At 41.2% G+C, this 129,453-nt stretch overlaps 4 protein-coding genes across 4 annotated transcripts; 2 read left to right on the forward strand and 2 right to left on the reverse strand.

Annotated features, from left to right (window-relative positions):
* Positions 1 to 2,122: 2,122 nt before the first annotated feature.
* On the forward strand, positions 2,123 to 26,937 carry castor2 (cytosolic arginine sensor for mTORC1 subunit 2). Its single transcript, XM_080779466.1, has 9 exons — positions 2,123 to 2,399; positions 9,514 to 9,584; positions 10,795 to 10,988; positions 15,692 to 15,824; positions 19,246 to 19,369; positions 20,892 to 21,002; positions 23,326 to 23,408; positions 24,212 to 24,306; positions 25,322 to 26,937. The coding sequence occupies exons 1-9, from the start codon at positions 2,287 to 2,289 to the stop codon at positions 25,385 to 25,387; spliced, it is 990 nt and encodes a 329-aa protein (XP_080635592.1). The 5' UTR covers positions 2,123 to 2,286; the 3' UTR covers positions 25,388 to 26,937.
* A 1,883-nt stretch (positions 26,938 to 28,820) lies between these two features.
* Positions 28,821 to 37,118, reverse strand: rcc1l (RCC1 like). The gene is made up of 12 exons (XM_080779878.1): positions 36,964 to 37,118; positions 35,409 to 35,691; positions 34,838 to 34,967; positions 34,556 to 34,684; positions 34,246 to 34,312; positions 34,096 to 34,147; positions 32,300 to 32,384; positions 31,196 to 31,377; positions 30,555 to 30,642; positions 30,127 to 30,300; positions 29,834 to 29,919; positions 28,821 to 29,585 (listed from the first exon to the last, which is right to left on the reverse strand). The coding sequence occupies exons 1-12, from the start codon at positions 36,975 to 36,977 to the stop codon at positions 29,508 to 29,510; spliced, it is 1,368 nt and encodes a 455-aa protein (XP_080636004.1). The 5' UTR covers positions 36,978 to 37,118; the 3' UTR covers positions 28,821 to 29,507.
* Positions 37,119 to 37,652: 534 nt separating this feature from the next.
* mybbp1a (MYB binding protein (P160) 1a) lies at positions 37,653 to 63,824 on the forward strand. Its single transcript, XM_080780268.1, has 27 exons — positions 37,653 to 37,966; positions 42,136 to 42,231; positions 42,446 to 42,529; positions 42,636 to 42,710; positions 42,840 to 42,947; positions 43,577 to 43,767; positions 45,576 to 45,770; positions 46,513 to 46,630; positions 47,678 to 47,979; positions 49,083 to 49,190; positions 49,291 to 49,416; positions 50,179 to 50,385; positions 51,196 to 51,304; positions 51,663 to 51,747; positions 52,593 to 52,750; positions 53,631 to 53,738; positions 54,259 to 54,408; positions 54,949 to 55,128; positions 56,030 to 56,187; positions 56,454 to 56,588; positions 56,832 to 56,913; positions 57,441 to 57,572; positions 57,929 to 57,997; positions 59,263 to 59,376; positions 61,127 to 61,231; positions 61,866 to 61,990; positions 62,162 to 63,824. Exons 1-27 carry the CDS (start codon positions 37,778 to 37,780, stop codon positions 62,598 to 62,600), a joined length of 3,948 nt encoding a protein of 1,315 aa, XP_080636394.1. The 5' UTR covers positions 37,653 to 37,777; the 3' UTR covers positions 62,601 to 63,824.
* A 4,877-nt stretch (positions 63,825 to 68,701) lies between these two features.
* Positions 68,702 to 71,234, reverse strand: LOC308326862 (uncharacterized protein C11orf87 homolog). Its single transcript, XM_080779913.1, has 2 exons — positions 71,070 to 71,234; positions 68,702 to 70,554 (listed from the first exon to the last, which is right to left on the reverse strand). The coding sequence occupies exon 2, from the start codon at positions 70,425 to 70,427 to the stop codon at positions 69,927 to 69,929; it is 501 nt and encodes a 166-aa protein (XP_080636039.1). The 5' UTR covers positions 70,428 to 70,554; positions 71,070 to 71,234; the 3' UTR covers positions 68,702 to 69,926.
* Positions 71,235 to 129,453: the final 58,219 nt, after the last annotated feature.

Raw genomic sequence — 129,453 nt, forward strand, 5'->3', positions numbered from 1 at the left:
ACTGTACTTTCCTGTGCTTTTTTTTTTACTGTTAATAAAGTTCAGCTCAAAGTGGGGTCTGGTGACCCAGGGGTTCTTGAGAGCGTTCCAGAGGGTTCCTATCAAGTTTAGTATTATAGCCTCAATTTTTTAAAACTACTTTAACCTTACATTGGCTATTTGAAAATAGCAGATCTAAAAGCTCACAACATCAAATGTAGTTTAAAAAAATAATACATAATATTAAAATGTAAACTTTTGGGGGAAACTAAGTCTCAAACACACGTGCTAAATCTTCAGTCGTGCAAGAAGTCTCTGTTGAGAACTTTCACCTATAAGCAGACAAACGCACAAAACAAATCCTCCGGCCAAGGGGGAATCGCCCTTTAGGCTAGTGGATTTTCCCGTTTCAAATCCACAGTGTTACTTCACTGCCGTGACCCGGATGGGGTTTACCGGTGGGGGAGGTCAAAAGGGGGTGACCCGGGTGAGTGTATAGCAGTTGTGGCTCAGAGGCTCTGCCTGATGACCAAAAGCCCAATATCGCCCCGGGCCGGCCAAGGGGGATTTGCCTTTATGCCCACAGTATAGGCCTATAGTGCATAAAATTTTGGTTTTCCACGTGGGAGACCCGGGTTTGAATTCCCGGGCATTACATAAGCAAGCATGCATCTTATATGAAAACAACCTTTACAATTAATTGCACAGTTAACAAGCAAACAAGTAGGCTAAATATAAAATACACATATAAACTGAACTGTATTTAATAAAAACATCAGGACACTTCAAGACCAAAGTCAAATATCCTATGATATATGGGCTCCAGACTTAAATTATGAGAAAGCTGTGGGACAGTTACAGTATATTCATCAAACGTTTATCAATAACTCTTATCCACTTCTTCCATCAAAACAGATGCATTACACCTAAGCTCACAAGGATAATATGTTCACATAATATTAAACAGTTATGTGCTGCTATAAGCAGTCACACATTAAACATTATACAGTTTGACTGTTGATTTTATATTGACTATGAAGCTTTACTTGATATGATATATTTAATTCTATATATATATATATATATATATATATATAGATATATTCTACTTTTATTCTAATTGATTTACATTCATGTAGGCATACATTTAGGGTGTTATATAAACTTTATTTTAGTATTATAACATACTGTTGTTTTTCAATATATTATTACAGTATATGAGAAGGTAAGAAGGGGACCGGGGGAAAAAGCATTTGCTTCTCTCTGCCCCTTAATTCTTGAAGAAAAATGGTTGACCTCTGTTATTCTGCTGATGATGGGGCCGTTTTCTGTACTTTTATTTGTTCAAGATAAATCAAATCAAATCAAATCAAAATAAGAGTGTTAATCCAGGATAGTTCTTGCAAGTAGGCCTATAGTCATTTACAGAACATAGCCTATGTTCATGCCAAGCTAGTTATATAATGATGAGCCACAATAATAATTCATTACAGCCTAGCTAGCCTAGGCTTTTGCTTAAATCAAATCAAATGACTGAAATTATGAAATATCCAGTAGTGGGAAAAGTACTCAATTGTTTTACTTAAGTAAAAGTACCAATACTGCAATTTAGAACGACTTTGTACAAGTAAAAGTACGGAATTGAAAATGTACTCAAGTGAAAGTACAAAAGTATCGGCATCAAAATGTACTTAAAGTACTAAAAGTAAAAAGTATTTATATTGCAGAATGTCCCATTTCACAAGTTCAAACTGTGTACAAAATCTATTTCAAATGGCCGAAATGTATAGGGTTGAAGTGGTTAATGTATGTTTTCTGATGATAATTAATTTATAAACTTATGCCTACTTACTGTTTTCTTTTTATAAATGAATCTTAAACTAAATTTGGGGAAAGCTTTTTTGGTGGAATTGTAATGGGTTGTAATGTAAAGCTGAATGAGAGTAGTTTTTGTTTGAATAGACTAACCTCTTGTGCCCTATAGAAAAAACAAGTTAATTGTTGCTGTTTTGTTGTTACCATATACCCCGATTTATTTCACAGTTAGGTCTCTGTTTAATCAGGTAGGAGCTTTATTTTGGAAAAACAAATGGCGGAAGCACAAGCTATTCCGCTGCTGGTTGGACACGGGTGACTTGACACTTTAGTCCGTTTACCTCATTGCTTTCTTTATTCCTCCCTGCTTCTCGTTTCTTTCTCTATTTAATAACCCTTTACCCGTATGTGTTCATTTATTTATCCATGCCTATTATTTGAAACCACGTAGGTTTATATTTTAGTTGTTCCTCAAATGAGAAGGCGAAAAAGATGGAGCTCCATATTTTAGAGCACAGCTTGAAAGTGGCGAGCATAGAAAAAGAGGGGATCCAGATTTGCACTCACGGATTAATAAAACTCGCTTTCCTGGCCTCTAAAACAAGGTAAGTAAGTTTACATGCACGGATAACATGCACATCTGATATCATAGGTGTTCAAGCTCCGCTATAATGCTATTCGCACGTCAGGTTATTGCTGTCAACATGATCAAAAACTGATGCCTCATATCCTATCATATAAGGAAAGGAAGGCATGTCATTCATCTTGCATTGATCCATGTAAAGACACGATCTGTGATATGAGCTAGGCTGCTGTACATTGTAAACATGTCCAGTTTTAGGGCCTAACACGTTACCGCTGTTTTATCATTTTGTAGCTATCTGTGTGCCATCTGTAGCTCTGTCGACACAAAGGGGTGTGTGTGTGTGTGTGTGTGTGTGTCACTGCGTGTGTGTGTGTGTGTGTGTGTGTGTGTGTGTCGCGCGCGCGCGTCTGAGTGTGCGTGTACGCGTGTTCTTTTTTGCACTGTTTGTACACAGCTAAAATCATCAATGTTAATATAGCAGCCTGAGAGAGTGTATATGATGAATTCCTGTTCTGTTCTTTAACTACATAGAAGTGTCTATTTGTTTGTCTCTAAATGTTTTGATGAATTGAACAATGTGGACCCTGTTGTAAACAAGTGTAAGGCTTAATTGGGTCGTCCACTCACAGTTAACAGTCTTTGTATTGAGTTTGTGCTTGAAATGTACTGTAATTCTGCAAACTGTTAATAAAGATTTCAATCAATCAATCAATACATAATAAGCCTTTTGGATACCCTGGGTTAACATTGAAGGTTTGACTGAGCTTCTTAAAAGGGATGTTAAATCCAACATAAAAGAAGAAACTAAAGAAACATGCAGGCATGCAGGGATACTCATACTGTTGCAATGGTTTTGTTGAAAAAGCCTGTTTACTTGAGCCATTGCTGCTGGATCTGTTTCTGGGGGCTCTTCTGCTGCTGTGAAGTGATGTTGTGTAGTTTAGTTTAAAGTTTAGTTTAATAGTGCTTGGTCTGGGGTAGCTCTGGTCCATAGCCTTCTAGCTGCTTTGATTCTGCCCTGCAGTATAAGTATAAATGAAACGCATTAGAGCTATGGACCAGAGCTAGGTCTGGGGCTGCTATATATCACTGACCCTTCAACACCCTGTGAGTTAGCAGTGTAACCTAAGATCTCAAGTCTGGAACCTTCTCATTCCAAAGTCCAGAGGAATCACTAGCCCCTTTCGGGACCCTAGTTTACCTTTTCTGTATGGGATAAATACAGAAAAGGTAAACTAGGGTCCCGAAAGGGGCTAAGGAATCACAGGCCTTTAAATGCCAATAAAGCTCATTTGAATTTAGGGATGCACAATAATTATAAGCAATAATAAGCACAGATACTTATTTTTTTATTTTATTGGCATTGATTAAAAAATAAATCCTGATATCAGGAATTATAACATCATCCCGATAGCTCTGATAACATTATTAATTGCTCCGATATTATTTTGTATATATATATATATATATATATTCTTTATTTATATATTATTATTTTCATATGCTTCATCGTCTGTATGATATTCTGAATTTTCTTAGGTCAAAGCTATGTTAAATGTACCGTTACTCACTACTATGTCCTTTTTATGTGTGTATATCGGTTATTAGTATCGTCTTGAGTTGAGAAGCAGGAAGTTATCTATAGGTTTAAAAAAATATCGTACATCCCTATTTGAATTGAATTGACTGTGGTCAGTCACAGTGCTTCTTATTCTTAATCATTCTACCTGAGTAAAGGCTCATTCATAGTCTGGATTTTCGGTGGTGAGGTGACCACCGGAGCTGAAATAACGTTGAGCGGTGGTGAGTAAAAACAGAGAGAAGGGCTGGGGCAGTGGCGGTTGTTTGCTCTTCACCGCAACTCGTGACATCATGTTGTAGTTCGGTGGTCACCTCACCACCAAAAATCCAGACTATGTATGAGCCTTAAGTAATAGAGCACCGAAGTCTGACGTCAGTACACAGGTTCATGTATTTTTGAGTGGTGCAACCACTCCAAGGAACAGCAATGTCCGTGTTAACCTATGTGTGATATAGCCAGTTTCTGGAGAAAATGGAATTAATTTGGCCGCAAAAGCCTTGAAACTACATATGAAAGCAATGTCGCTGCTAATATACGTCACGCCCAGCTGTCAACACATTGCGTTCCTGAGATTCCTCGTTGACGTAAGCTTAGTTGGCACAATTCTTATATGAAGAGATCTAAAATTGGGGATTTCAATGCAAATAAAAAGTACACGAACCTGTGGACTGGCGCCCTCTACTGACAGTGACGTCAGGACTTCGGTGCTCTATTGACTTGTTTTATCATTGTACTCCTTAAAAAAACCGAATTGACCATTGCTGCCATATTTATTCACTGCTTCTCAGGTCTGGGAGACCACCACTCCACAGGGGGACCAAATGGGACAAAGTGTGCCATTAGAGAGTAGATTGAGGTCCCAGTGACATAAGAATATGGTCTGTACCCTAATGCATCAAACCGGGGGAACGCAATCTACAGTATTCTACACTGTACAAATCCTCAGTGCTTATATTTAACTCCAAGCCAAGGGTCCATTTGGTTCCATTTCTACACTCCCACAGTTACAGCCCTGTAAGAGTTTATGGACCGCTGGCAGTCCCCAGGCCAGACCATTTGAGAAGTTGAACCAGTGTGCTATACTCTCAATCAGTGGGCATTAAAGTACAGCCCTTGTCCAACTACTGTGTCAGAGGCCGTTCAATAATCTCCCCACAAAGAGGGATAGCATGAATTAAACCCTAGACTGATTTTGTAGTTTGTTTTTCCAGTTCAGCTTAAAAACTACAGCAGTGTAAAACTGCATAAGGCTGACCTCATAGTACACAGTGCTGTACAGTACAGCAACTGTCAGCAACACAGCTGCAGCTAATAAGATTAACAATGGGTGCGTTAGATTTTGGTGTGTGAATGACCAGTGGCACACGCCGCACACCCATGGCTCTGGGCACACCTAAATCTAACACGCCCATTCATTTAATTAGCTGCAGCTGCGTTGCTTACAATCCTGCCAGGGTATTAATCTGCTGTAGCTTTTTACTGTAACTGAACTGGAAAACAAACTTAAACTAATCTTTCATACCCCTTTAAAATCGTGTCCTCAGAATGACTGGGGAAATCTCAGAAAGTTAAGTGACTATGAGTATGTATCATCTTCAAAGCTTACAGTATGTGCTTGATCATGGTTATACACAAGGCCACTAAGAATTCTCAATGACCCCAAATTTCATATGCATTAGATTTGTTATCTCTGGATGCGAATGCGACTCCAATCTATATGTAAAATCTACTGAGTTAATGTACCTCCTGAAGTGTACAAATGGAACCAGATTAGCCGTAAAGGTCCATTCGGTTCCATTTGTACACTTACGTTTTGGATTTACAGACCCGTAAGGTCCATTTGGTTCCTAACTATCAATGATTTTTGCTGGAGATCCCCCTCAAGGACCCCTGGTGACTGGACCCCTCGTTGAGAACCAGTGTTTTAGCCTCTGTGACATCTGTCCAGTCTTAATGTTTGAATGAAATGAGGTGAGAGACATCTGTTTAGCTCCTACATAAACTGTCCGAGGGAGGGCCATTTACAGTTCTCTCACTACAGTATAATAATATGGCAATGGCAAACCTCTGTGATTTTCACTCGGGTCTAACTGGAATAGTGTGAGGCAAGCTGTATTGGGAATGGGATATTATTATTTTTTTTACAAATGAATTACACGTTGTGATCTTGTAGATCTACTATTCTTTGCTTAGAGTAGCTGGGAATGTTAGGGTTCAAGTCATTACAAAACTAATTAAACTGTTCAGTTTGTTCTAGATATTAGTTTTATTAGTTTAGTATTGATGGCTATGGTTTGGATTTGTTTCCTAATTGGAGCATGCGCTCACCAAATGCATTTAGGTGCCATATCTTGGAACCCAATTTGTGAGACCGTGTTAAGTTTCTCACATTTATGTGAGGAATGCTAATTAAGTGTTGAGTGAATTAGCAGCTACACAGTGATTAATATTCCTCTCCATTGATTTGCTATCTTGCTCAGGCTGTGAGACCCCGTCACCCCACTGACTGTTGACAGTGTTAGATCCAGAATCCAGATATAGAATGTCATGGAGAGGTGTTATTGACATGATCATAATTAGAAAGTGATTACAGGATTTTGATCAACACAGACTAATTTTCAGGGTATTAACTGAAGATTGCTACAAAACAAAAACACAGTGATCATTAGTAGGGTTGTCACAATCATAAGATTGTACTTGAAGAGTAATTATCATAGAAATAATTGCAATTCATAATTTAATTGTGTTTTTGACACTGAACATTGGAACATGTTCATTACATTTCTGTTTAGCTTTTAAGCTTTGTAAACTCAACTGACGGAAAATGACTGTACCAAACCAATTATATAATGTCCTTTCGCCAAAATAGACAATATTTATTAATAATTTTATACTTTTGCATATTGTACGTAATAGTAGGGCCTTTCTGTAGTTGCGTTTGCAGTCTCTGGTCATGGTCAAGGAAGCTCTGAGAAGGATGTGAAGTGGTCACGTGACTGGGCTGCGCCATGACACTTTCATGGACACTTTCATGGGAGCCAAACTACCTGGAAGTTTGGCAGAATGCACTGGAGTCAATGAGAGCTCAGTGACCAGCTCATGAACAAACATTATTTATGAACGATTGAGACCTTTTGTAAAGTAATCACTTCTGGAAAATAACAGAAGACTCAAGACATGTAACACATTATTGTCTGCTGTGTTGTTATTCGATGTGTACACTGTGTAATTTTTATCTAAAGAGCACAAAGTACCTTTCTGAACGCACCAAAGTATCGCAAGACTTCCCACCGTTTCCTGTCTGGCAGCAAAATCTTGCGATACTTCGGAGCCAGAAACAATACCTGCTGCTGTTTAGATCCTCAGATAAAATGATATACTGTGCACTCACAAGGTCTCAATTGTTCATAAATAATGTTTGTTATGAGCTGGTCCAGCTGGCTCCATTCACTGCCATGTATTCATTGCATTTCCGGTGTGAGTTTGGCTCCCGCCTCCCATTAAAGTGTCCATGAAAGTGTCATGGCGCAGCCCAGTCACGTGACCACTTCCCTTCCTTCTCAGAGCTTCCTTGGTCATGGTGGGGAAGAGGAGAGCGGGCTTAGTGTCCCATTGGTAGTATAGGGTTAGTTTCCCATTGGCTTAGAGGCCAGCCAATCATGAAAATCTCACCACTAGACCAGTGACTAGACTAGAAAATCTGATCATTTATCAGCTCTGCAAGCTGATAAAGTAGTGGAAATAGACAATCTATAAGCTCGCAACGCATCGTGATTCGTGATGTGGCGCGTTATGAGCTTGTAGATCTGCTTTTGAAAATGTATGGACATTTTTCCAACAGATTCAACAGAATTTATACAGATGTATTGGAATCCAGGCATTCTAACGATTATGCAAAAATTATAATGATTGTCTCAAATAATTCCAATCAGGCAATTACACAAAAACTGTGACAGGCCTATTAGATGTATGAAGAAAGACATGCTAAGAAGGATTCTCTGTCTTCACACCTTTCACCCACGTTCAAAGTGGCATCCAATTGCAAGCGTACAAACAATCTGATTATCACTTTTGTGTTGTGTGCAAGGTTGGTTCCCACTGTGCAGCTTTCCTTTCTCAGAAAGGTGTTTTACATTTAAGGCAGAGTTTAAATATGAATCGCTAAATTAAGCTCAAAAGTCCTTCCTTGTGAAATGGCACCATTCATTATGCATGCTGGGAGTGTTGCTGGGAGGTTCTGAAGATGGGGTTCTGAAGATGGGGTTCACACAATTTCTCATCTGTTCAAATCTGACCAGAATATGGCTCGCCTAGTGAGAGTGCACATACATACCACGTGAATAAGGCTATAGTCCTTCCCACAATGATACCTGGGTTTGAATATAACCCAAGGCTCTTCACCCCCCCCCCCCCCCCCCCCCCCCATCCCACACACACACATACCACCAACTTTCCAGTCTCTGTTCACTGTCGGTCTGAAATAAAGCATACAACTGACTGACAATGGTAAAACAGAAAGAAAGAAATAGCAACGGGAATAGCCTAGTCATTTATCCTTGTAACCTAGTAAACCATGCAGAGGGGATCTTGAAGATTTAATTGGGTTTAACAACAGTGAGATGATTGTTTGTGATGATCAGTGGTCATTCGTTGTAATAAACCACCGTCTTGCGTCTCCTAGTCTACACAATTTGGTGTTTTTCCCCCCAGTATTTATACCAGCAGGTTGTATATGTTTGCATTGAAAGTTGCATGGAACAAAAATATAGAAGTATCAACTTACATACACAGATGTATGAAACTAAAATATTAAAAGAAAAACATCTCTCCCTCGTCTCTAAAATTCCTTTCCCAGCACGGCTTTACACAACTGGACCAAGAGCCAGGCATTATTGTATTGTCAGCTGACTTGTAAAATGGTTTGTCTTCCTGTTGTTGTCTTTATAATTTAGAGATTAGATTATTTGAGTTATTTTTGCATAATTGTCATAATCGTTTCCATTTTGAAAATAAGAAAATAAAACAAGATATTTAATAAATCTTTCAAAAAAAGAGTGGAAATAGCAGATCTACAAGCTCACAACGCGTTGCGATGCAACATGTGAGATTGTAAATTGTCTATTTCCACTATTAATGTTTTCAGTATAAAAGTTACATTTTCTTTGTATTTTTAGGTTATTTTTATTTACCATGTCTTCCCTGTGCAACTTCAAAGCCTAAAAGCCAAACAGACATGTTACTTGTTCTTCCTTCCAGTGTTCAGCAACAAAAACACAATTAAATAGTTAATCGTGACAGCCCTATATGTTATAGGGTGCGTTCAGATATGCACACCTAGCCGAAGCACCCCAGAATAGAAAGGGTCCACCATCATGTCCATGGAGTGCTGAGCATGTGCACATGTTTTGTTCCCAGTCACTGTTCCGTATGTTTCCACTTTAACCCTAACCCTTTTCTTCTTATTTTTGAAAATATTTAAGTATGACTTTCAGTGGGTTAACTGTTTGTAATATGGTCTCTCTCAATTTGAACTTGTCTCTCTCACTTTCAGATGCAAGTTCTTTAGTTTGACGGAGACTCCAGAGGACTACACCATTATCGTAGATGAGGAAGGATTCAAAGGTGAGCCTCTCTCCGGGCAATTATTTATGGATCACTTATGTTACTGCAGCAACCATGGATCAGTGAGCAGGAAATTGACACATTGTGTAGCCCTATGATTTTCTGCAATTCCATACAGCATGTTCGCTGGCAATGTTTGACCACATATTGCTTCATTGCCAGTCCCATTACAGATTAGAAGCCAAGCTGCCACACTCTGCGTTTTGTAGTTGGTTGGTTCAGTGAGTGAATCCATGTCATTACTGGCCATTTCCAGGGTGACCCTCGTTGGTCACCATGGATACTACAAGCTATTTGTTACGAAACAGGTGCAGGTATTTTCTGTTGTATGCATGTTTTCTGTGAAACTCGTATGCATTGTGAAATCCAACATAGCAGTACAAGATTTGAAGATTTACTGTATATTGCGACATAAAGTCTGAGTAGTGAAGTAGCATAGCAGCAAAGTAAAAATAGCAGTATAAGACTGTATATTGCAATATAAAAACTAAAAAATCAGTTATAGGCAGATTTAATATGGGGTGGCAGTGGTTGAGGAGGTAGAGTGGGCCGGCCCCTTGGGAATCAAGGTTCCTGGTTTGATCCCGGCTCCTCCTAGCTTCGTGACAAAAGGTCCTTCTGCCATACACTGAACCTCTACCTGCTCCAGATGAGCAGCTTGTTGCCTTGCATGGATTCCCCACCGTTGGCATGTGAATGGGTTTTGGCAAAAAGCACTGCCATTTTTTTATTTTATCTTGGAAAGACCACTGATGGATCACTAACGGGCCGGCTCTTCGTCACTCATTCTAAGGTTACTTGTAAAATTACACATGTGACACTCTTTTTACGAGGTTTGCTAGGAGATTTTCTCAAAGTGTTTGGGTCAGTGGTAGGGCTGAGCGATATGGATATGATATTAGGATCGATTTCCAAGAATGCCAGACGATATCTAATTTCAGACTTGGGGGGTTGCCAGCCACGAACGGATGAAACACTGAATAATAAAAGAGTATAGCCGCACACTAATAGCTGCTGATGCAAGTTTTATTGTAATGTGGACACAATATAACTTCCATCGGCAGCTACGAGTGTGCGGCTATACACTTTTATTACTTGATATCTAATCTCAAGACCGCAATATCGATATAATATCAGTCAGTATATTGCTCAGCCCTAGTCAGTGTTTCAGTAGCTCACGACTGACGTCATTCTCTGTTGTCTCTTCCAGAACTACCCCAATCGGAGCACATCAGCGTTGCTGACGCAACGTGGTTGGCTCTTAACGTGGTGTCAGGGGGCGGGAATGCCACCAATTCACAGCCAATCGGAGTTACCAAAATTGCTAAATCGGTCATCGCGCCACTGGCAGATCATAATATCTCTGTATTCATGCTGTCGACATATCAGACAGACTTCATTCTGGTGAGTGCAAATCCATTGGTGCCTTAATACACGATTAGGCCTTTTTTTTCTTTTGCCAAGGACACCCAGTTTGATAATTATGCATCAGACCAGTTGTAGTGGTCTCCTTCGAAAGATGGTCAAGACTTATACTGATGGTAGTGAATTTATTGAAATCCATAAACCAACGTGAGAAGTGATGAAAGAAAATAAAGAACACAAAACAAAATACTGTTAGTATTTCACATATTTCTTCCATAACATTACTGTAGCTCACTCACATAAGCTCCAAATGTAAATGGCATATTCAAAACAGCTCACTTGAAAGTCCTTTTAATTAAAGTAGTTTTAACCAAAAGCCAGAATTACTGTAATTAAAGTCCAATCAATTAAGGCACATGACTTATTCAACATCATCTTATTGTATGAAATCGGTTTACCCTTTTAACAGCAGTTTTTAACTCAAAGTAATGAAATACCTTCTTTTATATATATAATGTATAATGACATGAATTACTTTCATCACATAATGTATGAAATATAGTCATAAAAATTACCAATTCCTTTGCAAACACAACAAAAGAGTAGAAAATCAAACTGGTTTAGTTGCAGTTCAGTACATTATCCATACTTAACACCATGTACATTTGTTGCAGAAATACGTTTCTTAAATTAATGTCTTTCAATCTACAGTACCATAGCTGAACAGGATGTAAACAAAACAAGCCATGCATTTGTAACGATCTTCTATTCTAAGTAACACGCACAGTCCATGGTTACTAACCTTATGCCTCTTCAGGGGGTTGCTAAACTAAATTGAATGTCTCAAAAGACAAACAAAAAAAATGCGCTGTTTGCTTTGCAGCAAGCAGCAAAAACACGCACCTTCTTATTATGTAATCCTTTGCTGCGTCATGCATGTTATTACGTCATACTTCCTCTCTGCGTCGGACAAGTAGTAGTCTCGTAGCCAGACAACTATTCCACAATCTCCGAATGCTATATAGAGTCTGGAACTATGCCTCCCGAAATCCGAGTAAAGAAGCTGCTATTTCCGTTCACGAAAATATATCTTCAAATATCTTTACATTTTATTTTTTTATTTCGTTTTCTGATAAGCAACAAGCTATATATGCTTGGATGTTTTCTATTTATATTAGGATAAATTGTAAAGACTGTAAAGCCTCCACTTCCGCTTTATATTTTACTCATGATAGCTTTTCCATTGCTCCAGACTATATGACGGAAGCATTTGGAAATTGCGAGAGGCAACAGTCTGGCAAGGCGAGACTACGCAAGTGGCTAAACTCCTTTCAAAATAAAAGTATTTGGCTCAACACACAAAATAACGGGAAATCGACTTATAACGGGTACGTTTCACAATAAGTTCACAATAACCAGGTCTGATCACCCAGGATATAACGATTTAGTGCAAAATGTAATTGGGTTCTTACACCAGTGATTCCCAACCTGTGAGCCATGGACCTCCAAATAAATGGCAAACACAAAGATTTAATTTACAATATAATGTTAATATAAAAACAATTCCTGCAAAAAAGGAAAGAAAAATAAAGAAAAGAAAAATGCCTTGTAATAGCTATAAATAGGATCATGGCAGTCGATTGGCTGCCAGATGGGTGGGCCGACGAACGCTTTAAATATTTCCAAGTGGGCCCTGATCCAGATAAGGTTGGGAACCTCTGCATTAGGCCACAGAGACCCTGCCCGGTTCCAGCCCTTGAATCACTAGCCATGCCCATTAAAAACATTGCAAATCAGGAATGTGTCACACAAAAGTACAAAAGTAGCAGATCTGCAAGCTTGAAACTCGGTGTGAAGTGAAGCGTTTTGAGCTTGTCGGTCTGCTACTTTTGCTATTTTCACATTTCAATCGTGAAATGCAACAGTGTGTCGTGGTCTCGTGGGCTGCGTTTTCTTGCTTGGAATCGAACTAGGCCAATCGGCATCCTTTGAATGCGATGATGGAAGTAAACTGTAAGACGGTATGGAACAACAAGCGCAAACTTCCAAGCTATTGAAGCTGTTTTTAAAAGACCACCAGGAATAATGGAAGTGAAACCAAATGGAGTGTCAGACTATTCAGTTAAAATATTCCACTGAAATAGGAAATGATATCTCACAAATGAATTAAGTGTTACATCAAATTCTGTGACTGGCACTGGATTGGTTTGGAGATGGTCTAATTGCTGAGGACTCCCTCTCCAGTAACATCTTGGAAAAAGGCTGCAATGGGAGCACAGACTGAATAATTAAGTGAAGCCTAATGGAAATTCTGGCTACCACGGTCCCCCGTTTCATACGACTCTTGTCTCTGGGTCCCCGATCTACACTGTAAAACCCTCTAGGTTCATTTGACCCTGAGAGTGCAAAATGGAATGAAATGGACCATTTTCTTCCATTTGTACACTGTCTGAGTTCCAGTCCCATGAGGGTCCATTCGTTTCCTAACTATTAATCTTCTAGCTGGGAAATCGAACAATCAGTGTACTGCATTAGTACAATATAGCGTCACGGTCATTATGAAAGATGCGGTAAGCTCTGTCAAATTCAACATTAGACATTACATTGTGCTCTTTTCATGATTTCTACTTCAAGGTAGTGAAGATTCGGGTCTGATCGATATACTGTGTATGTATATTGTATTATACTGATATAAGTAAGTCTAGTCTAGTATATAAAAAATTGAATTTGTGTAGCTTCATAACATGTGCAAAGGCTTACATTAATACATTGTCTCCTAAAGCTTGAGATGGCAAAGCAATATCAGTGGATATGCTGCGTTCTCCCAGGGCTTCTGTTTTTGTTTTCAGAAGAATATTTTCATTTTGTCAACGGCACTATTAATGTCTCATTCCAGAGCCTTTTTGGCCTCAGGGAGCAGTTTTATTACTTTGTTGCACGCACGCACGCACGCACGCACGCACGCACGCACGCACGCACGCACGCACGCACGCACGCACGCACGCACACACGCACGCACACACACACACACACACACACACACACACACACACACACACACAGGCTTCTTAATGGCGCTGGTGTGTTTGTTATAAAGAAAGAAAGAAAGTGTGTTGATGTGGATAATCGGGGGGCAGTAGTTATGTAAAGAGGATAATCCTGGGCTCAGGCTGTTGTTGTTGGAATTCCAGGTAACATACATGGGTGTACCTCTCCTCTGTAAACCAGCTGGCACTATAGTGCCAACACAATCCTAATGACCGCTTTAATCGTCCGCCTCTTGTCTTCCCTGCCTCATAAGCGTCCGTCCCCTTCTGAGAAACATAAAGGCTTCCTTGAATGTGCGTTTATAATGCATTCTTTCAGTCCGGGACGGGTACATTACCGACTCGGGTCTGAGTCAGGTTGAGGGAGCGAGCCAGAGACCAGTCGGTGTTTTTCTGTGTTATGATTATTTGCGTTACATAAACCTGTAATGCCTGACCTAAATGTTGCTGTCATGAGTACTGTATGATGCTTGGGTAAAGCCACTCGGTGGTGATGCCAGCCAGCTCTTCACCAAGTCCTTAGATTTCTATTCATAATAGTAACTGTAACTCGGATTAGGATCTATTTGCTGCTATGGGCAATTCGGTTATAGCAATGGAATATATATACTTGCTCACCTTTGGCTTACAAGAACCTTATACTTCTAGTATACTAGAGAGAGAGGGCATTCTAGCCTTCAAATGTAAAGGTTTACATACTGTACGTTTAGTTCAACCTGTCCATAGATAGGCATATTACAGCGTAAAAGCGGCCATATCTGCGTGGCACCCCGAGCTGTTATTTTGAAAGAAATCCCGGGTGCTGATTGTGTTAATAAATATACAGTAAATGATATGATTTATTATTGATTAAATAAACAGCCATAAGAACCACTTATCTTCAGTGTTAACTTAAGCACTTTGCAGTATGTCATTGAATTGTTTGACATTATTGACATTGCATGATAAAATTGTTTTCCTATAGTGAATGTTTGGCATGCCATTTATAGGCCAAAAATAGAAAATAGCAGATCTACAATCTCACGTAATGCACTGCGATGCAACGTGGATCTGCTATTTTCATATAGATCAAGTTTGAGGTTGTTAAGGTGTACAATAATTGAATGAGCCTGTTTGAATTTGAAAGGTCATCCTCTCTGGCCTTCTCATGTTACCTTAACATTCCTGTGTGCTCTTTAACACACACACCTGACCTTTTACAGCTCAAATCAGTCGGATGTTGTTTCAACTCAGTGGTTCTCCAAATATTTCATGTCAAGGATTCCATAATTAATATGTATTTAGCTGCGGAGCTTGTCGATCTGCTACTTTACCCCTTTAAGCTATTTTAGAAATTGGAATCCTGAAAAGTAAACACTTTTGATTTCCACCCGACAGAGACTAAATGCAATTTGATCTATTTAATATTTGAAGTACAGTAAAAGAATGATGTTGCCGTCATATTGGAGACGCCATGATAGGAAGCTCCTTTTCTTCTTAGTGTCATTAACCTAGTGTCATCCTAAATACTCTATACATAGGATGTTTTGAACGTGACCAATTATGTACATAAAAAAGGTGTGCACTGCATACTCTTATATAGCTGAATCTGCAATTTTTTTTTAAGGTTTATGTCATTTTGGCACATATGTTTTATTACGGCTGAGCTGAGACGGAATGAGAGAAAATTAACCCCACACATTATTCTGTTCTCAGGTTCGAGAGCGAGACCTTCCCATGGTCATGCACACCTTATCTTCTGAGTTCACACTCCTTAGGGTGGTGAACGGAGAGACCGTCGCTGCCCACACCCTGGGAGTCACCAACGGCTTTGTAAAGCCCAAGCTTGGTAGGCAGAAGAAGTTAATTTAATTTCAGTACTGAATGTTTACTGTATATCGCTGCTGTCGGGTAGAACTATCTCCATAATTTAAAAAAAATTGCGAAGTGAAAGCCCTACGCGATCATACTACAGCAGCGTGGCACAAAAGTATCAAAAGTAGCAGATATGCATTAAGCTCGAAACCAAACTTGAGCTTGTACTGTAGACCTGTTTTTGAATTTGAATCCTGAAAAGTAATATATGAGGTTTCCACCCGACGGACAGAGACGATATGAAAGAAGTCGTTGACACAATCGATCATGTCTCTTCATGCTTCTGCTTTTGATATGCCCCCACTCTGGTCATTTCATTTTCTAACGCTAGTAGAGAGGATATGTTTTTTTCCGTGCTTCTGTTCAGACTCCATTAAATACAAGCATTTCCTTGTGGGAAAGGTAGACTGTCTGGTACGTTTGATATTTATGTTTGATGATATTTCAATTTAACATTTTAAAACGCATTTTAACCACATTAACTCAAGATCTACAAGCTCGGTTATTGCTGCTAGTTTTCACATGACGAGTATATATGAGACTGGAGTGCTTTTTATTTATTTGTACACATCGAAACCTGGAAACAATCATGTATGGACCATTAGGGAGCCGTATGGTTGACATTCATATAACCTTTACATTAATTGAAAACATATTCACAACAAAGCCTTTTGTTTATGCTGGGAGAGTTGATAACCAAATGGACCCTTTATAGATATTTAACCTTTTGGTTTCATTCATGCTCTCAAGAGTTAAATTATTGTTAAACATCTGTTTACAAGAAGTCTACAGATTACAAAATTACAGAATGTAGAAGAATTGTTATTTTGATCAACGTTTGCCTGTTGCCTCTCCTAACCTCCCACGGGGCAGCAAACCTAATATAAACAGTTAATTTAGTATTTCCCTCCCTCTCTGAAATTGTGTTGTATACAGATTTATTTGATTCTATAGTAGTCGATCTCTATACTCTGTAAAATTAAGAAAAAATAACATGAGACAGAGACGGCGACTGCTTAATTAAGTTAATTAACCTTCTAGCAGTTAATTTCGTTTTATTAAACGCATTTCTTCCATGTAGCCCATGTTTTGTAATGGCATCATCATGCTATTATGCCTGTGGATATGCAGAGTGAACTTAACAATGATAAATGAATATGATAATACCTTTCATATAATCACCAACAAGAATTATGTTTATTTACAGCTAGGTAGAGTAGTGGGGCGAGATGGAAAAGGGGCGACCGTACCCGTTACCCATCAATACAGCATGGAACTGTGGACAAAATCTTACCCAACAACAACAAAATATTCTATTTCTAAGTTGTGTCTGAGAGGCTAAATGTCATCAAATGGTGGTCTGTGACTCAAATGCCTAATAAATAATGGGATGGGTTGAAATCCACTGCTTTAGAGTGAAGCACCTTGTTCAAGGACATTGAACAAGGATATTACCCCCCTAGATAGAACAATCTGTGCAGGCAGACCAGATGTTTATATAGTCTGTGCTCTATTGTTTTAGCTACTTGGTAGAAGGACTGGGTAATACAAAATAAAATAACACAATATGGGATGATACTAGCTCCAGGAATCATTAATCGTCCTCTTTAGGCTTGTACTAAACACGCACCCACCCACACTAAATCTAATCTGTTTAAACCCTAGATACTTGAAATCACCATCGTATAACAAGGGCTCATGGTGTTTGCAGACTGCTGCGTTTTCGGACCCGAATCTCTGCGCGAATTTCGGGTCTGATGGTCTTTCGAAAAATGCATCAGTGTGCGAGGACCGCAGCGAAACAAGATGACGTAAATTTTCCCTTCATTATCAAGCGTTTTTAAAACAAACATTGAACTAAAAACAAACATTAAACCTTTATATAGGAGGGGCTAGCGCCCCTCAAAAATATAGGCGTTCTGCAAACTCACTTGTCCATCAGCATTTTCACAGAATGTTCACCTATTATAACAGCAATGAACAGGGTATGTTATCGGGGGGTCATTTATTTGGAATTGTTCATAATAAAGATGCACAGTGAAATGGGTCTAGAACTGAGCCCTCACAGCTTCAAACATTTTGCAGGGATTAAAGTTCTCAGTCTCCATGTGACAGATTTCACTCATTTGGATTACATAGATGTCGGCATGTCTTCTATGGAATCATGCCACACACTGAAAATAGGCCATCCATAAGCTCACAGCGCGCCATGCAGCGATGCTTTGTATGCTTGCAGATGGCCTATTTTCGGTTATATATTATTTTAAAATGAAAGCGTATATTGGAAGTGGTCAAACTAGCAATAATCGATCGTTTGATCTTCCACAAAAGGATCTCAAATATTTCATAAATGCAAAGATGTATGCCTCAATCTGCAATTTCTTCAATATTGGTTGGCTGTATGGCTTGCCTTTTATCCAAAGCACTTTATATAGATGCATTACATTCACCCACACATTCATTCCCCCGATTTCAGAGTAAAGCATGCAAGGCACCAACCTGCACATCAGGAGCAATTAGGGGTTCTTGCTCAAGGAGATTTTTAGTCACTTAAAGGACCACTTTTCAACCTATCTTCATTGCGAATGCAGTGAGCACTAACTATGAGACCCTGCAGATCATGTCTGTCTGTCTGTCTGTCTGTGTGTCTGTCTGTCTGTCCCGCTGTTACACCACCCGCCCGCCACCAGAGGGCGCAGCTGTATCACACACAAAATAAACATGCACGCAAAATAAAAATGAAAAAAGGTCTGTGTGTGTGTGTGTCAGACTGCCACAACAGCTGCGTTCGCTTCCCGCGTTAACGCGTCTTACTGGTGTAATAGGTACTCCCTAATAATCATGATAAAATGGTACGATTTTTTCCTACTCAGTCTGTTTTTTCATAGGAGGGCTGTGGGCAGTTTAGAAACCGTCCTCCAGTGACATCATCATTAGGCAGATTTATTTTTAAACAAGATTTTTTTACAAAAATGTTTAGATTTTCATCATCGTGAGAACGATGGCTTCCATTTTCGCATTGCAACTTTTCAGGACTAGAAAGCCTGCAGTTTCTATTAGCTTGTATTCCCCATCGATGATGTCACTGGAGGACGGTTTCTGAACTGCCCACAACCCTCCTATGATACACAGACCGAGTTTCTTTCATGATTATTTATGAGGACCTATTATATGAAGATAGGTTGAAAAGTGGTGAAGTGGTCCTTTAACTCTGGGTTGAGCCAAGGATCGAGCCCGCCCGCTCTACCGGCCACTCTAACCCTGATCCACTGGCGCCCTGGCAGTGGCTCAGTTTATGCAAGATGGCGCTAGTTTCACCGTTTCACAAATTGCCATAACCACACATTTCTGTCGTGAGTTTTTATTTAGCTTTGATCCATGGTTTTGTCTTGCAGTGCCCCGGCCCATCATCCACCCCTTATCTAGTCCCAGTAACATGTTCTGTGTGACCAGCCTGGACCCAGACACACTGCCCTCGGTAGCCACCCTGCTCATGGATGTCATGTTCTACTCTGGCGGGTGAGAGGGACCACTTATTCCTTCACATACACTTAACCATGGATGATATGTTAAAGGTTGTTGTTGAAATAAATGTTCTATATCTTTGCTGAAACCACCTAACTCCAAAATGTTTAAGTTTCAGTAAATTAAAAATACAGTATATTTTTTTCAGGAAATTAAGAAAACCTTATATTTTGAAAACAAAGCAATAGTGCCTCATCCAAGTTGGTGTTGTGACTTTATATATTGTCAATTACTTGCATGAGAGGGGGACAGGTGGTGGAGTTAGCTGTTTTAGCAGACAGTTTGAGGGTCCAATGGAGTTAAGAGGTTTGTCCCAAGCGCTTTTTACTACTTTCCATTGGTTAAATATTTTTGAAACACACAGACGTAAAGTGTGTTCAATAACAATCGTGTGTGTGTGTGTGTGTGTGTGTGTGTGTGTGTGTGCGCTCAAATAGCCAAAGTATTAAGCAGTTATTATTGATGTTTTGTATTAATAAAATCTGCAAAGTAAAGCTGTCAAATTCTGTAATTGTAAATAAATGGTGCATTTATAATATAGCGCTTTTATCCAAAGCACATTCACACCGATGGCGGATGAAACCATGCAAGGCACCAACCTGCTCATTGGGAGCAATTAGGGGTTCAGACTTCAGAGTCTTGCTCAATGACACTAACTCTGGGGGAGCCGGGGATCGAACTGGGAACCTGTTTGTTCCTGTCCGGCTCCTAAAGTAAAAGTACCTCAAAATTATACTGTGCATTGTAAGCACTTAAATGTACCTACCGTTAGTTACTTTGCACTGACTGACTGATGGGCATCACCAACTAATTGCTGGAGTATGTGTTACAGTTTTGGATTAAATCGGAGGATTAAAAATGGATTAAAAATGTTTGGCCGGCAAGACTCCCGGCATTTCCTTGGTGGAATGCGTGCCATTGCGATTCCAAATAAAAGTGTTTGAAATTAGCCTACTCCAACCTGATAAATATTTGTATCGTGTATTGTCTGTCGGTTGAAAATCTCATTATGTCCCAAACTGTTACTTTTCAGGATTCAAATTCTATTATCAAAATTCTAGTATCAATCTATGTAAAGCGCCTTGGATAAAGGCGCTATGTAAATGCACCATTTACCATTTACCAAAAGTAGCAGATCTAAAAGCTCAAAACGTGTCACTTCGTCTTAGCACCACGCTTCAAGCTTTTTGGATATGCTACTTTTGGATATTTTTTTGTGATGCTTTAGTTAAGTATGATCAATTAGGGCTTTTATTCTAACTGCCTCAAAGTTAGAATATGGAGAAAGGAGGTTACCGACTTTCCGCTAGTCAGCGACGATATGTAGCGTAATAATTTATCGCAGCTTCGCAGGGATCTTTTGTCTGTGGTTGTTATGCCAAAATGGCATACTGTACATCACAAAGAGAATAATTGCATGGACTAGGCATTGTTCATTTGAGCAGATCTGGTTACTGGGTATCATTCTCAGCATTGCTGATCAGAATATGAAGAGTCTTATACCTCTTCTTTTCAGCTCCAAGGAGCCTGGAACATCAAGTGAAGACCCTAGCCACATCCGTTTTTTCTCTTTCTCGCTGATCGAGGGCTATATCTCTCTGGTCATGGATGAACAGACCATGCAGAGGTAAAGTAGTGCTCTTTTTAATCCTATTCCTCTCAACTTGCTCCACCAATTACTGTTTGAAAGACATGACAAAACATTTTTTTTTGTAGAATGTGAACAACAGTGCCATTTCCGTTTGAGCTGGCCCTGTTGCTAACTAATATTAGAGTAGTCTGGTACATACCATGTATGTTTGACATTGTGTGTTTCCCAGAATTTTATGTCTGTCGCTGTTCTTTATTCTGTCACTCTCATGGGAGACCCATGTCCCATGAGAATACAACTAATAGGCATCTTAGGCGACATAATAACGAGTCAATATGTCTGGTTTGGTTTCTCTAATTTGACCGCTACATTAGCACTTGTTAGGATTGTTCATTCAGACATGGGAGTTGCTGTATCCTTTATATGGGTCAGTGATTTCGCCAAGTGTGGTTTTGCAATAATTGGACCAGACATAAATTTTTTAAGTGATTGATTTTTTTCTCAGCAGCATGTAGGGCAGCCTTGGCCCCACACATTTACATGAGACCCATAATATTGCCTTAAGGGATAGGTCACCCATTTTTACATAATTTTACTCTTTTTCTCTTACCTTCACTGTTGTTGGTTCAACTGACGTTATCCGACACGACTTCAGTGAGCTTGATTACATGCGCGTTAATACCAGAGGATGCACAAACTTCTAAGACAACAATATCCGATTTGTAAAGCCAGATATTCATTGTCAATGGCAAATATTGAGACGCGTGGGGTCAAAAGCTGTATATAGGACTAGCGCCCCTCAAAATAAATCACAACTGTGTGAAGTGAGGGGCGCTCTTTATCATCATACATCATCAATAGCATACATAATTATACATCACATTCCATGCTTAACCAATGAAATCATCACATTCCATGCTCAACCAATCAAATCATCACAAATCACAGCCAATCACAATTTGCGTCCTCACTTTTCCGTCTTCACCGTCTTCAATGTTACACAGAAAGCTGGGCATAGGAGGGGCTAGGGCGCCTCAATAACATATTTGATGGGCTTTGGGGGTTTTCAGGCATGAAGGGGTTAATATGCATTAATTAATAATGTATTAATCATGAAATGAAGTACATTGTGCATATCCACATTCATAAACACTGTAGAAAGCTAATTTGATGCATTTAGAACAAGTATTTTTGCATTCAATATTACATTAAGCTTTATTTTCTGGGATTTGATTGTTTCGGGCATTAAGGGGTTCATAATTAAAAATACCCAATGGATATCACTGGGCACCCTCTTGAATTCGTAAGAGGAGACCCCAAGCTACAAGAATCAGTTGAGAAAAAAACTTTATCTGACGAAACCACGTTCACCCCCACGGCTCCTGGACTAATTGAACAATAACAAAATTGCTTCAGACTCGGGGTGCAAAGAAGACTGTTTGATGTTCAGGCCTGTACCACTACATATTCAATTTGACAATGCCTTAACTTAACCCATTAAAACTGGGAAAAATCGGGGCACAGTTGGTAGTGCTGTCGCCTCACAGCTAGAAGGTCCTGGGTTCGATTCCCGCTCGGGGCACTGTGGGTGCTGGCGGCGTGTTTCCTCCTCCGCGTCATCAGTGCCCATACCCGAAGGCGGGGTTGGCGAAAGGGCCTTTCTCTGTGGAGTTTGCATGTTCTCCCCGTGTCCCCTAGGGTAGGTACCGTCACAAAAACATGCAGTAATCCTGGTCTCTAAACTGCCTCCCCTTGGCCAGCCGTGGCGCCTGATGGAGGGGAAAGGAACTGGTTGGAATAACGTGTTCCTTCCACGCGCTACGTCCAACCAGGGAAACTCCCCCCTGTCAGGTGTAAAGGAGCAACTTGGACACTCAGGCATGAAGGGAGCATGAGTTAAGTCCGTTGCTCTCCCCAGGTTGGCGGAGGGTGTGTAGAGCCCAGGATCACAGTAGATGATTGGCACAGGGTTGAAAAATGGGTTACAAAATCGTGGGATAAAAAATATATTAAAAAAAAACAAAAAAACTGGGAAAATCATTTTAGATTTCTTTGGCAATTTAGCAGATATAAAAGCTCATAGTGAACCTGATTTTCTGCCAGGATTTTTTTGCAATTTGAATGAAACGTTCTACACACAATGTATAAACCATTATCTGAAATCCCAGTTGAAGAGAAGTTTGTATGTGAACAATTGTTAAATAAATATAGCTGCAAGCAGTGATTAAAGGGCACTATGAACAGGCATAACTCATGCCTATGCATTATTAATCATACCAGTCCATTATGATGTCATATTATATCAGTTACCCCTTCTCGTTTGACGTGTGTTGGTGTTTTGCGGCATTCTCTATTTTAGGTTTCCAAACAATGTCCTTTTCACGAGTGCTTCAGGAGAGCTGTGGAAAATGGTTCGCATTGGAGGACAACCTTTAGGATTTGGTGAGTAGCAGGTTTAGTACATTCACAAGAGTTAAGGTCAAGAATAATGGACCATTTGTATTAGTTTCTTTCAACCTGGGCCTTAGTCGTTTCCATGGTGAGTGGTTGTGACAAAAAGAAAATCACTTCACAATTTAAATGCTGCTGGCTTTAAAGGTAGTAAATGGTGCATTTTTAGATCGCCTTTGTGTAGGTGATATAAAACATGACATTTTAATTTTCTTTAAAAAAGTTAAAGCTTACTATAAAAAGTTTTTTCATTAACAGTGTGGTCTCTCCAGCTCTTTAGTAATAGAAAAGGCATTTTCAGATCTGGATACCAATTTCCAGTCAGGAGAGTGAACATACAGGATGCAGTATAAACAGGTGAAATTGGAAGTGGTGACAAAGGCATAAAGCGGACAGAATTGGTATTGGAACACTACAATCTAAGCTGTAATGCATGGGTACTCTCTCCTGCTTGGATAAAATTGGCAAAATACCTGAAAATGAATTTTCTTCTCACTAGAGAGGAGAGAGGGGACACCCCTGTTACTGAACAAACATTCTAGATTTATGAGAATATAAAACTACCGTACACTTATTTTAACACATAAATATCACTTACTGCACCTTTTAACATACTGGAATCTACCTTTATGAAGCATTTAGGCACATTTTAACAGTGAAAGACGTGATGTTAAGAACTACAAAAATAAGGCCCAGGTTGGAGAAAAAAAATACTCCAGCATTAAGAATTTAGTTTTGTGTGGAATTGATTACATGCCCAGATGTTAATTACCTGTTCATTTGCCTTTTCTTAGATGAGTGCGGTATTGTGGCTCAAATATCGGAACCCCTGGCTACTGCTGACATTCCAGCTTATTACATCAGCACCTTCAAATTTGACCATGCCCTGGTAAGATTTAATTCCTACAATTCATTTCAATGAGGCAGTAAAAACGGATTTATACTCGTTTATTGTGCGTGTGTGTGTCGAAAATTGCCCACCTACAAAGATGGGCTATTATAAGTGGGCTTGTATTATCCACAGGAAGCGTTTCTCTGTCATACATTTCCATGTAGGTAAATCGCTGCAACACTATTCCCGGCAGCTTCAAGCTGGAAATAGTTCCATTTTTAGAGAGGATCACTGCTCATCGTTCTCAGATTGGATCCTACTGACTGTGTCGGACAACCATGTTTACCATTGTTTCAGCTAGGCTGGTTGTGGTAATAACACGGATGACATGACATTAGAGCAACTCAAATTGAATGGTTGGTTGGGCATCGATAATAAATGCTCCGTGCGAACGCTCTGGATGTGATATTCAAAGCACTCCACTGCTCATTAAACACTTTCTATGAACATGGCTAAATTTAGGGTTAGGGTTAATTTATGGTTAACCGCCATTGATGTAAATTCACGTCAAGGCCAATCCAGCGGTTAAGCGTCAATGACGTAAATCTACGTCAAATGGTCTTTATAGTGGTTTATGTCGTATGCTACATACATTAGCTCTGGGTTGCTAGGCGATTGAGTAAACAGAAAATGAACCAGAAACAAGATAGTATCCGTCCATGATCCAGTTTACATTTTTTCAAATGCCTTTATCTTGGATTCCCTTCCCAGATTGCGCCATTGGTCAAAAAATAATTATTATTCAACGGCTCATAACCAAAGAACCGACGATCGCATCTACAAAATGTCTTCTCCGGGTGATAGAAAAGACGAGCGTCTGTCACAACACACATCGTTATCCTACATCCGGTTCAAAGGGCTTTATTGGCATGAGAAAACATACGGTTCACATCTCGGGTTCCGGCGGAACCTTCAAATGAAGGGTTTCACTTGGCGGTTTTGGAAGAATAAATTAATATAACCCCCCCTCTCTCTGCCACACCCCTTCACTGTTCCCCCTCACCTTTTGCAGGTCCCTGAGGAAAACATCCAGAGTGTGATTGGAGCTCTGAGGACCAATGAGAGTGCAGGACATTGAAAGGAGGAGAAGTAAGAGACATTGGAAACAACCGTTTTAATTCATTGTGTTCAGACGTTGATTTATCATGCCCAAAAAGTGCCAAGACCTTATCAATGGACTACTATGGACTGGTTGTGAGAGGAAGGGATTCCAACCCCAACGCTTGTTGTACGGGGGAGGTGGAAGAGAAGTGTATGACTGTGTTTAGGATACCTTTGTTCCTTGATTAACGTTTTCTCCCATCCATGGCACTCGAGGCCCTTGACTGCCTGCTCTGATAGTTGTTGCTTTAACGTTTACCAGACTGAATCTTTCCCTTTTTGCCTTTTTTATTTTCTTTTGCTTTTCACGCCGAAGCTGCTTTCCCCACCCCTGCATATCGACTATACTGTTATAAGTTAAATACACTTCTGTGGTGGAAGGAACAAGAATGTACTCTCAAAACAAATACCATTATCAAGCTGTTTCACCCTCCCCACACATTTTTTTCTATCAGTGCCAAGATGTTTTAATGCCTAAACTGATGCCTTCCTTGTCAAAAATGTATGTGTGCAATTGAAGGAATGTTGCCAGCAGCAACGACAGTCTGTGCGGTTTAAAGATAATGGTGTGGTTTTTCTTTTACTTGATATTTTAATTACAGCTCCGATAATGATCTGATTATTCGAATCCCTCAGCCTTCTTGGGGAATTAGGTCTTGCGATGCTGGGTTCCCTTATAGCAGCGGTTCTCAAAGTGGGGTCTAGGGACTGTCAGGGTTAATTAAAGGGGGTTCTAAATTGACCCTTAGGTCTATAACTGACTTAAAAAATTCCGGGTCCATTTGGTCACATTTGAGGTAGGGTGGTCCTCGAAATGAGGTTTGTGAACCACCGCCATATGGAAACCGTCATCTGTGGTTTTGCGCTTTTCAAGAGTCAGCTCTGACAAGACATCCAGTGACGACTATGTTTGCATCCGGTAATAAATGACTGAGCCACTTTTTGATGATATACTCCAATAATGACAAGTGTGTTTTACATAAGCTAGTGTTCACCCAGGGAACATTTCATTTGAAGCCCCTGGTGTCCATTTTAGGCCTTCAAGAAGCTCCCCCTCCCCCATCCCAGTCTGCACTTTAATACAGGTCAAACCCCAGAGGCCTGATGTACTGATGTGAAAAAGGGGGGAGGACTACTTTTGAAGGATTTATCGAGTAGGGGAGATGTTTGTTGGTCTTAAGCAAAAGGGTGAGGTTTTTCTCCGCCTCACGTCGCACCCCAAAAAAGAAAAAGAAAAAAAGATTGCTAGATTTCATTTTGCCGAAAACAAGTATTTATCAGTGTTAAAAAAACAAAGTGAGAAAGGCAACAATTCTTCTGATAAACAAGAAAGATTTTCGTTTTCTAGCTTGTGTGGAAAATAAACATGAAAGCTTTTTTATTTTAAGCTTGTGTGTTCTGTTTTGCATAGACATCATGTGTCATTTTTACTTTACTGACATTAGTAGGAAATCAGAGGAATGTCCTCTTACTGTTATTTGCTCCCAATGTGTACTTTAATCAATAAACTGGTGACAATAACATTCAGCTCGTCTTCATGGGATGGCCTCCATCAATTAACACTTTATTAACCTAATGGATTTAATCAATTGTAAAACAATAATTGATCATTTATTAAAATAAACGGTTTTACTTTCTTTTTGTTGTGGATTAAAAATATTATATTTGACTAGTATAGTCTTGAAAATTCAGACCAGTCTGAAGTGAGTGGCGCTGTACTGTACAAGCCCTCTTGGTCTCTGTGTGTGTTAGGCTGCGCAACAGTGACACTTGGTGGTCAACAAACACTATGTCCGTACTCGGACGGACAGCCAGGTACACACACGGCTGTCTATAGGAGTGGCTAACACCACTCAAATGGAAATACTCAAGTATAAAGTATACAGTACCTCAAAATCGCACTCAAGCACAGTACTTGAGTAAAAATACTTATTTACTTTCCACATCTGATGGAGATTAGATCGACCCACAGATGACCCTTTTCTTCCTTGGAAAATAATGCCAGCGTTTCCCACCCGTGATCCTGTGTATAGCTTCTGTGATTGGATAGACCTCTCGGACACCAGTGTGTGATTGAGATGGGAATTCTAATTCAGAGGAAGACTCTTTGCTCCTGTCTTCACATCTTAACCCAGCAAACCTCAACCTGTGGCCCGGGGCCCACTGGGGGGCTGTGAGAATGTTGTTGCCATCAGACAGAAACCATATACACTTGTTTTTTTGTAAATTAACGCCCTACTTGATCATCCTACACTCCTACAGCGTCACTCAAAAGATCTACAAGCTCGAGGTTTGAGCTTTATTTTTTTCATTTGAGTCCTGAAAAGTAACAGTTTCCAAACGACAGAGACGATATTGCAATTGGCTAAACTGTAAGATTTTAATGATGACCTTAAAAACAAAAGTGAGGGGCGCTCTTATCATCAGACATCAGCCAATCAAATCACCACATTCCATGCTACAAGCACACAAACAAAGCTGTGCATAGGAAGGGCCCTTCAAAAATGTAAGAAACAATTTCATATAAATAAAAAAGGGTCAAATAGGTTGTTACTAGCTACGCCAAGCGGAACTCAATCGAGAAAAAAAAGGGCTGCGGACGCTTGAGACTTTCGAGTAGGCCCTGATCCACACAAGGTCGAGTACCACTGCTGTGTTAGTGTCCACGGTTATGTACAAAACTGCAGACAGCACCGTGAACCACTTAAGCCCTATTGTACTTTGTCGTACGGCAAATAGCCAAAATAGCCAATCTGCAAGCTCACAATGCATTGTGATGTGAACTTGTAAATCGGCTATTTGACATTTTCGCTTACAATGACATGTCCAGAAAAAAGGTGGCTAATGTACTCACTATCTATGTTGTGATGTGGTGGAAATGCACCTCGAGCATCAATGAAGGGATTTCCTCTATACATGGTATTAGTATGGTTAAAGAAGAACATTGTCTGTCTCCTAAATAAACCCCTTTAGTTTAGACTATTTATTTACTCTCTCACACTCACGTAAACACCATTGACAATGAAGGGAAATTTATGTCATAATGTGCCATTTATGTCATATTGTCTCTCTAGTTAATGGTGTTTAATGTTTGTTTACACCGTTTGTTTTAAATCACCTAATGAACATGAGTTAGACTTTAATATATTAGTGCCCCTCACTTCACACAGGTGTGATCTTTTTCCCCTCTACACCATCCATTTGCTGACAACAGCTGATCAACAAGCTTACAATGCAATGTAAGCTTGTTGATGTACATCTATTTGCACTGAATATTCACCCTCAGAATATGGACTTTGGGATTCATGTGGTTAAAATGGGTGACTTCTCTGACAGAAGCAACATCATTGCAATAATGATAGATATCTTTGTCAGCTACTCACTGTAAATTCGTATCAGAAGACTGGCACTTTGGGATTCATGTTATTTATTCACAACTACAGTAGGTAAGAAAAACAACCAGGTCTGACATCTTACAACATTTTTAAGCAGCTCTGATCTTACGTAGGTAGAAAAGGATCCAAAGAGATATATTCCATAATTTATTATGAAGTAAATTGAATTGCTGAAGTAAAAATAATAAATTATATAAAAATAAACTAACTGCCAGAGAACGGCACTGAGGTCATAAGCAAATGTTTTAAATGCTCTTGTTAAACTCGGCCTTTTTAAACAAATCTTCCAGGGGTCCCTGGCACAAACTCTTGGGTCAGTCCACGACCAAAAACAAAAAAGTTTCAGAAGCACCACTGCCAACCAGGTGTAGATGGCTGGCTACACAGCTGAGATTAACCGGCCTCCTCCTCACCAGACATACACTTGAGTGCTCTGACACTGCACTCGACAGTTGCCTGAGAAGTGAGCCTCCGGTTGGCCTGGCTGGCTGCATTCTGAATGATATCAGTGCAGAAGAGAGAGCGAGAGGAGGGTGCGGGGGGGGGGGGGGGCTAGTAGGGTCCCCCCCCCCCCCCGCCTGCCCTGTGGAGGACAGCTGGCTTAAATCACTCAGTGCTCTAAAAACCAACCCAGGGCCTCGTAAGGCAAGCCCACTCCCTGTGGTGTGCAAACATCACGTTGTCCATGCTAGGAAGAGTGGCTCAGATAAGGGACTTGACCAGCGCCACCGTGTGGTCTACGCCACACGCTACATCCATCACATGACCCGGCACTGTCACCTGGAAGAAACAGCCATGGTGGGGGGGGGGGGGGAAACAGGTTTGGGGTATGCTCAGTTTTGGTTGCTGTCAGGCAGAAACCTCTTATCTCAATATTTGGTTTTTGTGGGCTTTGCTGCCGCGTTTCGAATTTTATTTTATTAACAGTTCTGGACATACGAGGTCTCCACCCGACAGACGACATGAAACATTACTGACTTTATTGCTTTGCTGTTACTTATTTATGTTTATAAATTAAGTCATCTTACTCGCCATGGGAAGTACTGGTCCTCTTTCTTCCCAATGCCCAGGCAGCCTCGCACATTCTTTCCCCACACAAACAACTCTCCTTGATCTGGAAAATGACACGGTCAAATATCACTTCTGACCTCTATCGACCATTGACATGGCAGCCATTTTGCTCTTCCATCATACATACTCGGGGATGTATAATAATATTATAATAATTATTATAATTTATAATAATATAAAACGAAATAATATACTGTAGGTGACGGCATAACAATTGATGAATGTCACAAATGAACACCGATCATCTCACCTGTGACTGCAGCAAAATGACTGAGTCCACATCTGATGCTCCTGACAACCACAGAGGGGTTGAACTCAGACTGTCCAAACAGCGTCTGGGGAATCATCTCAGGGGTTGAGGATTCGGAAAGCTCTGGTCCTTTTCCAAGGATGCCATAGCCCCACACGAACACCTCTCCTCTGTCTGGAAATGTTGCACAAAACAAAATGGCACTTTCAAACACAAAACGTTCAATTACCGGTAATTACATCACCAGATGCATGTTTTATTACATTGTAGCACAAAGTTTCATAGTATTGCGACTTCTGTTTTAGTGTGGATAGTAAAAACTGTTTGTTTTAATGTGAATAATCGCTCTAAAATCCAGTTTCTTTTAACTTGGATAATCACTCTAGGGAGTTTCAGTGTGGATAATTAGCTACTTTGACTCAACTGACCATTGAGAATGGCCACCTGTGTTCCTCCGCAGGCTGCCTGAACCACTTTGCCAAGCCCTTTCAAAGGAATATGTCGAGGAGAGTTCATCTGACGGAAAAGAATAATCAGAGCTCAATAAACAGAAGACAAAATGCATATCATTATGTCAATCCATATCATGGTATGATGTGATGCCAGAACACATTTAGATATTTTTTTATAATAATTATTTGGGGGGAAACTAGAAATGTTTTTTTATTTGCTCTTTTTCGATCGCCGCTAGTCCCTCCTATGCCCGGCTTTGTGTAAACACAAACATTGGCTTGTGATTGGCTGATCACGCCATAGCGATGATTTGATTGGCTGAGCAAAGTACATAAAGTGATTGGCCGGAATAACATTTGTGATGATTTGATTGGTTGAGCACGGAATGTGATGTACAAGATCTTTTTTCAAAATAGAAATAGAAATCCATTTCTATTTCAGAAATAGTAGTATAAGACAGGGCTTTAGTGATGAATAGATTCAATTATTACAAAACAATCATTTAGAATGTGTTCACGTTGATTTACAAAATATATAATATGCATGTATAACTGTATATACTTATACTGTAATGGATAGAGAATAAAACAGCCCTGCATGCGGTGAGCCCTCATACCTGCGTAGCCTCAGTGATGGCAGCCAGCTGGCGGTACTCAGAGTTGCCCCAGCCGTAGAGCTGGCCGTCCCTGGACACAGCCAGGCTGCAGTCTGCGTAGGTGTTGATCTGCTGCACCTCCACCCCGCACAACTCCCCTCCAACCTGGACCGGCGTGGAGATCATGTTGTGGTGTCCAAGACCTGGCAGGACAGGAGAGTATTTATTCATATTGTCGCTGTTGGGGGGTGGAGGGGTGGAATGGCAGATCTGCAATTTTTTTCATCTATTTGTTTCGTGAAAAAACAGCTGAAAGTCTAGGGTCAGCTTAATACACTGATATAAGCAGGGCAGTTGTAGCTAATTCACTTAATAAAGCAGCATTTCCCAACCAAGTGGGCTCCCAAATAATTGGCAAAACACTACAATTTAATGATAAAAAATTTAAACATAAATAAAAACATTGGCATTTTTTCTTTAAAATTCGGAATTTAAAGGTATACCACAGTGGTTCCATTGATCCAAGCCAGAACACAATCGATAGATAGATCATTAAAATGAACATGCTCTATAAATACCACTTACACTCACTGCAGGAAGTGTTACATCAAAGTGTGCAAGTGTAGTCATGCTAAAAAGTGAAAACTAATGCAAATTGAGTAGTTGCTCAATAGATTGAGTAGTTGCTAAATCTAACACACCCATTATCATTTTTATTAGCTGCCGCTGGTAATGCTTACTCTAGTGTACATTTTATTTGTCAAGCTTGGGAGAGAAGATAGAACACTGTATAATTCTGAGCTGTAATTGAATGTATCATGTGAATATAAACATGCTGTAAGTGTAAAATGGTGTCTTACATCCCATGAGGGTTGGGCACTTTGTATGCAGTACACAAAAATAAACATACAATCAATCAAATCAATCATGTAGCAAGCTCAGCCTTGGCCTTTCGATTATTTTTAACCTTTAGATAGCAGCACACAAACAAATTGATGCAAAAGTGCCCTAGGGTTTTAGTAACTTTAGTTCCCCTTTCAAAATGTGTAGCCTGCTTAGGAATCAAATGTTGTACGTTACAGGACTCCTATTTTAGACTCAGCCAGGGATGAAACAAGAACTGACCCGTCTGTCCGTCAGCTCCCCATCCACATGCATACACCTTCCCAGTCTCGGTGAGGAAAAGACTGTGGTCTTGTCCACACGCCACCTAGAGGAAACAGAAAACACACTTTACACTTCACTGTGAGACATGGGACACAAAGCAGATCTGAATCCTTATCGTTGCTATAGGGCAGAAACTCCATATTTTAACTTGTGCTGTTTTTTCGTAAATGAATGCCTTACTGGATTACTTGAGCATATCATACTACAGCATCACATCATTACTTGAGCATATCATACTACAGCATCACACAAATGCATCAAAAGTAGTGGTTTTTTGTGGTTGTCGATCTGCTACTTTTGCTAGTTGCCAGTTAATTTGTATCTTGAAAATTAATTGTTTTGGACATAATGAGGTTTCCACCCAATAGCAACGATTTATTATTTACGAAAATAGCCAATCTACAGTACAAGCTCATAATGCGTCGCATCGTTGCGAGTAGTGAGCTTGTAGATCATCTATTGTCGTTACTTCCGCATTGTCAATGCATGACTGAAGCTCTGTCTCATTACTTCAGATCTAAAGGGATGGGTAACACTCGGCGGATTTACCCTTTTTGCCGACTTCTCAAGACAAGTCGGCAAACCGTGGAGAATATTCGGCAGACTCTTAAGAAGATTCGCCGCGCGACGACTCTTCTTCAGATTCTGCCGAATATTCTCCACGTTTCGGGGCACTTTCAGCAGCTGCAGCTGCAAGTTTCTGAATGTTAGCTACTGCTAGCTACTGTGCTAACGATGCTAAAGCAACACAACCACATTTTTGTATTAATCCCGTGCTCACTGCTGGCTGCCTGCTGTAGCCAGGGGGGTGGAGCTGGGTGGACCGCAGTGTTTGTTTACAATAAAGTTTCAATAGTTGTCACTGTACAATACTTTAAAACAGTTGTCATGTTGCACACAATCAATTTGGTCATAGCAGCCGCTGAGCCGCCTGTAGCCTCTCCTCTCCAAGCAGCAGCACACAGTGCCCGCACCGTGAGACCGCAGTGAGAACGCTATAGCATTGCAAGAAGCTAAGGCTTAGCTGCTAAGCTAACACAACACCAGCCATGGTGGTGGTGATGTTAGCTTAGCGTAGCGTAGCTTGCTGCTGCTTGGCTGTTCAACTTCACTTCATCTCTGCCTATAATTTTTTCTTATTGTTACCCTGACACCGGAGCTGCAAAAACAGACAGATCTACAAGCTCTACAATCTCAACTATCAAACTCCAGCTAGTCCCACTCCTCTGAACTCCAGGCTGCATGAACAGTGCTCGAGCGCTCAGTTTTCTGCCCCCCTCAATGTCGCAAATCTTGCGCATTCACTTCAACTTCAATGGCTCTTCTGCACAGCGCAGCAATAGCTTTGCTTTGCGCTTGCGTTAGTCAAAACTAAAAGCGAGTGACAGTGAGACGAGCATGTCGACCGTAGCAATGAATGGAGACCTATTTGGAATGATTAAATCCATTATTGGCCTGGAGAAAGTTACAGCCGCTCCGCCTCCTCCTCCTCCCTGGCACGGTACAATTAGCCATGTGCTATATGACGTTTTGTTTACCCTGCGACAGGGACTGAGATCATGCAGTAGCTAGATGCGCGCTCCAGTGCCGAGATTTCTTGCCGTTTCGGCGACTCTTCGTCACTTTCCGTCCGAGTTCTCAGACAGAACTCGGACCGGAAAGTGACGAAGAGTCGGCGAAAGGGGAAGAAATCTCGGCAAAGATGAAGAAGAGTCGGCGACCCGAGTTCTCCAGTATTCAAGGGATGTACATACCTGGATGAGCCTCTCATCGAAGCCTCTGACCTTGTGAATCACATGACTGCCACTGGGGGGTGAGAACATGAACAACAGAGATAATTAAGCACAAAGAAAGCAGGGGTGCTTTTTGTGTTTTTTGTGTGTACTGCATGCATTGAGATTTACCTGTAGACTTCATCTTCAACTATCGGTCTCCCGCACTGTCCATAAGCATTATTTCCCATGCTGAAAGCTTAATGTGAGAGACAAAATGGATAAAGGGTTAGAGATCAAGGGCAAGCTTTATTTCCATTGATCTACAGAGTTAATAGGCTCTTTCCTTGAGGATATAATTTGATATGCAATAACTTGATGGCCATAGCTTAGTGGCCTGGTAATCAGAGGTCTGGGTCAATGGTTCATTCCCGCGGCCTGCCCAGTCATTACGCGTTGAACCCCCCCTCTTCTGTTTGGCGTTTAGGCTTCGTCATCTTACCGCCCTCCAGGTCAGTGAGTACCAGGGAATGAGCGCGGCCACAGGCCACCTGCAGCACTCTGGTCTCCTGGGGCTTGCGGAGCGGCAGAGCTACCGGTGAGGGCTCCAACACGTAGTCATAGCTCTTTTCTGCTCAGAAAGACAGAGGAGGACATGACAAGAACATAAGAGGATCATCACAATTGAATGTTTGAAGAGTATCAAATGCAGTTGATTTCAATTTCCAAAAAAGCCAGTTAAACACACAAGAGGCTGATTGATAAAAAATAATTTCACTCTCACGACGATCATGTTGTGTCCGCTGAAAGCCCAGCTGAGAGTCCTGGTTGAGACCCATGCCCCACAGCTTGGTCACATCTCTGGTGGACGAGGCCATGAGAGTGAATCCATAGCCACACGCTGCAGATGAGATCTATGGAGAGAACACTGATCAACCGGTTATCAGAAATAAACCATATTCACACGGTGGCCATCTTGCCATTAAGTTCATGAAATGCCACGCTGTTTATTCAATGCAAAATGCCAACGTTACATGGCCACTGTGTGAATATGGTCTACACACTGAAGCATTTCATTTGATTTCATTAAGACCTGATCAAGGTCCGATTTTACAAATTCCTTCTAAATCAGTAGTTTTCTCGTGCCAAGGACCCCCAAACTGATATGTATTTGGCCACGTGGAGCCCCATCTGAAAATGTTTTGTGCCAGTGACCGCCCCAGAAGAGAAGATTATGTGTTAAATGAAAATCAAAATTATTAGCCTTAATTGTTTTTCTTAAAAAAGATAAGAGCAGTAAGACTAGAAGATTAAAGTTGTGTCTGGCAAATTCTGTAAGCAAGTGTTAATCTAACCTGGTCTTCAGTGTCCAGTCTGTATGGAGAGAACTGGTACTTCTTGGGTTTCTTCCTGCCAGTGTCAGGCACTACAAAGCTGGGGATACCTAGAGCACCTGTGTAGCTGAATCCCCACACAAACACTTTGTGGTTCGGTTTCCTGTGCTGGCCAACATACTGAAAAACCGGACCATCCACTTTCTCCCGTGATTTGGATGTAACGTGATTTGCGTAACAACGAAGCCCAAGCCCCACTCTTCTCCCGGACGGGGTGCACAGTCGAAGACACGGCAACGCCATCCTGCACAGACAAAAAGAGAGCTTCTCTATTACCTTAGAGAGAACTCACATATTAGATGAAGGACTGTATATAGGTAGCTGGTTCAAGGAGGGACGAGCTGAGCTGTCAATAATTGAATCCTAGTATTTCTCAGTCAGTCCCTGGCAAGCTAGATGGGTGTTTGCAGATATTATTCTGTGCAAGTAGGTCTCGGGAGTGAATCAGTATAATCACTGATTATATTAATATTATTAAGGTTAGCTGAACTCAGACATATTGTACTCTTATACTGATATAATATACACTACTGCACAGCGGTTTATATAAGGTGATGTGATGTCATACTGTGACATCACGTCAAAACGTTGCAGTGTTTCTCAAATGGGGCTAATACAGGGGTACATGAAAGGACTAGAAAGTGTGAGAGAAAGTAGAACAAATATTTTACTGTTATGTTTAATTGACAAACATTGTGTGAACCTGCCGTTAATACCAAAATTGTATTAAAAAATACAAAAGTAAACTGTTATAGCGTTGCTGTCGCCTGTTGGGCAGAAACCTATCTCCATATTCTAACTTTTTGTGTTTTTTCTTAGTACAGCGCCATAAAAAAACAACACAAGTAGCAGATCCACAAGCTCGAAACGTGGCGCAAAATGACACATTTTGAGCTTGTAGATCTGCTACTTAGCTGTTTTTGCTAAATTTGAATCCTGGTACTATGAGGTTTCCACCCGACAGAGAAACCTCATAGTACCAAAACTGTTCATTTGCAGGAGACGATGGAATAGAAAAGCAATACTTATTTGCTGTTGTATTTTGGATTTGAACATAGCATACTTGACTTACTGAAATGTTACGTCCACAGTTTCAAATAAATATACCCAGGAGGCAATCACTGCAACCCTTTCACTCCATTTCTTATTTGTACCATTATATTCTTCAAAAGGTGGGCCATTCATAGCATCACCATAGCTCTCACCATGGTTAAAACTGATGACACAACTTTGCCTTTAGAAACATTACAGTTTTTTTAATACAATCCCAGTTGATATAATCACATTAGATTCTGTGTGTAGCCTGACTACATGTCAATTTCTTCTCTTGTTCTAGCCTTAGATCAAGACTATCAGTCTATCATATGTAGATGCATTTGATCGATTTTGATATTTGCAGATATGCCAATATGTTTTGATATTTTCACATATGCAAAGATAATATTAATAATTGATTCAATGCTACTCTTGTCCAATAAGCCTCTACACAAGGTTAAACACATATACAGATACATACCTGTGCAGATTCATTCCAGTGTATTCCTCCAAACTCAGTCACTCACAGTGTGAACAACAGTATAAATGAGTTGTCTTGTGGAGAAAAAGAAGTGGGACTTATAATCATTAATATTCAGTCATAATATTATCCATCCATTATCCATCATGCTTTCACGATGATGATCAATTCACTTCCTCTGTTTTGTTCTTCTACGCCTCCTTGGAAGATTGGACAAAAAATATGAAGCATACCGTCCGCCACCTACTGGCAGGAAGCATGCACTGACGTATAGTTCCTATAACTAGATTAAACTTCCTAAAACTAGAATACAATAACAATAACAAACAAAACAAAAAGGGTACGGGGTTCCAAAGGGGCCGGGTCTAACTGTAGCTGCACATAGAAGTAATTAATTAATTACTTCTGAAATCACATTTGAGATTACAATTCAAAACCATAACAAAATAGCTTAACAGTCCCGTCCAAACAATGGCCCGGGGGTCGCGGACACATTATATTTTACACTCATTGTTATATGTCATACATATGGGTCCCTTCAGTTTTTGTTTCCTACATCATTATTATTATTTTACATTCATATTAGGCGCTAGGGGGTGCGATCGGGTACAGTGACAGCCGTCAACCATCACGATCACATCACACAAAGAAGAATTAACCCCGGAAGGAAACACTTTTGGGGGGTCACGCACGTTTTTCTCCCACGCTCTCTCTCTCCCTCCTCAGCAGCCAGATAGCATGGAGCAGATGTGTGTTGTGTGAACACCATCGGTGTGTTTTAGTATTCTTTATTAACGTGTTGTTAAAGCAGCATATGGACAGCATGGGGGAGATCACCGCATCAGAGACGGAGAAGGCTCGTGCCAGAGTGACGGACGCGCGAGGCGTGCTGCAGCAGAACCGAGTCTTTCTAGACTTCTTCTGGGACATCGCCAAGCCCGAGCAGGAGGTCCGTCTGAAGGCGATACAAGACCTCATCGATTACCTGAAGAACAGTGACAAGGTACTACTTTGGTTTATTCTTCGTGGTAACCTCTCAAGGAGACAATGTCCCCATAACTCTGATAGTGCGGGTCCATTTGGTTCCATTTTGTTCACTCTCAGAGTAGACCTTAATCTTTGGAAACTGTTAAAGTATTCAAACAAATCAATCAAAAACAGCTGTGTAAGTAAGGGTCCTTTGAACTATCTGAAGAACAGTGACAAGGACTGGTATAGCCCCAGTATGTTCAGGACTGGTACAAGTTTACAACGTTTTATGTTACCTCAAAGTCCTGCATAACTCTGAGAGTGAAGTTGTGAACACTGGTTCCATAATAACATCTAATAAATTCCACACACACTCACTCACTCTAGAAGTTAGTAGTTACAGACCTGTTTGTTTGATTCTTGATTGAAGTATGTATTAACAGATTGTAGAATTGCAGTACATTTCAAGCACAACTCAATACAAAACGATACTATAAGTATAAAGCATTACACTTGTTCACCATGTTCAATTAATCAACGTAACTGTTCATGTGACATAAGTGTAACTGCAACGGTCCATTTGGTTCCATTTCATTTGGTTTAATTTTGTTCACTCCTACATCAGAGTTACAGGCTTGGCAAGAACAGTGACAAGGTACTGAAACTGAAGACCAGTCTTTCTCAGGTCAAGGACCCTTAAATGTATTGGGCAGTAGACATCTGAAATGTTTATTGTGACCACCCCCCCCCCCCCCCCCCCCTGAGCTAGTATTACACATTTCTTTCATGATTTTTCAGAATGTTTACAAAAAAATTAGCAGATCTTAGCTCGCAATGTGTTGTGAGTGAAATCTACTGTTCTCAAATAGGCATTGTTTTAAATGGATTTGGCTACTACTTTCACTATACTATATATATGCTACTGCTAGTCACTGTTTCCACACGTCTAAAACTATGCCCAAACCTAGCCTCGGTCCCAGGCTTACTTATCTGTGAAAAGAAAAGCCTGGTCACAACGTAAGGCAGTGAAGCTATCGGCGGATGTATCCTCCGGAACATCGGTCATACCGGATACGATATTTTCCCGACCAATCGCAACACTTGTTTCATTCGCGGAGAATGTAAACTGATTTGTAAAGCATCAACGTCATTTCCTTGGGCGATACTTCTGCTAAAATCCCGCAACTTCTGATGATAGTCTTCTCAGCGTAGGTCTTGCCCAGGGTGGCCTAAACCTAACTCTAACCTGTAAAACAAGCGCCCCCTCAGCGACCATCGACTCCCAGGCTCTGCAAAAAAGACTCTCCAACTGGAGGTGTGGTTTTGACTTTTGAGGACAACTGTACACAACAGAAACCAATGATTATATATTTCAAGGGCGAGAGACCACAATAAACATCCTAATCATTCTTCCTTCACACTGGGAGAAAAATAGCATCTGAAAGTGTGATGGTGCATTTTTACACACGAGTACTGAGAGGCAGGGCGTCTATACCTAGTGCTGCACAATTTATCGACAAAAGATTGCAATCTAGATCTAGACCTATGAGATCTCAAGACAATTTCTAAATTTGAGCAAGAATTGTGCAGAATTGGTAGGCAGGCAGAGAGGTTTAAGTCAAGCACTTTGATGTTGTCTGTTTAAAGCCACAGTATGTAGTTTGCCCCTGCTGCCACATTTTGATTGTAGTAGTAATGTTCAGCAACTAAAGACAATACCTATTTTCATGAGTTCGTGTGAGATTCGTGCACTAACTATACAGTATATTACCCCATTTTGACAACTACTTTGCTGTAGATCTGTTTTAGTTGCAGGTTGTCAGTTCATATAAAATTATTCTAAACTTTTTCCCAAAGTAGTTGTTTCAATGCGTCAGCATTGATTTTTCTCTCCAAAAATATCTACCGTTATAGGATTAAGTATAAACTATAAATGAATAGCTGTTCGGCACCGGTAATAAACTAAAGAGACTAGTATAGACACTTTGTGTCAGACGGTTCATCACCTTGCCTGGATGACTGTTGTTCACCCCCCGTACTATAGACACTTTGTGTCAGACGGTTCATCACCGTGCCTGGATGACTGTTGTTCACCCCCCGTACTATAGACACTTTGTGTCAGACGGTTCATCACCTTGCCTGGATGACTGTTGTTCACCCCCCGTAGTATAGACACTTTGTGTCAGACGGTTCATCACCGTGCCTGGATGACTGTTGTTCACCCCCCGTACTATAGACACTTTGTGTCAGACGGTTCATCACCTTGCCTGGATGACTGTTGTTCACCCCCCGTAGTATAGACACTTTGTGTCAGACGGTTCATCACCTTGCCTGGATGACTGTTGTTCACCCCCCGAAGTCCTATTAGCTGTGAGAGGAACAACAACATCCTCTTTATTTATGATCAGATTTATTTCATCATCTGATTACGTGTTGTTGTAAAACTGTGAAGAACAAGGGCATGGCCTCACTGTCTTTATACAGTACCAGCATCCCATTTGTTTCATCATCTGATGTGTTGTAATTAAATTGCATTTCCCTTTTCATTTACTAATGGGTCCTCTCCTCTATTTCCATAAACTCCCTCAACACCAGTGGTTCTCAACATGGGGGAAGGAATACCCCAAAAAGTAGTCATTGTTTCCACCAGGCCGAAGTCATGGGGAGAGAGTATGTTTTGCAGTGCGTCTGTCCGTTCCTTCCGTCTGTTACCAGCTAATCTCCGGCACAGTTGGCCCGATCCATGCCAAACTTTGCACACTACCTAGATGCCAACAATGAATGAACCTCTGCCCCAAATTCTCCAGAACGGCTTGTTGTAGCGCCACCAGGAGGCAAACTTTTGTAAAACTTTTTTGCAGGTACTCAAATCATCCAATTGCCATCAAAGGCATACGAACCAATGGCACCCTTTTCACATTGGCCTATTATAGCGCCACCAGGAGGCCACAACCTGTGCCCTGAGGGGCACTTTTTCTAGTTTTCTAACAATTACCGGTACTCACCCTGTGAAGCCTTGAATACATATTTTGTTGCATTCCTGAGCCAATCAATTTATTAAGTATTTACCAGTAAGACGCGCAAACCAGTATTTACCAGTAAGACGCGGGAAGCGAACGCAGCTGAGACCCTGCAGATCATGTCTGTCTGTCTGTCTGTCTGTCTGTCTGTGTGTCTGTCCCGCTGTTACTGTATATGTGGACCTGGCCCCTTTTGTGCCCATATATGGAGCTGAGTGGACCTGGCCCCTTTTGTGCCCATATATGGAGCTGAGTGATTGCTGATGCAACACACTCCATATTTGGATAGCGGGACAGACAGACAGACAGACACACACACAGACAGACATGATCTGCTAGGTCTCATTGCGAATGCAGTGATTGCGAATGCAGTGATTGCGAATGCAGTGAGCACTTACTATGAGACCTAGCAGATCATGTCTGTCTGTGTGTCTGTGTGTCTGTCCTGCTATACGTCCAAATATGGAGTGTGTTGCATCAATCACAAACAAACACAAATCACTCAGCGCCATATATGGGCACAAAAGGGGCCAGGTCCACATATACAGTAACAGCGGGACAGACAGACAGACAGACAGACAGACAGACAGACGTGATCTGCAGGGTCTCAGCTGCGTTCGCTTCCCACGTTTGCGCGTCTTACTTACTTGTAGTAAGTGCTCACTGCGTTCGCAATTAACCCATTTAGACCTGTTGCAACCTATAAATTGTTATACATTTCAATCCGAGAGCTAGCTCTGTGTCTCATTAGTTGTTGCTAGGGATGTCCCAATACACTTCTTTCCTTTCCATTCCCGATACCAACGCAAAAGCAAACTCCGATATGACCAAATATGGGCCGATCCGATACTTTACCGATACAGTATCGGGACATCTCTAGTTGTTGCTATACATTAAAAAAAAAAACATTTTTTCAGAAAGGTTTTCAGAAAACATAGGTTAAAATGGTAAATAGTGCTTTTATATAGCGCCTTTATCCAAGGTGTTTTACATCAAATGGGGGTCTGTGGTCCAATGCCTGTTATACTGGGCATCCTTGAAATGAAAAAGCAGAGAATCACTGGCCTTGACTGTTTTAAATGACTCCACTGCACTGAGAACAAACTGACGGCAACATAATAACCTTGGGTGGAAAAACAACAACAACAACATGAATAATGGGTTTCTTTTCTGTGTCCTGCAGTCAGATGAGCTGGACTACACCTTGAAGAGGTTGGTGGATGGTCTGGCACACAGCAGAGAGGTCGCCCGTCCTGGCTTCAGTCTGGCTCTTGGACAGGTTAGTTGATGTTCCATTGTTGATGAGATCTTATGCCTAATGTATGTGATCTCTTACAACGGTGTCGTGTGCCGAAAATAGCTCATCTATAAGCTCACAACTGAGTGAGCTTATAGATCTGCAATTTTTGGCAAGTATAAATCAGGCTTTAATCCTCTTATCACCAACAACTTTGTCTGAACTTCAAACCAAAATGTTCTGTTTGCTTCCTTAGCTGCTGAGCACATCTGAGGATATATCTCTCCAGGCTGTCTTTGATAGGATCAAAGAGACACACAATTTACAGTTAGCGAAAAAGGTAAAAAAAAAAAAAAAACACGAATTATTTGTCTTAAGGGCCTTTTGCCACATCTTTGTATAACTTGGGTCTGACCTTGAGTGTAACGACTTTTTTATGATTTCAGAAACTAATCAGAAATGCTGCGTTCGGGAACTTCTTTGGTGTTCTTGCACTGTCACAGTCCACACGTCTCCCCAAGGTAAAAAGCCACTCTGTTTCTAATCATTGGTATTCATGGTCTAATGATTACCGTATGTAATAGTGTGTGTGTGTGTGTGTGTGTGTGTGTGTGTGTGTGTGTGTGTGTGTGTGTGTCTCTCTCTCTCAGGAGCCACAGGTTGTGTTGGGGTGTGTCCAGTTGTTGCAGAGTCTGTCACAGTACAGAGAACATCTTAAGGACTTGCCCGGAAAGACCATGGTGGACATCTTGTCTGAGGTGATTTGATGAAATCTTCACTTAGATTGCTGAGTCCAGTCTGGTGTTTAAATGGAGCTGCTGTTGCAACCACTGTTTTGAAACAAACCATACTAACAGAATAGTGACTGTAGGGCAATATGGACAAAAATAAATAAATCAACAGCAATATCAAATTGTGGTCATTTATTTTATTTTATTTATATATAAAGAAAATATGTTAAAAAAATTGCAGAACATCAAGCTCAAAACGATATCTGGTCTCATATCATGATATCAATATAATATCGTTATATATTGCTCGGGTGCAGGTCTTTTTTCCGACAGCATATTGATCCGAAACCTCAATCCTAACCTAACCCTAACCGCAAGCACGGGAGCAGCGCATGTCGGACCATCGCTTTTTCGCATCGCAGCGAATGTCCTCCCGCTGCGGAGCGGACCGTTGCCCTGTCGGCTAGAATGCTGCCGGAAAAAAGGCCGCCTCCCATATTGCTCAGCCCCAAGTCTAACTGCTAGGCTAGACCGTGGTGTCAAACTGTCAAGGAAAGATCTCAATGTGGTAAGAGAATTCTATATCGGTCCTAAAGCGTGTGTGTGTGTGTGTGTGTGTGTGTGTGTGTCTCTCTCTCTCTCTCTCTCTCTCTCAGACACCAGAGGAGGTGTTTGATGAGGTGCTACTGGGGGCTCTGCAGTCGGACCTGTCCTCAGCCTTCAGCACACCAGAGCAGCTGCAGCTCCTCCTGGTGGCCATGGAGCGCTTCCCTCAGTCCCTCAAACCCAAGAAGCTCAAGAAGCTGCTGGGAACGTCCACCATCGTCACTGAGGACAACATCCCCAAGTGAGAATAATCATAGACATAGAAAGGTAGACGGCTCTGGGGTGGATTCTCTCAACAGAGGGCAAGCTTCTGTGTTGGTACTTCACAAAAGCTTCCGCTTGTGTCACAGCGCATATGTTTGGGTCTGAAGTCCCGGAAAAGATGCGCTGTGATTGACCTGTAGTCACTTGAGTGGCAGCGTGGCGTAGCATGGCTTCCGGTGCACTTGTAAATTGTTCCGCCTTCCCGCCGACACACATGGCGAACTGCAGCGGCCAATGAGGCATCTATTTTTCTTTTATATCTATGAGAATAATAGCCAGATGGTCGCTGTCTGGCAGAAACATTGTATACCTGTAGATAGGTAGAGAGGTTAATAGAAACAACATGATCTGAAAAGAAGGAAAAAAAAAACACAATGAAGAAGTATGAAGGTTAATTAAACAACACTGGTGTGTATAGATCTACCACCACCACCTTTATTTATCCCTGTGTGGGGAAATGTAACAGCAAAGGCAATGAGAGTGAAATGTAGGATACGTACAGGACAGTACAAGTAAAGAGGAAATAACTTGGCCCTGGCCATCTGTACTTGGTCTGACAGACTGACTGGCTTAGCATAATGTACATTGTATCAATATGTGTGTCTGTAGTGTATATATTTGCACAAGGCAATAGAATTGAACAAAAACAAATCTCAAATCAGTGTGAATACAGTGTTACTTCTGCAATGAAAACGGTGTAAATCTTTTCAGAATATTTTGATTTAGTCTTACTCGTAGTCCTATTTGGTCTTCTGATAAACCTTAGTCTTTTAGTCTATTAGTCTTAGTCAACCAAATTAACACTGAATGAAAATGAATAAAACTAGAAAGTAAAATGTGAAATGATGCAACAGTTTATCCATTCTCTGAGTTGTGCTGAGCCCGGGCTCCGATGCCCCCCCTGGTGTCGTTCTGACATCAGGGCGGTCTGGCTGCCCGGCCCTCGGAACCGACCCAGTGTTCTACTGGGCCGGCTGTCCAACCGGGCATGCTGGGATCTGTACCCTAACGGTGAGCTTCAACCAAGACTTGAAATGCTGATTCTGATCACATGCTTCTGTCAGGATAAATAAATAAAATTAGATTTACATCAAGCCGAAACCTGAAACCGAAACGTAACAGGTTCCAATTTATATCGATGTTCATTCACTACTGTAACTAAATGTGACCATTGACCGTGGCCATGTTGAAGTTCTTTTAGAATGTATTAACTACATGTAAGCTGCTCTGTCTTGGGTCTGTCTTTGTCTTTTCACAAAATGGAAAAGAAAGAAAAAATTCTGTGTTCTAATGGATCAAGTCAAGTGTAGTTATAAATTACTCACAACTAAGCTCATGTTTATACTTTTCATTAGTTATTTATTTAAAAATGTGTAAAAGCTAAAATAGCTAATTTACAATTTAGGCATTTAGCATTAATCCAGAGATATTTACAGTAAGCGATCTACATGTTGTGAGCTTGCCTTGTAGATCATATATTTTTTCTATTTTTGTGTGGCACTGTAGTTAGTGTAGTATGACAAAGTAGGGCATTCATTTATAGAAAAAAAGGTTTCTGCCCAACACCAAAAATATACACTCACACACCGCTTAATGTTAATGTTTGCGTGCAGTGTCAAGAACCAAAAATAGCCGAGTTGTGAGCTTGTAGATCAGCCATTTAATGTTATTAAATATCCATACTTTATTCGATCATTTTTTTTTAAAATAATGGATTAAAGCTATTGGCTCAATTAAGTGTTGGCATCCCTAAACTCCTGCACCCTGTGGTGTCCTCTCCTGCAGGCTCACAGAGGTGCTGAAGATGGCAGCGCGCTCTGTGAAGAATGACCCACAGCTTCCAGGCGTGGCCCTGGACCTGCTGAAGATGTCCCTGAAGGAAGACACCTTTCAGCTCTTCTGGACCAAAGCCATCGTTGAGAGCATGTTCCCCGCAACCGCTCCCAAGAACAAGTTTGAGGAGCAGTCGTCACCCACGCAGTACGTTGTTACGAAGGAAATGCTTTAAACCAGTGGTTTTTTCATAACAAGGTCCATAATTCATTTCAGCCACTGATTCGATTTAGCCTCTGAGACCCAAGACATAGAATATGAATTTGTTGTAATACGAATTTGTACACAATTCCATGCTGTATTGATGTTGGTACCATAGGAGCGATAACAAATGTTGATCAAAACAACAATTCTTTTACATTCTCTAATTGTGAGGACTTCTTGAAAATGAATTAATGCAGATGTTTAACATTATTTTAACGCATAAAATGAAGCCAAATGTACCCACAAGCGCCCATTGGTTTCATTTGACATTCTGTGATTATTTGCCATAATCATATTTAAAAATATATCTTTTTCGGCCAAATACTATGAGACTGAACGTTGGGGGGTGCATCAGCTAGGTCGGGGGGGGGGGGGGTGCACGGCCAAAAAGGTTTGGGCACCACTGCTCTAAACCAATTTAGGCCTGAGGCCAATTCCGCAAAGGCCTTCTAAATCAGTGGTTCTCAAGCCTTTTTAAGTCAAGGACCCCTAAATTGATATGTATATGGGTTAAGTCAAGGACCCCTAAATTGATATGTATATGGGTTAACATAAAAAAACAGTTTCTATCACACAAAGATTTGGGCTGTTGTAACTGAGGGCCCCCTAGAGGTCCTGTACCCCCCTGTTGAAGACCCTGCCGCTCTGGATGTTGACCGAGGCTCGTTTGCCTGCATTTCTCCAGGTTCCTAAGCTTCCGTCTGCTGGGAGCCGCCCTGCCCCTGCTGTCTCTGTCCCAGCTGAAAAATGTCCTCAATGGGGAGGTGATGAAGCGCTATGGGGAGCACGTGGTCTCGGCTCAGGTTTGTGGAAACAAAACAATGTTAGCGGGGGGAGAATGTGCTTCAAATGTGCAAGCTTAGGAATTGATAGTGTTTTAATTTGAGTAGTTTATTATAGTTATCAGACAGTCATTTCTTTGTACTATCAGTTGATTTATCCCACGATTTTGCAACACATTTTTTCACCCAGTGTCAATTATCTAATGTAATCCTGGGCGCTACACTTCCTCTGCCAACCTGGGGAGGGCAGCCCACTGACCTCATGCTTCCTTTTTTGGAGGCAGCTTGGAGTCCAAGCTGCTGTTTTTCACCTGACGTAGCGTGTGGAAGGAACACATTATTCCAACCAGTTCCTTTCCCCTCCATCAGGCGCCCCGGCTGGCCAGGGGGAGGTAGTTTAGAGACCAGGATTACTGCATGTTTTTTGTGAAGGTACCTACCCTAGGGGAGAACATGCAAACTCCACACTAATCCACAGCTAATCTCCGGCACCTCTAACCCGGTCGATGCCAAATTTTGCACACACACTCCCTGGATGCCAACGATGAACCACTGCCCCAAGATTTCCAGAGCGGCCTGTTGTAGCGCCACCAGGAGGCCGACTTTTGAAAAACACATTTTTTATATTACTCCTCCAGATTCTGTCCAAAAATCCCGCAAATCGTTACACACTATCTCTATAGTCATGTGTTCAAGATGGATCTGTCCGATATTTCATATTCCATCCTAATTGGCTTTCAAAGTTTGCAGGATTGGCCCTTTTGAAACAAAAAGCATCAAATCATGAACACGGCGTGCAATTTACGTGAAATCTTTCACAGACTCTCCTACTAGGCTGAGGAATATATCCCACCCTTTCCACATTGGTCTGTTATAGCACCACCAACAGGTGGATTTTTGAAAAACACTTTTTTGGAACAAAATGCTTCACATCATCCAATTGCCATCATAGCGCCACCAGGAGGCCACAACCTGACCTGGCCTGGTGGAGACCTGTGCCCACCAGGCACTGGGGCACTTTTTCTAGTTATATCTGATTCTCCCATTGCCCCCCCCCCCCCCCCCCAGAAACCCAAACGCGTCAAGCTGGCTCCAGAGATGGAGACCTACGTGGCAGATTTCCTTCGAGGCTGCGAGGACCCCGACAGGCAGCTGGCGGTGATGGTGGGCTTCTCCACCCTCACCAACGAGGGCTACCCGGTGGTGCCGTCGGCATGGCGGGTGGCGCAGCACCTCCGGCCCGCGGTGCTGCAGCGCTACGTGGACTGGCTGAAGGCCATGTTCCTCAACCCCCAGCTGGAGATGTGCCTGGACTTCAGCACCCGCAGGCAGATGGACAACCCGCAGGCAGAAGGACAACAGAAGGACAGGTAGTGTCAGTCAGTGGTTCTCAAACAAATAGACCAAATACCCCTATCTTATTTTTCTTTTGTGCCATACATGGCACAAAAGTTGAATAACTTTGAGCTTCTGTCTCGTTTTAGCTTTTAGCATTGGCTATTCAACAATAGCAGATATACTGATTTTAGAAGACATTTGTAGAATGGGTCTTAATGGGTTAAAGGTCTAATACTTAAGAGTTTATTTGAATTTCATATGCAAATGTCTGTATTTAGTTAGTGGCAGTTAATAATACCTGGCACTGCCTTGCCTGTAGACATAAGGTTGTACCTTTGCACATATGGTGTTTGATGTTGCTTGCCATATGGTGCCGCTGCACAGTCAAATCTCTGAGTGTGTAAAAAAAAGAGCTTTAAGGGCCCAGATGGACCCTTAACAGTTCTGAGAGTGCGAAAACATTTTTCCTGTGCAGTTTCTTAAAATAGTTTTGAATTGGAAATGAGTTTCTGTTGTTTTGGATCATTAGTGACTGACTCTCTGGCACACTTAGTAAGTTAGGATGTACACACTACAGAACTACACTACAGAAGGATAACTGTACCAGAGAAAACGCTCTTCGCTCCAGGCGGCTTTTGTCACGCTACACATTCGCTCGTCTGGATTCCCCCCCCCAGCCCGCTCCTCCCTCACTCAGCGCTCGACTTAATTTGCACACCGATCACTCCGCAATCATGCTGCGCAGCCGTTTAAGCCCAAACCACGGCAATGATCTGAGATGCAACAAAACCGTTTTAGCGCTTGTCGCAGCGGGCTGATATGCCCTAATGCATGCCGCTGAGCCACGGCCCAGGCCACTTCTCACTTTTTTAAAGCGTTCGCTTTCGCAGATGGGTGGGCATTGTTATGTTTATGTGGATGGTCAATCAATCAATTGTTTCACCTTGGATCAATGGAACCAACCTCGTTCATTCATTGTTTTTATTGTTTAATTTAATATTAATGTTATATTACAATCTTAGAGTTTTGCCAGTTATTTGGCAAAACACTGACCCATGGGTTGGTTATCACTGTGCTCTTACCCAGTAAAGGTTTATCTCATCTTCTGACTGTTGCTCGTTCTCTCTTCTCTCAGGAAAGAGGGTTGCGTGTTTCGTCTGAGGAAGTGGATCGTTGCTCGGCTCACTTCCATTGAGAACCAGCAGGTGAAGAGAGAAGAGGGCCTGGTGATGGACGTGGCGAGGTCAGACCCACTTCTTGTTTAGTTCTGTGAACTTCTGTCAAGCACTTGTTTTCCTTCGCCCCAAAGAAATGACAGTGACGTGGTGTTGTTGTGGTTCCAGGTTTGTGTTCTTCCATGCATTCTTCACTGCCAAGAAGGCCACTCCAGACATCCCAGAGACCGAAGGAAAGCTCTCTATGCCACTGGATGACAGGACTAGAGCCATTATAGTCAGTTCCTTCTTTGGGTAAGAGCTCTTTAACTAATTTTTGGTTACATATTTGTAAATAATTATTTGCCTTGTTGTTTTCAACACTTCTGAAACTACTTTGACCCTGTTCGGACTGGCAGCCCAATTTTGATTTCCTAGCCAGATTGGAGTCAGATATGGTTGTATTTAGTCTGAACAAGAACAAGGCTAAGGAGTGATTCAAATCTGATTTGTGAAAAACCATATAGTTCTTTTTGTCGTTCAGACTGCATAAAACGGGACTCCAATCTGGATAGGCCTTTCTACCCATGTCATTTTCTTTTTAGTGATTTTCAACAGGACAAACAAACATACATAAATAAGCCTTATACAAGTATATTGCTTCAGACTACATCTAAGACGGGACAAAATACTAAACCAGGGACGGGTACAAGGAATATAACAGAGCATTAAGATTTAAGAGGTATCATGAGGGTTGTCACTCACTCGTAAGTAGCGAAATGTTGGTGCAGCAAGACTGCAACAATAGCACTGCAATAAGTGCAATATACACAAGATAGTAGTTTAGTGAAATGAAAAGAATAAGAAAAATAAGTTGGGATGAAAAGATAGAAATGAGGCTAAAATAAAAATGTACAATGCACAAAAAAAGTCTGAGGCTTCGCAGCCAAATCCCTATCAATTTGGGGATCCAATTGACATGAAGAAATTTGAGAACCACTTTTCTACTGCAGCATGCCTAACAGCACATGCATCACATGCCTAATGGCTTTCCAACTGTCCCACCCTCTACTCCAGGCTGCTACAGCACATGCATCACCTGCCAGTGCTGGGGGACTCCACCGAGGTTGCAGCCCTCAACCAGAAGCGCGTCCAGGGCGTGACGGCTGACGGAACACTGTGGGTCTACTGCCTGGTGCAGTATGCCCAGGTCCTGCTCAACCAGCCAAAATATGTCCAGAGTGCTCAGCCCTTCAGCCCTGAGCAAAGACAAGCCTGGGACGGGTAAGAGGAAAAACAATAGACAATGGGGTGCCTGGTGGCTCAGCCAGAGAACATATGCTCATGTAGAGCACAATGACCCAGGTTCAAATCCTGTCTGGTCTCGCATGTCTATCGCTCTCTCTCTCTCGGCACTTGGTTGCCTGTCTCTCTATGCTGAAATAAAGAGTAAAAATGGCAAAAATAAGTCTTAAAAAGTAACCGTATTGAAATGATGCTGGCTAAGGAAGTGAACTCTCTCCAATTGCAGTTGAAGAGAAATGGAACAAGCTATCCAGCATTAAGAAACATTTACCATTAAGATCACTTGACATTGTGCCCACTCTTATACTGTACATCAAATTAGCTTATAGTGTTCATTATCTTTTTCAGTCCCATTTAGGGATAGGACCGCAATCATGCAGCAATCCATTCCATAGACAGTTTGATACCTGTCATAAGGCTGGGTGATTTGACTTTAAATCAATAACCTTTTAATGAACAATTACAAAAAAGCAAAAATATAGTATCAATATAAACTAGAAAATCTACAAGCGCACAGTATGTCACATTGCATCAATACACATTATGATCTTGTAGATCTGCTATTTTGTAAGCAATGCAATGATGTATAACACACTAAACACAGGTTTATGTGGTTAATCAGACCGACTAATGGATTTAGTCATTTCACAAAACGGCTGGTCGATGAATTGATTAACCTACATGAGCTAGATTAAATCCATTATTGGTTCTAAATATCCGGTTTTGGTAATATTTTCAGTTAATTGCCCAGCCCTAACCTCTCAGTTTGTTTCCTGTCCGCTGTTTCAGCATGCTGGAGTCAGTGACCGCTCTGATGAAGAAAGCCAAGAAAACCAATGCACCAGAAACCAATGCTTTCCAGCAGCTGTTCCTGTTGGTTGGCATCCATCTCTTTAAGGTATCACTAGCATTTCTTTATTACTGTGCCTGCCACAGAAAAATAACACACCGGACCTCCATAGCCCTGGAGAGAAACACATTAGAGATTCAATTCTATCTACATTTTACAGACCTTGTTGACTGGGACTCGTTCCAAGTGCTTCTTTTCAGTGTAGTGCATGTGTGCGCGGCTGCGCGCGCACGCAGCTGTGCACATTGCTTAAACCCTAGCTGGAGCCACTAAAACTGCAATGAAAACATTTTTAAATATGTTGGCCAGTAAAATAGGCTTCCATAAATCCTCAATAAAACTGTGTGTGTGTGTGTGTGTGTGTGTGTGTGTGTGTGTGTGTGTGTGTGTGTGTGTGGCTGTTAAGGCCCCAGAGGAGCTGGTGGACATAATGCAGGACCTCCAGAACTGCATGAAGGATGCCCAAGAGTCCAAGAAGAAAAAGAAACCAGGTAATGTTGCTGTTCCTGTTTGTATCGATGCTATCCTAATATCTTAATATCTATCCTAATGCATTGCTGAAAAGAACAGGATTTCAACTTAACAACGGGGTGCAATGTTAGCTTGAAAATCTGTTCTACTTACTTAAATCATGTCTTTGTTAAGGTTAAAGTAGATCAAGAAACAAAAATATGTTGAGGTAAAAACCTAATGCTTACAGTACGTGTTTATATAATGGATGCTTCATTTGTTCTATATTCAACAAAACTATGATAGCATAATTATAAACATAATACATATAATACATAATGTAATTGGGGAATGTATATAGCTACCTCTGTTTTTAATGTAGTTATTGTGTGGTTTATTGTAGGATAAACATAAGCTGTACAATATAATAAAAGTATAATTCATGCAGGCGAAGTTAAAAACTCCCATGGGGCTTGTAAAAACATCTGTCACCTGAAAGCAAGCAACGGCGACAGAGGAAAACCAAACAAGCTGACAAAACTGGAAGACAGAATCCCAATGATAACAGAACTCAACGTTTAATGAAACGGAGAAGCCATAGCTGAATGGGTAGAGAGGCCATCTGGGAGTCAGAAGGTCCCTGGGTCGCCCCCCGACTAGGGCTGTCACCATTTCAAATTTAAGTTGCCGATTCATTTAGCCTGTCGTACGATGGTGTGTCACAGTCCAAAAATAGCCAATCTACAAGCTCACTACATCTCCTATTTTCACCAAATGCTCGCCCCTGGAATCAGGACGCCGGGTTTCATGTGGGTCCCGTGTAAGGGTGAGTGTGCCGTGAGAGGGAATGAATGAAGTATAAATCGGGTTTACTCTCCCCCTACAGCAAAAGATGAGGATGAACCCCACTGGGTGGAGGTGGTGGTGGATATCCTGCTGTCCCTCCTGTCCCAGCCCAGCCGCCACATACGACAGGTCTGCAAGACGGTCTTCTCTTCCATCTGTCCCCACGTCACTGCCAGGGCGCTCACTGCCATCCTGGACGTAAGTGGCTGCTCAGTCTTAATGTAGCGCGCCACCCTACGAGCTTGTAGGTCTGCTATGCGGCACAAATCTTTGAATATATATTCTTTCAGAGCGAACGTTTTTGAGTGGTGCAACCACTCCAAGGAACAGCAATGTCCGTGTTCACCTATGTGACTATGTCCGTGTTAACCTATGTGACTATGTCCGTGTTAACCTATGAGCACCAGTATGAGTACCAGTAGGGGCGCTGTTGTGCCAGAAACAGAGAGAGAGATATAGTGCTGCACTGTTGCCTGCTAATGAGAGAGAGAGAGAGAGAGAATGAGAGCGAGGGGCGGGGGGGGGGGGAGAGGGGAGTTGCACCACTCAGTTCACACAGGTGTGATTTTTTTTTTTAATTTAACGTCAGTCCTAAATGGGTTAAAACATGGCTGTTGCAGTGTGGGGGTTGTTACCATTGTGCTCACGGTCCTCTAAAAGCAGCCTCTGGATCAGGGCCTACTTGTGTTGAGAGCATCTCCAAAGTGTGGACCACCCACCAACAGACCACTTAAAAAGCCTGCTGTGTTAAGTGGTCTAGTGGTTGGGCCGCCTGCAATTTCAGAGAATATTTATCTGTATCACAATGAAAACAACATTTTAAAGACAAAAATTACCATGACATTATACACATATAGTATGTATGTATGTATGTGAAACACTACTGTTTTGACAATTATTTGGGGGCCCACTTGCAATATTCTAACCTTCCACACAGTGTGGGAATGGCTGCTCCAAAGCTCAGCTGTGGTTGTGTTGTTGTGTTGGTCCTGGACCCATATAAACAGCTGTGGTGGTTGTGTTGTTGTGTAGGTCCTGGACCCAGATAAACAGCTGTGGTGGTTGTGTTGTTGTGTAGGTCCTGGACCCAGATAAAGACGCGGACGACAGTGCTGTGGTGGTTACAGACGACATGAAGACCGCCAGTAAAAAGCCACAGGAGTTCGATGAAGACGAGGACATGGAGGTGTGTAGTCTTGTTTGGAATGGACATAACGCTGACTTTGTATGATACTTTATGAGACAGAAATGCAAAGTTGCAAACGAATAGTTTCCGTTGAGGTCTGTGTATTCAATTCATAGACATTCAAAGACATATTATGTAATGCTATATCCTAGACATCATCTATTAGCAATAAACACTAATGGCAAAAATATATATGTACAGTAAACCGTTGGGGGTTTATTGTACACAATGTGTACAACTGTACTGTACACATTGTGCCAAGGACATTTAAAATGTGTTTGTTCATCAAACTCATCTCTACTAGGACTGCAGCTATCGATTATTTTCTTAGCGATTAGATAAGATGAGATGTTTATTGTCCCCGTTTAAAAAAACAAAATGTGTGCACAGCCAGCTTGAGAGACTGGGAGACCTGTGTTATTGAACAAACACAGAAACATCAGAATATCGAACACTTATCTTAAAGAAATATATATTGCTCGTGTACCACCTTTTAATACATTGCACTGGCTAATTCCAGGAGGAAGAGTCTGGGGAGTCTGATGATGATGACGATGATGAAGATGATGATGAAGATGATAATGAGCTAATGGAGGATCAGGAGCAAGGCGACGTAGATCCAAACTTCCGCCTGGAGGTGATGAAGGTCTTCCATCAGCAGAATACCATGGTGGGTTTCTAGTGGATGCTGTATTTTCTTTTAGAGCAGGGGTTGTTAATATGTCCCTACACGGACAAATGTGTCTGTGGTAAAAGACTTGGCCTCGGCCGTGGCAAGCTTTAGATTTTCTGTTTTGCACACGATGATAATGTTCTTATTTTGATCATAATAGCCAATTACTGAATGTCAAGTCTCTAGGTTTTCTTCAGAATAATAGTATGACAGAGAATTACTATGACACTATGGCATATTATGAGTCCACTAATGATGTATAATAATAGTAATTATAGTGGGACTCCATTTGTACACCAACAGACCCTTTATGGTCATTCGGGGCCATTCAGGGCTATGTCTTTGTGTTTCTGGTAATATTATCATATCTCATTTGTATGTCTGTGGCAAAAATGTAATTTTGACAAATGTCCACCACAAGCCAACATGACCCCCTGGCTTAAAGGCTTTAATTGTCTCCTTTAAGCAGAAATGTGTTTTATTAGGTGTATGAAGTGAGTATGTTATAACATCAGTCACACTACCTCCCACACGTAGCCTATAGAGGAAGATGGCAGTGATGATGACGACGAGGAGATGGATGATGAATCCATGATGAAGCTGGATAAGAGCCTTGCGATGCTCTTCTCTGAGCAGAAGAAAAAGACGGAGGCCAAGAAGGATGAGAAGAAACGACTGCACAAAGATAAGATGCTGGTCCGAGACTTCAAGATCAAGGTAGAAAATACACGTTTATGCTTAATCACATGAAACCTAGTGTCCCAGTTCCCTATTTCATAATAGTCAAACTGGGAGAACATAAGGGGTTTAAAGGGCTGGTATGTGTGCTAATACTTTTATAATTGCTTTATAGAGTTATGAAAAATACAGTAGTCTATTACAATGCGCTAGATAGACCCCTGGGAGATTGATTGCTGAAGTGCAGCACCACGCCTAGTGCACAACTTGGCGCACTAGGGATGGCTAACCGTTATCCGTTAAGACATTGGTAACCGATAAACACCAACGGCTAATGGTGAACCGATAAAAAAAAGAGAAGAAGAAGCAGGTCGGCAGTGGCTTATTGTCAGTATCGGCCGGTAACAGGCAGGAGTCTGTCCCCGCCACAATGCGTTAGACCCTGGGAGGTGGATTGCTGAGCGTCACACCTACCATCAGCTCCCAGTACTTGAAACCCCAGTATCTTTCCACACCCAAGCCACGCTACTCATACGCTGAGTTGATGGTGCTCGGGATCAAACCCATGAACTTGTGGTCCAAAGGCGAGAGCTCTACCGACTGAGCTACCTATCTTCCATGAGCTGGAGGACCCCATCCTCCCTCAGAACTAGGGAAAAGGTTTGTCCATAGCCTTGAAGCGCTCTGACAGTATTTAAAAAAAGAAAAGCACCAGTGAAAACGAGCTCAAACTGCGTTCTGGTCTTTAAACAGTGACGTACTGTACAGAAGTTGTGAACGTAGCTGTCGCGATTGTGAACAGAGCAGCAGCAGTCCAAAAAGGTGGTGGTGTTCCCCTTTAAACTTAAAGCTGTCTTGTTTACTCAAAGAATTCTTGCAAACTTTTCTTCTCTTAACTCCTCATGAGGCCGCTCACTGTTGTTGACCTGACTTGTTGTAGGTGTTGGATCTCTTGGAGGTGTTTCTGGACAAGCAGGACCGCAGCCCTCTGGTCCTGGACATGGTGGAGCCCCTCCTCACCATCATCGAGAGGGGCATGAGCTCTGACAGTGACCAGCAGGAGCAGGATTTCCTACGCAAGGCTGCAGACATCTTCAAGTAAGCTCCGCCCCCAAAACGTCTTTGCATTGTTTCTGAAATGCTGTCGTTTATTTATTATTTCAGGATTGTTTCCAGACAAATGTATATCAAGTTCGAGTATATATCAAGGTCTTAATGGGTTAAATTCTATAAAATAGACGCTGTTTGCCATCAGAATCAATTGGTAGACACAGGAAACAGGAACACAATGATAGTCATGGCGCTATTGTTGTGTGTGTGTGTGTGTGTGTGTGTGTGTGTGTGTGTGTGTGTGCACTCCCTAGGAACCAGCTATGCAGGTCTAAGTCTTACTGTAAGACAGTTGGAGACCGAGCAGGGGAGCTCCATGACCTGATAGAGAAACTGATGAACAAAGCCAAGAAGCAGGCAGACTCCTCAGTCTCCTACTACTTCTTCAGGTTGGACCTTTTTTATCACATGACTAGAATAAATAGAGACACGCTGTATTCATCAAGAGTACTTGGAAGCACAATTTGTGGGAAGGGGCACATCCAGACATGGAACAATCTGCACAGGCCTGCAATCTTAAATGAGATTGAGGCATCTCATCCGTTACTTTGTAACATTGGATTTTTATGCTAATCAAGTCTTTATGCTGTCACTGGTTTTGAGCTGACAATGCTGTCTTTGTTTTGCTGCAGTGCATCTCTGTACCTTGTCAAAGTACTGAGAAGTGCATCCGAGACCAAAAAGGAGAAGACATCAGACACACCTGCTGAGGATGTACGTCTCACTTTATGCCTTTTCTAAAGATTTCCTCCATTTTATCCCAAGGTTTGATAATAGGCCCATTTTGCCGCCCGTCCGAATGGAGATTGCACGTAGCGGATTGGATGTTGTCAGAAAAAGTGTCAGGGAGTTATTGTGCATATAGTGTGTAGATTAAAGGAATTAAAAGTGTCAGGGAGTTATTGTGCATATGTAGTGTGTAGATTAAAGGAATTTGGAATAAGAACAAGTGCTTAAAGTGTGACCCACGCCAGGGCAGCAGAGGCTTCTAGCTTGGGTTGTAGATCTATTTTTGTAGACAAATCTTTGCTTATTATCACATTCACAGAAGGGTGCGTGTATTTTGTTAGATATACCAACTGAATAGGCATGCTATGGTTCATGTGGTTAACCGATTGGGTTTGCTGCTTTTTCACCGCCATAATAAGAATTCCATAAATGTCACAGTCTACTCTGAGCCCCAAAGCGTTGGAAGGAAATGGTTCCCTAGCGTGTAACTAATCACTCTGTTCTATGTCTAGTTGCTCTCCACGGGGAGCTTGGATGTGGACCGGGTTGTAGGCATCTTTAAAGACGCCCTGTGCGCCTTTATGACAAAGAGGAAATGTCCATTAACTGCACAGATGTTCGTCGACATCCTGAATAAATTCCCTGTAAGTACAATTATGACTTTTTGTTTTTATTTATTTATTTTTGGCTTTCGCCTTTATTTTATATATATTTTTTATGGAGGGACAGACAGTAGGCTGACAGGAAATGGGGAGAGAGATGTGGGGGAGAGACATGCAGTAAAGGCCGTCGAGATCGGGAGTCGAACCCGTGGCACACTGTCAGACTGGATTACACTTCTACAATTATGACGTTTAATCTCCTTTCAGAACGCTACCTTTGATCTAAATAACTTCAGTGGTAACCGACTAGAGAAACAAGCTTTGTGTAATGTCTGGCAAATGCATTAGCATATCTTGTGTGAAGTTGATTGTGAACATTTTTATTTGATTTATTCCAGGATCTTTTTATCAAACTGTTGGACACAGCAGTGGAAAACATTACATCAGGAGTCAGAGAACACCAACAGGTAAGAAATGGCATAATACTTCCAATATAGAAATCCTTGAGCAAATAATCGCATAAGGTCATATTGACATATTGGTCATTTTTGCCCAGCTTTGCCCAACATTGAAGACAAAAGTGTGTAAACATTGAAGACAAAAGTGTGTAAACATTGAAGACAAAAATAAGGTCGCTAATTGTGATTGGCCGGAATGAGATTATGTATGATGATAAGAGCTCCCCTCACTTCACACGGGTGTGATTTTCTTTTTTTTTTTTAATTTTCAAATTTTACAGTCAATCATTAATAGCATTTTATAGTGTCATCCATCTTTTAAGATATCACATCGATGTATATTGTATATGGTTCTATTACATCTCAAAGTATTCCAGTATTAATCATAATTTATCACAGTGCAATTTTATAAATCCTCTCTAGGCTATTGAACCCTACTTGAATTGAATACACTAGTACAGCCAGTTTGAGTTGACACTATAATTTTGTGTCAACAATGACTTGGGTTCATGCCATATTCACACGCTGGCCATCTTGCCATTAGGTTCTTTTCACGGTGGGCGTCTGTATCTCGAGGGAGGGCAATACAAGCTTCTGTGACGCATACGGAAGCTGTTCGGTAGGCCAATCGGAGGCAATGTAAACATTTGTTTTCTCATGCCAATAAAGCTCCTTTGAATCTAACTGATAAGTTACAGAAAAGACGCGCTGTGATTGGCCAGTAGTCACTTGAGTGGCAGCGTACCTTGGCGCACTTCCGCCCTCCTGTGCGATACAGGTCGCTCCAATGAACTGCAGCGGCCAATGAGACATCTAGGTTTTTATATCTACTAGCCCTTACCCGTTGTGAGATACCCCCCCCCCCCGGCCCTTGTGGCATTCGCATTTTTAATTCAATAATAAATTCATTATTAATTTATAATTTGTTAAATTGGAAAAAGGGTTTCGTTAAGACCTCCATTATTATTGTGGGCAATGCCTGTGTGAAAAGTGGGAGTGATTGGTGCAGGCGGTGAGGAGCTACAGCGGTCACAGGCAGGCAGGCAGACAGACAGAGAATGGACGGACAGACATTGTCAGAATTATAGTATGATGATGATGAAAGTAATATGATGACTTCTTCAATGCAAAATGCCACCATGTGAATATGGTCTATTTACTCTGATCTCGCACTTGTACACAAAGTCGCTCTGGATAAGAGTATGCTAAATGTCTGTGTGTGTGTGTGTGTGTGTGTGTGTGCGTGTGCATGTGTGCGTGTGTGTACACACCAGGGCCAGGCATGTGTGTTGGTGCTGCGCTCGATGCAGAGCAGAGAGGTGCAGCTGCTGTTAGCAGGGGCTCCGTGGACTGAGCTCTATTGTAAGACTACAGGCCAGCTGGCCCAGGTAGGTTATTACAAGTTATGGAATCATTATCTTTAGAAATATTATGAACTGTAGTGAGTCTGTGAGTCCCTCTATTTAAATAGAATTGTATTCATTTTTAATGTAAATTACTATTATTATTATTACGATTGCTCCATCTTATATCTTATGAACATAAGTGATATTATTTTGCTAGACCTACGGATGCTTCATGATTTGATACACACCTAAGGAGAGGGAGGGGAGGATGCGACTTCAGTAAAGTTAAAGTTGCAAGAAGACACTCTTTGTCTCCACCAGGCCGAAGGCCTGGGGAGAGATTATGTTTTGCACTCCGTCCGTGTGTGTGAGTGTGTGCGTGTGTCCGTCCTTCCAACCTTCCGTCCGTTACCAGCTAATCTCGGGCACCGTTGGCCCGATCCATGCCAAACTTTGCACACACACTCCCTGGATGCTAACAACGAACCTCTGCCCCAAATATTCCTCAACGGCCTGTTATAGCGCCACCATGAGGCCGATTTAGGTAAAACACATTTCTGTAGATTAATTCGTACACATTTTATCCATACATCACACAATTCGGTATACACTATCTCCATAGTCATGTGATCAACACGGATCTGCACCATTTTCCATCCTGATTGGCTAAGATTGGCTTCCAAAGCATGATTGGTCCGTTGATTGGTCTGTTTCGAACAAAATGCCACAAATCGCAAACGTGCAATTTCCGTGAAATTATACACGCCCATTTCCACTAGGCCGCGGACGACATGCCACTCATTTTGTTCCAAATCAGCTTCACGGTGGCGCTATAACAGGGCAATTCCTGTTTTTACTTATAACTGCATCGATCTGTATACAACTTATGTATGCAGACTCCCTAGAGGCCATGGAAAAACATTTTCCCTGCCTTCCAAAGTTTTCAGGAGTGGCCCGTTTTGTACAAAATGCTGCACATGTCCTGCTCATCCAGAATTCTATCCTCAGAGATGCTATGAGTGATCTGGCTCCGCATTTCCTTTGAATTGTTGGAAAAAAAAACCCACACAAAAACATGTTTTTATTACTCCTAAACATTTTGCCAAACATCACACACACTCCTATATCCTCCTGGTGGAGACCTGTGCCCAGAAGCGCACTTTTTCTAGTTAATCTTGTTAACGCTTGCAATGCATGTTCACGTTCATCAAAAAATATCTTTCAACTGCAAATTGGTTTTGGCAATACATTTTTGAATATTATGTGAATGTTCGATTTACAACGCAAGCCTATGGATCGAAGTTACAACAGGCATCGGGTAGATGTCAACATTGAAGCAAAGAACGTTGATCTGGAGGATTATCATTTGTTAAAGACAAAAAGTCTGCAATTGTACTCTATTACATAGACTGCATCGGCTCCTAAAAAGAAGCCGTCATAGCCTCAGCATGCATCAGCAATGTAAGGTGTGTGGATAGCTTGTAGATGTATTCGTTTTGTTAAGAAAGCAACACTGTTGCTTTCTTAACAAGTGAGTATAAATTAAGCTTAACATTACAATAAACATAATTATTTGGTATATGGTAAATGGTGCATTTATATAGTGCCTTTATCCAAAGCACTTTACATACAGTAGCTTTTGCATTACATTCACACACACAAATGGGTGTTCAACATCTTTCTCAAGGACACCTCGACAATAACTGGGGAAGCCCGGGATGGAACTAGGAACCTTGGGTTCCCATCCAGCCACCATTGATGAAAATTGTTAAATGGTGTACCCACTTCTCAGAGTTTTGAAAAGGTGGAGCAGAGTGTTCAGAGCAAGGTGGAGCGAGAAAAGATGGAGAAATCCCTGGAGCTCTGTAAATTCCTGATAAAACGCATCCACCAAGAGGTAATTTCAAGTTTCATGCAGTGTTTATGTTAAGTTCCTTTTCATTGCAACGCAGTCAGCCTCATGAAGTCTGCTTCAGTAGTGTACAAGAACAATACATATATTTGTGACATAATAATACATATATTGTAACCCTGATATCTCGGTCGCGACGGTCGGTAAGAAACCACTTAACTCCAAAATGTTCATTTTTCAGGAAATTAAGAAAACCTTATATTTTAAAAACACAGCAATACTGCCTCATCAAAGTTGGTGTTGTGACTTTATATATTGTCAATTACTTCCATTAGAAGGGGAGAGGTGGTGGAGTTAGCTGTTTTAGCAGACAGTTTGAGGATCCAATGGAATTAAGAGGTTTTGTCCCAAGTGCTTTTTACTACGTTTCATTGGTTCAATATTTTCGAAACAACACAGACGTAAGGGTGTTCAATAGCACTGATTTATGCAAAACAAAATGGAGTTAGGTGTTTTCCTCCCAACAGCAACAATATATCCGTGTTTGTGATCCAAGGTTTGTAATGAAACATCTCGGAATCGAAAGTTGCCGTTCCTTTCCACAAGGTATGATGGATATGGTGTTACTGTGGCTGCTGTCTTGTTTAGAGTCAATGTTCTTTTCTCATGGCCTGTACAGAAGTTATCAGTGGACTTGGAGCCTCTGAAGAAGGCACTACAGCCCTTGACTAAAGCCCCCGATTTCAATAAAAGTGGTCGCCTGGCAGACACGTACTGGGCCATCATGACACATTTTGGAGCCATGTGAGTTTTCACCATGTGCTGACCAGCTTTGCCAGACAGCTCTATTACCTAGACATTACTGACACTTAAGTATTGTTAGTAACTAAGCATGCACTCAAAATCTTCAATGTTTTTAATTTGAAGTGTGAAAAATATTGAGAATTTACAAGTTGTGTTGCCATGTTTTGACAGTAAGCCTAAAATGGCAAGGACAAAGAAGACGGAGGGAACAGAGGAAGCAGGCCAAGAGGACGACGGGAAGAAGAAGAAAGGTTTCTTGCCCGAAACTAAAAAGCGGAAGAATCGTAAGAAGAAGGTGAAGGTCACAGAAGGTGCACAAAATGTCTCCTTCCCCAAGGACGGACCAGAGGGAGACCAGCAAGGACAGGCGAGAAAGAAAAACAAAAAGAAGCGGCCAGGGGACGGACAGGCACTTTCCCAGCCCAGCCCAGCCAAGAAGGCCAAGTCACAGCAGGTCAGCACACAGGCCAAGACACCACCCACACCCACAGGCAAACCAGCCCAGAAGGCCAAGTCACAGCAGGGCAGCACACAGGCCAAGACACCACCCACACCCACAGGCAAACCAGCCAAGAAGAAGCACAAGAAACCTGTGGGAGGGCATGAGTAAACTGGACAGGCTGCTACTGTTTAGAACTTTCAATATCGTTGCTGTTGGGCTGAAACCTTGTATCGTTTTTATTTTTATTTTGTTTTATTTTGTCTTAAATGTACGGAGCCCTGGAGTGTCCATTGTGAGAAAAAAACTTATCTGGACTGGTCGAGATATTATATTGTCTGGTCGAGATATTATCTCGAACTGGATAGGCCGTGGTGAGAAAAATGATCTCAACCGGTCGAGATATTGGGTCGATATATTACCTTGACCGGTCGAGATATTATCTTGAGCGGTCGAGATAAATTATTTTTCTCACCATGGCCACACCAGGGCTCCGTATAAATGACCTACTTCATAGCAAATATAGTGACATTGGCCGATCTAAGTAGAAGTACAAAAGTCAAAAGAATTTCCAAGTGAGGAAAGGCTTGAGGTTAGGCAAGAAGAGCCTAGGCCCTAGGATAAAGAAGGGGAGAGTATGGTGGAGGTTGGAGCTGTTCAGGCAGAGCCAGATGGTACCATACAACAGATGGATGATATTAGCACGCTGGAAATACAAAAGTCAAAATAAAATGCAAATGAGGAAAGGCTTAATGTTAGGCTAGAAGAGGGAGAAGGGTTAGGTATGGTAGAGCTTTTTCCCTCCACTATTTTTGACAAGAGCAACCATAATGTACACTAAATAGGCCTAACTACATTGCATCCATTGGAACGCTTATCTTTCTTTTTATAATTTTTTAATTTCCTGAAAGGATTCTGAACATGGGTTTCTGCCCGACAGTGACAATAAGGAAAGATTATTCCATGTATTTCCAAGCCCCTTAACTCTCGATGCCAATTGTTTCCTTGTCTTTATTTTTTATTGTGTGGTTAGGTTATTATTTACATTTACTGTAAACCACTTGCCTCTGTGAATCCGGCGCCTGTGTTGTTTTTAAACCGGGTTGTGGAGGCGGAATGAACTAGTGTGCAGCTTTCTGGACTGCCTTTGCTTGAATCTTTGGACATCCTGCTGGTATAATTTTCTGTGGCTCAAACCCTATTATCCATTTAGACGGTTGGACTGATGTGTAGGTGGCGCCTTCCTGTCCAGGAAGGATAAAGTGTACACTTCTTGGCAGCAACCAATATTTGTGGTTTCAGAGGAATAAACATTACTCTGGTTTTATACCTTGGTCTGATGTACGATGTGCTCCCGTTTCTTACTCCACCATAAAGCTTTCTGACTTTCCAATATGGTTGATTGAATACTTTATTATATATTATAGTAAGACTTTAAGGCTAAAAGGATAACAAAAGTCCTTTTCAATTACTCAACAGCATAAAAAATCACACTAATACATGGCACCAACAATTACAAACACTACAAAAGGGAAAATTAAATTTATCCCATAGTGGAGGAAAATATAAAATGGAATGTACAAGCTCAATGCATTGCAACACAGATTTGCTATTTTAGTTGTTGAAACTTCTCACCTGACATACCCAAAATAGTTCAATTACTGTACATTATACTATAGGATGTATGCCATAAAGAGAGTACATAGTATTACCACAGTGTACTGTATGTAGTCTACTCTAGATCAGTGGTTGGTTCTGAACCTTTTCAGGCTGTGAATGTGAATGCTAAAATCACATTTGAACTGGTGACCCCCCCCCACCCTGAGTCAAGCACTTGGAATTGTGGGAGTTGAGGCATTGCATTTAGTTTGACTCAACACCGACAAATGTGAAAATAGCCTATAGCTCACACCGCCTCACAAGTCAATTATAGTCGACAATTTGGGGAAATAATAATCACACCCGTGTGAAGTGAGGGATGATGCACAATGATGTATCATCGTCATCTCATTCCGGCCAATCAGAATTTGCGTCTTCAATGTTTGCGTTTACACAAACACTCAAAGCTGGCCATTCATTGTCAACAATGGCATTTAATGTTTGTGTTAGGACGAAGTTTGTGTTTACACAAACCCTCAAAGTTGGACATAGGAGGGAAATATAATCATGTGGGGACCCTCTCTGTGGGTCCCAACCCACAGGTTGAGAACCACTATTCTAGATGAAGTGATGTTAACTTCATGCATCCCCAATATGTCTCCATGTATCAACACAGCAGCGTGCCGCTGCAACCTCTCACAGTAATTACACAACCCTATATGCGATAATGTGTCTAATATGAAAACTATGTTTACGTCTGTTTATGTTTCAGTGAAGGGGGTGTGTGTGTGTGTGTGTGTGTGTGTGTGTGTGTGTGTGTGTGTGTGTGTGTGTGTGTGTGTGTAGGGGACAGGGGAGGAGCAGCAGCCATGCTTAGGGTTGTATATGTGGCTCTCGGCTCATCCCAATCTCCATAATTGATGGAGAAACATCGTATTGCACCACTATACCAAGTGAACTCATCTCTGGAGGACGGGCAGGGAAATGCATTTACTGATCCAACAGAAGTAGACAAGGAAACACACTGTGCACAGTCCACACCAATGCAACTCCTTGCAACATGCAACCATTATCCCCAATGGCAGCTGCAATGAGAGTTGCAAAGTGTCACATCTTTCCCATTTTCAATATGTGTTTTGTTGTAGGGCTTGTTTGGATCTTGAATGCAAAATGTATTCAGCTATAATAGGATCATTCTGTGTGTAGGCTACACCGCATTGACTATCAGTAGGCCTACATGGATCAACAAGGGCATCTGATAATTTTGCTCTGGTATATTATGTTTTCCTGCAAATATTTGCAAAATTACTATAAATGGTACATGTAAACATGTGCTGTAAAGGATTGAGGAAACTACTGTATTCTCCTGAGGACTGGGTTGGAGACCAAACATGGGTCACTGTCATAACATGGATTAATGGGCTTGTTGCAGCTGATGCGCGAATATTAAGATGAATTAATGGCTTAATGCAGGGGTAAATTACTGTAAACCATTAAAGGCAAACAGGGTTCCCATCATTCATGAATGCACCATTTTAGACACTCAACCACCATTATGAAAATATTTTAAGACATACAGCAGACATACAGTCTAATAAAGCAGCTAGATTAACATCAAAGATCGAAACATTAAACTACATATTGCTGTCATGCAGAAACTATCTCAATATTAACTTTATTTGGCAAATTAATTCCTACTGTGTCACAAAAGTAGCAAAAATAGCACTTCTACAAGATCTGCTATTTTTGCAGTTCTTTTTATTTGAATCCTGAAAAGCAACAGTTTTGGACATGAGGTTTTCATCGGACAGCAACAATGTAATGAATGTAAATAAAGAAGTGTTGGCAAAGACGTACTGTAGGCCAACTTCTCACTAGTATACAGTTGCTATTCATTCTCTTATCAGGGAAGAGTGTCAGGAATTTTCTTACTGAAACCAGTGGTGTAAAGTATTATTTTACTCAAGTACTGTAAGTCCAATGTTCAGGTACGTTACTGGAGAATTTCCAATGTCCTATACTTTTACTTCTACTCCACTACATCTCAGAGGTAAATATTGTACTTTTACTCCATTTATTTGAAAACAGATTTGCTATTATCAACAAGTTATGCATTTGAAAACTTGTGAAATGGAACATTCTGCATGACTACTTTCTACTTTTGAGACTTTTACTAAAGTAAAAAATGTGAGGCCCATGACCATTGACTGAACGGAGTCCAGGGACATAATACTGGTTCTGGGGGTTGTTTACTGCACGTCAGTTGTAGCAGATCCAGAAAATATAACAGAACAAAGTCTGTTTATGGTGAAAGGCTCAGAAAAGAGGAAGATACTGATGTTAATGGTTGTGAGTCACTGACGAAGGCTGGATAGCTGAAACGTTTGTTCCTTCATTATAAATAGATGTAGATTTCATGACGTCACAGGGACCCTAAAGCGTTTATACAGAATTAATTGATAAAGTTGGGCAATTACTTTAGTCTGGTTAGGGCAACCACACTAATAAAATGTTAACTCACTCTTGTCATCCTGAGTGCGACCCATTACTTTTATATAAATGTTAATAGTTGTGAGTCACCATGATTGTTCTCTACACTTACCTGGTCTCTGCACAGTGAAATTCTCACAATCTGAGTGGGCACAAATGGAAACAAATTGGCCCATTATGGAAATTTTGGTTGAACTGACTGAGTTGAGTTAAATTTACAGTAAGGGTTTTATATTAAGTAAGTAAGGGTTTTGTATGTATTGTTGGAGCCACTTGCATCACATGGCGACAGGTATCCCATTTCCATAATGTGCTTTTAGGTTTGCAGTGGTTCATGCCCAGATTTGCTCAGAATCCGCTACTGAGCTTTATTTTCTTTTTTGTGCAGAACTACACTTTAAAAGTGTAACCATACTGGCCCGGTTTTTACTCTCAGAATGAACTTATCTCTCAGCATTTTGTAGTGTACGGATCGATAGAAAGGCTTTTGGCAGAGCAACCCACAACATGCTGAACCAGTGTTATGAAACTGCTCATGTAGCAACAAACACGGTTCATCTCTCGGTCTTTTTCAATTATTCATGACATCATAACACTATATTGTTAGAACACTGGTCCTTGTGATGGACAGGTACTGTACATCGGTGGTTCTCAACCTTTTTCATGTCAAGGACCCCCAAATTAATATATATAATATATTTGACCACAGACTCCCATTTGAAAATATTTTGCGTCAGGGCTCCCCCATACAATATCTGATCTAATGGGCAGCAAATAGCTGTTGTTTAATATAGGGTTTAAAGTTAAAGTTAAAGTGGTTAAACAGATTTTTGATGCTATATTTAACTCATGTTGTCGGGACCCCAAGGAACCTGAGAATCACTGCTGTGTATAGTCTGCAAAGCATACATATTGACAACGTATGGTGTCCTCCACTCAGCCAGTTATGCTGTCACTATAAGCACTAAATACCCGCACACAAGTGTCAAGTGTTTGGAAGTCTCTCTGCTCCCATTGGCCTAGATACAGTTGGGCTTTCTGCCTTTTAGCTTTTATTGAGAGGGCCAATCTAGCACTGTAGCTCACAGGAAATGAAAACATTGCCAAAGCCTGGGGTCCAATCCCCAGGGTTCAATTAGGAACATGCTCTCCTGGAACCAGTCCAAGGCACTGAGACTCGGTAGGGGAGCTTCTATTCCTGGCCCACTGCCACCAACTTCTGTAAGGAACCGCTGCTGCTGCCAAGGCTGTAGAATGACCAATGGACTGACAGGAAGGGAAGGGGGGCACAGCATGTTCCAGTAGGTATGAATATGGCAGATGAGATTAAAGGGGTGGTATAGTTCACAAGAGCGGGCCACGCGGGGGCTGATCACCATAATAGACGATAGCCCTGTTTGCGACAGACAGGACTCTGTGTGGGAAGCAGCAGAGGTCATGAGAATGTTCAATGCTCATGGAATGTTTAAATTGCTGGAGGACTGATGCGGAGCATTGTCCACACACACACACACACACACACACACACACACACACACACACACACACACACACACACACACACACACACACACACACACACACACACACACACACAGTACAGTTCCCTAACTCTGAGAGTGTGCAGTAGAGGTCCGATTGGTTCCACTTGCACACTCACTGGGGATTTTACAGTGCAAGTGACATTTCCAACCTCATATTCAAATGGGATTTTCTGACTGTATATGCTTCAAAGGGGAATTCCGACAATATTCACGCCAAATTTCTCTCACAGTGTTCATTCAGTGGAGAGGCCTTTTTAGATGGTATTGTTCACTTTGCTCATTTGAAACTGGCACATCGCCACATCTTTACAATGGTTTTTGAGCTGTTCTTTAGAACAATCCCCGCTATTGATTAATTGCTGGCGATACAATCTCCCAAGAAACTTGGCTATCGAATGATTCTACTTCCACTGTGACATTCTAACAATAACTCTCATAATAATAAATGAAATAGGATTTCCCAATAGTTAGTAAGCCGATAGTGTATAAAACAACAATTGAAATAGACCGAAAACCCCTGTTTGATGGATCCTCCATTTATTACATCTCAGAATACATTATAAATACTCAAAGATGGAAGTACTGTATTAGCGCTCCAATTTACTATTCGACACATTAAAGAAAAAATCTTGAGTGCATAAGTACAGCAAAATGTATTGCGTCCTACTGTAAGTAGGCTATAACTAGTGCTACCAATAGATGTCCTACAGATACTAGAGGACTGACATGGATATAGTTTATGTAAATATGTAAAGTTACTGGAAGAGGAAAAATAGTTTATGCAAACAAATGAGCCATTTCTATACCATATGCAGATTTGCACTGCCTAACCACAATAGCCAAAGCCTAACACAAAACTTTTACTGTGTCATAGGACATGCGAAGATATAAAGAAACATGGCCACCACATCATTGTATAATGCGTCGTGTCACCAGTTTCAAGCGTGGCACCATTTTTAAATCAACTGAACAGTGTCACACGCTTGTAGGAAGTATTTAAAGTTTTAAGCATCTTAGAGAAGAGGCCTCGGTCTTCTAAGGGAAGACATTTAAAAGTCAGAGTAATGGGTGAATAATCTATACAATCCCTTAAAGAAATATAATCTGTATTGAGAGGGGGTGGCCATGTACATCAACACAGGAAATATGCCACTGGAGTAGTAATAGTCGCACAAATCTAAAGTTAAATGTAAAGTTATCTACATTTCAGCACTTCGGACAGCGCCGTACTGCTCCTATTGTTGATCGTCTGTTGTTCATTTTACAGCGTTACAGCAACGAATTCTCCCCTGCTGACATTATCGCACAGCTATGCGCTATTCTATTATGTTATATCTATTTTCTACTTGTACGTTAATTACAAGCGGAGCCGAGATTAATCCACTCAGGTGATCTCTTTGATGAATAATGAATGAAAGTCAAGTGGGTGGTGGTTGTTGAGGTCATGGTGTAGTGTGTATGTGTAGGGGGCTGTTCTTTGTGCCATATTGCTTTTCCACAGTTTAATCCAAGCTTTAATGTCGAGACGAGTTCCGTTTTTTTTATACCCCTGAATTGAAGTGAATTCACTGGTCTATTTCACATTGTGGTCGAATCGGGGTCCAGTTGTGTGTGTGTGTGTGTGTGTGTGTGTGTGTGTGTGTGTGTGTGTGCGCGCGCGCGCGCGTGCGTGCGTGCGTGCGTGTGTGTGTGTGTGGTGTGTGTGTGTGTGTGTGTGTGTGTGTGTGTGTGTGTGTGTGTGTGTGTGTGTGTGTGTGTGTGAGAGAGAGAGAGAGAGAGATACAGTGTGTGTGTGTGTGTGTGTGTGTGTGTGTGTGTGTGTGTGTGTGTGTGTGTGTGTGTGTGTGCGTGTGTGGCATTATTGTCAAGATGAAACGACCGTATGCAGTGTTTGTCCAGGCTCGTCCGGGTCCGGCGGTGAGACGGCGGTGTGATCGGCGGACGGGGGGTCAGTCTCCTCCTGTGTGTGACAAGCGGGCTTTTGATCGTCGCCTTTCCGAACGCCACCACCGCCGGAGGAGGCACTAGAACCCGCCGCCGCCGGACGGACAATGATGCACGGCTTCAGCGGCTCCTTCGCGGACAACGCTGGGCTGCGGCTGTCACGCTCGTACTCCTCCTGCGCGCGCTGGATCTTCCTCTTCCTCATCTTCCTTTTGTGGAAGTGAAACGTTGCCAGGGAAACGATTATTATCCCGACGATCATGGCCACCAGCACGATGAGCGCGAACGTGGAGGAGAACGGAGGGAAGAAGGAAGTCAGTTGCTCGACGCAGGTGCCGTTGTTTTGGGAAGCTCCGTGGCAGATGCGCAGCGGTATGTTGGAGAGACCCATGTCCTCCTCCACCGACGTCTTGGCCGTCATTTGGTCGAGTGTACGTCCTTTGGCTGGTGTGTGTGTGAATTCTCGGATGGGTAACGTGTCCTTTCGTTTCTTATCTCAGAGTTGAGGGGAAAGCAGAACCAAACGCCCTGGCTGTCCCATCTGATTCCTAAATGGAAACAGCAGAGGCACATGCAGCGAACATCAGCCTGGCGAAACGATCATTCTAATGTGATGTATAGGATGCCTAGGCGGCGCATTAATATCTCTGAGGCATAGCCATTCAAGACACGCCCATTTCAATAAGCCAAATCATGGAAATTACCGTTAAGCGCTTAAGTGGGTAATTGCGCATTATTTAAAGATGACAGACAAAAGAAACACCCGAGGCTAGAGTTTAAGAAACGGGTTTATCTGAATAAAGATATATTGCCATATGGCCTACGCATACTAATCAATATGCAACTTGGTAGACATAGCTACAATAGACAGAACCCTTAACACATCCTTTAGGGGAATACAAATACAATTGCACAAATGTTACTCTATCCCGTCTTTGAAATGGTATCAAATAGGCTACCAATGGATGAAATAATTGAAGGATGCCAAATTGATGCTGAGGAGACTCCCATTCGCAGCGGTTCCAGTGGCAATATGGCTAAAGGATAAATGCTTCATTCTTACCTTGAGAAAATGTCCGTGCTGGCTACAGTCCGTTTACAAGCCAAAGACTGGTCGGAGTGGCGATATGAGAACCAGAGAATTATCATGAATCGCAGTGACGCATTCCCACAATGCTCAGTCAATGCTGCTTTGTTCGTATACGCACGCAAGATGGAAAAGCATCCAAGTCCCGCATTCACTGGAGCCTGTAGCCAATACAGCACTTTTACAAATAAATGCTAAGAGAAACAGGGGGGAAAGCCCTTGCATGCATCCAACTGATGCCAGTATAGGCTATACTGTATAGCTGCGCGGTCTATTGTGTTTGCATATACAGTAGTGTAAACTCCTCCTCTGGGCGCCTATGCACACGCAGCTCCACACAACATCAGAATGTAAAATCCCATGCGCTGCAGCTGCATGGTGCTGCTTAAGCTTAACCACTTAACCATCAAAAAATATCTAAAATTGCCGACCTACAACCTCACAACACATCATGGCATTGCATGTGAACTTGTAGATCTTCTATTTTTGAAAGAAAGAAATACAAATAAAAAAATATATTTTTTGGAACAATTGTGAATAATTTCGCTCATATAAAGACATGCCCAAAATAGGGATGCCATATATCAGCATCTGCATGACATCCTAATTTCGTTTTAATTCATTAATTTTCAAGGAAGCTTTGTCAATCCTTCTCAGAGACCGTAGTCATAGTGGATAGATACTTAATTTCTTGAATGAATTTGTGGAATATGGATAGCCTATTCGAACATACACAGCCTATCGTCTTTTATTGTCATGTAGTCTTTAGAAACCTGCCAAGTGGATGTTTTCCAGTGGGTGTGTCAGTTAAAATGCTGCAAACCTGATATATCTGAAGCATTTTTAGGCAATGTTACCTGGCTGGAGCTTGACATTTGGTTGGAAAATTGAAAGATTTTGATGGAGTATATTTAATATTCATGGGATTATGTGATATTGACATTTATTTTTCAGGCCAGTTGAGAACTCTAACCTGTACACATTTTAACCACATGATGATACCACCAATTTGACCATACACATATAGGCTTTATGGAGATCTGGTTGTCCAGATCAGACCGATATGAGCATAATTGCTGATGACTTCAAATCACATTTACTTTCAAACCATCCATCCATCTTCAACCGCTTATCCGTAGTCGGGTCGCGAGGGAAACAGCTCCACCAGAGAGCTCCAGACTTCCCTCTCCAGAGCAACATTAGTGATTTCCTCCTGGGGGATCCCGAGACGTTCCAAGGCCAGTGAGTCGATGTAATCCCTCTTGCGCCTTGATCTGCCCCGGGGTCTCCTCCCAGTGGGACCTTAGAGTATATATATGAATAGAGACGGCATCGGATTTCTCCTCCCATCCACTTGCATTAAGTTGCTCAAAAGCACATGAGGCGATTTCACTCCTCCTTCCGGGTAGGAACAGAGTGCATTCTGGGATGGATTGGGTCCAACCACATGAACGTGCTGCTGTTGACTATCATTGCACGCGTGCGTTCACGTATGAAACAGCGTTCACGTGTCATCATGAACGTGCGCAATGATTGTCAACGGACCAGCGTGTTCATGTGTTTGGGCCAGCGCTGCAATACCAAATTCGGCCATTATGTCCATTTTGCCTCAGGGTTTCCTCCGGGTGCCGTCTCTAATCATATATACTCTATGAGTGGGACATGCATCGAGGACCTCCCTATAGGGAGACACTCGAGAGGCATCCTAGCCAGATGCCCGAACCAAGCTGGCTCCTTTCCAGGCGAAGAAGCAGCGGCTCTACTCCGAGTCTGTCCCGTGTGTCTGAATTTCTCAGCCTATCTCTAAGGGAGATGCCAGCCACCCATCGGAGAAAACTATTTACTTATAAACCACATTTAAAAATACAAGTTTTGTTGTACCAAAGTGCTATACAGAGCATTTCATCAGCATGCACAACAAATACAAACGGTAATAAGAAAATAGCATGCACGCAGAGGCTTGCATGCCCCTCCACAGTTATGTCTGTCCTTTTATGCCTGGAGTTCTTTATCAGGCATGCCCAATTATGGAGTCTATGCAGATGTCAGAACATAATTGTGATGTCAGAACAGGCCAGCTCCATATATGGATATCTAGGGGTGATCAGGTACTGTATGATCAATTGGCTAATTTGGGCCCTGTCCAGAGCCTCTAGAGCAGTGCCCATTGGGCTCTGACCTATTTGGAACGATGCAAGTTGGAAATTTGTTATTATGTCTGTGTCCCTTTTATGCCCATAGGTCTTTGTCTGGCAGTGCCCAAATATGGAGTTTATGCAGAGGACAGCTCCATGGAGATCAGGTCCAGAGCCCGGTCAGAGACCTTTTGTGGCGGTTCTGGACAACCGTGGGTCCGACCGACTCGACACCGGGCACTGCACTCCCTGTGGGGGTGTGGAACGCGTGTGTTGAATTTGAAGTCGGTGGGGCGAACGGTTCTCGAGTTACGTGGATTTCAGACATACATACACACACACACACACACACACACGCGCACACACACACACACACACACACACACACACACACACACACACACACACACACACACACACACACACACACACACACACACACACACACACACACACACAGAGAGAGAGAGACTTGGTGCATTTATAGTTAGGAACACATCAGGAATCTCCATATCTAACTAAAATCCATTCAATGTCTGAATAAATGTCTGTCTGAATAACTGAAACACTGGTCGTTGCTCCACTGGCTGCACCATGAATCGCTCTGACTTTTCACACCATGGAAGTCTTAACGAAGCCCTTTTTTCAATTTAAGAAATTATTAATTAATTACTAATTTATTAGTGAATTAAAAATTCCCATCGATTTACATGGGAAAATGCGAAAACTCACATTCAAGCATTTTTCTTTCAGGAACCGTCAGAGCTACAGTTACAAGGTTCATAATGATTATTCAAATTAAGTTAGTCATGAATAGTTACATCAGTCGGCCTGATGTAACTGGTGGTGCTAGAACAGTCCACTTTACATTTCGCCTTTGTGACGGCCCTGCCCCCTCTGCCTCTCTGTGATGGCAGAGTGGAGCAGGCCAGCCCAATTGTGCTCACCTGAGGTGGGCGGAGCTTAGGGCACTATATAGGGAGCTCTCCTGGCTACAGCTCACTCTCTCTCTGTCCTCCCTGCAAGCAGGACCTGCTACGGGTTGCCACCAGGCTCAAGGCTAACCACCCTTTTGTTTAAGTTATGTTTTGCACCAACTAATACAACACGCACCCACCACTCTCCACACATCCACACTGCAGACATTACTGACAACTGATATCCTCACATCCCACACTTCATTATTTGCTATTCTTTCATTATCTTATTATAATAAATATCATTACAAAACGTTTATACTCTTGTGTGGACTCCCTGTTTTGCCATGCATCCCCTAGTGCATGACAAATGGGGGCTCGTCCGGACATAATTGATTAGTTGATTTATTAATTGATTAATTTGTTAAAAGTTTTTTTCAGTTTTTTGAAATTCGGTTGAGTTTGTCTTGGTTGGGAGTTTCACACTTGAGTTTGTTTGTTTTTTGGTTAGGACCCGGACAGAGAGTGCATTTGGCCCCAGTTCTCAGAGTGCAGCATTACAACAGAGGTAAGTGTTGGGATGTGTTTTGCAGGTGTTAGTTTTGTTTATCGTTGGAACAAATCCCTTAGCGGCTGGCACTGTTAGAACCGTAGGTCGTAAAATGAAAAATGAACTTTCCTGGATTCCTTCAAGGAAGCTTTGAGAAGGAAAGGAAATGGTCACCTGACTGGGCTGCGCCATGGCACTTTCATGGGAGCCAGACTCACACCGGAAATTCAATGAATACATGGGCCGGCTGAACCAGCTCATAACAAATATTATTTCTGAAAAATTGAGACCTTTGTCATATAATCGGTTCAGGAATATAAATGAAGACATATCGCTGGTTGTTTTCTAATCACTTGCTTTTCGACGCCCATTTGCATCACTGCATCAGGATAGATTTTCCGCCATGAGATACAGAGATCTCCATACTGTACTGTATATGGGCATAAAAGGGACACAGACAGACAGGTTCAGTGTCTCAAAATTTGAAAATATACTAGTATAGAACCCTGAGGGTCACCCATATAGGGTTTATGTTGTTAAGTCTGCCACATTAGACCCAACCCAACCACACACCTGCTCTGCTCACACTGTCCTAAAGATTAATGTAGTTTATGAAGCCTTTATATACAGTAGTAGATTTTCAATTCTACAGATAAACGTGCAAACCTTCTGTGACAAGGTCTGATAAATGAAACAAATGCAACCTCAACTATATAGCTGAATGGTTAGGTGCATGTATTGTTGTCTTTGCTTTCATTATATAATGGATTATGCTGCTTGTTTTACTGTGTTTTGGAATACATAAACATAAACGTTAAACTAAATATATGACATATTGACATCCACAGTTATAAATGTCTAAAATAGGTGCATATAAAAAATAATACTTAGCTCAGTGGACCCTAAATAATGAATTAAGTGGAAACCCTTAACAATGAGACCAGCACCAAAACAGCACCCAATGAAGTTAGCCTACTAAATGCACTGGATGACAATTTGTCTAATGGCTCCTGTGAAAATTAATGGCCACTTAATTTCAACTGCAGCTCGCTAAAAACGAACATTTGTGAAACTAATCAAACAATTACGAGCATTAAGAAAGGAACCAGAACAAAAAGATTCTTCACAACTCAGACTTGGCATGAGGTCTTGAGCCTCAGGCAAGAGATTAAGATGTATATAGCTCAGTAGTATACGTTGCAGGAATATAAATAGCCTTGTGTGTGCTTTAAAAGCTCACTATATTGTTTTAAAACTCTCAGGAGAAACCTAAGAATATGGGTAATAAATGGGCCTGTCTTGTTTACAAACACCTACTGTAAACACTTGTAACACTCAGTGAGAATCTTTCCCTGGGATCGAAAAGATATTTCGTGAAACGTACCGATGCTGTGCAAATTCTTCCAGAAATGGAATCAGAATTCTGACGAAAAACAAACTCCCTATCTTCTTTATTCTTTCAAGCCAAAGTGTTTTGTTCAATTTAATTGCCCAGGGATTCGTCCCAAGGCGCAGTGCTTCTCACCTGAATGTGAGTGTGCTGAGTGTGCGTGTGACTGTGTTTGCGTGTGTGCGTGAGAGTGCGTGCGTGCATGAAGAGAGACAGATGGCGAGAGAATTCCTATCCTTAAGTGAATGTGAACTTTCTAAGAGATGTAACTAGATCGATGGACAATGTAAATGCAATGTCTATGTACAATATGGTGAAGAAATAACTATGTGTAGTTTGGGATCAGGATGAGTACAAATTATGTAATTATATGTAAACATGTAAAAGAAACCATTGCAGCATAAAAGAGGTGATTCTGGTTTATGGTTTTGAAATTATTGTTGTGTTGCTGCAATCATTTTGTGAAAATGTCAGAATGCTATCCGGAAACGGTTGACATCAGCGTGAATTGCTGTGCACAAAATCAGAGTTGTCAGGCAATGGTTGACATCAGTGCAAATTGCGAGTTTTATGGAAGTGTTTCTGTTGTGAGTGATGTCACAGTAGGGCATGATCAGCGGCGAGAGAAGGGGTGTTGATTGACACATCACAAAACGGCGATGGTGCTGAGCGGCACATTTTCTGTAACATGGGCAAAAAGTTAGGCCTACTCTCAAATGGAATTTCCTGACATGTGTCATGGATGTATTCAATGTGCATTCTGTCTCCGTCGAGTGGAAACCTCGTATGTCCAAGACTGTGACTTTTCAGGATTCAAATAGTCCAGATCCACAAGCTTGAAACGTGCTTCAAGCTTGTGGATCTGCTACTTTTGATGCTTATGTGTGATGCTGTAGTACGATCAAGTAGGACAAAACACAACAAGTTAGAACGTGGAGATAAGAGGTTTTGCACGACAGCTACGATTTATGTATGATTTACGATGAGAAAAACGTGTTTATTCAGGAACTGTCAAATTCACAGTCCTGTTTTCTCCCCTTCCTTTTTTTCTCTCCTCTGTATGAAAGATGTTGCAGCCACGTTGTTATGTCAAGAGTCATACATTTTCAACAGTGGACACACTGTAGCTCCAACAGTGCACTCCACAATGAAAAATGAATAGGCCTGGCAGCAGCGAGGATCCCTGGATGATGAACTCACTGTAGATGAGTGCATACTAAAAAATTCATACATACTATTCCAGCATTTAAAGCATCACATATGTTTGAAGGTCTGTTAAATTCTAATAATTTATTTCAGTGGTCATATATATGACAGTTCAGGGTACATCCGTTTAGAATGTTGTGTGATGTGCGTGCGTGGCGTGCGTGCGTGCGTGCGTGCGTGCGTGTGCGTGCTGCACGTGCATGCACTTATAGATCAGTAACATTGATTGGATACATCTTGGTCTACTGAAATGACTCAGGGGATTGGCAGATGTGTGCTGAAGCAGCTAGAATAGTGCAGTCTTGTATCAGGGAGCGTGTCTTCCAGGTGCTGACAAACACCCATATTGTCCTGCTGAGTTACTCCTGAAACTCAAAGTGCTAATGAAGCCTTTAGGTCAGCGATTCCAAACCCTGTGCACAGTGGGCCCACCGGTAGGGCCATGAGAAGTGAGCAACCAAATAATTGGCAAAGCACTACGGGTTTTATTGAACCGTTTTATTGAAGCAGCAGGTTTCACTTCAGGTCATCTTGTTCCTGCTTCATCCTCTTCTCTGGTTCCATTGTGACACCTCACAATGGAACATTGACATAGGGTTTTAAGTGGTTAAGTGCATGGCTATCTTCCCGATTAAGAGTTTCACAAGCGCCAACAGATTCATATCAGAATTAAGTGCTTTAACCTTAAACTCTTCCTAGCTCCTTTTTCATTCAGAATGCCTCTCATTCTCCTTAACTACCAAGCTGATGGTCTGGAATCTTTCATGAGCAAATTAATTTGGTATAATTGCTCATTTAATTACACTTTACATGTTTTACCTGTGGCATATGCTGTCAAATATAACATTTTGTATTCTGTTTGGTTAATTTGGATAATTAAATAGCTAATGAATTGCACTGAAACATCACTGCAGCCCAGCCTGTTAAGCAGTCTAATTATTTCTGTGAATGATGGCATCATCTATACTCAGATCCAGGCTGCAATTAGTATGTGTCAATGTGATGTTAACAGCTAGATGGATCATGTCACATCGCCCAGCGGTGAACTGCACTGCAGTGCAACATTTAACCATCCCTGTTCTGGGGAAAACATTTGCAGAAAATAGCAGATCTTCAAGCACGTTGTGACGTTTGGTGTAGAGGGAGAAAAAGAGCTGTTCAAGTACGGAGCTGACCTTGGTCAACGATGTATTCGTTTATTTTATATCCTGTATGAGTTATCTCTCCTGATTGGATAAAATTGGTGTCCTTACCTGAAAAAGTAGTTTTTGTTTAATAAAGAGCTGGAGATATGGGTAGACACTGTTACTGGACATAATCACTTGCCACATCTTTAACCACTTAAATCTGCTGCACTATACTTTGTCGTGAAAATAGCACATACACGTTTATAGCGTGACACATTGATGTATTTAAAGGTTTTTGAAAAATGTTGCCCCAAAAATGTGAAAGCCAGGTTGAAAGTGTTTAATACATACCGTAGTATGAGAAATAGACAAAGGTCTATCTATGTATACGGCAAAAACAATGTGGATTATTTTCAAGTGGATTTGCAGTCATCACTAATGCAGGCATAAAGTTGGAATCCTTGGCTAGAAGGGACACAATTAATCCAGGACAATAAGACCTTATAAGGAGACAGGGCAGTCTCAAGAGAGGACTACTCTTTTTTTTTTTAGGTTATTTAGCTCTTCAGTATTCAGACTGCCTTCTATATCTTACTTGAGAGCATACGTTTGCCATAGATATAGATTTAGGAAATGGTACTGTATATACCCACCCGCTGGTATTAATGCAGCAGTCATGAGTGAGTCATCACTGGATAATGCAGTGGATACAATGCTATTAGACTGAACAGGAGATATAGTCTGGAATGTAATCACATTGCGGTGGGTTGGGGGATTCTGCAGCAAGTAGTGAAATGAAGGCATTGGATTTTATTAATAATATTATTAATAAAGGATTCAATACAGCCCTGATACCGTCACATAAATAATTGGCCTTTACATTTCTTTAGCATGTGGGTACATTTAAGCATTTAGGTCTTTACGGTACCTCTAGACTTCAATGTAAACTATTATTTTACACAAACTATATGAAAAATATACTGCTCCAAATGCTAAATTCAGCAAAGGAGGCTACTATTCAGATATACATGTACATATAGTGTGTATCCAATCAAACATATCCATGCAAGTGTAAAAGTCTATCAGTAGAATTCTCCAAATCCCTTTCTGGCAATTGACATTTAATGTAATCAGGCAACAATCTTTACTTTACTTTAGATGTCATGTCACCAGACATATGAGCAGATATGTCCAATATATCTGGCAAAGGTTTGAAACCAGCAAATTACGAAGCAAAAGTGAGCATGACCTAGCTTCCTAAAGATAGGATTACAGTATGGTGTACTATCATAAGTCAGTTGTATAAATACCTCCAACATCATTATTATTATTATTATTATTGCGCTGCTGTGAACCATTAAAGCATTAGTGACGGGATGTTATAGCTCTATAGACCAAAGTGTAACAAGCGCACATGTGGGAACTGAAATTATTCAAGGCACCTTTGAATTCTAGCCTGCATTTCCAGTGTGATTAAAATAATTCAGTTTCTAAGGTAACAGCTGCTTTTCCGGTTACTGTAGCAGACTCGTTAACGCTCACACCATATGTCTCTCACCACAACCAAGCCCTCATTATTGGTTTCTGCTTGTTTGTTAACACTGACACTTTGGACTTGCTGTGCATTCAGCAGGATACCAATTTACACATTTTTTAAATTATTACTTTGCTTTACAGTACTAAATTTACACCATTTGCTCATCTATATTATCATTTATTACCACAGTAATTAACAACACTAGTGTGCAGGCTAGTGACTTTGTGGTTCCTTCCCAACTCCTGATTAATTTCATTTCCCATGATGTCAGCATGAAGAAGGGTAACCACTCCTAATTTATGCTCCATCGCACAATGGTGTTTCTCACAGAAAAGATCAGATTGTCCAGAAAAAGAATGTGACACATTGAAAATCTGCTTCGGCTTTATCCTTTACCACAAGTCCCTGTCAGTGGAATTCCAAACGACCCACAGACCTTTGGACGAGTAAGGTTTGTGGGAATACAGCCCGCTGTATAGCTAGTATTCATCTCAGTAGCCTACTACTGTACAGTATACACATGCATATACCTGTACTGTACAGGCCTGACTGAGAAACAGTTCATGTTTTAAAGATACATTTTAAGTTCCTTGAGATATTATAAAGTGAACAGCAAAGAGATTGTGTGTGTGTGTGTGTGTGTGTGTGTGTGTGTGTGTGTGTGTGTGTGTGTGTGTGTGTGTGTGTGTGTGTGTGTGTGTGTGTGTGTGTGTGTGTGTGTGTGTGTGTGTGTGGTTAGCGGTGCGACTGGCAGTCAGTAGAAGAGTTAACGTGTCACATGGACTTCCATGCTCTCCCAAATATGAAACTCCTCGCCATCGAGAGAGAGAGGTCGTTTTTACAGATATTTCAGACCAAAGTGGTGAAAGAATGATGGACTGACAGACCTAACATTTCCACCACAGCTGTTAATGCAGTAACAAGGACACAATATCCCGCCGACTTCCCACCCGTGAACGCCACTGAGCGCCAGGCCAAGCCGGAAGTGAAGCAATAGATCACATTATGTATGACACTTATGATTTATTAACACTGAAAGGAAAGTAGCCTTTGGGCCAGTCATCTTCCTGACATAGAAGTCATTTTGTTTAGAGAGTCAATGTTTTTCAACCTGCTTTTGGAGTCAACCCTGAGGCTGGTTCTCACAAAGTAAAATTGAATGGCCCAGTTTCCCTTCTGAGAGAAGTCAAGTTTAGCCTGGGGGCTTGTTCTATCAGATTAACTAAAAACAGCAATTTTATACACTTTTAATAGCATTCCAAGCACCAACTCGCCTGCATGCCTTGGCTCATTGAGGTCAAGAATATGGCTGGTTAAACATCACAATGTGTACACTGGTGTTCGGAATGGTGTGCAAACAGAGAACATAAGTTGTACAGACAAGACAAGCAATACTGTAGCAGTCCCGGATCTGTCCTTCAATCTGATAGCAGCTCAGCAGGTGTGAGAACCAGAGCTCATTAACAAGAGCATTCAGCTGGACTCTTTCATCCATTTAAAGATAGCAATATTTATCTGCTGCTCATTATTTCTCCTCTCCATGTATTATAGACAGAATAAAGATTTTCATAGCATGCTCTATGCCCTTTTGAGGAGTTCTAGCCCAGCCAACGTCTGGCTTTTGAATTGACGTCATATGGCAGTGTGAGTCTGTGGAATTTTAGATGTGTTTTGGGTGGTTTTTGATTTATTGGGCCCTACTGTATCTTGTGTCACAGGCACTAAATCCGTAATTTGGGGATTTGGCATTGCATAAGGGTTTTCCCCCGGAAAAAATCTATCTGGTGCCCCAGCCTAAATCCCTAAAACACCTCCACTACCCACTACATTATGCATATTGTGGTTTGGGCGTTACAATAATGAAACCAATCACCGTGCCAGATGACATTGCCTTAAGAGAAGGCTGGGCAGACCATCCGTTATCAGATTTATCAATTATGCCAAGTGCAATGTTGCCTTACACTATGGCCCAATGGAAGAGCCACGTGTCGCTGTCTTGGAATATATTTATATTTGATACAGAGGGTGTGATACAGAGAGTGTGCAGTTAGTTCAGACTAGTCATTGGTCCGACAATGACAACCTACCTCAAACCCTAACCTAACTGTTGTAAACTCTAAGTACTGGACCCTCGTCTGGTTTGACAGACAGGTAGTGTGTGCCGGCTGGGTGGTGTGTGACAATCCGGTTGAAGTATACCTTTGGTACGGCGACAGCGGCGGCGGGCCTGGGAGAACAATAACGCAACACGAGACAGTATCACGCTAAAGGTTCACAAAGTTTATTACACATACAGGAACATATATAGTCCTGGATCCCAACTGACGTGACCACAAGATATCAGACATAATAACCGCTAACTGCATCAAGGCTGACCTTGCTGTCTGAGATTTCTCTCGTAGCCTAACTATAAAGTATGCTACAGTTCAGGCATAGGCAGTACACAATACATATCAAGTACACTGTGTCTCACGTACAAGTACACAGCCATGGGCGATCAGATTATAACACTAACCATGATAACCACAAGCACGGGAGAAGAGCATGTCCGACATGCGGGACGCATGACATAACATCTGTCAGGTCCGCCGGATACAATATTTTCCAACCAATCACAACACTCATTTCATACACAGAGAATGTAATCAGACCATAAATCTTCATCAATAATAATATTTAAATCTGACTCCCACCTTTCTCTAGCTTTGTGTATGCCCTCTATTGGGCATTAACCCAGCAATATACAGTACATATTGGAAATTAATCCTTATGAACCTTGGTCATTATGTAACAAATTCTCCACATTACTAAACACAGGTAAAGTATGTTCCAAGAGTTTTATGCCCTTGACATGCCAGTTCTCCAGGATTATATTGCCTACCCTACACACATGCATGGGTAGAAGCACATTTTTCTTTAATGGCGTTTTAGGGGATCTTGCAAACCTCAATTGAGAAACAATTTTTGGACTTGGCAACAATAGTTTTAGGGTTTACTGTTTGATTAAAGTACAATGTTTGTGTAAAGTAGTGAGGCGCACCTCACTTCACACAAATGTGATTTCCGCTGCTATTATTATCATATTACTGTTATTACATAACATACACATTTACACATATCTCAAATGCCATTCTTATGTTGCATGTTTGGTTTCTAGAACATGTCCAATAACCTATACGGTATATTAGTAGGCTACTAAAAGCTTCACTTGCAATGGTTCAAAGTACCTAATATGATCACGAGTAGCCTTCATTTTGAGCTTTTGGCCTGCATGGCAACTCACTTTAAATTCTCAAAGAAATCTAATAAAAAGTCAATACAATAACGTTTCGACCTTTTGGTCTTCTTTGTTGGTTCTCCTTGAGATGAATACGTAACATTATTTGTGCCTTAATCCCAGCAATCATCTGGACAACATTTAATAGCATTTGTGCTTTTATATCTCCCTGAGCCAGGCTGTCTCCCCCTCAGCCTTCAAACAGACTGTCATCATTCCAGTGCCAGATAAGTGGACTGTGGCATGTCTGATGTCTCAATGACTCTAGCGCCCTGTGGCCGTGATCACGATTAAGTGTTTCAAGTGGCTAGTCATCATGAGACACATCAAATCTGCCCTCCTGCCTCAGTGGATCCTCTCCAGTGGTGGACAATTCAATTCAATCTTTATTTCAGACTCAGGGTCCATATCACTATACAACATAACAATACCCAATAAATAAGATAAAAACAAATAGAAAACAATGATGAATGAAAACCATAAATAATATGCTCACAGTCTGTAGAGGCTGTAACAAAGTACATTTACTCGAGTACTGTACTTAAGTACATTTATTTGGGTCCGGGTCTGGAGAAAAGGGTCCTCGTGTAAGCAATTGTGAAGTCCTGCAATCAACAAAACTAGCGCCACGCCATCCAGGTCGGACTATTGTGGTGCCGGACTATTGTGGTGCCGGACTATTGTGGTGCCGGACTATTGGTTGTCGGACTATTGGCTGTCGGATTCTTAGTATGTCGGACAAAATAACAGCTGTGTCCCGTTTGTGTGTGTGTGTGTGTGTGTGTGTGTGTGTGTGTGTGTGTGTGTGTGTGTGTGTGTGTGTGTGTGTGTGTGTGTGTGTGTGTGTGTGTGTGTGTGTGTGTGTGTGAAAATGGGAGGGGCCAAAACGTGAAGTAATTTGCATCACAGTAAGGCCCAAACCACACCAATGCAACTCCTTGCAAATGCCATTGGTAATAATGGTTGCATGTCGTTGCAAGTAGTTGCATGTTGCAAGGAGTTGCATGGCGACCCTCTGGTGTGGGTTTAAAATGTTGGCTTAAAATGTTGTGCAATAACATAGTATTTCATTCCAGTTGCATGGATGCCAGGTAGTGCGTTGTTTCCTATGGCATGCAGTAGGTGTTGTGCATGGAGAGATTGTGCAAACATAGTGGTTTGGTAGGAGAAGGCGGACGGATAAATGGGCGCCCTCCTTTCAATTAGTGTAGCGGGATAGGTTTGGTTTTAGATTCTTTAGTGTTTTCCTTTTTTTTACATGCACATTCTCATTATAACATAGGCCTACTGTACTTTAATAATCTGTAAAAAGCTGATTTTTTTAGGCTTATGAATTTCACTCTTTTTTTACTCATACATAAGCCCCATTTCGAATACAGTGAAAATAGGCAATCTGTCTATGCAGATGAATGACAATTAACTGACTTGAATTTTACCTTTAATTTGAGTTTGAGTGTGGTATTTTTCTAATACAATAATGCTAAAAATGAAATGCTGATGATTTACGTAGATTCAGTTCATCATCCAAACCCTTTAACTCACAAGAAAGGGTCTTGGGACAGGGAATTGCTTTCCAATCTCGTTAGGAGTCTTGACATTTCTCTGCAAATCCATATAGTGTAAATAATGAGCAGCTCAGCATATCGGTTTCGACATTTCATGCCCGGGACTTGTTCGGACCGTGCATTGTGAGATTCATTAGCTTTCATGGCTTTATTTCATTGCACAGATATCTGGTAGTTATTTGGATTGGGGAGAGTTTAATTGTCACTGAAACAGAATTATACCTCTCCGTGAGGAAGAACTCCCCTTGCAGCCTGTCGCACTAAAGGTGTTGATCACGGGGCAGGCGATAGCCAAGGCTATAAAGAGTGTAATTAGAGGAAGATTTAACGTGGCAGCCAGTAGTGAAGGGCACAGTGGCCTCTTGCTACAGGGCACTGCATTCAGGATTTAGAATGAAGGCAGCCAGGCAGGGAAAATCAGCAGTAGTTTCAGAATTTGTCTTTTCTTAAAGCCTTTAGGTCTCTCTCTCTCTCTCTTTCTGTCCTTATGTAACCTAATATTTATTTTCTTTTTCTAGGCAAATATTGATCTATAGTAAGTAAAATCGGGCTTAGGTCTAAAATTATGAATATTTTTGATAAAGAAATCGTGTAAAATGGCAAAACAAATATATTGAGCACAAGCACATTTATGGAGATTCTCTTCTCCTCTTATCAAGCACCCAGCCCCCCACCCCCTGCAAATACTGTAGAACACACCAATTAGCAGTGGTGGAAAAAGTACTCGCATCATGTCTTACTTAAGTAAAAGTATCAATACTGCAACATACTGTAGAAACACTTCAAGTAAAAGTCCGGAAATCAAAATTAGTATTGGTATTGCAAAATGTTTAATTTCAACATATTTTGAAGATAGCAGATTTACAAGCTCACAATGCATCGCATGATGCGACACATTGTGAGCTTGTAGATTGGCTATATGAGCTTGTAGATTGGCTATTTTCAAATGGCCGAAATGTATTAAAGGACAACTTTTTCAACCAAGGTTCATGTTGGTGGTTATTAGAGAAAGTAAAAGATGAGTGTTATTTCTTTTTCAGTTGCAGCTTTCTTTTGTTTTAGGGATTTTAGCTATTTCTGACAGGCCTTCAGGATACCTTCGAACATGGGGCTAAATACGTTTTTTCTTTTTTTTCCAAAATATTCGATAGTCGATTTCTTTATTATAATTTACTATAGTCCTACTAGACCCCAGGAAATTACATCTAGCCATCCCACAAACGATCACAGGATCTACTAATGTGAAGGTAGAGGTACTAGGGGGATGCCATGGCATATATGAAAAATAAATAAATAATAACACTCATCTTTTACTCTTAACAACCTAAAACATGATCCTCAATTGGTTGAAAAAAACTAAAGTTGTCCTTTAAGGCTGAAGTGGTTAATGTATGTTTTGCAATAACACTACAAATCTACAAAGTAAATATAACTAAAGATTCCAAACAATTATAGTGGAGTAGAAGTAAATAAATGTATACAAAATTGGAAATATTCCAATAAAGTGGAAATACACACATAGCTCCGCATATGAGTGGCTTGCAGCACCACTCAAAAATAAATAAATCAAGTTACTTTAGTTACTTTACACCACTGCCAATTAGGCCAGAGAGAGGACCTGGGGTTTGTTCACTCAGCTCAGTGCAAAGAGGTGGCCCTCATTCACTCACTCCCCGCTCCGCTGGCTTTATAAGGCGGGAGCACACAACACTTCACTCTTATTTATGAGCACCGCCTCCTTCACAGGCTTATTCACCAGCTATCATCCTTCAGCTCCTCTTCGTCTTCTTCCCCCTCGCCTGCTGTCCTTAGCCGGCTGCTGCTGCAGTCCTCCTCCCGCCTGTTTCTCATCTTCTGTCCTCACGCTGTTGTTTGCTCCATGCGTTTTAGTTTCTCTCTTCCTCCTTCACCCCGATAGATGGATAGATATAGTCTCTCAACACCTCTGCTATTCTCCTTGAGTCCTTGCGGAGTGCAAAGTAGACTTGCACGGTACCTGCTGCTATACTGTACTGTATGAAGTGTATGTATATCCATTTTGAGAGACAATCCCAAACTGAATTCGGAGAGCTCGATGTGGCCCAGGTTTTGTCTTATTAACCCATTAAGAAGACCTGAGGCATTCTACAAATCGTGCATTTTAAATCAGTTGTTCTCAATAGCAGCACAAAGTGACGCGTTGTGAACTTGTACAGTATATCTGCTTTTTTTTAATAGCCAAGGCTAAAATCGAATGTGATATGCTTTCCCTGCAATGGGTTAATTGAACAATTATACATTCATTATTGAATCTACACAATGTGTTGTGTGTGCCTGTAGATCTCCTTGCAGATATGAATGCAGATCTGATATCTTCACCAATGTTAACATCTAGTGTCACCAGAATTGGACACTATAGAGTTCATGTTAGTTATAGCCAATTGATTTATTATTAAGATCCTTGGTTGCTGGTTGCTACAGTTAGTTCACATTTATTTCACTGCCGATTCTCCAAAGACTGGAGAAAAAACACAACACTAAAATTAATGCAGAGTTGCTGGTGCAATATACTGTGCTACTGTGCACATACATGCATTACAACGGTCAGATAGTCAATGACAATCAAGTTCTGTCACTACAAATGTCACATCAAAGAATGCTATCGTGTAAACATTTTTGGTAAATGTGAAAGACTCATCCTATATACTTTTGAAGCTACTGCTACTGCTGCGCCACAATGATGTAATGATGAAATTGTTTATTACAGTAGGCCTAATGTTAACATGAGAAAAAAAAATAGATGTTGAACAAATTCATCTCAACAACACCTCATACAACATCCTGTCATCGTCCAGTCATCGGTTCATTTGTAGTTAAGTAACTAAGTACATTTAAATACTGTACTTAAGTACAATTTTGAGATACTTTTACTTTAATGGAGTATTTCCGGAAACTTGTGAAATGGGACATTCTGCAAAATGAGTAGCCTACATTTACTTTCAGTATATTTGAATGCGAATACTTTTTTTTTAACTTTAACAGTACATTTAGAGTATTTCTACAGTGTGGTGTGCTAGGCTATTGGTACTTTTCCTAAAGTAGGATACAATGTGTGAGTCCTTATTCCACCACTCAGGACATAACTCGGCCACTGTGTCCTGAAAAGAAGCCACACTCTGCCCTCTGTGCCTGTTCTTCAGCTCCCTAGCTGTGTACTCAATACTCACTCACTTCCTTGACCAACTGTGTTTTATAGGTTACAGTATGTAAGCCATAAGTTCTCAAACTTTTTTAAAATTTCAATGACCCCCCCAGTTTGCCATGCATTATTAGGCCATTGACCTGTTGACCTCCATAACTGTCAGAGTTACACAGGCCTGTAAGAGCTCATTTGGTTGGTTGCTAACTATTAATATGTTGGCTGTGGAAACCCTGCAAGTGTTCCCGGAAAACACTTTGAGAACCTATTTTAAGGTAGCATATACTGTACATATACTATACTGTACCTACCTACCTATTTGTGCTCATACTGTGCACAAATGTAATACATAAATCTTTGTGTTTGAACACAAAATGCATTTTGAGAACCCACAAATTGCGACCCCCCACACACAATCATTCTACAGCTGTGGCCCCTGGCCTAATCTAATTGAATACCCCTGCTGCAGAGGATCCCCTTGTCTCTGTTTCTCTCTCTCTGCACGTTCCTTCCAGTCCAACAGGATTGTCCATTATATTAACACCAACCCTGTGGCCACCACCAAGCATGATTACTCTCCCCTCTCCGTCAGAGGAAGACTTTGTTTTTCCATTTTGGCTGCTACTTCATGGCCTCCTGACCTATATTATTACAGCACTGCAGGTGATATATTGGACGGTCTACTCCATGCTTAGTTCTGTAGGCTGATTTATTTTCCCTATACTACTGACTTCCCAATGTTAGACATCGTCCAGTACATGGACAAATTAACTTCTTCACGGCCATGCAGGGCTGCTGATATGTCATCAGTTCGTTCGTTCCTGATCCCAAAGGCCAGAGCTAGCAGGAAAATTAATTATAGAACACAAAAGATACCGCGGATGGAAGGAAGGGTGTCTTGCTGTCAACACTGGGTTTCTTATGGTTCATGTTAAAGTCACTGTCACCATCTCACCCTGGTGTGGTTTAAATAAAAATGTATCTCTGTTCAATAAATGCTATATATTTTTTTCTCCTCCCAGAAATGTTCATACAGGACTTTAGAGTACGTACTCTCTCTTTGCCCTCATTTAGTGTGCCAGGATCAATGAATATGCTGTGGCTTACCCTGTGATCCCATTCACGTAATAATAATATTGTTTGGTCGCCCATAATTTGAGAACATCCAAACAGAAAGAACGATTTGGGTAAATACAAAGTGAGGCATGTCCTGTGGTTTTTTGACGTGGTTTTGACGTGGTTATTTGACGTGATTTTTTGATGTGGTTCCATAGCTTGAGCCAGAAGGGAGAAGAGTTTGGGACGTGGTCATTTGACGTGGTTTCTTTAGGTGTTTTTTTGACGTGGTTCCATAGTTTTGGAGCCAGAAGGGAGAAGAGTTTGTGACGTGGTTATTTGACGTCGTTATTTGACGTGGTTATTTGATGTGGTTATTTGATGTGGTTATTTGATGTGGTTTGACGTGGTTTTTTGACGTGGTTTTGACGTGCTTATTTGACGTGGTTATTTGACGTGGATTTTTTACGTGGTTTTTACGTGGTTTGACATGGTTTGATGTGTTTTGACGTGTTTTTTTGACGTGGTTCTGACGTGTTTTTTTGACGTGGTTTTGACGTGATGCATGTCTGGCTACAGCCATGACACTATCATGGCAGTTGTACATCGTTACGTCATTGTCTATACCTCTGTCTGTCTTTCGTTATTTCAGTTATTCTGTAATACGCAGCATCAGAATGTTAATTCCTTGTGCCAATATTTATGTTTGTATCACCAGTGGCAGTCAATCAAAGATTGCGATTTGCAATGTAAGTGGCGTGCATGCTTTCTTTTGTACATTACATTTGTACATTACAGCAACGCACATGCAAGTTGACAGTCAATTGTACCGAAAAGGTAATGACATGTAGGATGAGATGCATTCAGCTACTGTATATCTGAAAGGTGGCAGACCATGGCAGCATACTGCATAGTCGCAGGAATGAGACCTCAGACTGGTCTATGACAGTGTGACACTGAATATGAGATGGAGAGAGAGAGAGGGTGTCAAACCATACACACGTTGCGTGCGTATGGCTTGACAGACTAATCAGACTAATCTTGTATGACAGATTGCACCTTAAATTCGGTATATCTCAATCACGCAAAAATAAATAATTTCAAATCCAGCATGCTCGTTATAGGCCTCTACTGTTGCTGTAATTGCAAGTTGACACTGTATTAGGCTGTAATAGGAGAACATTCTGTGAAACTAGCAGATCTACAAGCTTACACCACATTGCGTTGCAATGTGATGTGAGCTTGCACATCAGCTATTTTCAGTATACGTACAGTAGCTTGCGGAGTTAGTTCAGTCAGGTATACTCGAGAGTTTAATCCCACAATTTTGTAACCCATTTTTCACCCGTGTCAATCATCTATATGTGATCCTGGGCTCTACACACCCTGGGGAGAGCAACGGACTTGAACTCATGCTTCCTTCATGCATGAGTGTCCAAGTCGCTCCTTTACACCTGACAGGGGGAGTTTCCCTGGTTGGACATGAACACGGCGTGGAAGGAACACGTTATTCCAACCAGTTCCTTTCCCCTCCATCAGGTGCCCCGGGCTGGCCAGGGGGAGGCAGTTTAGAGACCAGGATTACTGCATGTTTTTTGTGAGGGTACTACCTACCCTGGGTAGGTACTGGGAGAACATGCAAACTCCACACAGAAAGGCCCTTTCGCCAACCCCGCCTCATGGTATGGGCACTGATACTTGAGAGCTATACGCAATATACACAATGAAGTAATATCATTGTGTATATTGCGTATAGCTTTTTTCTTTTTGGGCTTGACCCCCGTCTTATAGCTACTTGCAGCTATATGTATTATTATTATTAATATTATTACGAGGAGCGCTCTTATGTCATACATCATCATCCATCCCATCCGTGCTCAGCCAATCAAACATCTCAAATTTGGTACACACAAACACACAAAGCTGGGCATAGCCTCAAAAATCACACTTGTGTGAGGGACACTTCTTATATCATCATACATCATCATACATCACATTCCGTGATCAGCCAATTAAATCATCACATTCCGTGCTATAAACACATTCCGTGCTCATACGGACGGACACACAAAGCTGTGCATAGGATTCATGCGGCGTCTTCTATGATGTCAGTGGTATACTGTATCGTTATATGACATATCTATGAGGTGTGCCTTTAAGATTTCAGCCCGATCAGAGCCTCATTGACTTTATAACATATTTTAATAAAATATTTCAAAAAGTATAAAAGAGTATTCCTCAGGGTGCCAATAGCTGAGTGGTTAAGGCATGTACTACATTGGCTCTGATGCCTCACAGTGAGTCCCGGACTCCCGCTTTCGATTCCCGAACCCGAGGGACCTTTGCTAAATGTCTCTGTCTCTCCCCTCTTCCTGTTTGAAAGTACTGGTCCTTGGCCTGCTGGCAGCCTGCCCTATATGTATGTGAGATTAGCTGCAGACAAACATACATTCAGACATCTCCTGCAGTATGCAGGGATAAATATAGTCAGTGGTGTAAAGTAGCTAAGCTCTACTGGAGTATTTCCAATTTTCTGTACTTTTACTTTTACTACTGATCCACAACATCTCAGAGGCAAATATTGTACTTTTACGCCACTTTCATTACACAATTATTTGAAAACTTTAGTAGTAGTTATTTTGTAGATTTGGATTATTATTACAAAACGTACATGAACTTACTTCAGCCCTATATACATTTTGGCCTTTTCAATAATAGCCGATCTACAAGCTCTCAATGTGCACGTTTGTAGATCTGCTATTTTTAAGATATTGTATGCATTTGCAAACTTGTAATGGGATCTATATGAGTACATTTACTTTGTGTACTTTAAGTACATTTTGATACCAATACTTTTGTACTGTATGGTATACATCAAACATCCCAGCACACTGTTGACCATATTCCAGCACTACTGTGCATTATACAACCACATGCCACAGTATGTGAATTCACCCTGGAGACCGGGCCTTAAATCATTCATTGATTGATTTGAAGTGAACAGCAGCTCAGGCAGCATTGCATGGGAGGCAGTGCTCATGCATACAGCAGCGTTTACACACCATGCAGCGGCACTGACCACCATCAGCTCTCCTCTGGGACTCTGGTGAAGGTTAGCAGTGCATTTCTTCTATATTATGATCACACCCTATGTAAAAGCTCTACGCCAAAAATTGCTGATCTACAAGCTCACCAATGCAGATTCCCAACGCATCACAATGCGATGCGATGTGAGCAGAGGTGGGCAGTATTTGAAATACGTATTTAAAATCCTTTTTTGTATTTTTGTCATTTGTATTTGGCTCAAGAAAGATACTTTCAGATCTTGTATATTCTGTGTTTTAAATACAGATATATACATAATTGAATTAGCCATGTTCACAACTGTTGCGACAGTGTTGTGACCTTTTAGATTTGCTATTTTCTTTTTCTTTGCCCCATGCCAAATACACTTGGAGGACTCTGGAACTCTGGAATTGGGGCTGGGGTGGACTGCGGTATACTTCTGTGCAACTTTGTTTCATTGTTGTTTTGTGTTTCTTATGCGTTTCTTTGTGTCTATGACTTTTACATAAAACAAGAAAACGAATGTAGCTCAGTGGTTATTTCATGCCCTTAGCCCTATTCTTATATTTTAATACATAATACAAGTCATTCTAAAACAGTTAACTAAGTTAAAAATGTATACCTTTAATCAAAAGTTGTCTGTTACAAAAATATCTCTAAATAAATAGGTTTTAGTACAGGACTTATGTTTTAAAATGATGCATGCCGTTCATAGCAGTTAAAGGGTAAAATGCATATGGAGAGACTGTGGAAAAAACCCCAATAATGAGGTGCAATGTTAAACAGGTGTGTTCCAGGGTTAATGAGTTTACTGAGCAAAGAGTAAATGAGACAGTTAACCAGGTACTGGAGTTCATTTTGTTTATAAATGGGACCATCATTTTCCAAAAAGAATATTATGACATTAGAAATGAGACTTTAAACTAGTGACTGGAAGCAAAAAGTATTCATGACCATGTTTATTAAGGTAATACAGTCTAGGTGAAGTTGGGCCCAAATACATGGACTTCTATGGGGCTATGGGTTTTTTTGGTCCCAATGACAGACAGCGCCACAACAGGCCATTATATGAACTTTCAGGAAATCCCGATTTCCTTGTGGCTTCACAAAATATCTGTCTGACTGCCCCCCTGGTTTGGACTGAGTGAAGAAAGCAAGTTAGTTTCTCAACAAGAGGAGACTTCTAAGAGACTGTGTTTTGGAGTGTATGACGAGGATTCAACGTTCCTGCAGTCTGCTCGGCTTCATCACATCTCACCATCTCACGAACTGTTCTACAGATATGACAAAGAACTGTGAGTAGGACTTAATTTTGCTCATCATCAACAAGGACTGAGGAGTAAATCATCATCACCACGATCAGGCCCATGCACCTTTTGGTTGTATGTGCAGTGTGTGCGTGTGACGTGTGTATGAGTGTGTGCCCGCCCCACTGTGTGTTTAGATTAGAGTATTTGCATTTTGTATTTGCTATTTACGAATAGTAATCTGATTTTGGTCATGTAAATGTAAAAGGGAGTTTGTACAAATTTGTCTTACAGATTTTAAGAGTTGTTTGTACTTTTTCAGTGTGAAGGCAATTAAAGCTAATTAAGGGACTCTGCATCAGGTAGAGTTAATTAGATTAAACCGGTTTAAAGGCTTGAGCCTATTTGGCTATATTACAAGGCCTTGTAGATCTGCTTAGTTTGCAGTTAAAGTAAAGTTATTCAGCCTTGTGGTTTATTCTATAAATACAGGGTTATACTTATACAGAGGTTGAGTTAACAAACTGAAACGCCCCGTTATTCCCTTTAAGACGGTACCGGGGTGCTAAAAAAAAGACATTTGCTCCACGCCAAAAATTGGGACACCAGGGTTAATTCATGTGGTTAAAAGCAGCTATAGGCCTACAGCAGTTGTGACCTACCTGCTTATAGCAAGCCTGTATGAGAATGTTTGGCACACAGCTATACCGAAAAGGTTCCAACTGTCAGTCTTTGAATGACAGTTTGCATAGCTGCTACAGCACAGTTCAGTGAGTGGATGGGGGTGACAATGACCTGAGTTTTGTCAATGATCTGCGCAGTCTATAAAAATGTAAAACAGCTTGGGGTAAATACATGGCAGCCATTGCAGCAGGAGCAATAATCCACAGTTGAGTTGCGGATGGACAATAAGAAAGAGCTCAATCAATCAGTTTATTGTCACTACCCTTCTTAAGATGATAAATCGATCCGGTTTTCTCTCTATATCAGAATATATAAATTCTCCCATTATGCTGCTTTGTATGGCTTTTTGAGTTTAATCATATAATGAAAAACAAAACAAAGCCCCTCAGGGCACATGCATGTCTCCACCAGGATATATATATATATATATTTTTTAAGTGGTGTCCCTGGCTGGCTGGGTCCGTCCGAGCATAGAAATAGTGTTTTTTTCACCACACACACACACACACACACACACACACACACACACACACACACAAATCCTGCAAACTTTGGAAGGCCATTTTAACCAATGGTGATGGAATATGGAGAATTAAGCGGACAGGTCCATGTTGATCACATGACTATAGAGATACCGATTTACGTGATGGATGAATTATAAAATGAGTAAAGAAATGTGTTTTGCAAAAGTCGGTGCTATAACAGGCCATTGTGGAAAAAGAGGTTTATCGTTGGCATCCAGGGAGTGTGTGTGAACAATTTGGCATCGGCCGGGCCAACGGTGCGGGAGAATAGCTCTACATAGACGGACGTACACACGGACACAAGGATGTGCAAAACATACTTTCCCCATGCCTTCGGCCTGGTGGAGACAATAACATCATAATTATTGATAGTACTCAATAATAAATGCAACACATTCTGGGCTGCTAAGAGGGGAATTAAAATCCATTGTTTACTTTTCAGTTTTTCCTAGAAGGCAGTGAATTGCAACAAATGAAAGATCACCATAGCACATTGCAAATTTCAATACAGCCTCTCTGTGCAATTTTTCCACAGCCATGAAATAGCAGAGCAATCTCTTCCTCATTGCATTTGTTGGACACGTCCTCCAGCTGCAGCACGTACCCTCCTGCACTTAAACTACCAATTTTCTGGGGCCTGAATGGGGAGAAAACCACAGCCTGCAGAAATAACACAAAACTCTTATTCAAACAATACCAGCTCCCGGCTGGGTCCATCACCTACGTTACACTGTAACATCTCTTGGAGAGTGTACAAATGGAACCACATGGACCATAGGGTCTATACGGTTCCATTTGTCTCCATTTGTTCACTGTACATAGTTTACTGCATGTAAGCTGGGTTAGTTTGGTGAAAAGGGAGTATGCGTGGGAGGGGATTTTCGTTGCCCTCTCTCTTATTTTTAACTCTATGGTATAGATCATGTTCACCCGACGGTCATCTTGCCATTAAGTTAATGAAATGCCACCCTGCTTTTTCAATGCAAATGCCAATATGCCCACTGAGCATTTTTGTAGTCTAATAGACGTCTAAATGGCAAAATAAATGGTCTTTTTAGCACATTTTAGGCTAAAGAACTCGGCAAAAAAACGTCGTTTCAACGTCTATATATACGGTCTACATTTACCTTGATTATCCTGGCTTGTCAAGGTCTAAATGTAGACGTTGTGTATATATAGACGTTGAAACAATGTTGTCTAAGCCCAGTTTTTAGACTTCTAAAAGCCGAAAATTGCTCAGTGGGTGGTGAATGTGTGTGAATAATGGTCTATGGAGGAGTGATTGTGTCCTCCATAATACAGTACTGTAGTTGATTCTCCAACTTTGTCCATGTCAAGGACCCCCAAATTCATGTATTTAGCCGTGGACCCCCATCTGAACATATCCACCATACAAGACTTAAATGTTAAAAGTTTCAAAATTATTCCAAATGTGTCACATTCTTTCAAGATGTTTTTGAAAATAGCGATATATATAGGGTTAAAGTGATAAAACAGATTTTGATGCTGTAACTTTATTTTATTTATTTTCTATTTTAATTCTCCTCGAAGCCCTCAAAGACCCTTGGGGGTCCCCGGACGTTAAGAATCACTATAGCAATTAGGACAAGCTCTTTTGCATTCTCAGTGAAAGCAAAGCGCTTTTGGGACGCTCTGCCAGTACACATGCATAAAATGTACATGATCATATTTCAAACACAACCTTAAGGAATTACGTTACTGCCAACAAGTTGTGTGAGCATGAATTATAATTAAATCAGTAAACCTCAGTGCTCTATGCAAAACTCTGCACTGCTGTTTGTTATTCTGGGCCTGTTGTCCCCCTTCTCTGACTAATCAATTGCTGCTAGATTATATACAACAAAAAGAAACAGGTTTATATGCAGTGGTGTGCCATCAGGGCCAGCAAGGCCTTCTCTGCTGGCCTGATGCAGAAATTATATTTTATAATAAATATAGAGGGTATGCTTAAAGTGAATGGCACATCGAGTGGCAAAGCAACATGCAAAGTGAGTTTAACGTTGTTTAATGCAATCAGATATGACTTTTCTGTTTGGATGCATGCGGTCAAGGCCAGTAGGCATTCCTGCATAACTTCCGGGTTTGATGATGATGTCACACGCATACCCTCCATTTATTTTTCGAAAATATATTGTATTTATTTTGCTGCCATCATTGCATCTCATTCAGACAGGCTGGACGCGCTGCTTCCATTCTGTGCAGGTACAACAGTGCTTGTTTTTTTTTAACCAATGAGATTATTTCCTTGTGTGTCTCCGGGTAAAAATATCCACCGTGAGGCCTTCAGAATCTCCACTGAATCCCATTGCTGTTGAATTGAATGGGAGCGATATAGAGATTGACAGATTCCTTAGCCAATCAGATTTCGATTTTGCCCTGCTGGCCGTGCCAGGGTACTCTAGCTGGCCTTTGATGATGTTAGCGTCTTGCCTGTATCCCATCGCTGGGGGAAATAAATTGTACAATGAGAAAAGAGAACTGGTGTTTAAAAGTTTCTGCGCAAGTTCTATGGGTTGACTGAGCTCGCTAAATTAACAGATTTAACTTGCGTCCACAACGCGTTGTGAGCTTGTAGATCAGCTATTTCCAGCATGGAACACGTGTACGACGAAAAATAAATCAGGCATCACTGCGCTTTCTGTGGAGGGAGGGAGACATATTTTGTTGGCCGAACGAGGCGATCATGTATGGACAGTTGGACACATGCGACATACCTCATCGGCTTTAATCATTATAGGCAAGAAATATAGGACAGGGTCGCTGCCCGTGCTCCATATTTGGAGGTGGCCTGTTTTGATATCACAACACTCCATATTTGGGCATGCCTGACACAGAACTCCAAATATGGGACACAGAGACACAGATACAGACAGATGGGTGGAATGGGTACACTGACACGGGCACAACGGGTATTGCACAGCAGGGACATGGATCTCCAACTTCCATTGTTACTGACTCGGTGCTCTACAGCACCGGTCACTCATCTCATACTCTATACTCAAATTGGAATTTCAAATTATTAAAAGGCAGTAGAGCATGTTTATTTGAATTAATCTTAGATATTGTATTACACATTTTCAAATATCAATATTACAGGAAGTAGGCTAATGTAGCGAGTTGATATACAGCAATAAATAAAGCCTAATTTATACTCTGTTGTACGACAAAGTACATCGGGGGTAAATCGGGGCTTTAGCCTGCATGTATGGAGTTAAAATGTCATAAGCTATGTGTTGAGCTCCCCACACTCTAATCCAGGCAGAGAGATTTGCTGACCATGCTGGCAACAGCGGTGCCATGCACATAAAGGTCAGAATGACCCCTTCTGTGAGAACTAGAGGGCATGGCCAGTAATTGGGGTGATGGTTTTCGCGTCTATGTCCGCGGCTCAAGCTGAGGCCACACACTATATCAAACACCAGCAGTGAATCCCCAAGACAGCCAGTGATGGAAAACGCATTCACAGATTTTTACTTAAAAGTATCAATGACATGATGCAGAAATACTCAAAATTGACTTACAAGTGCAAAATGATTGGCATCGAAATATACTTTAAATACCAAAAGTAAAAGTAGTCATTACGCAGAATGTCCCATTTCACAAGCTTTCTGATTATTACAATATTATAAAAAGTATTCGAAAATAGCAGTATAAGTATAATAGGCTACAGTATGTAGGATCGAAGTGGTTATATACTGTATTTTGTAATGCTAATCAAAATCCACAAAGTATAGTGACTAACGTTTTCAAATAATTGTAGTAGAGTAAATTATGTGTGAAAATTGGAAAGTAAAGTAGAAAAATCACAATCATGTGAAATGAGCGACGAGCTTATCATCGTACATTATCGTGCATGCACAGCCAATCAAAGTCATCGACTTCGTGCTCATACATACCGGTACACACAAAAACACAAAGCTGCATGATTGTGTATATAGAAATACCTAAATATTTTACTTAAGTACAGTACTTTATTCTTGGTTTGCACACCAGAAATAGCCGATCTACAAACTCACGGCACGTCGCGAGGCGTAGATCTGCGGGACCGCGGCCCATGCTCTACTTCCTGACTCGTTGTATTCAATCTCTGTTATTAACTGAGGTAATGCAGATTGTTATGGCTTTGACTAACAATGAAGTGCTGTGAAGTCATCTGAGGATGGCCTGGGCCGCTGCCAACAGGAGGGGGGGGGGGGGGGGCTCAGAGATTACATGGGTTGGGTGCAGGCCTCCTTGCCCAGAACCATCCTTTGAGTGGTACTGTATGACAACATTTTGGCCCCAGTCTGGACAGCAGAAAAAAGTTTAGTTGGTTCTCTCTCTCTCTCTCTCTCTTTCTCTCGGAGACCACCCATTTGCCAAAGGGGAGACGACACAAATTCAATTTCCTCAGCAAGGTTACTTTTTGCATTCCTCTCGGGTATTGGTGTTACCTTGAGATATCTCTATAGCCAGGCCCTCTGTTTTGAAATCGTTACTCTTTCTGAGGTATACGTAGTAACGTAGGTACAGGTTGGTTTTTATTCTCGATATGAGGAAACTGTAAATCTGAGATGGCAACGCAGAAGGGCAGCATATATATCATCATCATATATAATTTGCTTAATTTATTTGGCACAATTGGAGGGTGACCTTCCGCTGCGGCGCTGCCTGCATGTCCTTCCAGGAGATCTCACGCTGGCACCGACACGTCTAGACATTCATCTCACACTTTGCACTGACACACAGGCAGGTGTTTCTTTGTTTAAAAGGGGAGGGCTATTACTGTATACGGTCGCTGTCGGGTGGAAACAGGTGTCAGAAACTGATACTTTTCAGATCTAAATAAGTGTCGATTGGCTATTTGTGGTGAAGAGATTTGATGTAGAGGAAAATGGAGCGAACCAAGCATAGTGCTCTGGGGGACCCCGGTCAACTATGCTGCCCTACAAAGCCAAAGTACATTTTTGGACACACACACACAGACTTATTTGTTTGTCCCAAAAGTCAAATTAGTCTTTGTGATTTTGGGGGATAAATAATTACCGATATCTCATTTGGCTGACACTTTTAAATAGGGATGTCCCGATCAAATTTTTTTGCTCCCGATTTGATTTTGAGACATAGGCTACCAATCTTTCCTGATCCGATCTTTATCTTTATCTTTATGCCATATCACATTCCAATAGCAAATATCCTAATGTATGTCACTCTATAGTCAACAGTTTTTACAAAATGTCATTGCTTATACATCTTTCTATGAGATTTACATTAGACAATTACAAATCCGATCTTTTCTCCCCGATTCCGATCTTTTGAAAATCATGAGATCGGAGCCGATTTCCGATCACCCGATCCGATCGGGACAACCCTACTTTTAAACCCATTATCGGCCGTTACTGCACTTTGGCTTTGTATAGGGCTTGTGTCGGCCATGGAAAGCCACCGCTGCGCCGTAACTCGCGCAAAAAGGCACCAAGAAGGCTGGGTTCGCGCACCATCTGTGGTATCTGGTTTATACCCATAGACTGTAAAAAATATGGACAAAGCGTTCCGCGGGTCTAACGTGAACGTAAAATGAAGCCTGTCAGTCCTTGCAATGGAAGTCGCCATCTTTCTAAATCCGTTTTGGCCCAGCTCAGGCCAGCTGGCCCATTGGCTGGTCCAGACAACGAGGCGGGACTTCCCCCCTTCTTCTTCATTGGTTTTTATTTTGACTCAAGTGGGTGGGGGATCCCGTTCATAGACTGTAACGGTAGCCACGCCCCTCAGAACATGCGCGACTTTATGTTTTTTATTTTTATAAATGGGACCATAATTTTCCAAAAAGAATATCATGACATTAGAAATGAGACTTTAAACTAGTGACTGGAAGCAGAAAGTATTCATGACCATGTTTATTAAGGTAATACAGTCTAGGTGAAGTTGGGCCCAAATACATGGACTTCTATGGGGGTATGGGTTTTTCTGGGTCCAGTGATAGCGCCACAACAGGCCATTATATGAACTTTCATTTCCTTAGTGGCTTCACAAAATATCTGTCGGACTGCCCCCCTGTTTATACCATGCAAAATATTGTCAACCGAGAAAGTTGTGAGACACACGGCAGGCAGCAGACGGAGTGATGTTCCTTGGTTGTTGTTTTTTTTTTTCAAAGTACAGCACAGCACAGCACAGCAGATGCACGGCCTTACGCCGTCGGGGAGAATGACCCTGTTACATTAAAATTCAACTGATTATAAAGAGTCACAATACACATTTGCTCCAGACAGTGGCCGTATCCCCCTGGAGGGTAGAGACCACTATAGCACTTTGATCCATGTTTATCTCTCTAGCATGTAAATGTCCTTAAGGGTGTGACTCAGGATCTGAACTCAAGAGAAAAGGTACAGACTACAGTATAAACGAGCCATCACCCCAGGGGTCCCGGCCAAGAGCTTGAAGTGAAACAAGGTCTCAGATCGGCACCCATGTGGTGACAACAGCTGAAAGTCACTCGGGTCTACTGAATGTAAATACACGTACACATTTGTCCAAGAATGATCGGTTCCCAGATATCACACATGCAACTTTCTTTCATTTATAACTCAGTTAACATTATATATTATATATATATTATGTAGTTGAGTTTTTTTCTCAGTGACATTCTGCATGAATCTTTCAGCATGCATTAACAGAGATTAAAGGCTTTCACAATGCAGAATGGAAGTATCACTCTAGAAGAGTACAATGCTGGCATTATGTTCTGCGGAAAATTGCCCTGTCACTGCTAATAGCATTTTTGTCATTTTCCCAAATCATATGCATCATTTAAGTCAACGACAAGCGTTGACTTGCAAACCGAGCAATGAGGTCAACCACTTAAAATGGGACCTTGTGGAGCAACACACCAGCTTAAGCCCCCAGGCTGCGCACATCACTTATTTATGAGTGGACCTGCTGGGGAATGTTGTTGTTTTCCTCCACTAGTTGATTATAGAGTAGGTTCTATAAGAGGATATAGTTGATCATCTTGTGAGGATTAGGCGAGAGGCGAATAGTTTAAAATTAAGCTTCTTATTGACCACTTGAACCCTTGCATCCATATTCTGTGACAAAAATAGCAAAGAACTACAGTATGTCATGTTGCGAGGTGTTTTTGGTGAAGAGATTTTTGGTGTCCACTGAAAAAAGCGGTCTGACTAAGAACCAACTTAGATACAGTTTACTAAGCCAGAGTTTAAGTGGTTAAAAGTAATCTAATATGCACATGAGTAATAAGTGGGGACCAATTTGATGAAGATAGGTTGAAAATGGCTAAAGTGCTCCTTTAATAGAAATACATCCCATTAAAATGTTGACTATCAGCATGATTTCTGGTATGTCAGTGAGAATAACGTATAGGTACTATTGTGATAGATTTCCTGCAATCCACATCGGATATGAACCTGTAAACATATAAATCTTAACTTTCAGCTTTTCCCTTTTCCAAATTACTGACCAATGCTGTAACAACACATTTCAGACAAACATGGGCTATGTGTGGTAGCCTGGTTAATAAACCAGACTATATGTGTGGTGCCCCAGACAAGACACGGCCGCCACAACAACTCTGCTGACCAGGCTCAGCTCTGTTAGCACGGTAGGTTGTATGTCGGTTTGCAGAGTATAGGAGACTGGTGTTCGAGCCCAGCTGGTGCAAAACGCTATATCTGCATCTAAAGTCTGAATTTTCACTCATTTGAGTTGAGCTGTCCGGGGGAATATATGAAAATAGAACAACTAGACTAAGTAAGTAGAGAGATTATTACCAGCATGAATAATCTTGTACAGCTGGCCACCACGAGTCGAGACACTTTACACTGCACTTACACACTGGGTAGAGAAAATAATTTAGATTTTACAATATCCACCAGAGGGGCTGTGTGTATCTCCGGTGCTGATCGAACTGTGCTTCTTGTAGTTGATTACTCTCCTGTAATCTCTCGCCTTGCCAAACTGTAGCTGCCATTGAAAAAAACCAACAATGAGATTCATTGCAGAGGCTCTTCAAGGAACATTCTGTGCACCTATTTCAGCATGGAGTGTCACAAAATGCACAGACACCGATAACACTCACCCTTTGTCTGAAATTGATACACCTGAACTGGATATTATGTTATCTTTGGTCAAGGGCTAATGCATATACTGCTGCCCAATGATCGTCAAGACTTCACTGTTCTACTGACATTTATTCTCTGGTTGGCCTTTTCTTGAAAGCATCATAAAACTAGAGTGGAAATAAAAATATATACTAAAAATAAAAGAGCAGGCCTATTAATCTCCATCCTTTGTGAATCCATATTGTCATACTTATATAAGAATTGACAACACAGCTCTCCTTGCTGAGCAGCATGAGGGCTCACTTTACGGTCTTGTTCTGACTAATTGACCCATGAGTGCAGGTACTTCAAGTTGTGCCACCTGCAGTTGTTAAGAGGAGGATGGTCCGGGAGGTTGTTGTATAGGTAATAACCTCAGTTTCCTTGGCATTCAGCCCAAGACTAACCTTGGCACACCGTCTCCACTCTGGTCAAGAGCTCCTATAGTATGCCTGCTCCACGTGGTCAGATAGCAGGTGGATGTTTTCCACAGGTCAGGGTTACAGAATAGACTCGTCTAGACCACACAGCTCAGCTTCTGATAGTGGAGAGAGGCTTTGACCCCATCAGCCCAATCCTACATGAGCTGACCTACCAGGCCATGGCCTATGACCTCATTCCTATCCAGAACAACACCTACAACTACAATATATGGCTGAGGTTGGCTCAGTGAAAGAAGCCTTGCTGAATGAGGAAGATAGTCTCTGGGTTAAACTGAGACATATGCACATTGCCGAAGTCTCAAAAGAAATGTCCAAACTATGGAAGGAAGTACAGGTATCTGCAAAAAGCATACAGCCGGGAGATGCAAAGATCCCAATATGTGGTTTATCTCGGATGGTGGAGAAATTGGCATCCCGTAAAGAGGTGTCCCAGATAACAGATCACGTGCACCTGACTGAGGACTGCGTGAACCACTTCCATGATGTGGAGAAGCTCTGCAAGGTTGAGCAGGACCTGGCAGTGGGCTTAGATGTTTATGGTGCGAAGGTAAAGGACCCCATGAGGCGCATACTCCCCGTGCTTCTCCACCCATACAGCACTTTAGATAGCACACCATACAGCACAGATTAGAGCCGTGCTGCTCTACATTTTCAACTGCAACTGTGTGGATATTTTATTTTGCCATTTTTTATATTATTTGTTATATTTATATTATTTGTTTTATATTATTTGTTCTATATCAACACACCCAAGACTACTTTGTTTTCCTGTCCCTGGCCCAAGTATTACTGGCACAGATGCAGTATTTATTATTTTATAGTAAGCTATCACAGCTATCATAGCTATCACAACATAAACAAAACATACTCTCCTCATGCCTTCGGCCTGGTGGAGACAATAATGCAATTTTGTACCAATTAGGTCAAGTAGGTAGCTATTGTTCATCAACTGGCAAGTTTTAACAAAACCCACTTTGTCCTGCACTCTCCTGTGGTTGTTAGTTTATGCAATTGCTATTGATATGAAACAGAAAAACTAAAAGCCTTAAAACTACAAATAAAGAATAAAGATACATCAAATATGCAATATATTATGGTGTTTATGTAGCATATGTGGCTCACAACCTCATCCTGATGGCCTCAAAAGTCCAATATCTCCCCCAAGCCATATAGGCAATTACCTTTGGATGAGTGGTTAAGATGTTGGCTTTCCATGTGGGAAACCTGGGTTTGATTCCTGGGTGTTGCATTTATACAGTCAGTAACTACATATGTTGTGTGACGGCCCTGCCCCCTCTGCCTCACTGTAAGGCAGCCTCTGTATTGGCAGAGTGGAGCAGGCCGTCATTCCAATTTTGCTCACCTTAGGTGGGTGTGGCTTAGGGGACTATATAGGGAGCTCTCCTGGTTGCAGCTCACTCTCTGTCATCCCTGCAAGCATGACCTGCTAAGGGTTGCCACCTGGCCCTAACCACCCTTTCGTTTAAGTTATTTTTTGCACAAGTTAATACAACACGCACACACCACTCTCCACACATCCATACACTGCAGACATTACTGATCACTGATATCCTCACATCCCACACTTCAATTTGCAAGTCTATACTTTAATATAATCATTTAAAAACCTTTATACTCTTGTGTGGACTCTCTGTTTTGCCATGCATCCCCTAGTGCATGACAGCTGTTAAACATATCAAAGGTGTTTGCTGTAAAATTAAGAGAAAACATGAAATATCACTTTCTGGATCTCTGAAAAGTGGCCTGACGATGAGGTGAACGTTCACTTCTATTTTTAGAGCCCATTCTCTTTTGATGGAGGCCTAGAAACACTTGGCTGGCGCCCGGAAATAAAAATGGGATCCAACATAATAAAACTTCTTGGAAGTTGATTAAAAATATTACCCTACAGGGCCTTCGCCACTTTATTTCTGCAAAGCAGTTTGTGACTTGTCACAAGGTTATCTCTGCCAGAGGCGATGATGTGATTGCAAAGTATGATTTAGTCTTTAAATAAGTAGCCTACAGATAAAAATAGAGCAAACACGGTGAGGAATACAGAAACGAAGATAAAATTTACTCTTTCATTCTTATCGAATATCATCTGGACATTCATTGTTGCCCGCAAATGGTAACTGTCCACGAAAGCTTTGTGTGATGGGAAACATTAGCCGAAATTAGCTGATCTATTGAGAGTTAGAGTTGAGTAGAGGTGTAGAGTTAATCTGAAACACAATTTTATACACTTCGGGGGGGGGGGGGGGGGGGTCACTGCTTCATCTCTCTCAGCTATGGGGTCCTTGGCCTGAAAAATGAAGCCCTGGTCTAATATTGTTTATCACATACCCATATAGCCTTATTTTTTCACTTAAATAAGTGATTACTTGTGACTTTTTCAAGTCATGAAAATAAAATAGCATTTCATGAACGCAGCAACTGTGACGACCGTGTTATGCTTCTAGAGCGAGGCTGCTCACTGACTGGGCAGCACAAGGACGTGCAGATAGATTTGGAGAGGGGCTGGAATTTAAAAAGGCGCCGGGTAGAATGTATTTATTTATTTTTCTTTTTTTTAACTGAAGCTGTTCTTTGAATGATACTTCACATTCAGGGAGCAAACACAATTGTCATCATGGCAAATGTCTTTGGGTTGTTACTATCTTGGAAAGAATTCATAGCCCAAATGTGTAAAGAGGTCTAGAACTGACTAAAATAAATGCAAACACTGTTAAGCATCAAAACATTGAAGTGCAAAATGTTCTGCTGTTCGTCCTTCAGCAATGCTCGCAAGTGTCACAAGGATTGCTCGAATGTCATGAGACTGATAAATAGCACACAGCAATCTGTGAGATTATACAGTACATATGTCCCCTAGCCACTAATACAGAAAGATTGAAGAATGCAGGGTTTCAAGATGAAGATATGAAGTGAGTGATACGGGAGAAAATGAGAGCGGGAAAGGGATATTCCTTTTCCCTTTTTAGGTGAAGACAATTGATAGCAAATACAATACCATGTATAGCCTGGGCTTTTTGAGACTCACTTAAACTACAGACTGCCAATCAACATTTTTTATTATGTGCTGCATTGTTAATGTTAATGAGTTATGATGATGATGATTATTGTTAGCTTTAATTGATATAGGAGGATATGTCTGGCACAAAAACCTGCACACAATGGGGCTATAGTATGCATACTGTATGCAACCTATAAGTAAGATGTAAAGATTTATTAATGGCACTTTTTTTAGGATCCACAGTGCTTCACATACTGTACCAGCATAAAACAATGGCAGAAGAAACATTAGGACGAATTCCAAGAGTGCCAACCATAAAACAGATTAAATGTGAACACAGTTTCAACAGACACACATAACACGGATATAAATGATCTGCTGCCAGCAATCATCAGGGAGCGTTGCAATCAGCGACGGCTCCAGAAAATGGTGACTGGGGTGCTATGGGGATGCTGGCTATTTAGAGAGGGGGCTAATGCATCTTGGTTTACATAGAAGTCAGTCAATTTGGCTTGTTTGGAGCCCCCGGCACAAGAAGAGACGAGTTGACATGGCGGTGGTGTGTGGTGCGTAAATGCTTAATTCATGTACTGAAAATAGCAAATCTACAAGCTCACAGCGCATTGCCTGCGCAACTCGCTGTGAGCTTGTAGAGTTGCTTCAGTCTGCGACACAGTCGTACGACAAATAAGGCATCACAAGTGGTATTTAGCCTGCCTGGCAAGTGGCAATCAGCAATGACTCATGAGCTGTGGGTATGTTTCTAATTGTTTTCTAGGCCCTTGTGTAGGGTCAAAGGCAGCTTCATCTTCTAGCTGCCATAGTGAAAGTAGAATAGCTGTGGCCAAGGTATAAATCTATTTAAGTTGTGTTGCGTAAAACAGATTTTTTCTTTCTTTTTTTTGCCATGGCAGAAATGAATGCAGAACAGTTTTACCCTATTGTTATTTAGTGATGTTTTAAATATTACCTTATCACTCCTATTTCCCAAAGCCTAGTCATTATGCTAAACCGACTCATTAAATCAAACCAGGATGGCAGATTTGGCAAAAAGGACTGTGGCTCAATATGTATGTGCTGGCTACAAAGGCATGTTTCTGCTAATCAAACATGCTGCAAACTATCGTTTAGCTGTTGGTCCTTCAATGTCTGCACTCTCCATCCATCCATCCATCCATCCATCCATCCATCTTCAACTGCTTATCCACCAGAGAGCTCCAGACTTCCCTCTCCAGAGCAACATTAGTGACTTCCTCCTGGGGGATCCCGAGACATTCCAAGGCCAGTGAGTCGATGTAATCCCTCCATCTGCGCCATTCCTGTTCAATGTCCCCAACCTCCATAGGGATGTCAGAGAAGTCCCGCCGGAGGTGTGAGTTGAAATCCTTCCGGACAGAGGTCTCCTCCAAACATTCCCAGTTCATCCGCACTACACGCTTGGGTTTTCCAGGTCTGTGCAGAGGTTTCCCCCGCCATCTGAACCAACTCACCACCAGATGGTAATCAGTTGACAGTTCAGCCCCTCTCTTCACCCGAGTGTCCAAAACATACAGCCTCAGATCAGCTGACACGATTACAAAATCGATCCTAGGCCATTTGTCCTATAGGGTGCTCTGGTACCAAGTACCAGAGTACACTTCTTATCCTTATTTATGCTTGAATATGATGTTTGTTATGGTCAGTCCATGACTAGCAAAGAAGTCCAATAACAAGCCACCACTCGGGTTCAGATCCGCGAGACCGTTTCTCCCAATCACGCCCACCCAAGTATCTCTGTCATTGCCCATGTGTGCTTTGAAGTCCCCCATTAAGACTATGGAGTCCCCCACATGTGCCCCATTCAGGTCCCCATGTAGGGTATCCATGAAGGCCGGATACTTTGAAATCTTGTTCGGTGCGTACACACAACAGTCAGAGTATTCCCCCCTCCAACCCTAAGGCGGAGGGAAGCGACCCTCTTGTCCACCGGGGTAAACTCCAACGTGGGTATTGTGAGTATCCCCACACCCGCCTGAGCCCTCACACCCTGGGCAACTCCAGAAAAGAACAAGGTGTACCCCTTGTCCAGGACTTTGGTTCCGGAATCCTTACTGCGTGTGGAGGTGAGCCCCACCAGGTCTAAGCTGTAGCGCTCAGCCTCCCGCACCAGTTCCGGTTCCTTCCCCACCAATGTAGTGACGTTCCACGTCCCCAAAGTCAGCATCTGCTGCCCAGGTCTGGTCCGTCCAAAACGTCCAGTGTCGCTGCCACAGGCTTCAAAGAAAACCTGCCAGTTATAGACTTGGCGGGTCTCGTATTGAATGTTGTTAATCTCACCATTTGGTGGTGAATCTTTTTTGTACAGTAAATCATCACTTAGTATTGATAAAATCAATTATTTGCATTGCAAAACGATTTGATATCGATTATTTCCATTGCAAAACGATACGATACAAAGTCAAACGATACTATATTTCGCTGTTTATATATTGTTATACTAAGATTCTTTTAATTTCCATACAGTTAGGCCTACTATCGTTACATCACTAGCAGATACCATCTCCTTCAAGCAGCTGTGGTGGGCTATTATCAGAATCTGAATAATCTTTATTGTCACATTACATGTGTAATACGGTGGCCAGAGAGAGAGACAGAGAGAGAGAAGGGGAAAAAATATTTTCTAATCCTTCTCTCCCTTTCGTTGTTGAGGGGGATGCATCCAAGCAACGGCTATCTTATCCCAGCGGTCTTCCAAGGACCTTAAGCTCCATACCACTGTGCCTCCTTTTGCCCGACGCTGAGAGAAACTATTACCTTGACAACTGGGCTCTTCAATCTGTTACGTAGGCCTTGGAGCAATGGAGACACAGACTAGAGTTCTGGTAAGGGTCCACAGTACACAACTAGCTCTACAGCTCCGGCAGCATCTGTTCAGGCCCACCAGTGGTGGGCCCCTCCTGACTGACTGACTGACGGACTCCAGTGTCCTTGAGTTCCACCGAGGGGCGTGCACAGATACACACTAGGTGGTGTCCTTTTGCCCTCTGGACAGCAACGTGCCCTTTTGAAAGTTAGTTTTTGGTACAGTTTGAACATTTTATTTTTGTTTTGTATACTGTACATTGTAGGTGGCCCACGGTGACATCGATCATTTCTAGTATGTTATTTATGCCCCAAAATCTATAAATCACACACAATCTCACACAAGGCAGCCGGCGGTTCCACGCGCCGTACATGGTGCCCTATTTTTTCACTTGAGGACCTGCTGCACCTCAAAATGCCTGTGCACGCCACCTCCGGAGGAGGTGGGTGTTTCTGGTGGTCCACGATAGAGGATTCCTACCTGCCCCACATACGCCCATGTGCAGAGTCTCTTACCATTAAGTGACTGCTGAATAACTCTTCTCTCTGCCATTGTTATACTGGTGCACAGGTGGTCACTGATAAAGCATGTCAACAGTGGAGCTCTAACCATCAAGGGACTCCCATGGTATTATTGGGCTTCTCATTTTCAGCTGAATAGGCATCAACATATTAATACAAATTTGCAATTACAGGCACCGATGCGCAGGAACGCACACGTGCACATGTGCACACACGCACACACGCACGCACGCACGCACGCACGCACGCACGCACGCACACACACACACACACACACACACACACACACACACACACACACACACACACACACACACACACACACACACACACACACTCTGAGCCATTGCCTACAGTTCAGTGGCCGTTGAAACACAGATAAACACTACAGGCTATATATTGCGCCACCCCTTAACCCTGAACTTATTTGCCATTTTTTACTATTATAAAAAACCTTTTAAAATAGTTCAAATAGCTGATCTAGAAGCTCACCACGTGTAGATCTAGATCGGCTAGTTGAACTATTTTAAAATAGTTAAAAAGGGATAAGGGCGGTGCAAGATGGAGCCCTACAGGTGCAATCTCATTGTCTTTGAGTGAAAGGGAGGATTTGGGAGCTAAATGAACTGGTCATGGCAACACAGTAAAATGAGTAAATGACCCTGTTGTGCTGCCTCACTGCAAGCAATACACACAACACTGTTGTGGATTGTGCCATAAAACAAAAGGAAATGCTGGCAGACACTTTTGACAGTGAAGGGCATTTTGCTTATGTTTTCCACGAAAAGAAGATGGGGCATTCAGTAGCATAGTGTTTTTATTATTATTATATAACATAAGATCTGTTTGTTTTGTAAACGCCATTGACAATGAAGGGAAAATGTACGTCATTATGTGTCATTTACGTTGTCTCTTTATTGTTAACGGCGTTTAATGTTTGTGTTTGCACCGTTTGTTTTACATCACCATCACCTAATCAACATGAGTTAGCCTTTAATATACTAGCGCCCCTCACTTCACACGGGTGTGATTTTTTAAACATGTATTGCTGCAAGGACATTGGCTGTCAGCCTGTCACCATCTTATAATGATAATTAGTACTGAGGAGCATAACATGTTATTTGAAACTATATGAAGATACGGTTGAAAATGGGTGAATTAAGCTTTAATAACCACATCAATTCATAAGGGATTATGCGCCCCTCAAAAATATTGAACAAATGAAAAGTAATAAAAAGCGCTTCGGAAAAATCCTCTTAACTCCATTGGACCCTCAAACTCAGAGATATCTGATTAGGAAAAGATTTATGTAAAGACATTTAATTTGCTATTAGCTAAATATACTTTCCTTACATGGTATATGCACTACAAAACAGAGAGCGCTCTTGCCTGAGGTGTTAATAAAATAACGTAAATGTACAGTAACTATTAAGAGACTCTGCTCGAGTCTGCTGAGTTGGCAATAAGCATAAAGTATAAATCTGCATACTAGATTAGTACAGTAAGACACCGTTTTTCAGTACTGAAGTCATTATTAGCTTTTAGGCCATTCTCTCTCTCTCTCTCTCTCTCTCTCTCTCTCTCTCTCTCTTTTACCACTGTGCTTATGTCTGCACTCATTCACTTCTGGGGAGGCTGGGTTGTGCATTTTACAGAGCGGGAAATTATGGGTTTTCTCTTCTGGGGATGTACTGTAGATTGCGATTTTGATTATGAATATGAATTATAGAATGTCACTCAAAGTGTGAAGTGTAAAGAAATATAAAACTGTGAATACTACTGTGTATGCGGGGATGCTCCATTATGCTGAGACATTTCATTTTACCAGCCGTAGATGACGGAATGACAATGTTTCATTTTCTTGCAATCTTCTAAATGTAATGGAATCTTCATTGTAATGGCATTCCTCGAATACGTTTTGCAGAAATGTATTACATTACTTTTGCTTACCTTTGTTGTGCTGGTACTATTCCACTATTTAGAGATATGCCATGCATTTAGAATCTTCAATTTAAAAGGCCTCTTGCAAGTTCTCTGCACAACAATAGACACAGGGAAATGGGTGAAAGTATCTGAGTTGGCCTTTCATGTCATATCAGAAAGGAATGTCCAGAGTATAGATGGACATAGATTTGGGGGGAATGAGGGGAGGCCACAGCAGAGAATGGAGAATAGAATGAGGGGAGGCCACAGCAGAGAATGGAGAATAGAATGAGGAGAGACCACAGCAGAGAATGGAGAAAAATTGAATAGAATGCAGTGTTTACTGTATAGGAACACTGCATGGGAAGCCTGTAAGAGCAGAACAAGGGAATTTTACACCAGATGAGGGAGTAGAAAAGGGAAAAATCATTCTGATAAAAGGAAAAAATAAAAGATGACATTGTCATATTTCACCACTGCACTCACGCACGCATGCACACACACACACACACACACACACACACACACACACACACACACACACACACACACACACACACACACACACACACACACACACACTGATTGATTTATTTTACTGGTTGTTCTGCATTTAAGTTCCTTTGTAATTTATCCTGATTTATAATGTTGTGTTGATGTATTGTTTTGACTGTATTTGTAAATAAGGGCTTGCCCTCAACTGTATTTCCGAGTATAAATAAAGGTGATGATGATGCTGGCCACTCCTATACATTCCATTCCACCACACTACAGTGCCATTTACACACCTGTCTCCAACTGCCTCATCAGCCCAACAGTTCCCTTGTCATTACTCACCTGTGGCAACTTCCCCAATCAAGCCACTACCTACAAACTGGACTCTTTCTGCTCATTCTTTGCTAGAGTATATAACCTGATGTTGTGGTGTGTTATCCGGACTCCCGCTCTTCACTATTTGATGTTTCCTAGTGTTCCTCAGGTTTGACATTCTGCTTGTTTTTGGACTTTGATTCATACTGCTTGCATGCTCCTTTTGATGTGTTTGCCTGATTTGGATGGCTATATAATATGGTCTTATACCTCCGCCTGCTTCAGTTGAAGTAAGCTTTTATCCCTTTTCAATATTAAACTCTAGCAAAGTACTACTCTGACACACATCGTGACACCCACCTAGTTTGCAAAGGGATGTGTTTTATAGTATTGAAGTGTTTGAATTCTCTTCACCCTTGGCCTTAACCCTCTCTCTCTCCTCCCCCCTACAATCTGACTTTGTCTAGTCTTAATAGTTGGGTTTTCCCCTTTTAAACATTAAATTGTGATTTTTATAAACTGCTTAATTAAATTGAAACATGTTTGTAAAGGATAATATTGTATTGGTCGGTTCAAAATACATGTACTGTTATGTACTTGAGAAGCACGTCTCACTCCCTTCCTTGCATAATACAAACCTGTGTTGCACTTCAGTGTGGTTACTTTAGCACTTTAATCGATTCCTTGGGTGAAATTCCCAAGGTGGCATAGTCAAAGTTACTGATCTGTTATATTTCTGCCATGGTTACAGTTTAGACATAGTGTTAGTGAGGTTATAAGGTTAGGTTTAGGTATAGTGTTTGTGAGCAATGCATAAGGTTAGGCTTATAAGCAAAGCGTTTCTGAGGTTAGGGTTAAGGTTAGGTTTAGATTTAGTTTTACTGTTTGGCATAGTTTTACTGAGGTTATGGTTATGGTTAGGTTTACAGTTTTACTGGTGTTCACCGTGTTGGGGTTAGTGTTAGGTTTAAAAAAAAAAGTTGTGTTTTACTGGGGTCAGGGGTTGGTTTAGATATAGTTTTACTGAAGTTAGCGTTAGACATGGTTTTACTGAGGTTAGGTTAGGGTCAGCTATATAAAATGTTTATTTGTTAATTGCATGGTCTTCTTTTTCTCAAGTTCAGTCTTCCATGTTTCTATGACGTATTTTGAATATTGCATTATAATTATGTTGTTGTTGCTGTGTTCCTTGGCCCCTTTTATCGCTATATTTGGTTTTTATTTTTTTAATTTAGTAGATAGCTTTAGGAGTAGCTAAATATTTTTTGTTGTGTCCACTGACTCACCTTCCAGTGAGGAGCCCCAAGCCCCCCACCGGGAGGATACAGGACCTTCGTTCTACTCCTCCTTAAGAAAGATCTTTTCATCGTACAAAGAAACAAAACAGCCAGAAATGTTGTCTGTTGTAGTTCAGGTGTTTAACCCACCATGCCCCCAATGCATGTTATTGTTTTATATTTCTTGCCATTGATGTGTATGTTGTATCGCTGCTTTGAATTGCTTTCCCTTGTTCAGCACTTTGGTCGCCGTCGGCCTTTGGCTGGAAATGTGCTATAAAATATAAAGTTTGATTTGATGGCAGGGTAGCTCGACAAAATCTACATTGTTACATTTCAGTCAACAGATGTGTTTTTATAAGCCGCCATACCAAAGAAAGAATTCTTCTTCCATTATCTAGTTTTATACAGTAAGATTAATTTATCCTCAACAGCGTCCTGGGTTGAATGATGGTCTAACTCTGAACTGATTCGATCATTGGTACAGTGTGTGCCCATATCGGCCAGATCCTCAAAAATATAATAATGGGAAAAAAATACTTCACTTTGACGGCCTGCTGCCTCCACTATGCCATGGACATGTGCATGCACAGACAGAACACACGGACATATCTACTTCCTATTTTCTCAATACCCCCCCAGTGCCCCACCCATCTCAGGATATAAAAGTCCTCCAGGGATGAATAGAGCTCAGAATTAAGGCACAGAACGTTCTAGTCTTCGGACAACAAGAACAAGACAAGCCTTGACCTGAGATTCTAAAAATGTCTTCTACATCCAGACAGTTTTCTGAAAAAGCTATGTTTCTATGTCAGTCGTTTTTCACTCGATGGCGCGCTATGAGCTTGTAGATTTGCAATTTTTCACCAAAAGAGGTTCCCACCCAAAATGGGTTAAGTGTCTTTATTAGCTTCTCTCCAGAATATACAGCACATCAGGATGGCAACATTGAAGCAGGTATAAGCCACTGAGACCTGTCTACTTAGACGTAGACAGGAAATTGTGAGTTAAAGTCTTTAATTGATGTTAATTCCAGCATTCATTAAATTTCATTCCTGCAGTTGATATTATGTAAATAAATTAATCTTTAATATCATTCAATCCACCATCCACCCCTTTTATTTGTTTGTCATAAAATAATTGATTAATTAGTCATTTAAAAAATATATACTGAGTTACTATCACACCTGTAACTATAAAATTATGATCTAATCTCATTTTTGCACAAATATAGGAGTTGTGGAGAGGAATTAAATAACAAAATATGGTGACAAATGTAGACATAATTAACCCCTGAAGATGAATGTATCACCTATGTTGGCTTCTTATAGAAAGCATGGTGAGATAAACAAATAGGCCTACTTAAGTAGTAATTAAGTATAAATAATCCAATAGCTTGCAAGTATTCCAGAATGTAATCAACCACAAAAAATAATCTGTAGATTCTACATATTTGTATCAATAGATGGAAAAAAAGATTTGCAGAAGAAACACTTGAAGTAATTTCTTGGATTATTCACGACTGCAAACAGAAATCCTCAAAGTCATGCTGTTATCAGGATGTCCTTTAAAAAGAGTGTTGGCTCTCAATGTTCCTCTCTGGATAAATAAAGGTTAAGGGAATTAAGTTAATTAATGTTTATTAGAGGCTGTCTTGTCTTGTGTAACTGTGGCAAGCGGGTACAGACTATTAAAACCAGGAAATAGCCTATCTTATCCAATAATAGAAAAAAAAACGTAAAATGTTATGAAATAAGCTATGCGTTCAATGTTAAGGGGACATTATTCATCATGCAGGCAGTGAATTCAAGTTTATTCATTTAGAAATGCAATCTGTATATAATCTTATAGGTAGAACCATATTATGATGGACTGAAATAAAGTCTGTATGATTTTATTTGTGATGTGTCGATGTGTATCAACAGACGCATCATGGACCAGCCTAGAATGTTAAAGGGATCGTGAGATATCATTTGTAATTCTTTCTTATTATTTTAGGTTTTCTGAGCTCAATTGCACCCAAAAAACCTGAGCTTTTAACATTAAGTGGATTTTCTGTGGTCTGGGGTTTTCTGGCTCAAACAAGCTAAGTGCTCTGATTTTCCTGTGGGCTGTGATGTAAGAGTCCACAAATCCTATATATGACATTACAAATAGCCAGCAGATGTCACTGTGGAGGCCTGTTGGCCTGTTTCAGAACACACTGAGAAAACCCCAGACCACAGAAAATCACAGAAAAGGTTCAGGTTGTGTGGGTGTAATTGAGGTTATAAAACCTAAAAGAAAAACTAAACCTAAAAATTAATTAAAATGAATGTCTTGAAACCTTTAGAAATAAAGGAAATGCTTTTTGCAAGCGGGCGGAATGAGTTTTCTTCGACGGATGGCTGGCCTTTAGAGATGGGGTGAGAAGTTCTGTCACTCGAGAGAGACTCTGAGTAGAGTCGCTGCTTCTTCACCTGGAAAGGAGCCATCTTAGGTGGTTCGGGCATCTGGTTAGGATGCCGCTCGGGCGTCTCCCTAGGGAGGTCTTCGAGGCACGTCCCACTGGGAGGGAGAACCCGGGGCAGACCAAGGCGCAGTTGGAGGAATTGCATCGACTCACTGGCCTTGGAACGTCTCGGGATCCCCAGGAGGAAATTACTAATGTTGCTCTGGACAGGGAAGTCTGGAGTCTGGATGAAACTGCCTTCTGGTCCTCCTTGGTTTTCATAATCATATACGATATATAGTATCACAAATCTTTCTTTGTGCATGCTGAATATTCTGGAAGGTTTGCTCTATCAAATTAAATGCACATTAACTTTGAGTAAAACAAATTACTAAATGCATCACCAGAAAATGAAACAACGGACATGTCATTAAAAGAGGACGGACGCATCGTTAACTGATGCGATCCTTCCTTATTAAGGGAGGAAGCAACAAAGGCATCATGAAGTTATGTGGTTAGAAGCCAGTCGAGCGCAATCACATTAGCTTTAAAGCTGCAATCCATAACGTTTACGTCCTACCTGGGATTCCAAACTGGGCTTCTATACATGAGAGAATTTCTTCACAAATGTCTTCTGCTACGACAGAGATATTGCATTTATGAGCTTCAGGCAGTATCGGCCTATTTACCAGTTGGTGTCCTACCTGACAAGTTACAACTGTATCTAAATGTCAGTGGCAAGAATTATAATGCATAACATAGTTGTATTTGTTTCTTGTTGCTGTTGCATAATTGCAGCCTACTTGTAGCCCTTTTCAACTCATCACTGTGTTAATAGGCGAGTATTTGTTATACATAGGGGGGTTTGAAAAATAAAGTGCCCCCTTTGAAAAAAAAAAATTGAATCCCCCCCCCCCTGCAGCACTGCATAACAGACATCCGTTATATTTCAACGCAACCATTTGTTCTTAACTAAAAAAAGCATGAGAACAAATCATTCAGTTCAAGAGAAAAGGAAGGCTGCTGTGTTAAGTGGTGACTGGGTGGGCCATGAACGCTTTCAAGATTTTCAAGTGGGCCCAGATCCAGAAAAGGTTTGGAACCTCTGCCCTATATACTTCGTTGACTGGGGTTTCCTAGGGCTCTATACTAGATCACAACAAGCTCACAATGTGTTACATTGCGAGCTTGTTGTGAGCTTGTAGATCGGCTATTTGCACTTAATGTTTGCCCCAGAATAGGGATGCTAGGGTATTAAACTATATACAATGTCTTTAGTATAATCGGCATGTTCATATTCAAACTATCAACTGAACTCATCACTATGCAAAAAGTGTGCACACATTGATTATAAAACTGTCAAAGTTATGCTAAACAAGTTTGTTTATAAGCTTTTATAATTTACAGCCTATAAATTGGAGGCTAATTGCAGGTAATTAGCGGGTATATAATAAGACAGTAATTACAGTATTAGAAACCGTTTGTTTTTGAGTACTCTGCTCTTGCAGCCAGCAGAAAATTAGGCTCAGTAATCCAAGATGTATTATGTTGATACACAAGAGGCTTTTGGTATAATAATGTCTGACAACCGAATCTCTTTTATGTGTAATATATAGCGACAATGACATTGTGCCTGTTTCAAGGCTGCATGTGTTGGATGGTTGTGATGGAAAGTAACTAAGTACATTTACTCAAGTACTGTACCTTTACAATTTTGAGGTATTTTACTGTAGTGCATGTAGACTCTATGCTAAAATTGGAAATACTAGTCTGCATTGTAGAGTATTTCCAATTTTCAGTACTTTTACTTCTACTCCACTACATCCCAGAGGTATTGTACTTTAACTCCACTACAATTATTTGACAATTTTAGGTAGTTACTTTGTTGATTTTGATTATAATTACAAAACATACAGTACACTAACCCCTTCAGCCCTATATACATTTCGACCATTTGAAAACAGCCAATCTACAAGCTCAAAATGCGTCACGATGCAACGCATTGTGAGCTTGTAGATTAGCTATTTTCAAGAGATTTTATACATTTGAAAAACTAGTACTTTTACTTTTGGCACTTTAAATACATTTTACTCAAATTAATGATGATTACCAGACTTTTACTTGTAGTAGTACAGTATTTCGACATTGCAGTATTGCTACGTTTACTTAAGTAAAGAAATGTATAGTACTTTTCCCACCACACTGCTGAATTGCTTTTATATGTGTAATATATAGCGACAATGAAATGGTGCCTGTTTCAAGGCTGTGTGGATGGTTGGGAAGACCTGTACTGTGTAATTCATGACCCTTGTTCATTCGTAACTGCAGTGTGCAAACCTTTCCAGTGACAACCTTGTGTTTTTTCTTCTTCTATAGAAGTGATACTTACCCTTTACGGTCATAAAAGCATACACATTAACCTCTACCTGCTTCAAGGACCAAACATATACTGTATATCATCGTGAAAGCTTCTGTTATGGAATTTGCTAAAGATATTCCAAACTAAAATATAGATACCAGACAGAGGACTGATGAATCCTGATGTTAAATTCATTAATTTGTGTGACCAAATGTAACCAAATGAATGGGTACTTGAGGGTACATTTGGTTACATTTGTGCGTTAATTTGAGTTAACACTGAGGATTAGTGTAGGCTACTGTAAGTGGAAAAAAGAACATAGAAATTACTGTTCGGTGTCCAGCCTTCATGAACACAGGAGGCTGCTCAAAATCAGTTGAAATTGTGTAATCTGTTTTAAGTCAATAACAATGCCTGACCAGCAAGGAAAGGGTAACCAAATCCCTTTGTTCCACAATTTTCATAGACTGTTCTTTTTATTTATTTATTTTTTGTTATGTGCAAAAGGCTTGATCCACGTCCCAGTATATGTACTGTAGTATACTTTTGGACTGAATTAATTTCTAATGATGAAAAAACTATTCTTTGTTTCTTAATATAGCATCTATCAGATGCTATATTAAGTTGAGATACTCAATTTGAATTTAGCACAAACAATAGATTATATACATTTAGGTATGTGCCAAATTTGGCACAGTAGGCTATTAGGGTTATTACACTATTACACTATTATACTAATTACACTATTACACTTATTACACGTTTTACACTAGTACATGAATCGCATTATCTTCCGATCACATATGTGGCTTGTTGATATGATTTTCTCTGTGTTTAATCCAGGGGGGCAGTCAGACAGATATTTTGTGAAGCCACTAATGAAATCGGGACTTCCTGAAAGTTCATATAATGGCCTGTTGTGGCGCTGTCATTGTCATTGTCACCTAGACTGTATTACCTTAATAAACATAGTCATGAATCCCGCCTCGTTGTCTGGGCCAGCCAATGGCCAGCTGGGCCCAAACGGATCTAGAAATATGGCGACTTACAGTTCAAGGACTGACAGGCTTCATTTTAGGTCCATATCAGACCCGGAGAATGCTTTGTCCATATGTTTTACAGTCTATGGTTTAATCGACTTCAGAATGTGTTGTGACACTCACACTGCCTTTGGGCTCATCTTGTTCTCTTGCAGAAGGGCAATTCAATCACAATATCACATGACCAGTCGCCGTCAGGATTACAACAGTTAATAGGCTACTAATCTAAATTAGTATTTCATCACTAATCACTCATATAGGTTTATACTTGATGGTCCTTTTATATAATGAGCTATGACTCTTATGACTGCTGCGCCTGCTATTACCGTACCGTATTAGTACCGTAAAGTGTTCCTTATATATTTGTATTCTCTCGTCCCTACTTACTTGTATAACAGTAAGGTGTGATTGATTGATTGATTGAGTGTCCTCCTCAGTTGAAGAAACCTCTCAAAACAGATTTAGAGCTCCACAGCTGAATCTGTCGTCAACTCCCGTTTCAACGCCCTAGAATGTTAGGAATATAAACAAAGACACGTGCGACCGGAAGTGGAGAGAGGTCGAGTGGAAGCAGGCGGTGCTTCCAGAGGCAAATTGAAAGGATTATTCCCCCCTTTTTTGCAGATGGGTTCCAATTTTTATCCTCCGATTTTTGGTAAACCATTTTTATACCCTGTGCCAATTGCCTAAACTGTAATTCTGGGCGCTACTCTCCCTCTGTCAACACAGGACCTTCTAGCTGTGAGGCAACAGCGCTACTGACTGCGCCACTGTGACCCCCATGGTGAAGTACCTTGATCAAGACACTGAGCCCCTAAAGGCCTATTAATAGTCCAGTTTTTGGTACAGTATGACAACTGTCAACAACACACTTCCACAGAAATTATTATTATTATTATATTTTCCTCTGAGATGTAGTGTGGTAGAAGTAAAATGATTGGACGTTGTAAATACTGAAGAAAGTATTTATTTTTTACGTGATTATACTACTAGAAGTTACTTTACACCACTGTTTGCTATTGAGTTATATAGCCAACATTTCAACTGACATTGTGTGTTGTGAGCTTGTATCTGCCATTTTAACTTTCACTTGTCTTAGATTGATCAGAGGAGAGATGTAAGCAGATGCGTGGAGGAAATGGAAAGAAGGAGAGGGTTTGAGTTATGTTAGTATAGGCAGTGGGAGTTGAGCTTGCATAAGGAGGGTCGATGACCGTCGATCTGAACTCCCATGAGAGGATGCATACAGTAATAATGATAGTGAGTTTATTTATATAGCACCTTTTTAAACAAAGTTACAAAGTGCTTTACATACATGAGGCAGCAAATAACAATACATTTTAAAACAATACACAAAGATCAACACATAAAATCAATGCGTAACAAATAATGAATATGGAATGAACAATTGAAAACATAACAATGGCAGAAGGCACTAAGAAAAAGCTTTAACATACAAATAGATTTTAGAAGTGGTTTAAAAGACGACACTGATTTTGCCAGCCTCAGCTCTACGGGTAGGGCATTCCACAGCCTGGGTGCCCGGACTGCGAAAGCCTGATCACCCCGTGTAACGTGGCGAGACTGGTGGCCTTTCAGGAGCGTCTTGCCCGAGGATTTAAGGCAGCGCCCTGCCCCTGGCTCAACGGGGGGCAGCAGGGCTTTGATGTAGCTAGGAGCCAATCCCTGCCTGGCTTTAAAAGTTATCAGTAAAATCTTAAAATCTATTCTAAATCTATTCAGTACATTACCAAACCATTTGTGCAGCCGTCAGGATGGCTGCACATTATCTCTTTTTCTGATACATTATATTGATAGAGAGTATAGTCTCAGCAGACATCTCTGACAGATTCTTGTTGTTGCTGTGTGTGTGTGTGTGTGTGTGTGTGTGTGTGTGTGTGTGTGTGCGCGCGCGTGCGTGCGTGCGTGCGTGCGTGCGTGCGCGCGTGTGCATGTGCAACAGAGAGAACTCTTACCATTTACAGACAAACAGAGAGAGTTCTCTCACACAATTTATATAGCAAAAGCACTTTACATATATTGTGCATTACATATTCACAAACCATGCAAGGCACCAATCTGCACATCAGGAGCAATTAGGGGTCCAGCCGGCGTCTTACTCAAGGACACTTCGACACTAACTCTGGGGGAGCCCAGGTTCGAGCTGGGAACCTTGCGGTTTCCATCCGGCCACTCTACCCCTGAGCCACCGCCGCCCCAATGGGGCTCAGCCGTTAGTGTATTATTTATTTATTTATCTCTGACCATAACGTTAGTTGTTTCAGAGACCCCCACAAAGCGCAGATTATAACTCAAACCCTGGAGAGGGAGATAAAAGCTCCCCAAGTCCTGACACAGTCAAAGGCACTTACGTAATTACTGCCATTGGTTTGCAGGAAAGAGCTCAGTTGCAATGGAAAATAAACTTTTTTTTCTTTCATGAGGTTGGTATAACATAATTATAAATTGACAGGGGGATTATTCAGTAATTAGCAACTCCCTAGACATTTTTGCTCAAAGAATATGGAGGAAAAACCTTTAGCAGTTTTACCACATGCAGTACTGCACACATATAAAAGGAAGCTACTGTATTCGGGAGCACACATTCTCAGCTGTTGTTTTTTCGTACGCTGTTTCTTGTAAACAGTCAGTTATGTTTTTCCCCTGCTACCCCAGGGCACTATACTAGCAGCTCCTTTTTTCTCTTTCTACATAAATAGGCTAGCCATTCTACAAACTCACGTGTTTAAGTTTTATAGATCTGCCATTTTTGTCCAATGTTTGCCCAGAATACATAATTATGCTAGGGTCCACATGGCTAAATCTAGTCTACAGTTTCAGGAGAAAGCAATTAAATACTAGTTGTACCGATACCGATACTGGTACCACCTGATACCACCCTCAAGTAGGCTACTCGTACTCGGTACTCTGAAACGGCCTCCGATACTTTGACACGAGTATACAAAACATCCAATTGACACTGGGCTGAACGAATGCAATGGGGGAAAGTCTGACCCAACACTGCAGCAAATTGTGAAAACAGCCGATCTACAAGCATAAAGGAGTGTAGATCAGAGATTCGTTTGCATTTATGAGAAAAAGGGGGTAAAATAAATGGTATCGGGACAACTCTATTAAATACACTTCCTTTCTCGATAAATCGTAGAAGATGCTTCACCCCAAAAGGACTTGTGTGAAGCTGCTCACCAGCCTACAATACAACACTATTGTTGTAATTGATGGCTCATTGGTCTGAGTTGAATGTAACTATGTAATTGCGTGGCGAGTGCTGCCGAAATGGACTAAGTTCCCAGTGCCTGTCCCTCTGACAGTGTAAGGGATTTTAAGATCCGTAATCATCATCAAATTAAATGTCCTCTGCATAGTCAAAGTCTTCAGTGTAACTTCTCTCATCACCATTTGTTGAGGCAGGCAAATGATTCATGCCCGTCCATCCATCGCCTCCCACTTGACAACCACATTGCAGACTGTTAAAGACGACCCAACCCACCCACAGGGATATTCTTAGCTTAGTGCAGAGGAGGCCATGAAAGGATTTTTTTTTAATAGCCCAACTACCACTAGTCTCTATACTACTGTATTGTATTCCCTTCTTCTTGCTATCCACCCTGAGGCTCCTCCTTTTTGTTCTGGGTAACTGGTATGGCTTATTTCCAACTTCACATGGGAGCTGGTCCAATTCCTAGTCCCTGAAGTGGACCTGCTGCTTTAAGTGGAGGGGTGGGGAGGTAGGGGGTGAAAGGAACCCATTGCTTCATGAAAGGTGCATTTTTTAACTCCACTATCCCCGTTCTCCCCAGGCATACTAAAGTTTGGCATTACATTTTGTCCCCCCCCCCCCCCCCCCCAAAAAAAAGCTTCAGCTTCAGAGTGATTTACAGGTATCCTACAATCCTATTATGCTCACCTCCAGTCATTTATGCATTCTGTAGTTGTATAGGCAAGTCAATCTAACCCAAACAAAGGCCAAACCCAAAATAAATGGCAATAGTAATGCAATAATATTGCTTGTACTGCTCCTCCTAATACAATACATATATTAAAAGTTTTCCTTTGTGGATTTAGTAGAACATACTTTTTTTCAAGGTCAAAAGCAAGTTTTGATGTTTGTAAATCAGCATAATAATAACCACTTAAATTTGCTGCCTGTTGGTTGCGCCTGCGAGCCCGGTGCTGTGACTCCTCCCCCTCATGTCAAAGCAGTTGTCAATGTTGGGGATTAAAGGACCACTTTTCAACCTATCTTCATATAATACGTCCTCACTAATAATCATGAGATAAAATGACACAATTATCTTTCTACTCATTTTGTGTCTCATAGCTGCAGTGGGCAGTTCAGAAACCTGTCCACCAGTGACATCATTAGGCAGATATTTTTTAATTAAACAAGATTTTTTTTTTACAAAAATGTATTGCAATTTTTCAGGACTAGAAAGCCTGCAGTTTCTATTAGTTTCTATAACATCGATGATGTCACTGGTGGACGGGTTTCTGAACTGCCCACAGCCCTCCTATGAGACACAGACTGAGTAGAAAGAAATGGTGCCATTTTATCATGATTATTAGTGAGGACCTCACCTATTATGGTCCTTTAAGTGGAATTATTCTTATAGACATTTATTTAGCGTTATTTTATTGCTACGTTATGTGATATGGACAGCGTATAGTCCCTGTTATATTATGTTATGTGTACGTCTGAGTCTATTATACTTGTTTTTTCTATCCAGGATGTATAACTGCAGAACCAGCGTCTCATGCGCTGGGCTCTTATTGTACAGCGCTATCATTTGCAAGAAGGGTTCTGAGAATGTGTTGGCAGACACTCTCTCTGGTAATCTGTAAGATTTTTGTTGTGTAGTCACAAACACTTTGTTTGTCTTTTGGGTGGGAGGTGTTTCAGGTAATGCTATGGGGGCATGTATGTGGATGACGTTTTTTTCCACTGCTGCTATGCCTGTCACTCATTCCTCACAGGTCCAGCCCACTCACTCAGCTCACAAACAATAGTTTCATTCGTTTATTCAGTTTTAAACAGTGCAAATCAGTTTTCTGAAACCTTTCTTAAACAGTCAAAAGTACAACAGCAACGGGTAGTTTAGTCGGGGGTAGGCCTACCCTTTACATTTTACACACTTATGTGACTGTTTGTTATTTTACACCAGGTTAGAGGTGAGTGCCACAGGTTGTTTTTGGTTTATTTAGGTTTTTATTGTACTTTATCTTTTGGCACCACTGGTCCCTTCCCTTCCCCTGTGTTTTGTTATTTGGCTTGATTCTCATTTTTGTTAGCACGATTCTTTGGATAAAATAAAACAAATCACACCCGTGTGAAGTGAGGGGCACTCTTATCATCCAACATCATCTATGAAACAAAAAATATGAAGTGAACTGAGTTTGCGTAACTCTGTCTTACTCTATGGCTCTGCGACAGACGTACAGGCAGCCGATTTGCTCAGGCACATATAAATTCTCCATTCATTATGGCATTTAATGTTTGTGTTCAGACAGAATCTACATTATAGCTGTTTATAGCACGGGCTAGCGCCCCTCAAAAACTCAGTTCACTCAAACATCTGTCCGTTTCAATCTGTCATTTTGGGCATATGTTATAGTCCCTCCTACCTAGACCACCAACTGGGACGTAACATAAATGAAATATATTTTATGGAAATATAGGTATTAGGTATGTATATTATACAAAAAAAACAATTGAGCCCACTCAAGCCCACTGGCACCTAATCATTTACAAATAATTATATTAAATTAGCATGTTCAGAAGCAGAGATATGCTCTAATTTGTGTGCTGCTGAGCCTCCAAATTTCAACCCCTGAATTTACCTTTATCCACTAAGTACAGTATATACATAGTAATAGTATAATGTTAATGTTATTTGGATGACCTTAAGGATCATAAAGATCACACTCATGGATGCTCTAAACAAACATGGCTGTCATATAACGTAATTCCGAAAGCCAGACATTGGAGGGGATAATGCCCCTCAAAAAAACCCTGAATGATTACCATTGTGATCTATTTTGGGTCAAACCACAGATTGACTGGATTTACTGAGAGCTGAGGATGAAAAAAGTAATTCGTTTAAAATGAGAAAGTTAAGGGAGGGGAATCCTCTTAGACTGGAGAGCTACAGTGTAGTAGGCTATAAGCATGCTCCACAGAGTGCATATCTCTGCCAGGTTGGGTTGCCTACCAGGGCTGTGTAAGTCGTGGGTTACAGATGCCAGGACTTGAGGAAGCTGGGAGGGTATAGTATTAGTAGGCCTACCACCTTTTAAGACTCTCATTCCCTACCTAATGCCACCTTTTTTGAGAGGCGCTAGCCCCTCCTTTGCCCAGCTTTGTCAGTGTACCCAGACATACGTGTCAAGAGGCGTCAAGAAAGCCCCTAGAGCAGGTGTCTCTTCTGGGTTTTTAAACAGCTGATGGATGGAAATGACGCCCACACGTGGCTTCAACTTGCAGCATTGGCAAAGCGTTTCCGGTTTTTGGCCCGACACAAGTTGAAGCCACGTGTGAGCGTCATTTGCATCCACAAGCTGTTTAAAAACCCAGAAGATACACCTGGACTAGGCGTTTCTTGAGGCTTAAAGGGATTTTTCACTGTCATGTGAACACCCCAGACAGTTTTCAAGTTGCTCGATTCACTATTTAGATAGCCTATAGTAGATATTTGATATGCATTGTAGCTGCCCTGCCCCCTTCCTATACAAACCCAATGTAACTTCATGTGTGTCCATGTGTCACGAGGCGTGATGTCACAAGGCGTAATGGACTGACAACCATATATGAAGGCATGTGATGTCACAAGGCGTAATATATAATATAATATATGAAGGTGTGAACTGACTGACGGACAGGTTTTCAAAACTAAAAATCTGAATAGACAAGAAACAAAAAAGAGAAAAGAAAGGAAAGAGGAAAACAACAACAAAAAGAAAAGAGGGGGGGGAGGCGAGAGATTATTGACCTACGTTGAGAGCTGGTCTGTCACTAGGGCCGTACGGTACATGTGGTGTAGATTTGGTGTAGATTAGAACTCTCGTGTTGCATCACACTGTGTGAGCTTGGAGACTTATTGTGTTGTGAGCGTGTACACTTGCTATGTTTTTGGTGCACAACACCATTGTACAACAGAGTCTGCAGACTATAAGCATTAGATGGGAACAAATGGAGGTGATAAGACGCTTATAGCCCAGTGCGTGCAGTAGCACCCAGGTGTGCTCTGTGGCTGTGCCTCTGTCCCCAGATACAGAGCACCTGAGAGTGACTGAAATGAATATCGTCACTGTCGGTTGTAAACCTTGTACAAAAACAGTTACTTTTCATGCAGGAAATGGAAAAAAGATACCTGTGCTCCAATGTATCAATGTAGTTATTATTTAGTTTTATTACACAGCTTGGTTCAATGCTTGATTCTGATTGGTCAATCGCTGAATTCAGCAGTGTGTTATTTCTTGATAAAGTAATCAAAGCCCCAGAGCACCTGCTGCACTGCTTCGATTTCATATCAAACAAACACACCATGCCATTACAACTAAACATTGGTCTCAAGAATGTTTTTGAAAACATTTGAAGCGACGTCCTTGTTTTCTGAGGCAACTGCGCTGCATGCAGCTTGGCAGACAGCCAGCTCGTACAACACTTATGGAATACTTTAAAATCATTACCGTATAAAGGAAATACTAATTTTCTTGTTACTTTTGGGTCAATGTATTAATCTATTAATCTATTAATAAAGTAGCCGTGTAATAAGCGGGATAATGCTGTGGCGGTCTTCGTATCGGTGTTTAAATATCCTGTCGTGGTCATTATTTTTCAGCTATTTTTGCTACTTTTGTGTGACACAGTAGTATGACGACGCAGTAAAGTACAGCATCATAATATGAAAACAAATCATAAAATATGGAGATACAGGGTTTCTGCCTGAGACAGAATGAGCTTTCATAATGTGTGCTCATGATCACTGTCCTCAATACAGCAGCTTCTTTTAGTAGCAGTCCCCAGCCAGCCCAGCATGCAGCCAGGGTATGGGTGGATGAGGATGACAGCAGGCACTTGAGAGCTATTTTTGTCACACGTATTAATCTGTCCTCTTGTCCTACATAACAAGGTTAACAAGGAAGACCAAACAATTTAGGGAGTACATCAGTTGAGTCCTTGACACGTTTATGTGTTTTAAACTGATTAGCGTTGTGATATAAAAATGCTACCGTGCAAAGGTACTTAGGCTATCACTTTGTTAATGTTTCAATAATGTGTAAGGTAGTAATTAAACTATGGAATATGTGTACTGTACGAACACATGCAGCTGAAAAGCCAGAAGGGAGAGTTTGGACTGGAGTCACATCTGGTGAACCCCAGGGGTCATTAATATTAATACAGCATCAAAAGAAAATCAGAATATACTGTACATGCATCGGTTGAAATAAAAGAGCCAACCTACATATTTTTGACAAATCACAAACAGTGTGCAATTTCCGTGAAATTCTACACGCACATTTCCACTAGGCCGAGGACGACATGACACTCATTTTTTTCCAGATCAGGATATGTTGGTGCTATAACAGGCCAATTCCTGTTTTAGCTATAACTGCATCGATCTGTATACAACTTATGTATGTGCACTCCCTAGAGGCCATGGAAAAACATTGTCCCTGCATCCCTCCACATCTGCCGGTTATAGCGCCACCATGAGGCCGATTTCTGCAAAACACATTGTTAGTGCACAGATTTCATCCAAATCTCACGCAAAATATTTTGCCAAACATCTCACACAGTCCTATCCTCCTGGTCGAGACCTGTGCCCAGAAGGGCACTTTTTCTAGTTAATATGAGATGTTTATCTGGACTCACTGCCGAAGGCAGCTATAGCCGAAGGCTGCATGGAATCCAAATGAAAATACTCTGGCCCCATATTACTTTACCTCTATAAACAGATATGATCAGCTCTTGTTAATACTTTTCTATAAAACACAGACAGAATTAACCACTTTCTTCCTCAAATTACCAATATAGCCGATCATGATGTGTCATGTCACAACAAGTCGTGAGCTTGTGTGGATCTGCTATTTTCCCTACTACTGCGTGACACTCTTGTACGACAAAGTAGGACCATTAATTTAAAAAAAAAACCCTGCAAGCATTTAAATACAAGGTTTATGCCCGACTGACTTTGTGATTCAGACACTGCTGAAAATGATGACATAAGACTGACCAACGTGAGACTATAGTACCACCACCAATCATTTGTCATGGTGCAAGAGAGAACTGATTAACTTGGCAGTCGGCCTCCCTCGGCCACACCCACTTCCAGCAGAATGGCCTTGTGGGGTGTCATTTAGCCTCGGGAAGCCAGGTGTTTTAGGTGTCATTAGACTCTGCTCAGAGCTGCAGCCTAGCTTGTTCCACCAAGCCACGCCCACTTCCGTATGTATGCCAGACTGTCACACTACACGTTTTTTATTATTTATTTCAAACTTACTTACTTACTTAGAATGTGAGCACTTTTTCCACCACTGATCTTTGTATAAAAGTCTGTGTCTCAGAGGAGAGCTGTGGAAAGTTCAGATCCTGCTCCTTTAAACAAGTTATTGTTTGCTTATTTTACTTGACATGGACTTAATAATAAATGAATACTATGGCCACAGTTTAATATAAATCATCAGAAATGATGGAAAGGACACGTCTGACGTTTGAGAACCACTGGTTTTATTATTTTATTTATAGCACCACTGCTAAAAATTAGAAATTTACATTGCTAAAATATGAAATGGATTTGTTTCTATATGGGCCTGTGGCAGTGCGCATGGCACAGCAGATCTTTAAAAACACACAGAAAGACTGAAACACTAATGCAACAAACACAAGGAACCAATTACATTAGTACAGTACATTAGTTTTATCCAAATAATCATCCATATTAGCCAGATAGGCCTACTATTAACTGGTGTTGTTTACCTTATCAGACAGTATTATCATGAAATGCTTGATTGCACCAGCTGTGTTACAAAAGAAAGCCCAGTATGCACCATCATTCAGTCCACATGAGTTCGCTTGCTGCAAAAACACTGTGAGATTGC

The sequence above is a fragment of the Protomyctophum bolini genome, assembly GCF_963924005.1.
Source record: "Protomyctophum bolini genome assembly, chromosome: 13".
Lineage (NCBI taxonomy): Eukaryota > Metazoa > Chordata > Actinopteri > Myctophiformes > Myctophidae > Protomyctophum > Protomyctophum bolini.

Coding starts and splice junctions, on each gene's coding strand:
- castor2 (XM_080779466.1), top strand. CDS start 2,287: ATGGAGCTCCATATTTTAGAGCACAGCTTGAAAGTGGCGAGCATAGAA. Junction 10,989..15,691: donor ATCAGACAGACTTCATTCTG/GTGAGTGCAAAT, acceptor TTCTGTTCTCAG/GTTCGAGAGCGAGACCTTCC. Junction 21,003..23,325: donor GATGAACAGACCATGCAGAG/GTAAAGTAGTGC, acceptor TCTCTATTTTAG/GTTTCCAAACAATGTCCTTT.
- rcc1l (XM_080779878.1), bottom strand. Junction 32,385..34,095: donor TCGATGAGAGGCTCATCCAG/GTATGTACATCC, acceptor TGTTTCCTCTAG/GTGGCGTGTGGACAAGACCA. Junction 29,920..30,126: donor TCATTTTGCTGCAGTCACAG/GTGAGATGATCG, acceptor GTCATTTTCCAG/ATCAAGGAGAGTTGTTTGTG.
- mybbp1a (XM_080780268.1), top strand. CDS start 37,778: ATGGACAGCATGGGGGAGATCACCGCATCAGAGACGGAGAAGGCTCGT. Junction 52,751..53,630: donor CGCTCACTGCCATCCTGGAC/GTAAGTGGCTGC, acceptor GTTGTTGTGTAG/GTCCTGGACCCAGATAAAGA. Junction 61,232..61,865: donor TAAAACGCATCCACCAAGAG/GTAATTTCAAGT, acceptor TGGCCTGTACAG/AAGTTATCAGTGGACTTGGA.
- LOC308326862 (XM_080779913.1), bottom strand. CDS start 70,427: ATGACGGCCAAGACGTCGGTGGAGGAGGACATGGGTCTCTCCAACATA.